Source organism: Oncorhynchus keta, chromosome 31 (assembly GCF_023373465.1).
Source record: "Oncorhynchus keta strain PuntledgeMale-10-30-2019 chromosome 31, Oket_V2, whole genome shotgun sequence".
In the NCBI taxonomy this organism is placed as follows: Eukaryota; Metazoa; Chordata; class Actinopteri; order Salmoniformes; family Salmonidae; genus Oncorhynchus; species Oncorhynchus keta.
The window spans coordinates 21,133,174-21,264,754 of record NC_068451.1 but is presented as its reverse complement, the minus strand read 5'-3'; the positions used below and the strand labels follow the sequence as shown (position 1 = coordinate 21,264,754).

Below are 131,581 nucleotides of genomic sequence, written 5' to 3'. Positions count from 1 at the left end.
AGAACTGTATACGTATTCCTCCGCAGATGCCGCGGGGATATAAATAGTCCCAGATAGCAGCATGTCACCATGCCAATAATGTGCAGAGGTTCAGTCATGTGTCCCCTCTGAGGAGCCACCATAGAGGTGTGAGCCTTAGGTTCTTGACTCTGTTGTTCAGTTCACTGTGTTAGCCTTTTTCAAGGCTATGTGTTTTCATTTACTTTCCACACTACTCCAAATGAGAAGCACATGATCACACAGGCAGGCAGGCAGGCAGGCAGGCAGGAAGACAAAACCTGTTGTTGACAAAGCATGTGACAAATACATTTAAATTGTATTTGTTTTGACAGACAGAGAGACAGAGTGCCACTGACATCACCAGTAGTGAGTTCTGATCTCTGAGCTATGATAGCTGTCTCTTTGAGTTGGGAATAGATGTGGAATATTCCAAAGCATTATATTGTATTTAAGGCACCTCCCTCTCTGTGAGGTGAGCATGATCTCAATCTGACGGTTGTCATGTTTCTTTTTACTCCAAAACTGGCTTGGGAGGGACACTTATAGATCTGTGTGTGATTTTCTATACAGTTGTCATTTATTTATAACAATAGAGCCATATAGACAAGGTGCACTATATATACTAAAGTACATTGACACCCCTTCAAATTTGTGGATTCGGCTATTTCAGCCACAGGTGTATACAATCTCCATACACAAACATTGGCAGTAGAATGGTCTTATTGAAGAGCTCAGTGACTTTTAGCATGGTACCGTCATAGGATGCCACCTTTCCAAAAAGTCTGTTAGTCAAAGTGTTGTTATTGCGAAGTGGAAATGTATAGGATAAACAACGGCTCAGCCTCGAAGTGGTAGGTCCCACAAGCTTACAGAACAGGATGCCGAGTGCTGAAGCATGTAAAAATCGGCTGTCCTTGGTTGCAACACTCATTACCGAGTTCCAAACTGCCTCTCAAAGCAAAGTAAGCACAAGAACTGTTTGCCGGGAGCTTCATGAAATGGGTTTCCATGGCCGAGCAGCCGCACACAAGCCTAACATTACCATGCGCAATGCCAAGTGTTAGTTGGAGTGGTGTAACGCTCGCCGCCACTGAACTCTGGAGCAGTGTAAACACGTTCTCTGGAGAGAATAATCACGCTTCACCATCTGGCAATCCGACGGACGAATCTCGGCTTGGCAACTGCCAGGAGAACGCTACCTGCCCCAATGCATGGTGCCAACTGTAAAGTTTGGTGGAGGAGGATTAATGGTCTGGGGCTGTTTTTCATGGTTTGGGCTTGGCCCCTTAGTTCCAGTGAAGGGAAATCGTAACACTACAGCATGCAATGACATTCTAGATCATTCTGTGCTTCCAACTTTGTGGCAACAGTTTGAGGAAGGCCCTTTCCTGTTTCACCATGACAATGCCCCTGTGCACAAAGCGAGGTCCTTACAAAAATGGTTTGTCGAGATCGATGTGGAAGAACTTGACTGGCCTGCACAGGCCCTGACCTCAACCCCATCGAACAACTTTGGGATGAATTGGAACGCCGACTGCGAGCCAGGCCTAACCACCCAACATCAGTGCTCGACCTCACTAATGCTCTTGTTGCTGAATGGAAGCAAGTCCCCACAGCAATGTTCCAACATCTAGTGGAAAGCCTTCCCAGAAGAGTGGAGGCTGTTATAACAGCAAAGAAGTGCTGCAAGGTATACTGGTAACACAGAAATATTATGATACTTATAATACCAACATTTTAGAATACTGTAGTACATTTTCATATGATACTACTGACTTTTTAAACCCACCGATATAAAAAACCTGCTAGCGTCTGTTATGAAATGTTTGTGAAGTCAGTTTTGCTTCTAAACTTTCATGTGCATATCAGCGGGGATGCAGACCCAAACTCTGGTGAGTGTTCTCTTGTTAGATGTGTTACATTGGAGCTGCGCACAAAGCAAGCAATGTTAATATATTGTATAATTTCATTGCCTGTTATAACCTAGGGCACAGACCAGACTGAGTAGACTTTGGAAGTTCACTGTCATGCAGCCTCTGAGCGTCAGAGAGGGGAAATGGAGCACGCCACAGGCATGTCTGCAGCTTTACAGCAAAGAAAACGGCTTGTCTCTAGCCTAAACTGTTAAGAGAAGATGCCTTTTTTAAATAGAATTTAACAAACTAATCCCGGTCGCTAATTATTAGTTTGATAACAAAATACGTTGTTCAGTCATGTTAACTAGCTAGCTAACAACGTGCTAACTTGCCAGTAGGTTTAGGCAAATTTGACTGGCACAGGAAGAAAGGAAAAGGGTCTGCTACTCATGAGATGTGTTTCAAAAGGTAGGGTTCATATTGGCCTAATGGAAGCCTAAACTATAAACAAAATCAATTTATTTCTGGTGCTCCTTAAATGATGTTTGGTGCCTAATGTTTTAAAAGTTGAGAGCAGAGTGCCTACAGTGCATTCGGAAAGTATTCAGACCCCTTGTCACGCTTGTCAAAAGGAGTAGACCATGGTGCAGCATGCGTAGAGTTCCACATATTTTAATTAATAGAAACTCACTAAACAAACACAAAAGCACAAATGAGGAAATGTGAAGCTACTGGTGTGCACACAGGCAACTAACTGTAGACAAGATCCCACAAACACAATGAGGAAAAATGGCTACCTAAATATGATCCCCAATCCGAGACAACGATAAACTGCATCTGATTAGGAACCATATCAAGCCACCATAGAAATACAATTCACCTAGATGACCCACCCTATTCACTATCACACCCCAACCAACATAGTGTATAAATAGCTTTCTATGGTCAGGGCGTGACACCCCTTCACTTTTTCCACATTTTGTTACATTACAGCCTTAGTCTAAAATGGATTAAATAAATAAAAATCCTCATACATCTACACACAATACCCCATAATGCAAATGTATACAAAATAAAACACAGAAATACCTTATTTGCAAAAGCATTCAGACCCTTTGCTATGAGACTCGAAATTGAGTTCAGATACTGTACATCCTGTTTACGTTGATCATCCTTGAGATTTTTCTACAACTTGATTGGATTCCACCTGTGGTAAATTCAAACGATTGGACATGATTTGGAAAGGCACCTGTCTATATACAGGTCCCACAGTTGACAGTGCAGTCAGGGCAAAAACCAAGCTATTAGGTGGAAGGAATTGTCCGTAGAGCTCAGAGACAGGATTGTGTTGAGGCACAGATTTGGGGAAGGATACTAAAACATTTCTGCAGCATTGAAGGTCCCCAAGAACACAGTGGCCCCCATCATTCTTTAATAGAAGAAGTTTGGAACCGCCAGGATTCTTCTTTGAGCTGGCCGCCCAGCCAAACTGAGCAATCAGGAGAGAAGGGCCTTGGTCAGGTAGGTGACCAAGAGCCCGATGGTCACTCTGACAGAGCTCCAGAGTTCCTCTGTGGAGATGAGAGAACCTTCCAGAAGGACAACCATCTCTGCAGCACTCCACCAATCAGGTCTTTATGGTAGAGAGGCCAGACAGAAGCCACTCCTCAATAAAATACACATGACAGCCTGCTTGGAGTTTGCCAAAAGGCACCTAAAGGACTCTCAGACCATGAGAAACAAGATTGTCTGGTCCGGTGTAACCAAGATTGAACACTTAGGCCTGAATGCCAACCATAACATCTGGAGGAAACCAGGCACCGCTCATCCCCTGGCCAATACCATCCCAACGGTCAAGCATGTTGGTGTCAGCATCATGCTGTGGGGATGTTTTTCAGCAGCGGGGACTGTGAGACTAGTCAGGATTGAGTCAGGATCGAGGAAAAGACGAATGGAGCAAAATACAGAGAGGTCCTTGATGAAAACCTGCTCCTCAGACTGGGGCGAAGGTTCACCTTCCAACAGGATAATGACCCTAAGCACAAAGTGAAGACAACGCAGGAGTGGCTTCAGGACAAGTCTCTGAATGTCCTTGAGTGGCCCAGCCAGAGTCCGGACTTGAACCCGATATAACATCTCTGGAGAGACCTGAAGATAGCTGTACAGCGAAACTCCCCTTCCAACCTGACAGAGCTTGAGAGGATCTGCAGAGAAGAATGGGACAAACTCCCCAAATACAGGTGTACCAAGCTTGGAGTGTCATACCCAAGAAGACTCGAGAAGGTAATCACTGCCTAAGGTGCTTTAGCAAAGTACTGAGTAAAGAGTCTGAATACTTATATAAATATGATATTTCAGTTATTTGTAATAAATTTGCACACAAAAAAAAATTATTGTTTTTGCTATGTCATTATGGGGTGTGTATATTGATGAGGGGAAAAAAACAATTGAATCAATTTTAGAATATGGCTGTAATGTAACAAAATGTGGGAAAAGTGAAGGGGTGTGAATACTGCGCTGTATGTGTGTTTGTGTGAGAGAGAGTGATGTGTATGTGTGTGTGTTTATGAGAGTGAGGGAGACAGAGTGTGTGAGGAAGGGAGGGAGAGTGTGTGTGCGTTAACTGAAGAGTAAAGAAGGTTTCATGTAGTGTTTTCACCTTGCTGACTCTGACATGCAGATCATTATGCATGTTTATTCCTTCCTCCCGTTCCTCCAGCCAAACCACAGGTAGGGCTTTGTGAATAGGAGTAAATCAGCCATTCTATGCAGTATTCTATTATACACTAAAAAGTGTGAAGTTAAATTCAATGTTTTGTATTGAGTAGCAGTGTGAATTTCAGTGACAGGTTTTTGGAGAACGTTTAGAAGACGTGAACAAGCGTCCCGGGGGCTGTGCAAAAAGGATGCTATGCCACAGATTTTTTTCCACCGTGGGAAAATATATATATATATATTTTTTTTTTACCTTTATTTAACTAGGCAAGTCAGTTCAGAATAAATTCTTGTTTACAATGAGGGCCTACACCGGCCAAACCCGGACTATATTTGTTTTGAACTGACTTGCCTAGTTAAAGAAAGGTTAAATAACATGAAATAAAAAGATTGTGCGCCACTCTATGGGACTCCCAATCAAGGACAGTTGTGAAACCACCTGGATTCCAACCAGGGTGTCTGTAGTGAAGCCTCTAGCACTGAGATGCAGTGCCTTAGACTTCTGCGCCACTCGGGAGCCTGAGTGGCATCGTGATACTTGGCCTGGTATCGTATCGTTTGTAAAATGTTGATATCGTGACGAGCCTACAGCAAAAGGGGGGACCAACTCCAAGTTAATGCCCATGATTTTGGAATGAGATGTTCAACAAGCATACTTTTGGTCATGTAGTGTATCTCTATTCGAGGGAACCTATTAGACTGCATTGAATCAATACATTCTGGCCAAAGGCTACTCCTGTTAATACTGTGTTGTGTGTTGGCCTTTTGTATTACCCATATAGCATTTTTAAACATCCGTTTATCAAAGAGACTACAAAAATATTTAGATTTTTCTCATTCCTATTTCAGACAATGCTCAAATTTGGGACGGTACATAATGTCTCTCTGTGTCCTTTTAGATTGTCTTCTTAGAATGTCCTCTTAGAATGTCTCAGAATGACATTGAAAGGTTACTGGACTGGAAGGAAACTTCCTGGATTAATGTATCTCACTGTGGCATTCAAATATTTCAAGGACGCCCCAAATCCATTTCTCTCCAGCTCAAACCGTATGCTTCTCTAACATTCATTATGCTTATCAGTAGGACATGCACAAAGTCTAATATAACTGACCATAAAGCGAATTCCCCCGAAAGAGATCCAATGAAATAGTGATCAGTATGAGAGCTCAGTAGGTTTTGGTATGGCAACTCAGTACCTCGTCCCACCCAGTGTTTTTAACCCTGAACAGAAGGGCACAGGCCTGTGTTTGGGGCACAACAGTGCACCTGGATGCACCACACACATTCTGCACACGGGATCTCATCGTCCTATAGTGTGTTTAAGGTGACAACAAAAAGGAGGGACTATTCCTCAAGGTAAAATGAAAGAGTAAAGACTAGATGTGTGAAGTCAGCAGGACGACCTGAGCTGCCCAGCAGACATCCCCAGACCCCTTGCCAAGACAGACCTCGTTCTCAGGTAAGAAGGGATTTCACTGGCTTTCCCAGGCCCTGTTTTACAACCATCTGTGTTGTTCTGATCACTTACACATCCATAGGGTGGGGTGTTGCTATAGCACCATTAGGTTCTGAAGATTGTATGGATGTAATGGTGATTTTTGTATATATTTAAATAGTCAATGTAAAATCACTTTGTAAAGTCAATATATTCTCAGTTGGTTGAGCTAGGTTGGTGTGTTCCCTGCAAAAGGCAGTTGTCAGGCAGTAAATATATGGATAGGTATCCTTGACCTTGAGGGATGACATGCTGATCAGCATGGTTACCTTCACTACTATTAGTCTGCAACAGGGAAAATAGCATTCTGGGCATATTGGAATATATATTGTACTATATATACTATATATTGGAATATATATTGTACTATATATACTATATATTGGGATATATAGTACAATACGAATGGAAATATTCTGTTTCCCTCTATAAGTTCAAATGTATGTGTTATGTTTGAGTGTATGAATGCTCTAAGTGAATGCTCTGACGTGAACTATACACATAAAAGTATTTCGACATAGGAGTAATTCCCATCATTGTCAGTTGGAGTTGAGAGATAGAGTCATCTACGACCACATCTTACTGTGTATGAGGGCATTAGAAAAGTAAAAAATCTGATAGGAAAAGTTGGATTACTAGCATTGACCTGGCCTTCAAATGGTGGAATTGTCTATTGTAAAACAAACTAGTTTTTACCAGAATGAAGGAGATGGGTGTCATATTTCTATATTTCCAAAACATTGCAGTGTAAACTCCAGTGAGTGACCAAGGTCGGGCCAAGGGTGTCCTGAGGCCTGTGGCGTCCGCCCCACGTTTCCTCCCTCAGCTGTTTTCTGTCCAAACACCCACAATGCCCTCCTGCTGCGTCCCAGTGTCTGTCTCACACCATAAGGACATTCTGCCCCTTTATCCTCACTGTGTTTGGGAACAAGAATGGGACTGTGCAGAAGGGCAACATAGACACAATGGTTTTCATGATATTAGTTCATTATAGATCATACTAGTATAATCATACAGTATTATCCCTCTTCGGCTAGGAATAACAAGGGTTCATTCAAGATGGTGTTAAATTCTAGGAATGACCCCAATGGTTATTGGTATGTCAAATCAAATCTTATTTATCACATCCATCGAATACTACTTCCTTACAGTGAAATGCTTAAAAATACCTTAAAAAGTAACAAATAAAGTAACAAATAATCAAAGCGCAGCAGTACCATTACAATAGTGAGGCTGTATACAGGGTGTATTGGTACAGAGTCAATGTGCAGGGGCACCGGTTAGTCAAGGTAATTGAGGTAATATGTACATGTAGGTAGAGTTATTAAAGTGACTACGGTATGCATAGATAATAACAGAGAGTAGCAGCAATGTAAAATAGGGGGGTGTTGTGAGTTGTGAGATTGTGAGATGTTATGCTGTTATAATAGATGCCTTTTCTCATTTTGCTCCCAGTCAGGTTGTGTACAAGATGGGCCAATTCTCAGTTCTGGTTTTGCTGACAGGTAAATCAGACATTTTCATGATAAAGATGCATGGGGTAATGCAACAGATCAATTCTGCAAAATGAAATAAATATTATTAAAGATTTTATGGACATTAGTATGGAAAGCTACAGTGGGAACTACAAATCTGTGATACAACAGACAAGTTCTGCTTTGTCTTAGAAGAATGTTACAGGACTGTTTTGTTGCACTTGACATTTTGTGACCTTTTGTGTCCTTCCAAGAAAGGATTGTTGACCTTGACCCTTAACATGATCAAAACTACATATACACTTAGATCTATCCACCAAATGACAAACGTTTTTAAAATGTTTCTTATTTTTCTCTCCTAGTTCTCTGTGCATTCTTCGAAGAAACTGAAGCAAGTAAGAAACATCTGCTTTAGTGTTGTCTCTAGTTGTCTGACGGGTTGGTCAAAACCTGCTCTTTGTTAGACTCATCTGTTTTTCATGAGGTTCTTGTTTTCAGGTGACTGTGAATGAGAACTAACTATTTTCAGCAGATTTGATCACTGTCACTTAAACCAGAGTCACACACTGTGCAGTCAGTCAGAGCAACATGTGTTTTATTTGCTTGAGGTTAATTGTCTGTTCTCCCTTTCTCTCCTCCCCCCTCTCTCGTCTGCAGATCCATTTGTTTACAGTAAGTAGCTCATTCCTCTACACTCATACAAAGGGAACTGATAAATCACCACCAACAAACTAAATGAATGTAGTGGTATGTAAGTGGCCATATTCTTATTGGATATGAAATGACATGAGCACATCAGAAATATGCTTCTGACATTGGATGAATCATTGCACCTGTGTGATTCTTAGCTGTTGACTGTTGAACTTCCCAGACTATGAGAGACTACGAATTGGAGGCCTGATCATTGCAGGCTTGCTTGTAGTAGGTGGCTTGTTTGTCCTACTTAGTAAGTAAACATAGCCCAATTACTAATACGTTCTTACATTATGAATGTAACTCAAGAGGATAGACTCACACTTTGTCAGTGTTTGTAGTAACATCTCATTATTCTCTCTTCAGATCCCAAATGCACTAGAAAGAACAAGTAAGAGCCTATTTTATATCCATGTCTTTATAAACCCTTTACTAGGCCTACATAAATTCTTCACAAATAGTTTATATTGCATAAGAAATGTCCTTTCATTTGATTGTTACACTGTACTGTTGTTATGTGTGTGTAATATTTAAAAGAAAATCTTGTTTCTGTCTCCATTTTTTATTTTCTTTCTCCAACAACAAAAGAAAATCTGAAGATGACACAAGTGAACTCTAAGCATCTCTAAAGGATGGAATCTGACTAACTGGTTGCTGTTGTTCTAATGATGAAGATCCGGGGTGGGAATGGGGCAGGGTTCTGGCCATGACAATGTAATGACACCTGAATGGATGTGAGAGCGGATGGAGGGTGGACCACAATGCATCTATTTACTCTTTTGTTTCTTTATTGGCTCAAATATATTTTATTTATTTGCAGGTGTTTTACGGTGGTAGTGAGATGTATGATCGAACAACTGAAATAAATTTCATTTAGCTATAGGCCCTGGGCATTATAGTCAAACAGAGTTGTATTGAGCTAAAACGATTAGCCTTCAATTGTTTGTGCAAATTCTTATTAATGAAAAGCCAAATAAATATCATTGTTAGAAGTAAACAACATGTTTGTGTTCAGAGATGTGCACTGTGCATGCTCTCACGATAGAATAGCAGGTACTGTACACAACTATTTTGAATATATTGATGTGATAATGTTCGATTTGGTACCTTCCATATCACGGTTGTTACATGTTGTTGCTATATTTGTTATAGCAACAACAGGTCATTGAAAGCAACCAATGACAAACAAATGATAAAATCCTCCTCCTCTCCAGCGCATGCACCTTCAATTTAAACTCAGCCTATTTTCAAGCTGAGCAAACCTGTTGAGCGTCAGTGAAAAAGGGTGTTGGCGTCTGTCTGACTCAAGAGTACGTTCGTCTATTGTGTGTCGCTCCATGCCCGACATTTCCTTTTTTTCCCCCTACACACATCTCCATTTGGGTTTAACGCGTGTCGGAGGTAAGTTGGACTTTTCTAACAATTAGAGTTCGAGTGAATGTTCAGCTGTAGTTTCATCAAAAGTATGAGTATGTTAACCGTTATTAATTCTATGTATTTCAAGAAAAGAATAGGATAATCTTGTTTTAAGTCATTTCTAAAATGTTGCTTAGCGCATCTTTGACCAAGACAAACGTATCACTCTATATGTTCTAGTAGTAGTAGCCGATCCCTAGTAAGACCTTAAAATATATGTAATTCTTTTATAAGGCATATCCTTTTCTCTATAGTCATATTCTTTTCTTTCCTGGCAAGAGTTGCTCAGATTTGGGAAAAAGTTGAGTAGCCTAACTCAAATACTCCAAAGGGTACAATCTTTATTATGATATTAGTTATGTTTATAGAACAAAGATCGAACCTGCATGTAATGTAGTTTCAGGTTGTAGCCTACAGTATAGGCCTATGCGAGACAGACAGAACGAGCGCATATGAGCCAGAGCCATGTGCAAGTATTACAGTGTTTCTGCGTCACGCAGATGTATTTGTTAACCTGCTTTTATGAATTCAGTTATTTACTCGGGCTGTTCTATAACAGTGTTCTGTATGTTGTTTGTAATATTCAAACAAAACGTCCATAACCTATAGGCCTAAAGCAACATTTTGGCCATCGGCAACTTTTCTTCTCCTTTCTATTCCGTTTAGCAAGGGTGTCCAGGCAGTCTTCTAAAAGAGGGAGGACCCAATTAAATCCGCGTGATATTCAGTATTTTATCTGGCGCTCATGGAAAACAACGGAACATGTGGTCCTCCCTTTATTGTATTCAATACATTTTTCTAGAGCCAGATTGTTCATGTCTGTGGTGCTCATCATCCAGCTGTGGTCCAGCTGTGCTTTGATGGGTGGAGGGGTGGTCAGGCTTAATGATGCGATACTAATGTTACATGTCCTCTCCCATTAGCACTTTAGCAGTATTTTATCAAATTAATGTCGCAAGATAATATGTTTGTGACTGGTAGGCTAGTTGGTGTGCTGTCCTTCTGTAATGGAAAATGTATCAGTGTACATTCCCCTGTGTGTGGGGAATTACATTTGAATGACCAATTCTGTTCAACAGCTTGGTGGTACCCTTCACACACTATTGTGCCAACCCAAACCATAGGCTACCGTGCTGGCTTGGATATTTTATTTTCACATTGTCCTTTTCAGCATGGCTCCTGCAACTATGGTGATGCGTAACCATGCCAACACAGTACAGCATGGTTCAGTTATGTTCTGCTCACTAGTGTGACATGGGTAGGCTAATAGACATTTTGAAATGGTATGAATGATTGATCAGTAGACAGACATGTTATTATGAAATTGCTGTTCTATTTCAAGTCTGATACAAAAAGTGCCTGTCCCAAGTCTCCTGTAGGCTATGCTTATGGATCTGTGATAACAGGGGTCTGGGGTTCTGGTACAGTGCAAACAGCCAAGCTGATAAGAAGCCTGATAGAGCTGTTATCCTGGACTGATCTTTATTCACTGTGGTTACTCCAGCACAGTGCTGTTGCTAAGGTGATTGATACTGACAGACGGACTTAAAACTGACATATAAATGTTATCTCACACTCAAAAGCTAAACGTATTCTACGGCCTTCAGTGGGTCGCCTACTGCCGGCTCTAATCATACACAATGTTTGTCTAGACCTCAAATACAGATGAGCAACGTTCAAAAGTGAGGACCCCGGAGAGACTGCCTTATTAAAAATGAGAGATTCAGTGTGATCACAGAGTGTGACGCTTATTTATTCTGTGAGACATGACAAATCACAAGAGATGATAGGTAAGCTATGGTTCTATTTTTCCGCAGTTTAAAGCTCATTTGACTCAGATTCAGATAATTAGGGTTCATCACACATTCACCGTAGCAACACCACCACTCTTTACTTCAGATATATGAATAGCTTATTTCAAGGCCTCACTGCCTCAGAAGCACAGCAAAGCAACACCAAGGTCTTTCCATTGAAGGGAAGGCCTCATGACTTCTTTAAACAGTGGAGCTGCTGTTGCTGCTATTGTTGACCTTGTGGCTGTGGGTAGGAGGGATGAGTCATGGTTATAGTATGCCACGTCCCCCCTCTCCATTGAGCAGCCAGAGGAACACATTGCCCTGCTTTGCTCCTGCAACTACTTCTTCATCAAACACTAACAACAAGTAGTGGCTTCAATAGCCATCTATGACTGACTGACAGAAAAACAACACTCTGTATGAGAAAATATCGACTACAGTTTACCCAGCTAACTTAAAACGTTCACAGAAATGTCTGGTACTCGTTTCTGTCTGGTTCGGTTTTGGTTGTGAGACAGCTTGGAAGAATGGACCCATAACATTTTTAATCTCAATTCTGACAGCATGAAAGAAATAGGTTAAATATCACATATTCTTTATTCCAGATGTAATATGAATACATACATGCACTACTGTATTGCTCTATCACAGTCCCTTACCACATTAGAATGGTTTCCCAGTGTGTGTGTGTTCCTATTATACCTCAAAGGGTGCTGCCTATTCTCAGCGGCATGTTTTGTTCCAAAATTAGCTGCACACTAGATTCCTGTGTCCAGGCACCACATCCTTTATGAGCCAGCCCATGGCCAGATCCCAGATCCTCTCTATGGGGGAGCAAAGAGTGAACCTGTATGAGTATGGAGAGGTGCCTGGGTCATAGTGGGAGAAGTACACACACATCTAGACTCACCCACACACACAGGACATGCTCAGCTGTCATTGAAGCTTTGCTCCTCAACCTGACAATCTTTCAGTGGTATTTTTGTATTTATTTAACTAGGCAAGTCAGTTAAGACCAAGTTCTTATTTACAATGACGGCCTACCCCAGCCCGGATTATGCTGGGCCAATTGTGATACAGCCTGGAATCGAACCAGGGTCTGTAATGGCACCTTTAGCACTGAGATGCAGTGCCTTAGACCGCTGCACCACTAGGGAGCCCATATTGTGTGATTTGAAAAGACAAACTTTCCTGTTCCGAGGCCTCATGGAACTCTTAGATAAGTCATATGGCAGTGGACCCAACTGGCATTACGTCTCTGCCTCTGTAGTGGGGGAAACTTGATCTCCAGTCCTTGGTCTCCAATCCTCCTCATGTTGGTAGGCAGAGTGAATAGAGGGAAAAGAGAATAATAGAAGAGACTTCACAAACACAAAGAAAACCAAAAAATCCTAGATTTAATAAATTTCACAAGTATCTTTACAAGTAACTTTACACAAGTAATTTCCCGTAGTGCTAGGACATCGTGACTGACTGAGATGGCCAGGTGGAATGACAGGGAATTAGGAAAAAAGAAAGGGAGTGAGTGTGAATAAGGGAGTAAGCACAGGTGTAATGAGTGAATGTGGGGGGGACTGGTGTGGGTGTGTACTCATCGTAAGTTTAGACAAGACCCTATTGTGAATGAGCAGGTTAGTGAGTGAAGTGGGATAAAAGGAGGGCAGTGCAAGGCGAAGAGATAGGGGTGAACCGAGTCGTACTGTTACCACACAACGGCCGATTCTTTCTTAGCTTCAGGCATTCAGTGGCAGGGAGGCCAGCGTGACCCATGTTAGAACACTAATCCCATTATGACCAGGCCTGGTGTCCAGGGTGAATCTGCCTGGTGGGTAACTGAGGGGATGGCTAAGCACGATCCGCAGCGCTGCCTGGCATTGTCTTGAACAGACAACCAAGAGCCCTAAACTTTGCTACATAAATCTCACAAGGTCGGCCGCCTCCACCCTTTTCTAACATTTACTCTGTAACATGATTCCCAACTTGAAAACGTGGAAAGAAAGAACCCCGGGAGAGTCTACCTCTCTCCCTGTATTGAATCGTAAACCATCCACGACCGATATTTTGGAGGGCTTCCCGCTTCTTGCATTCTCTCTCCCTCACCAACATTGCTGGGGAGATGGAGGGTGCGCTTGGAAAGAAACCAGGGAGGGATTTTTTCCCTGGTTGCTGCCAAATGCCAAATAGTTTGACACTGCTATAAGATAGAGGGAGGATCTTTGTTTTAGCTGTGTGTTTTTTTATTTATTTTTTATTTTACTAGGCAAATTCTTATTTTCAATTACAGCCTAGGAACAGTGCCTGTTCAGGAGCAGAATGACAGATTTGTACCTTGTCAGCTCGGGGATTCGAACTTGCAACCTTTCGGTTACAAGTCCAACGCTCTAACCACTAGGCTACCCTGCTGCCGTGTTAGTGTAAAAGCTGTATTGTTGTTGTAGGAGCTGTAGTGTTGTTATAGGATCTGTAGTGTTGTTATGGGATCTGTAGTATTGTTATAGGATCTGCAGTGTTGTTATGGGAGCTGTAGTGTTGTTATAGGATCTGTAGTGTTGTTATAGGATCTGTAGTGTTGTTATAGGAGCTGTAGTGTTGTTATAGAAGCTGCAGTGTTGTTATAGGATCTGTAGTGTTGTTATAGGATCTGTAGTGTTGTTATAGGATCTGTAGTGTTGTTATAGAAGCTGCAGTGTTGTTATAGGATCTGTAGTGTTGTTATAGGATCTGTAGTGTTGTTATAGAAGCTGCAGTGTTGTTATAGGAGCTGTAGTGTTGTTATAGGATCTGCAGTGTTGTTATAGGAGCTGCAGTGTTATAGGAGCTGTAGTATTATTACAGGATCTGTAGTGTTGTTATATGATCTGTAGTGTTGTTATATAAGCTGTAGTGTTGTTATAGGATATGTAGTGTTGTGATAGGATATGTAGTGTTGTTATAGGAGCTGTAGTGTTGTTATAGAAGCTGCAGTGTTGTTATAGAAGCTGTGGTGTTGTTATATGAGCTGTGGTGTTGTTATGGAAGCTGCAGTGTTGTTATTTGAGTTGTAGTGTTGTTATAGCATCTGTAGTGTTGTTATGGGAGCTGTAGTGTTGTTATAGAAGCTGTAGTGTTGTTATAGGAGCTGTAGTGTTGTTGTAGAAGCTGTAGTGTTGTTATAGGAGATGTAGTGTTGTTATATGAGCTGTAGTGTTGTTATGGGAGCTGTAGTGTTGTTATAGGAGCTGTAGTGTTGTTATAGGGTCTGTAGTGTTGTTTTGGGAGCTGTGGTGTTGTTATGGGAGCTGTAGTGTTATAGAGGCGGTAGTGTTGTTATGGGAGCTGTAGTGTTGTTATAGGAGCTGTAGTGTTGTTATAGAAGCTGTAGTGTTGTTATGGGAGCTGTAGTATTATTATAGGATCTGTAGTGTTGTTATAGGATCTGTAGTGTTATAGGAGCTGTAGTATTATTATAGGATCTGTAGTGTTGTTATAGCATATGTAGTGTTGTTATAGCATCTGTAGTGTTGTTATAGGAGCTATGGTGTTGTTATAGAAGCTGTAGTGTTGTTATAGAAGCTATAGTGTTGTTATAGGAGCTGTGGTGTTGTATTGGAAGCTGTAGTGTTGTTATAGGAGTTGTAGTGTTGTTATAGGAGCTGTAGTGTTGTTATAGGAGCTGTAGTGTTGTTATAGGATTTGTAGTGTTGTTTTGGGAGCTGTGGTGTTGTTATGGGAGCTGTAGTGTTGTTATAGGAGCTGTAGTGTTGTTATAGAAGCTGTAGTGTTGTTATAGGATCTGTAATGTTGTTATGGGAGCTGTAGTGTTGTTATAGGATCTGTAGTGTTGTTATAGAAGCTGTAGTGTTGTTATAGGATCTGTAATGTTGTTATGGGAGCTGTAGTGTTGTTATGGGAGTTGTAGTGTTGTTATAGGAGCTGTAGTGTTGTTATGGGAGCTGTAGTGTTGTTATGGGAGCTGTATTGTTGTTATATGCGCTGTAGTGTTGTTATAGGAGCTGTAGTGTTGTTATACAAGCTGTAGGTTGTAGGTTCCCATAATAACACTATAGGAGCTATAGTGTTATTATAGGAGCTGTAGTGTTGTTATGGGAGCTGTAGTGTTGTTATGGGAGCTGTAGTGTTGTTATAGGATATGTAGTGTTGTTATGGGAGCTGTAGTGTTGTTATAGAAGCTGTAGTGTTGTTATAGAAGCTGTAGTGTTTTTATAGGATATGTAGTGTTGTTACAGGAGTTGTACTGTTGTTATAGGAGCTGTAGTGTTGTTATGGGAGCTGTAGTGTTGTTACAGGAGTTGTACTGTTGTTATAGGAGCTGTAGTGTTGTTATAACATCTGTAGTGTAGTTATGGGAGCTGTAGTGTTGTTATAGAAGCTGTAGTGCTGTTGTAGGAGCTGTAGTGTTGTTACAGAAGCTGTAGTGTTGTTGTAGGATATGTAGTGTTGTTATAGGAGCTGCCTTTACAAAACTTTACCATGGTAGTACAATGACAAAATAGTAGTTGTAGTTTTTTAATTATACGTACTCACGTATTGTAACATTTACTACTCGCTATGCAATGGCAAAGTGTAAGCCTATTACACTGTTAAACCCCTTTTAGCTCATAGTGAAAAACCACAACACACATGGTCTAGTAGTGTAGTGTACCCTCTTAAACCCTGGAACCTGGATAGGATATAGTGAGAAGAGTAATGGGAGTCTGAATCCTTGAAGATTGTATCTGGTGCTTGTCCAGTATGTGGCTGGTGGCGTACAACACATGACAGAAAATAAATGTAGCCTTATCATGAGCAGAAACCAAAGGGGAGCGTGAGACAGTTGTGACAAAAGGGATTTAGCTACCAAATCTCCTCGAGACTCCATTCCTGTCCAAATCCGTATCCAGCCCTTCCAGAACCATCATGTTAGGCAGAGTATGATCGAAGAAGGCCAAACCCCTGGAACTCTGCTCAAGCCACAGCATGTTTGTTATGTGGTTCCCATTGTTTCTCTTTCCCTCATGGATACTTTAGAAACCTGTTTGTAGGTGATTTCCTCTCTTTGTCTTTTATTCATAAGGTGTGATGGAAAATTACTGGGGTCTAGTTACTTTACATTTTGGTGCTGGAGCCATGCTCAATGATCCAGCATTTTTTCCCTTGTGGATTTTCTACTTCTTTATATAATTTGACAGTTATATGATTATAAAGACATTATAACCCAAAATATATATTGAACAAGTGTCACACTCTGACCATTATTTGCGTTGTTTGTTTCTATGTTTTGTTTGGTCAGGGTGTGATATGAGTGGGCATTCTATGTTGCATGTCTAGTTAGTCTGTTTCTATGTGTTTTGGCCTGATATGGTTCTCAATCAGTGGCAGGTGTTTGTCATTGTCTCTGATTGGGAACCATATTTAGATAGCCTGTTTTGTATTGTGGTTCGTGGGTTATTGTCTATGTTATGTTGCTTGTTAGCACAGTGTTTCTTTCTTTCTTTCTTTCTTTCTTTCTTTAGTTAGTGTACTTCGTGTTTTTCCCGTCTTTTCATTAAATCATGCATTCACGCTGCGCTTTGGTCTACTCAATACGACGATCGTGACAACAAGGAATAGCTGAAACATAATTATTAGGTTTGAAGGTTTGGCATGAGATGAAGCAAAGCACTCTGGGCAACATTCAAGATCACATGGGTTACGCTGCTTAGAAGCCATTTTGTACAAATCTAAATCAAATATGGGACTCCAGGGGAAAGCTAAATGTTGTCAGGTTTCTGTTGATATTGTAACTGGTGTGAGCCAGTTTTGGACACTGTATGAGCTGCCATTAGCTTCCTGGGTTTGAAAAGGTATAATCAAGTCAAATAGGTAGTGGGACAAGGGTAATTTAATTCTAACAAGTGGAGGCTTGATCAGACAATCAAGCGGGTACATTTTTTTTCTTCATTTTGAGCAGCAGAGCTCTTGCTTATGTGGGTGTGAAAAGGGCAGGGAGGATGAGTGCCAATTTGCTAGGGTGCACTGCAGTCATAATGCTCAGCTACTTTATCATATAAAGTCAGTCTAATATTATAATATGATCATATTATTATGCCATTACTTTGTTTCCCTCAATTGTTTATGTTCTGTCTTCTCCAGGTGAAAGAGTTTGAAGATGGCAAATATCTCTGCTTTGATTTTATTGACATGTGAGTGGAAGGTCTTAAAGACCAAACATACACACCTATTAATATCACCACTTCCTGCTTAGGTTTTCCCCAAAGCTACCATCTCTGTTCATCTTGTTTTGCCCAGTCTTCACTCACAACTCTGGCTCAGTATTCAGAACAGTAGATACTACTGAGAGAGAATATGTTTATGTAATGTTATGAAATACATATGGTTATGGATATGAATAGTATACCAATCTAGAACTAAATAGAGGAAGGATAGATTCATTGACCTTCTCCAGTGCTATTCAAGGTCAAAGCCGTTGAGAGACCACTAAAGTTACAAGTGCACTTGTCACAGGGACGGAAAGCTGACTTGTTTGGGACATTGTTGGGATGCCATGTTGTCAATGCATTATGCTGTGTGCTTTTACCATTGTGTCTCTTCTGTTAGCAGTTACGTCCCTTGTGTTCGCAGAGGAGCAGAAAGAAAGTATGTAACTGACGATACAGTTTTATTACTCTAAATCTTTTGACATGCATTAATATGGTCTCCAGATAAATCATTGATTCACAAATTAAAGTAGGCCATTCGCTATTTGCCCATTTTGAGGTTGGGTGCATTCCAGTTGTTTGTATTATTTTTGAAGGTGTCTAGATGCTGTATAAACTGACCTTTGTCATGTTTTTGCCCCTACAGTGGAGGAGGAGGATCCATTTACCTTTGGTGAGCAGAGAGATACATATTTCAGAACACTCAACAACTCTCATTCCTGGCTTACTGTGTATGATGAATGCTTTTTTCCTTTCACTCTCTCTCCCTGTCACGCCTTGGTCATTGTATTTTGTGTTTTCGTTATATATTTGGTCAGGCCAGGGTGACATGGGTTTATGTTGTTGCATTTCGTATTGGGGTTTTTGTAGTATTGGGATTGCGGCTGAGTAGGGGTGTTGTATGGGTTTGGCTGCCTGAGGCGTTTCTCAATCAGAGTCAGGTGATTCTCGTTGTCTCTGATTGGGAACCGTATTTAGGTAGCCTGGTTTCGCTTTGTATTTTGTGGGTGATTGTTCCTGTCTCTGTGTAGTTTCACCAGATAGGCTGTAATTAGATTTCACGTTCCGTTTGTTGTTTTTGTATTGAGTTATTTCATGTATCGTTCCGTTTTCATTCATTAAAGATCATGAGTAAACAAACACGCTGCATTTCGGTCCGACTCTCTTTCGACAAACGAAGAACGCCGTTACACTCCCATTATTCCCTCTCCTTCTTTCTCTCTCCCCGTGTCTCTCTCTCTCTCAGATTATCACAGGCTACGTGTTGGGGGGTTGATCCTGGCAGCAGTTCTGTGTCTGATCGGCATCACCATCCTCTTCAGTAAGACTCCATCACATAAACACATACATACTCACACACAGTGACAGTCAGAGCATGTATTTACACATGCTCACATTAATATAGGACACAGATTACCATGTGACCCTTCTTATAACAGGCGGACACTGCAGATGCAAGTTCAACCAAGACAAAAGGTAAATGATCTATCATATCAGTGCATGCTCAGATCAGTCTAGATCAGATCACTCTTTGTGTGAAACTGTACGTTTCAGGTAGGTGTGTGTTATGTAGCTAGGTGTCGTAATGTATAATGAAATGTAGTGTGAGTTGACATGCTGGTTTTCTCTCTGCAGGAGGAGGTCAGGAAGCAACGCCGCCCAGCCACTCAACGACCAAGGTCTGTTCCCCTGACCTCTCAATCTCCTTACACTGGATGATTCCTAGCCATCTGGATGCATAAGTCTTGGCTAGGAATATAATGAACATATATAACTGACTGGCATGTTTGAGTGATCATTACAAAATATCCTCTTCAAGAAAAAGGATTAGAAATCCGTTAACCTATTCAGCGTCTCACAGAAACACAGCGGCTGGAACCAAAAATCTCATATTTGGACTCATCAGACCAAAGGACAGATTTCCACCTGTCTAATGTACATTGCTCATGTTTCTTGGCCCAAGCAAGTATCTTATTATTATTGATGTCCTTTAGTAGTGATTCCTTTGCAGCAATTCAACCATGAAGTCCTGATTCACGCATTCTCCTCTGAACATTTGATGTTGATGTTACTTGAACTCTGTGAAACATTTATTTGGGCTGGAATTTCTGAGTCTGGTAATTCTAATGAACTTATGGGTCTTCCTTTCCTGTGGCGATCTTCATGAGAGCCAGTTTCATCATGGCTCTTGATGGTTTTTGCAACTGCACTTGAAGAAGCTTTCAAAGTTCTTGAAATGTGAGAGAGAGAGATCACCAGATGGTGCTGCATGGTTTTGACAAAATAGTATTGGTTGCACCTTCATCACTTCAGCCACGTCATTGCCATTGTTATCAGTGTTCCACAGATGCCTCAGCCACATTGGTATCCAAAAGTAGAACGGGGGCTAATGACTGTTTCGCTCAGTGATGTAGTTGAGTCACTAAAGCTTGAGTCCGAATCGAGTACCCTGTGTAGTGGCAAGAGGAATTTAGTAAATAAATTGTTTTCTTTGTGTCACCAAATGTCTGCATATACTGTAGGCTAATTGTAATGTACCAGTGCCGCATTCAGTTGCAAAACGTACTCGAATGTTGCAGATAGATATTCCATGAATAGAGCCAACGTTATTCCTTATTCAACATGTCAGAGGCATGTTTGTTCTACATAGCATATTTCTATCTGAACATTCCAAAATGTTGCATCCTGCTGAATGCGCCACAAATTGTCCATCAATGCAGGATAGAAAGAAAAAAACGTAGCGCCGTGATTATGGGTCATATCTTTTGAATGATAAGGGCTAGAATCAAGCCGTTTCTCTGAGGAAAAAAGGGAGATTTGGCTTCATTGGCTACAGAACCTGGCTATGAAATGCAGTGGTGTCACGACTTCTACCGAAGTCGATGCCTCTCCTTGTTCAGGCGGTGTTCAGCGGTCAACGTCGACGGTCTTCTAGCCATCGCCGATTCATTTTCCATTTGTTCTGTCTCATTTTCCCACACACCTGGTTCTCACTTCCCTCGTGTTGTGTATTTAACCCTCTGTTTCCCCCATGTCTTTGTGTGGTATTGTTAATTGTAAGTGCTTGTGCACATTTTGTTTGACTGGTGCGGGTCGGGTTATTGTGCCCATACTTTGTATTTCTTATGCCATTGGTTTTACTATTAAACTGCTCCGGCTATTATCAAGTTCTGCTCTCCCTGCCACCAGATACGCACCCCTTACAAGTGGGGAAAGTGGGAGGGCTGAGCGAGACTACAAATTCAAAGACGGCCTACTTTTCTATACTCAAGGGAGAGAAAAACATAGCTAGACTTGTTTTACTTTTAAAACATAGCTAGACTGTTACTATTACATTCAATGCTGCTATTGTTTTTAATTTTGCAAAGCAGCTTGTTTCTTACCAGGCAAAGGGTAGCTAACTAGAAGTGGTGGTGACTGGCTAGCTACGGGGAAGCAAGAGTATCGCCTGTAGGGTTGAGTGCTATCCAGATTTTCATATCGTCAATCTGTCCTTCTTTCATCCTGGGATTTACGGTATTACCGTCTTAGTCAACAAGGGGCCATTAAAATGCAACAACAATAAATACACAAGTAATAGTAATTTCCATGGAGGCTGATATGCTAATGAGTGCAAGCAAAAATAAACTAAAAGCAAAGACAGGCAATCCAGTTCATGAAGTTATAGATATATAGGTAGTAGCTACTGAATGTCCTTTTTGGTGAGTTTGGACATTTACAAGCAAATGTCAACGAGAAATTGTGCAAATGAATTCAGTTTTGACGCTTTCTCTAAAGCACCATGTCTACACTCTGTGTCTGTGTGGAGTCGTTAGGGCCACGGCCTGTCTGCCTGCTCTGCTCGGAGAAAAGGGCAGAGGAGCAGACTGAGGCTGCCGAGAACAGAGAGGAGAACACATGCTAGGAAATCAAGATAGCAGTGACAGCTGTATAGATAACTCATCCAAAGCCCTTTGACTTCTCAAACACAGTAGAAAGCACTATATGATGCCCCGTCTCCTTCAGCCAGTTATTTGGCTTACTAGCAAGTTAAACCAAATAAACAGCTGGACTCACCTGCTCCCGCTTTCTCCCATTGTGCTATTTACAAACACACACGTGACTGGCTCATCTGTTCTGGTGGACTACGGTAAGCTTCATAATGTAAAATAATATAACACGTGAAATGAAGAACGCAATCTGCTTCATCTCCTAATGTATTGCACAAGTTGACTGCAGGTATTTACTTAAAAAGTAGCTACAAATATTACAACTCATTGAAAAACTTGTATAGGCAGAGCCGGAGCGGAGATTGTCTGCCCACACTCATTGCTTGCTCCCCTGTAGCTCACCAGCTGATGTAGGCTGGGTGAAGCACATCCTTCCCACTGCTGAACAGAACTGCACTGTGCATCTGTGCTGCTAATATTAATTGTGCTTATCAAAAAACTCTTAATCTCTCATAAAACTCTAGCCATGGCTGTCACTGTTTTGCCTCTGATCTGGGGACATGGAGGACATGATCATTATGGCTGCCCAACGGAGAGCTGTATGTCTGTGTTATCTCACATGGCTTGGTAATGAATGCCTTTTAATGATTCCATATATCAAGTAATCTTTCTTTCTGTCCACAGCTCGGGCCAGTGAGTGCTAGGAACCAAACTCCCACCTGGCAGCAGGTCAAATCGACTTCCTGGTTCTGCATCAATCAAGAGATGGAAATTGATGGGTGGAGTTGGCTTGTTTTTTGTCCAATGGAGGTTGTTTTTTAGAGAGTGGTGCTGTCTTCCCAAGAGGGAGGTGGTACTGTGCCATTGGAGATCAGAGGTGTGCTGCTTTTACCTGTGTTGCTGTTCTCCCTTCCGCCCATTACTCCTGTTTCTGCTCCGCCCAATATTCACACTGTAACTCACCACCAGCAAGCACACACAGACAGACAAAGCAGGACACGATTTTTCCCCAAGTTCTTTGTATTTAAACAGATAACCAAAAGATACTGTGTCTGTAAAATAGGTACCGGTAGCCATAAACTATTATAATGTCAATAACTATTCACACACCTTTATCTTGATTATTCCTATATTAACTTTTTAGTTGAATGTAGAAAAGTGCACTGGTCTATGCCGTAGAATCTGTTGTATGATAAATGCAATGTTTTTTTAATAGTACAGAATATTAAAATGATTTCAATAAGCTGATGATATAGTTTTGATTGAGAGTGTTTGCCACCAAAACAACTTTAATTTTATTTTAGTTTGTTAGATACCACACAAACAATTACTGTCCCTGAAGAGGGTTTTCTCCCCAATTGGCTTTTAGTGAGTCACGGTCTACATTGAGATGTTTCTTGGCAAATGAGTAGATGGTGTCTATGTTTGTAATTCAAATTAAAAGAGTTACCTTTTATGACTGTGTCCAATGTTACATTACATTATACAAATAGATGCTGAATCTCTAAATAAAATAAGTCTGACAGGCTCCTCAAATGTCAATACTGCAAATACTTGTCTCTCTTTGATGTAAGGCCCATGTCCTGAGTGGTTCAAATAGACTTCTACATCGCCATCTACTGGATTACATGAGACACTGCAAAAAGATGCATACAAAAAAATGCATACAAGCATTTCTTTGAAAGATATTTTTCAAAACAGTGTTCACAAGACACTAAAAACTCTGTGGCCTTTGCAGAACAGTAAAATCATTTTTAAAACGTAGTTGCCTTCTCAAACATACATTCATCAAAATTAAAATGACAAAAAAAATGTAGGAATACCGGCTCTTTCCATGAAATAGACTGACCAGGTGAAGGCTATGATCCCTTATTGATGTGACTTGTTAAATCCACCTCAATCAGGGGAGGAGACCGGTTAAATAACCATTTTTAAGCCATGAGAATTGAGACATGGGATTGTGTGCGTGAGCCATTCAGGGGGTGAATGAGCCAGACATAATATGCAAGTGCCTTTGAACAGGGTATGGTAGTAAGTGCCAGGTGCACCAGCTTGTATCAAGGACTGCAACGTTTTTCATGTTTTTCATGTTCAACAGTTTCCCATGTGTATCAAGAATGATCCACCACCCAAAGGACATCCAGCCAACTTGACACTGGAGTCAACATGGGCCAACATCCTTGTGGAATGCTTTTGACACCTTTTAGAGTCCATGCCCCGACGAATTGAGGCTGTTCTGAGGGCAAAAGGGAGTGGGAGGTGAAACTCAATAGTAGGAAAGTATTGTTAATGTTTTGTACACTCATTGTAGATACATTTCAACACAGATCCCTTGTATGCGATTGAGAAAAACTAAGATCATCTGGACTGCATATGGAAACAGTCCTTTACTATATGAACCATACGGTCTATGGTATGAACACCAGCTTATGTCAATATTTTAAAAGTGAAAGTGTGTCAAGGTCATAAATATCCTCCAGCACAATCAAGTATGTCCTTGCCAGTTTCCAAGCTACAGTCCAAATCCAAAACTCTACTCACAGGCATTCTACCTTGAACAGAGTATGGCAATGATAACAAAATCACCTTATCCTGGGTTACAGTGTATTCAGAAGTGGTCATGGCGGGTCATGGGTTGCCATGGTAACTGAGCTATGAGAGTCAGCTGATACGGGCTGTAGAATGAAATTTGTGGAGAGTGTATGTATGATACAACCAGAAGATCACAGAGGGTGTGAATTAGACAAGAAGAAACAAGCTGAAGAAGAGCAGTAGACCTACACATTTTTGTGCAAGAGTAGTTTGCCCGGACCCATATTGAGCATACTCCTGGACTGAATATTCACTTTGGAAACTCAGTTGACCATGCTGTTTAGTCCAGAAGTAGACTTAATTTGGGTCCGGGAGACCCGCATGTATATTTGTATTTCCAATGCTCAATTCCATTTCTTCAAACAATGTGATAAGAGTGAGTCAATACAGTTACATACTCTACATATACAAAAGTATGTGGGCACCCCTTTAAATTAGTGGATTTGGCTGTTTTAGCCACATCCATTGCTGACCGGTGTAGAAAATCGAGCACACAGCCATGCAATCTCCATACACAACCATTGGCAGTCGAATGACCTTTCTGAAGAGCTAAGTGACCTTAAACATGGCACCGTTATAGGATTCCACCTTTCCAATCTTTCCAAATTTCGACCCTGCTAGAGCTGCCCCGGTAAACTGTAAGAGCTGTTATTGTGAAGTGGAAATGTCTAGGAGAAACAATGAGATCTTTTGGCAATGTGGGTAATGGAGGAAACATCCGGGTCACAAATCCTGCCTCTCTGATTGCACAATGTGATATTTCACAGATTGCGCACTGTGGATTTGTTATCGAATTCCTGTGGGTCTGTGTAATCTGACGGAAATATGTGTCTCTAATATGGTCATACATTTGGCAGGATGTTAGGATGTGCAGATCAGTTTCCACCTCCTTTTGTGGGCAGTGTACACATTGCAAGTCTCTTTACTTACTTGCTGTGATTACAAATGCATATCAGGATGGACAGCTAATTGTTGACCGGGTATGACTCATATAGATCAATGTGGGTAATGGAGGAAACATCCGGGTCAAAGCCTGGTAAAGAGAGAAAGGAGGTTGAAGACCTCTAAGATGTTATTATGGGCATCTTTATTTCACAATGAGACAGTGGATTTTTATCAAGTATCAAAACCCAGTGGATGACTTCTAATGTAATAACTATATCAACTGAGGTTGATCAATGTGCTGGTGAATTGACTTCATCCACATCCATCATAGACATAATCACTCAGTAAAGTTCCTCCTCTCCTGTGCAAGTCAAGGGCTATTATATACTGTAAATGGCTCAGCTGCGAATTAGTAGGCCTCACAAGCTCACAGAATAGGACCGCCGAGTGTTGAACCGCGAAGCTGGTAAAAATGTCCTTGGTTGCAACACTCATTACCGAGTTCCAAATTGCCTCTGGAAGCAACGTCTGCACAATAATTGTTTGTCGGGAACTTCATGAAATGTGTTTCTATGGCCAAACAGCCGCGCAAGACTAACATCACCATGTGCAATGCCAAGCATCAGCTGGAGTGGTGTAAAGCTCGCCTCCATTGGACTCTGGAGCAGTGGAAACGTGTTCTCTGGAGTGATGAATCACGCTTCACCATCTGGCAGTCCGGCGGACAAATCTGTGCTTGGTGGATGCCAGGAGAACGCTACCTGTCCCAATGCATAGTGCCAACTGAAAAGTTTGGTGGTGGAGGAATAATGGTCTGGGGCTGTTTTTCATGGTTTGGGCTAAGCCCCTTAGTTCCAGTGAGGGGAAATCTTAACGCTACAGCATACAATGACATTCTAGATGATTCTGTGCTTCCAACTTTGTGGCAACAGTTTGGGGAAGGCCCTTTCCTGCTGCATCATGACAATGGCCTTGTGAACAAAGAAATACCTCACGAGGCTTCTTCTCTCTAAACTGAGACCTTGAAACTGAGATATATTTCAAAACAAGCTCTGGGCGTACTGCCAAATTGCAGCTACTGATAGTGAGGATGTGTACAGTCAACCACTTGCATGAACACAGAAATTGGTTTATAGAACAGCCGTGAATAGAACACAGAAATTAGTTATAAGAAAAGCACAAACATAAACATTTATATTACAGTTACTTAAGGCAAAAACGAAAGTAGGTTAGTTGTTCGGGGTGGATGAGTGGACGTATAAGTTTGCGAGTTTGAACCTTGTCAGCATTTCAGATAATTAGCCATTTTTCAACTACTTACTACGTTTGAACTACTTTGCAACTACTTATCATGTTAGTTAACCATTCCCCTAACCTTAACTCTTTAACCTAACTCCTAAATTTAACCTTAACCCTAACCCCTAATCCTAACCCCTAGTTTAGCTAATGTTAGCCAGCTAGCTAACGTTAGCCACCTACATAGAATTTGTAACATATCATACATTTGGCAATTTTTTTAACATATAGTACGTTTAGCAAATTCGTAACATACTCTATATTTTGCAATTTCGTAAGATAAAATTTGAATTGTAATTCGTAACATATCATATGAAATGAGTGATGGACATCCACAAATTAATACATACAATACAAAACGCAACATATCATACGGAGTGTTTCGGATTTACTTGCAGAATAATAGGAAATGCTCTGAGACCAGGTTGGTTTCAAAGGCCTGGACCATAATGACTGAACACAGCCACACCACATTTTTTCAAACTTAGCAGGCAGGCAGGCCGGACCTACCTTAATGGCCGGCTTGACCTATCTTTCTGGCCGGACTTACCTGCCTAGCCAGCGGGCCAGACCTACCTACCTGGCCGGCCGACTGGTCCCATTAGGCTGGATGACCGACTGGTCTCATCTGGCCCTCCGTCCTATCCTATCTGGCCAGCAGGCCGACTGGACCTATTTGGCCGGCCGACTGGATCTGTCTATTTATGTTACATTATCTTATTGCATTATCGCCTATGTTACATTATTTTGTTGTATTATCATAATGTTACATGGTCTTGTTGCATTGTCATTTATGTTACATTATATTGTTACATTATAATTTGTTACATTGTCTTGCTATTTCATCAATATATTACATTATCTTCTTACATTATCGATGCTACATTATCTTGTTGTGTTATTGTTTGTTACGTTATCTTGTTATATTATCATTATGGTACATCATCTTGTTACATTATCATATATGTTACATTATCTTATTGCCTTGTCCTTTGTTACATTATCTTTGTTACTTTTTCTTCTTATTCTTCAATCAACAGACTGCTGTTTTTTCCTGTGTTCACTTACCATAAACACATACTTTAAGCATCACTTTTGTTATAGTTTTACCTTATTACAGTATCAAATATACCGTTTTTCATCATAACAAAGAAAAATAGGTATTTAAATATCTTGCACTGAACAGTCATCAATAACTACAATAATTCATTGTGACTGTTACTCATGTAGTTCATAATATCACCAGGGGGTTGCGCACAACTCCTATCCAGGCTACGGTACCTCTGCATTAGATGGACAGCATTTCTGCCTTACTGCTGGACTTGTTATTTGACTCCAGTTAGCTACTCAGTCTTTCCCCACCCCTAACCCTTCCCTGTCTCACCCACACAGGCCTCCTCTAAACATAATGAGCTGCCAGGGACGGACAGGGGAGGGGGAGAGAGAACGTAATTGCTTGCTTTACACAGCTTGTAGGCAGGCAGACATTTTAGGCAGAGAGACACAGAAGAACACTTGGAGAGATTGAGAGGAGGCACAACATTTTAAAAAAGAGAGAAGTAAGATAAAAGGGAAACAAATCACCAACAGCGCAAAAAAAATGGATCCCAACAAGATGCCAAACGCCCCACCACCAGGCTGGAACCCAGATGAGAAGTCTGGGATGGGACAACCAGCTCCTCCACCCTACCAGGACCATCCCCAGTACCCCAACACAGGATACCCTGAACCAGCAGGCTACCCCACCAATCCCCAGGGATACGCACCACCGCCCCAGTATGGAGGAGCTCCTGGGGCCCCTTACGGCCAGCCATACCCCCAGGGAGAGTACCCCCAGTCCACCGTCACAGTCCAGCCTACGGTGTTTGTGACCCGTGGAGCTCTGCCTTACCCTCTGCCAGACTACCTGGGCTACTCCATTTTCACCATGCTGTGCTGCTGCCTGCCACTGGGCATCGCTGCACTTATCTACTCCATCTCGGTGAGTGGGACTTTTATTGCTGTTTTAAGATTATTCAAATCTAATGTAGACTAATGTGTTTCCAGTAGAGATGTATCCCGAATAATTCACAGAACATAACTTTTTTCATTTTGTAGAGTAGTCAGTAGTGTATTTCTCACTCGAGTCTTTTTTTAGCATTATCCAAGAAACCCAGTTACCGGTTTTGTTTAAATAAAGGTCTCTCTCTCGCTCTCTCTCTCTACTTGGTGGAGGGCTGCACAGCTGGGGAGAGGAACATGTTTGTGATAGTTTTGGACTTACACTGTGGGTGTCTCACAGTCTTGAGTTCTGTTTTGAATAAGGTCCTCAGGATATGGTGGTTTGGGGGGTTCGGGGGAGGGGAGATGGGGCACGAAGTGGGAATTGGGGAGAGTGTGTGTAAGAAAGGGAGGGACCCTTCCCGGAATATGGGTGGTTAAATACGGGTGGTTAAACATGCGGATGACTTGACTGTGTGAGTGACGTAAGAGGAGGTGGTATTCAAAATGTAAAAGGTATACTGGGCTTATCAAATCGCAAAAGACAAAAGCAGAACTCCAACATCCCTCCCCCTTGTCCTTTGCCAAACCCCACCCTCGAATGGACAGCCACACTGAGAAGAGGGGTAGGAAAGGACTGGAAACCCTGAGCTATCCCTAAAAGCCCCAAGTCAATTTCAATTGCCAAAGCAAGTTAAATAGACAATAAACCAAATTTAAATAAACAAAAACTGTACAGTGAACATTACACTTCCAAAAGTTCCAAAAGAATAAAGACATTTCAAATGTCATTATGTCTATATACAGTGTTGTAATGATGTGCAAATAGTTAAAGTACAAAAGGGAAAATAAATCAAATTTAAACATAGGTTGTATTTACAATGGTGTTTGTTTTTCACTAGTTGCGCTTTTCTTTTGGCAACAAGTCACAAATCCTGCCTCTCTGATTGCACAATGTGATATTTCACAGATTGCGCACTGTGGATTTGTTATCGAATTCCTGTGGGTCTGTGTAATCTGACGGAAATATGTGTCTCTAATATGGTCATACATTTGGCAGGATGTTAGGATGTGCAGATCAGTTTCCACCTCCTTTTGTGGGCAGTGTACACATTGCAAGTCTCTTTACTTACTTGCTGTGATTACAAATGCATATCAGGATGGACAGCTAATTGTTGACCGGGTATGACTCATATAGATCAATGTGGGTAATGGAGGAAACATCCGGGTCAAAGCCTGGTAAAGAGAGAAAGGAGGTTGAAGACCTCTAAGATGTTATTATGGGTATCTTTATTTCACAATGAGACAGTGGATTTTTATCAAGTATCAAAGCCCAGTGGATGACTTCTAATGTAATAACTATATCAACTGAGGTTGATCAATGTGCTGGTGAATTGACTTCATCCACATCCATCATAGACATAATCACTCAGTAAAGTTCCTCCTCTCCTGGGCAAGTCAAGGGCTATTATATACTGTAAAATATTTCATATTTGTACTTCATATCAGCAACTATTTTTTTTACCAGAAAGGTGAGATGTTAACATTTCTTTGAGTATGTAGGATTACTAGTTATTGTTTATAGCCCTCTCATGATAAATAATTACTTTTGGGGATGATGTAGATTACATTTTCGATTACATTTAACTGGTTTTAATAAAGGCCAAATGAAATTTTCAATAAATCTGATTTTATATATAAATAAAGACTTGCTAAAAGTGAAAATATTCTGAGTTCTGACACATTTTGAGACGTCCTTCTGTGCATTTTAACCCACTGGGGTGGCAGGGTAGCCAAATCAAATCAAATTTTATTTGTCACATACACATGGTTAGCAGATGTTAATGCGAGTGTAGCGAAATGCTTGTACAGGGGCAGAACGACAGATTTGTAACTTGTCAGCTTGGGGATTTGAACTTGTAACCTCGCGGTTAATAGTCCAACGCTCTAACCAGGCTACCCAGCCTGATGAAGTCTCGGTGTGCTTGACAATGGGAGCGGAATTAGACGTGACCGCACCCAGTTCAGGCCTGGAGGAGATATACGGTAATGGGTGAGTGGTGTATTATCTCGCTAAGAGGCTACTTGACGCTCTGCCAGGAAGCTTGGCATGACTATCCCACACCGAGCCCTTCCCACCCTGCCTCAGTTGCGACAAGCTGCTAGTTGCCAGTGTTTGGCTTGGCACTGCGTACAGAGGTGACAAGCCAGACTGCAAACACAGTTTTCTTTTCTGTGTCTCCAAGTCAGCAGCACTGTCTGACTGGCACATAGACTTAATGCCCACTCACATATAGTACACCACCAGCCAATCTTGGGGTGGCAGGTAGCCTAGTGGTTGGAGCATTGGACTAGAAACTGAAAGTTTGCAAGATCAATTCCCTGAGTTATTGTTCTGCTCCTGAACAAGGCAGTTAACCCACTGTTCCTATGCTGTCATTGAAAATAAGAATTTGTTCTTAACTGACTTGCCTAGTTAAATAAAGTTTCAAATTAAATCTTAAAACGAAACTTCCCAGACAGGGAGAGATACAAAGGAGTTAAGTATCTCGGAAAATGTATGTTCTAAAAAATGTGTTACAGTACATTGCTTTTTCCTTAAAATAAATGTAGTTATGTCCTGTATGGGAAAGCTTATGACTTCCTATTTCCTGCCGACTTGTGGAAATGATTCCCTTGGATTACATACAGTGCATTTGGAAAGTATTCAGACCCCTTAACTTTTTCCATATTTTATTATATTATAGCGTCATTCTAAAAATAAAAAAATCCCCATCAGTCTACACACAATAACCCAAAACAGATTTTTTGAATTTTTTGCAAATTTATTACAAATAAAAAAACTGAAATATCACATTTACATAAGTATTCAGACCCTTTACTCAGTCCTTTGTTGAAGCACTGTTGGCAGTGCTTACAGCCTCGAATCTTCTTGGGTATGATGCTACAAGCTTGGCACAACCGCATTTGGGGAGTTTCTCCCATTCTTCTCTGCAGATCCTCTCAAGCTCTGTCAGATTGGATGAGGAGCGTTGCTGCACAGCTATTTTCAGGTCTCTGCAGAGATATTTGGTCGGGTTCAAGTCCGGGCTCTGGCCGGGCCACTCAAGGACATTCAGAGACTTGTCCCAAAGCTACTCCTGCATTGTCTTGGCTGTGTGCTCATGGTCGTTGTCCTGTTGGAAGGTGAACCTTTGCCTCAGTCTGAGGTCTTGAGCCCTCTGGAGCAGGTTTTCATCAAGAATCTCTCTGTATTTTGCTCCATTCATCTTTCCCTCGATCCTGACTAGTCTCGCAGTCCCTTCCACTAATAAAACACCCCCACAGCATGATGCTACCGACACCATGCTTCAGCGTAGGGATTGTGATAGCTTTCCTCAAGATGTGACGCTTGGCATTCAGGCCAAATAGTTCAATATTGGTTTCATCAGACCAGAGAATCTTGTTTCTTATGGTGTGAGAGTCCTTTAGGTGCCTTTTGGCAAACTCCAAGAGGGCTGTCATGTCCCTTTTACTGGCCACTCTACCATAAAGGCATGATTGGTGGAGTGCTGCAGAGATGGTTGTCCTTCTGGAAGATTCTCCCATCTCCACAGAGGAGCTCTGGAGCTCTGTCAGAGTGAACATCGGGTTCTTGGTCACCTCCCTGACCTAGACCCTTCTCTCCCGATTGTTCAGTTTGGCCGGGTGGACAGTTCTAGGACGAGTTTTGGTGGTACCAAACTTCTTCCATTTAAGAATGATGGAGGCCACTGTGTTCTCAGGGCCCTCATTGCTGCAGAAATGTTTTGGTACCCTTCCCCAGATCTGTGCCTGGACACAATCTTGTCTTGGAACTCTACATACAATTCCTTTGACCTTGTGGATTGGTTTTTGCTCTGACATGCACTGTGAACTTTGTGAAGTGACTATGCATAGATAATAACAGAGATTAGCAGTGGGGTAAAGGGTGGGGGGGGCAGTGCAAATAGTCTGGATAGCCATTTGATTAGATGTTCAGGAGTCTAATGGCTTGAGGGTAGAAGCTGTTTAGATGCCTCTTGGACCTAGACTTGGCGCTCCGGTACTGCTTGCCATGCAGTAGCAGAGAGAACAGTCTACGACTGGTGTGGCTGGAGTCTTTGACACTTTTTAGGGCCTTCCTCTGACACCGCCTGGTATAGAGGTCCTGGATGGCAGGAAGCTTGGCCCCAGTGATGTACTGGGCCATATGCACTACCCTCTGTAGTGCCTTGCGGTCGGAGGCCGAGCAGTTGCCTTACCAGGCGGTGATACAACCAGTCAGGATGCTCTCGATGGTGCAGCTGTAGAACCTTTTGAGGATCTCAGGACCCATGCCAAATCTTTTCAGTCTCCTGAGGGGGAATAGGTTTTGTTGTGCCCTCTTCACATCTTGGTGTGCTTGGACCATGTTAGTTTGTTGGTGATGTGGACACCAAGGCACTTAAGCTCTCAACCTCCCCCACTACAGCCCGTTGATGAGAATGGGGGCGTGCTTGGTCCTCCTTTTCCTGTAGTCCACAGTCATCTCCTTATTTAATCCATTTTAGGATAAGGCTGCAATGTAACTAAATGTGGAAAAAGTGAAGGGGTCTGAATATTTGCCGAATGCATTGTTGGTTAGTTGCATTCCCTATTTTATTGAGTTTGGATTATTCTAGGTTAGTTCGAGATCTATACAGGATCTTGTTATGTCGTGATTTATAGGACTTTCCACATTTCAGCGTGTTTTTCCTGGCCTAACACACGAGAGGGGGAGTAGCATTGTGTTTGGGATCTGTTGTGTTTGGGATTTTCGCCAGGTTGTCTGGGATGGGTAGGAGGAAGGGAAAGGCCTGTTGGAGGGTCAATAGGGGTACAGGCCGGGGGAGGGGAGGACAACAGGAATCTGCCTCTTGGCAATTCAACATTCACACAGTGGGGCCTTTCTAATATGGCGGACAAGAGGGCATAATCAGAGAGCAGAAAGAAGCTATTGTGTCTGTGTGCTCGTGCTTGTGTGTGTGTGTGTGTGTGTGTGTGTGTGTGTGTGTGTGTGTGTGTGTGTGTGTGTGTGTGTGTGTGTGTGTGTGTGTGTGTGTGTGTGTGTGTGTGTGTGTGTGTGTGTGCGTGCTCATGCGTGTGTGCTCGTGCTTGTGTGCGTGTGCTTGTGTGCGTGTGTGGTTGCCTGTGTGTGTGCTCGCCAGTGTGTGTGCTCGTGCGTGGTTGTGTGTCTGTGCTCGTGCTTGTGTGTGGTTGCGTGTCTGTGGCCGGAAGTGTTTTAGATTTGTGTCTGTGTGTCGCAGGCTGTGTGTTTTCCAGTCAGTAGGTTTTGAAATGATTCAGAGTGATTTGATTTGCCATAAAATACAGACAGGACAATGAACATATCCTTTTTAGAGATTGTACACAATTTCCTGGCAATTGTCTTCAAAAGGGGTTGCTTGTCTATTGTTTCCCTTGTCAAGTTTCAAGTACATTTAGTAATCCATTACACCTATTTTCCTGTCTTCTTAACATTCTGAAGAAAACAGTGCTTACACAGTTATTATTTGAATATTATTTATACTGTACTCTGGCAATATCAGATAATGATTACACACACTAACTCTATTAACACCAGTTGCTAGGATACCCCAGCCTCCTTTTATGAAGCGGCCCCTGTCTGGGGCCCCATGGGTTGTTGGGAATGAATAGGGTCATTACCACAGGTCCAAGTAGGATGTTGCTTATGCTGTTGGTATTTGCTCTAAACCCTGAACTTCATTGTGAATGTTATCTTTATTGTGACTGTCATGATATGTTGAGAATGGTTACTTCGATATTTGACCATGTCTGCGATAAAGCTGTTTTTTCAGACATCCATTTATGACATATTATTTATTATCTGTTATCTTTTAGGCTCTGTTTTTTAGTGTTTAACGTCCCCGAGTGCACTTTGAGGAAACAGAGATGCAGAAAATAAGTTATAGTGGCCTTAGACTAGAAAAACATAAACAATCATGGCCCCAACAACTAACAAATCTATGAATTTGAAACATTGTCGAACACAGCTCCTTTGTAAGCGGGACCGTTAGTGGCATGAATCCGCCATGTGTTAAGCTGAACCTACAAGCAACATGTGGTGAAAAGGGAAAGTGGCTGAAAGGTAATGTAAGGGAGAATCATTTAATGGAGAGCTCAGATGCACCAAACACCACAACGTCTGTGTTCCACTCCCAGTAATTACACAATTAATACAGTCCACACTCCAAAATGTTCTGTCATATTTTAGGTGAAGTGTAGAGACACAGCTGTCAATGAAAATAGCAACAGCATTGTTTCAGTTAACCCTTTGATAGCCCCTTTATCTATCAACATATTGCTTATACACACGCATCCCTCTTATCCCCATTACTGACAGTACCCTACTCTAACCTCACGTACGTACTGTATATTAGGTAGAATATGGTAGAGTTTGTTTTTGGTCTACTCTTGTAAGTATTCCTTCATTGATTATATCTTAGTGGAATAAGAAAGGATGTAGTTACTAATCTAACGCACTTCTTCTGTACATCGCGCTGTAATGTACAATTTACCTTATTTTAGCGCCCCAAAAACATAATACTTCCAGATCAACTGTAATAGGAATACCATTCTAAGCACAATTTCTCCCGTTTCCCGTTTCCAGCGAAATCAATGACGAGAAATTCATGTTGCCCGTCTCTGCTTGATTGAAGAAGGCAATGAGCTCCGTTGGGTCTTTTTTTATATGACGGGTGGGGAAGCGAAACCTACTGCGGGATAGGGGAAAGGGGGAGATCAACTGTGTGCGGAAACAGATTTATTTTCTTAGAGATGAACGTACTTTGGTGCGAAAAGTGCAAATCAATCACAGAGCAACAGCAAAGGACCTTGTGAAGATACTGGACGAAACAGGTACAAAAGTATCAATATCCACAGTAAAACGAGTCCTATATCGACACAACCTGAAGGCCGCTCAGCAAGGAAGAAGCCATTCCTCCAAAGCCACCAATAAAAGGTCAGACTATGGCTTGCAACTGCACATGGAGACCAAGACCGTACTTTTTGGAGAAATATCCTGTGGTCTGATGAAACAAAAATAGAAATGTTTGGCCATAATGACCATCGTTATGTTTGGAGGAAAAAGGGGGAGGCTTGCAAGCCGAAGAACATCATCCCAACCATGAAGCACGGGGGTGGCAGCATCATGTTGTGGAGGTGCTTTGCTGCAGGAGGGACTGGTGCACTACACAAAATAGATGGCATCACGAGGAAGGAAAATTCTGTGGATATATCAAATCAAATGTATTTATATATTGAAGCAACATCTCAACACATCAGTCAGGAAGGTAAAGCTTGGTCGCAAATGGATCTTCCAAATGGACAATGACCCCAAGCATACTTCCAAAGTTGTGGCAACATGGCTTATGGACAAAAAAGTCAAGGTATTGGAGTGACCATCACAAAGCCCTGACCTCAATCCGATAGAAACTTTGTGGGCAGAACTGAAAAAGCATGTGTAAGCAAGGAGGCCTACAAACCTTCCAGTTACACCAGCTCTGTCAGGAGGAATGGGCCAAAATTCACCCAACTTATTGTGGGAAGCTTGTGGAAGGCTACCCAAAACACTTGACCCAAGTTGAACAATTTAAAGGCAAAGCTACCTAAGTAAGTGTATGTAAACGTCTGACCCACTGGGAATGTGATGAAAGAAATAAAAGTTGAAATAAATCATTCTCTCTACTATTATTCTGACATTTCACATTCTTAAAATAAAGTGGTGATCTCAACTGACCTAAGACAAGGCATTTTTACTAGGATTAAATGTCAGGAATTGTGAAACTGAGTTTAAATGTATTTGGCTAAGGTGTATGTTAACTTCTGACTTAAACTGTACCTATTTGAAGGTTTGTGTCGAATTTTAATCTGGTTTTTAGGTCGGCGCTAAAGTTATCTTCAGAACTTAACAGCGGCTGTCGTGGCTTTTAAGAGGCATGATGGCTTGCAGTGATGACGCAAAAAATGTATGCATGCCGTTGTACAATTGACTAGGCATCCCCCTTACCCTGTCCCTGTCCCTTTCTTATTTTTAAACTGCGAGAGAAGCGCTACACCTGGTGGAGAGAAGCTGTAAGACACAGAATGAGTTGCTTTATGCGTGCTGTATGTTAACGCCATGACACGTCACAATTTAACGTACAGTGTCGGAAAGGTCAGTTTTTTTTTCAACTTTACTCCAATACTATCGGGTCATTACTAGGTCAATCAAAGCTTTAATAGAAACATAGTTCACACCCCAGATTTTGATGCCAACACAGTCACGACAGTCCCATTAGTTTTCATTGCAGCCTCGTTTGAATGCCGCTGTTACGCAAACTTGTACGGAATGGGGTTAGTCAACAGTACCATCCAGGAAACCAGATTAACTCTATTCAACTAGCTCTGTTTAGCTTAGCATTTTAACTGTCCATAACTGTCCATTTTTTTTGCATTTCAACTTAACATTTCAACAAAACAAATGTTAGCTGACTTACTTGTATGTCTATTAATTCAACATAAGTAGCTAAGTGGTTGATAAATGCTTACCTAGCTAGCTTGCTCTGATTATCTTAGCATGTTGCTGCTAGTTTGCTACATTTTACTCTTCGCTTCAAGTCAGAAGACTAGTTGTATCTAAGAGATGTTGTCACATTTGTCTGACTACTGTATCACAAATATTTCAAAACATTACAACTTTTAACTCAAATTTTTATTTACAAGAAGCTCAGTTCAAACCTCCTCCATGTTTTCAAGATGTGCATCTGTTAAACTCCGCCCATTGACCTTTTAGAAACCAATCGGATTTGTTCTTCCCTAAACCAATCAGATTCTTTCTGCCTTTAGAACAAAGTTGACTACACTTTGACAACCTTCTCTTCAGTCACAGACAAGAGCAAAAATCTGTTGACAGTGTAAATCAATCGTGGTCCCGTGTGGCTAAGTTGGTAGCCAGGGTTCTGGGCTTGATTCCCACGGGGTAACAGTACGAAGTCGCTCTAGATTGTCTGCTAAACGACCCCAAAAAATATAAATGCTCACTGGGTTGCTCAGTGAATGGCCCATTCACGAGTATTTCTGTACTGTCACTGAGAAGGCCCTTCATGTCGCAGAGATTAGAAAGACAGACTCCGTTAATGATCTGATTCTGTTCGATCTTGGGATTTTCTCACATATCAAGCATCTCACATCCTGCCCCTCCCTCTCCATGAGGTCACACAGAAACCCCAATACAATGTGTTCAGTTGTACATCCTCCACATATACAATTCATAAAATGATCACTTTGTCATCCCATTGCACTCCCCACATTGCTTAGAACAAATCCCAGATTGCAGATACAGTATTTATAAAAGAGGAGAATAACCACTCCTCAGTTACTTGTTCAGAATATTTTATTTGGAATTTAGTTGGTATTGAATGTAATGTGGTTTTCAAGGAGCCTGGCCCAACAGATTATATTATGATGAGTCATATGAGCAATATGCTGCAGTGCTGATAGAGGACAGTGGGGAAATCAGGAATGGAGTATTATGTGGGTAAGTGAATAGAATCAAACTTCCAGTAGGTTTCTGGGTCCTCATTTATATACCGTGCATACACTCAAAATATATCCCAAAATGTGCGTGTGCCAGTTTTATACATATATTTTTTAAACTAGACTTGAGAATGTACTTACCTCCCTGCAAACTTTATACCATTCATACTTACATCTGCTGGTGGTTGAAATATTGTATTGCAAGCTTGCAAGTGAGTATTTTGTGTGAATGGGGTATAAACTAAAATCAACAGGAAAACATATTATTAACAAGAATGCAACTATTTGCCATCAGTGAGGAGAGCGAAAACATGTTATATTTTTAGAATCTAAAATAATTAGACGTAGGAATATGTTTCCTATTTATTTTATTTTCATAACCATTGCAGAATATACATTTATTCCAGAATATACAGTGTTCCAGAATATACAGTATCCCTCACCTTTTCTGGCTGTGATATGGGTTCATATTCCATACAACAAATGACCACGCACATCTCTCATGTAATTGGACGTAGTAGCCTAGTAAATGGATAGACTATATGTATTTCAAGTTTTGCAATAGCACGGCAAACAGAGCATACAGACAGACAGATGGGATGGAGGAAATCTTGTGAACCTCAAGGAAATGGAAGAAAACCGTTTGGTAGAGTGCCCAGATAATTATTCAAGACACGCGAGTACACAGATCCTAAGAAACACAACAAATGTCCACTGTTAAGAGATCCAAGGAGCCCTTCTCCTCTAGCTAGCCGTGTAGAAACAATTATGATCCAGCTGTGAGTAATCAGGAGAAGGGTTTACAATAGCAGGCAGGCCTTCTCACGCCACACTAACCTAAATCAACACAGACCCTCTCTGCCTAAACCTTAAGTCAACCCTAGCCCTGCTGTGGAAGCCAACTCACATATTTCACCAGAGGACAGAAACAGATGGAGGCCATGTTAACAACGTCATGTGACTAGGGGGAGGTTGATTAAATTGAGACTTGAGTAAGTCGATGTTGAGTGGGAGGGCATGTTGTTCTTTTTTAAACATGGACTAAAGAGTAGGTATTTTGGTGCCTGTTGTTTGTGTTTTATAGGGACTTCCTGTTTGTCACAAGACTCTTCCTGATTTGGAGCCAGAAAGTAATCCAAGACCACATATGACACACACATGTTGTTCAAAATTTGCTGAGAAATTTACTGTTGCTTAGTGTGTGACTCATACTGACTGGTAGGCAGCTACTCCGAGATGTCCATGGCAAGGAGTGATGAGTCAAAGACACTGAGACTTATGTTAGTTGACTGAAACTTTAGCATTGCCTGTCAAACCTTGTTCTTCCCCCAAGAGAAAACATAACAGGTGTCAAAATGTGTCTCACAATATAGCCCCATTCCTAAGACTGTAGCTAGGGGAGAGAGCTACAAGAGTGAATCTGGCACACAGGTACAGTTGGTGCTCCATCCACAGCTGTTTCAACTTAGTGCTGCTTGGGGTGTGGCCACAGGAACTTAGTGTTCAAGTTGTTATATCATCACTAGTAGTTATTAATATGATCTATTGTAGATGTTCTACAGTGAGATAGAAAAATGTCTCTCTGCTTTTTATTTTCTGACTTAGTTGGCATGTTGGCTAAGCATTGTGTTTGTGAATGAATACTGCTTCTCCTGAAATAACTCAAATCAAATAAGAGCATGGCCCTAAATCATCGTTGAACTCTCTCTGTTGAAGTCTCTCTCTCACTCTCTTTCCTGAATGATGATTACAACAATTACAACTCTCCCTCCCTCCTTTCCTTCCTTCCTTCCCCCCTCTGCTCTCAGACTCGAGACGCCAACAACCAGGGTCACCAGCAGGTTGCTGAGAGGAGTTCTCGTCTAGCACGGATACTGAACCACTCCGCCCTGGGTATCGGCATCACCGTCATCATCCTGTACATCGTCTACGTCGTCATCCTGGCCAAAAATATCCACTGATCTGACACATAAACATCGGCTAGCACCACAGCCACCTTCTCTCAACCCCAGCCCCCAAAATCAGGCACTTTCCAAAGAGATACATAATGCTGTTTATTCATCAATGCTTTTTTTAAAACTATATATCTAATGACTTGCTTTTTTAAATCCCTGCAGACAGGATAGTTTAAATTGTTAATTCATTTGTCTGTTTAATTTGAATTTTAATATACATAAATAAACAACAAATGATGGATACTGATAGTTTTTTGGACTATTTCTAATAAATGTCTAAAGGATAGTGTACGTGTATTCACTGTGTATGGATAAGTCATATCAGAGTTTAGAGACACATTTGACAATGTTATGAGAATGCATCAGAAAGAGACTATTCTTAAAGTCTGAGAGGATATGTATTAGTTGATGTCAATACACAGAGTGCCAGTAAGGTTACCACTCACAAGAATAAACATTTTGCAACTCAATGTCAAACATTTACTTCTTGTTGTACAAATGTATGAATTTGCTCAATTCATTGTTCTGTGCTGTCAGCAATGGCACAAGCAATACTCAACTCAATTTATTTTGGACAACCGTGGAGACTAAGACCTAGATTCAAACTGTGGCACAGAAGATCCTCTGTATAGCACAATTTAAATGTAAAGGTAATTTACGATTTAGTCAACATATGCAGGGTTTACCGTGAATGCAGTCTGGCGAATGCAGGAACATGGCCTTCCACTCTGCAGATGTAATCCAACCCTAGAAGTAAAAAGAAATTGCAGAGCTGTTCCAGTTTGGCCTTACAGTTGATTAATTTGGTGAAATGTTCACACTATTCCATGTAATGTATAGTCACATATTGCCAGATTATGTATATCACTCTCTATATTAGGTATATATTTTATGTTAGTATATATTCAGTGACTCTCACCTCTTCTATATACCAAGGGGTTGTACTTGATCCTTCTCTAACGTATGTAGTTGTTGGAAAAAGTGTTGACCTTGTATTATGTATTTTTGTTTGTGAAAACACAAAAGAAGAGACCATTATAAGAATGCAGATATGTAAACCATTTTTTTTCCAAATAAAGTTCAAAGGGTAAATAAATCACACACTGATTTCAGACAAATTTAGATCAAAAGCCTTTTGACTGGCAGCAGGCTACCGCTAATAATCCACTTCCAAGTCCAATTGATTAACAACAAAAAAGCATGATTAATCTTAACACTGAACATTTCTCTCTTTACCCTCTGATTTATGTGTATTCAAATTTGTATTATATACAGTACCAGTCAAGTTTCTTTATTTTTTACTATTTTCTCCATTTTAGAATAATAGTGAAGACACAAAAACTATGAAATAACAGATATATATCCATGTAGTAACCAAAAAGGTGCTAAACAACTCAAAATATATTTTAGATTTTAGATTATTCAAAGTAGCCACCCTTTGCCTTGATGACAGCTTTGCACACTCTTGGCATTCTCTCAACCAGCTTCACCTGAAATCATTCAACAGTCTTGAAGGAGTTCCCACATATGCTGAGCACTTGTTGGTTTATTTTCCTTCACTCTGCGGTCCAACGCATCCCAAACCATCTCAATTGGGTTGAGATCAGGTGATTGTGGAGGCCAGGTCATCTGAAGCAGCACTCCACCACTCTCCTTCTTAGTCAAATATCCCTTACACAGCCTGGAGGTGTGTATTTGGACTCATATCGTGGAGAAATTACAAGATTGTTATAATACTGTTATTGCATCGAATGGTTGTTTTATGCATCAGAATAGGGTTGGAACTCTTTTGTGTCTGTGTGAACTGAGAGGAGCTTCTGAGATTTAACTCTAGCAACTGATTAATGATGGTCTTGTCCTCTCTTGGAGCTCGCATTCCATAGAATGAATTGATGTTTCTCTACTATGAAGTACCAGGGACGAGATCAGAGCCTTGTCTTAGGGGCCAAACTCTGTACAACAAGAACAGTCTTCATAGCAAATACTATCTGGCTGGGTGATACTCCTTTCTCATTTATCAAGTCTCACCTTGTGACCCATTCCACACATCCGTTGTTTGTCATGTAGACTAAGGGGGTGTATCTTTGCTATAAAAGGGGTTTGTATTCTTTGTCTCAGGGATCTCAACAAAGCATCTAAGAGTGGTTTGTCGACCAGCCATCGTTATTGCAGAGTACTCACATAATTCACTTGAGTGTGGGGTGTGACATGCTTTCCTTATTAATAAGTGAATACAGATTTAGATTAAGTATAACTCTGACTTGTTTGTCTCTGCTCATTCGATAATACAGACATGAACCTCTACACTCATCAGACCAAAGGACAGATTTCCACTGGTCTAATGTCCATTGCTCGTGTTTCTTGGCCCAAGCAAGTTTCTTCTTCTTATTAGTGTCCTTTAGTAGTGGTTTCTTTGCAGCAATTTGACCATGAAGGCCTGATTCACACACACTCTCTGAACAGTTGATGTTGAGATGTGTCTGTTACTTGAACTCTGTGAAGCTTTTATTTGGGCTGCAATTTCAGAGGCAGGTAACTCTGATGAACTTATCCTCTGCAGCAGAGGTAACTCTGGGTCTTCCTTTCCTGTGGCGGTCCTCATGCGAGCCTGTTTCATCATAGCTCTTGATGGTTTTTGAGACTGCACTTGAATGAACTTTCAAAGTTCTTTAAATGTTCCGCATTGACTGACCTTCATGTCTTAAAGTAACGATGGACTCTCATTTCTCTTTGCTTATTTGAGCCGTTCTTGCCATAATATTGAATTGGTATTTTACCAAATAGGGCTATCATCTGTATACAACCCCTAACTTGTCACAACACAACTGATTGGCACAAATTCATTAAGACGGAACAAAATGTCACAAATTAACTTTCAACAAGGCACACTTGTTAACTGAAATACATTACAGGTGACTACCTCATGATGCTGGTTGAGAGAATGCCAAGAGTTTGCAAAGCCGTCATCAATGCAAAGTGTGGCTACTTTGAAGAATCTCAAATATAAAATATGTTTAGATTTGTTTAACACTTTTTTTCGTTACTACATGATTCAATATGTGTTATTTTGTATTTTTTTGTCTTCATTATTTTTCTACAATGTAGAAAACAGATGAACTGTTTTCTACAGAGAATTATTAAACTCAAGTTGCAAACACACAAACACTTTAGTTTAAATGTTTTCAAAACATGTTTGCACTGGGCCTTCACTAGTCTTGTATTAGCGGACAAATATAGACGTCTTCAGTGCGGGCAATTTACCCTTATTGGAGGTTACATGTAATTGGATCTTTGAAGTAGTCTATTAGCCTACATTGTTGTGTGATTCATTTCAAGGACACTTGTTTAAGTCAAGACTCTTTAGCCATTGTATAGCCTACTGATGTAACATGAGAGACTGAATGTAAGGCTGACATAAGAACACATCAGCTGTTATTACAACCTATATAATCATGTTATTTCTTTGTAGGTACCTGCCGGTGTATTCTCTTAATCATCTTTTACCCAAACGTTTTAGAGTGGACCAGATTTTGATAGTGGCTTGATAGTGGCTTTAGCTCTTAGTAGTCTGTTATTGCATCTTAGTGAAGTGACGTGGAAACAACGTTGATTCAACCAGTTTTTGCCTAGTGGGTTGCCAGTTGACAATGTGGGAGCATTTTGATTTACAACCTCTGCCTTACATGCAGTTTACGCTGAGAGTTGTGTGGTAAGAATAACCAAAAAGTGGAACTTGTCCTCTAAACAATTAAAGGTAAGATTGCACTTATTTGATGGAATGAGGAAATGAGCGTGTGTCTGTGGTTCCTTCGTGAATAATTAACAACATTGCCCACATGCATGATACCTCTTCCTCCCAACAGTATGTATGTATGGCCACTATTCTCTTTCCTATTAAGTAAGGTGCATTATTTGTATTGAAATGTTCATCTCAGTAGAATGTAAATGTACATTCTTAGAAGAAAGGGTTCTGTGCCCCAACAGCATAACCCTTTTTGGTTCCAGGTAGAACTATTTTGGGTTTCATGTAGAACCGTCTGTGGAAAGGGTTCTACATAGAACTCAAAAGGGTTCATTTGTAAGTGCTTAATTAACGTACCCTGTTCCACGGCTCAATTTACCCCCCATACCCGGGGTACATTGTGCCAAGAGACCAATTCTTTTGGACAAGCTATTTCCAGGGATACACAACATCCTAAAATATATTTCAATATCTATTAGAAAGAATACTATATTTTCCTTGATGGAGTGATGCCGAATGTAAAAAATGTCTCAATTTCCCCCACTCTCCCCAACAAACCCAACCTCTGCAACCTTTGAACCTCATGAAACCCAAAGTGCAATACCTTGTTTTTATATTTGAATCATTACATATAATAATAAATAATAATAATATATGCCATTTAGCAGACGCTTTTATCCAAAGCGACTTACAGTCATGTGTGCATACATTCTACGTATGGGTGGTCCCGGGGATCGAACCCACTACCCTGGCGTTACAAGCGCCATGCTCTACCAACTGAGCTACAGAAGGACCACATATAGGCTGATAACGTTTTATATATATATAGAAAGATTTAACAGAGTCAATAAGTTGATGCAATGTAATTACCCTGTTTATATTTCCCTATCGATGAGCTTTTTGAGGAATCAATGTCCAAAAACATCAGTGTTCATCAGCAGTTTGAATAAGGATGAATTTTTGAAAAGCTTATGATAAGTAACACTGGCCCTCACTCTTCTTTTAATACGAACCATCTGCGTGATAACACCCACATGTTTATTACTGTAACGGCTTTCTTGTGGAGAAGGAGAAGCGGACCAAAATGCAGCATGGTGGTTACTCATGTTCTTTAATGAAAAATGAACAATACATGAAATAACTAAAATATTAAAAACAACAAACGGAACGTGAAAACCTATACAGCCTCTCTTGTGACAACAAACACAGAGACAGCAACAATCACCCACGAAACACTCAAAGAATATGGCTGCCTAAATATGGTTCCCAATCAGAGACAATGAATTCACCTGCCTCTGATTAAGAACCGCCTCAGGCAACCATAGACTTTCCTAGACAACCCTACTCAGCCACAATCCTAATACCTACTAAAACCCCAATACAAAAACACACCACAAAATAAACCCATGTCACACCCTGGCCTGACCAAATAAATAAATAAAACACAAAATACTAAGACCAAGGCGTGACAATTACACAGACAGGTTATACATGGCTGCTTCAAATAAAATCAAATAAAATCAAATTGTATTTGTCACATACACATGGTTAGCAGATGTTAATGCGAGTGTAGCAAAATGCTTGTGCTTCTAGTTCCGACATTGCAGTGATAACCAACAAGTAATCTAACTAACAATTCCAAAACTACTGTCTTATACACAGTGTAAGGGGATAAAGAATATGTACATAAGGATATATGAATGAGTGATGGTACAGGGCAGCATACAGTAGATGGTATCGAGTACAGTATATACATATGAGATGAGTATGTAGACAAAGTAAACAAAGTGGCATAGTTAAAGTGGCTAGTGATACATGTATTACATAAGGATGCAGTCGATGATATAGAGTACAGTATATACGTATGCATATGAGATGAATAATGTAGGGTAAGTAACATTATATAAGGTAGCATTGTTTAAAGTGGCTAGTGATATATTTACATAATTTCCCATCAATTCCCATTATTAAAGTGGCTGGAGTTGGGTCAGTGTCAATGACAGTGTGTTGGCAGCAGCCACTCAATGTTAGTGGTGGCTGTTTAACAGTCTGATGGCCTTGAGATAGAAGCTGTTTTTCAGTCTCTCGGTCCCAGCTTTGATGCACCTGTACTGACCTCGCCTTCTGGATGTACCAGGCGGTGATACAGCCCGCCAGGATGCTCTCGATTGTGCATCTGTAGAAGTTTGTGAGTGCTTTTGGTGACAAGCCAAATTTCTTCAGCCTCCTGAGGTTGAAGAGGCGCTGCTGCGCCTTCTTCACGGCGCTGTCAGTGTGAGTGGACCAATTCAGTTTGTCTGTGATGTGCATGCCGAGGAACTTAAAACTTGCTACCCTCTACACTACTGTTCCATCGATGTGGATAGGGGGGTGTTCCCTCAGCTGTTTCCTGAAGTCCACAATCATCTCTTTAGTTTTGTTGACATTGAGTGTGAGGTTATTTTCCTGACACCACACTCCGAGGGCCCTCACCTCCTCTCTGTAGGCCGTCTCGTCGTTGTTGGTAATCAAGCCTACCACTGTTGTGTCGTCCGCAAACTTGATGATTGAGTTGGAGGCGTGCGTGGCCACGCAGTCGTGGGTGAACAGGGAGTACAGGAGAGGGCTCAGAACGCACCCTTGTGGGGCCCCCGTGTTGAGGATCAGCGGGGAGGAGATGTTGTTGCCTACCCTCACCACCTGGGGGCGGCCCGTCAGGAAGTCCAGTACCCAGTTGCACAGGGCGGGGTCGAGACCCAGGGTCTCGAGCTTGATGACGAGCTTGGAGGGTACTATGGTGTTGAATACCGAGCTGTAGTCGATGAACAGCATTCTCACATAGGTATTCCTCTTGTCCAGATGGGTTAGGGCAGTGTGCAGTGTGCAGTGTGGTTGAGATTGCGTCGTCTGTGGACCTATTTGGGCGGTAAGCAAATTGGAGTGGGTCTAGGGTGTCAGGTAGGGTGGAGGTGATATGGTCCTTGACTAGTCTCTCAAAGCACTTCATGATGACGGAAGTGAGTGCTACGGGGCGGTAGTCGTTTAGCTCAGTTACCTTAGCTTTCTTGGGAACAGGAACAATGGTGGCCCTCTTGAAGCATGTGGGAACAGCAGACTGGTATAGGGATTGATTGAATACGTCCGTAAACACACCGGCCAGCTGGTCTGCGCATGCTCTGAGGGCGCGGCTGGGGATGCCGTCTGGGCCTGCAGCCTTGCAAGGGTTAACACGTTTAAATGTCTTACTCACCTCGGCTGCAGTGAAGGAGAGACCGCATGTTTTCGTTGCAGGCCGTGTCAGTGGCACTGTATTGTCCTCAAAGCGGGCAAAAAAGTTATTTAGTCGGACTGCTTATTGTACTTGAAGCAGAGAGACAGCATGCAGGTTTCACAATCTCGTTAATGATCCTCTAAATGTTTCCTCCGAGTGGCTAGCAGGAAATGCAGTATTTTACTACTTCACTTGTTACTGTGAGCAGACTTCCCGGCTTTCACTGAGAATGACCGTTAAAAGCAATAATTGTAAAACAATAACAGTACACAGTAAGTGCTGCTGTATCTATTCTTGGCTACTGCTTTACCTAGATTATTGACTAGCATAGATGTTGCTTACCAGAAATGTCATGTTTATATTTTAGGCCTACTGAAAATCCCTCAACTTAGTATACTAGGTCTACCGAGTGACGCAGCGGTCTAAGGCACTGCATCTCAGTGCAAGAGGCGACACTACAGTCCCTGGTTCGATTCCAGGCTGTATTACATTCGGCTGTGATTGGGAGTCCTGCACAATTGGCCCAGCATCGTCCGGGTTTGGCCGGGGTAGGCCGTAAATGTAAATAAGAATTTGTTCTTAACTGACTTGCCAAGTTAAATAAAGGTTAAATAAAATAAATAAAACAAATGAAAGTATAGGGGTACACAAATGCTATTTGTGAAGGTTCTGTCACACAAGTTTAAAGGTGGCAAAGATCCAGATGGATATTATTATTTATTGGAGTGACACAAACATTACAACAAAATCAAAAGTAAGTTGAGTTTATTTTTTTATATTTATTTTTACCTGCAGTCCGTATTGACCCCATTCTGGATCACAGTCCGGCTATTGAGTATTGCTGGCCTAGGTCAAAATCTAAATATCTAAATGAGTTATGTTACAGATATTTGTATTATCTCTTAAAAATAACATACTGCCTGAGAAATCAGTACTATATGAACCACTGCTTTGAGACAGTGCCACATGACCTGCAAAATGGCGTTGATAAAGATGGAAGCTTCGCTTCTAGTCTTTAGGAAACTGTGCAGTATTTTGTTTTTTTTAAATGTATTATTTCTTACATTGTTAGCCCAGAAAACAACCGGGAATAACTATTGGATATCAGACAGACGTCAACTTACCAGCACAACCAGCACCACGACCAGGAATACGACTTTCCCAAAGCGGATCCTTTGTCTGCACCTCCCAGGGCATTCAGACTGATTCCAAAGGCTGAGGAGGAGAGGATGCCGGAGTGGATGTCAAGTTAGGCTTCGGATGCACGCACACCCCGCACCTCTTCCGAGTATATTATTTGCTAATGTCCAGTCCCTAGATAAAAAAAGTTTACGAGATTTGGGCAAGGGTTACTTTCCAGAGAGACATCAGGGATTGTAATATACTCTGTTTTACGGAAACATGGCTCTATTGGGATATACTGTCGGAGTCAGTATGTTATTTGAATGGACAAAAATGTGCTTTTCTTTCAAAAACGAGGACATTTCTAAGTGACCCCAAACGTTTGAACGGTAGTGTATATATTCTTATCCCTTTCCTTTACAAGAGTGTGTGTATTAGGTGTTGTTGTAGAATTTGTAAATTTCGGTGTTCCTCAAGGTTCCGTTTTAGGACCACTATTGTTTTCACTATATATTTTACCTCTTGGGGATGTAATTCGAAAACATAATGTTAACTTTCACTGTTATGCGGATGACACACAGCTGTACATTTCAATGAAACATGGTGAAGCCCCAAAATTGCCCTCGCTAGAAGCATGTGTTTCAGACATAAGGAAGTGAATGGCTGCAAACTTTCTACTTTTAAACTCGGACAAAACAGAGATGCTTGTTCTAGGTCCCAAGAAACAAAGAGATCTTCTGTTGAATCTGACAATTCATCTTAATGGTTGTACAGTCGTCTCAAATAAAACTGTGAAGGACCTTGGCGTTACTCTGGACCCTGATCTCTCTTTAGAAGAACATATCAAGACCATTTCAAGGACAGCTTTTTTCCATCTACGTAACATTGCAAAAATCAGAAACTTTCTGTCCGAAAATGATGCAGAAAAATTAATCCATGCTTTTGTCACTTCTAGGTTAGACTACTGCAATGCTCTACTTTCTGGCTACCCGGATAAAGCACTAAATAAACTTCAGTTAGTGCTAAATACGGCTGGTAGAATCCTGACTAGAACCAAAAAATTTGATCATATTACTCCAGTGCTAGCCTCCCTACACTGGCTTCCTGTCAAAGCAAGGGCTGATTTCAAGGTTTTACTGATTACCTACAAAGCATTACATGGGCTTGCTCCTACCTATCTCTCTGATTTGGTCCTGCCGTACATACCTACACGTACGCTACGGTCACAAGACGCAGGCCTCCTAACTGTACCTAGAATTTGTAAGCAAACAGCTGGAGGCTGTCCTATAGAGCTCCATTTTTATGGAACGGTCTGCCTACACATGTCAGAGACGCAAACTCGGTCTCAACCTTTAAGTCTTTACTGAAGACTCATCTCTTCAGTGGGTCATATGATTGAATGTAGTCTGGCCCAGGAGTGGGAAGGTGAACGGAAAGGCTCTGGAGCAACGAACCGCCCTTGCTGTCTCTGCCTGGCCGGTTCCCCTCTTTCCACTGGGATTCTCTGCCTCTAACCCTATTACAGGGGCTGAGTCACTGGCTTACTGGGGCTCTCTCATGCCGTCCCTGGAAGGGGTGCTTCACCTGAGTGGGTTGATTCACTGATGTGGTCATCCTGTCTGGGTTGGCGCCCCCCCTTGGGTTGTGCCGTGGCGGAGATCTTTGTGGGCTATACTCAGCCTTGTCTCAGGATAGTAAGTTGGTGGTTGAAGATATCCCTCTAGTGGTGTGGGGGCTGTGCTTTGGAAAAGTGGGTGGGGTTATATCCTTCCTGTTTGGCCCTGTCCGGGGGTGTCCTCGGATGGGGCCCCAGTGTCTCCTGACCCCTCCTGTCTCAGCCTCCAGTATTTATGCTGCAGTAGTTTATGTGTCGGGAGGCTAGGGTCAGTTTGTTATATCTGGAGTACTTCTCCTGTCCTATTCGGTGTCCTGTGTGAATCTAAGTGTGCGTTCTCTAATTCTCTCCTTCTCTCTTTCTTTCTCTCTCTCGGAGGACCTGAGCCCTAGGACCATGCCCCAGGACTACCTGACATGATGACTCCTTGCTGTCCCCAGTCCACCTGGCCGTGCTGCTGCTCCAGTTTCAACTGTTCTGCCTTATTATTATTCGACCATGCTGGTCATTTATGAACATTTGAACATCTTGGCCATGTTCTGTTATAATCTCCACCCGGCATAGTCAGAAGAGGACTGGCCACCCCACATAGCCTGGTTTCTCTCTAGGTTTCTTCCTGGGTTTTGGCCTTTCTAGGGAGTTTTTCCTAGCCACCGTGCTTCTACACCTGCATTGCTTGCTGTTTGGGGTTTTAGGCTGGGTTTCTGTACAGCACTTTGAGATATCAGCTGATGTACGAAGGGCTATATAAATACATTTTATTTTATTTTATTTGTTACATATCAGGTTTTGTTGTGGAATTGTTAGATATTACCTGTTAGATACTGCTGCACTGTCAGATCTAAAAGCATAAGCATTTCGCTACACTCAAAATAACATCTGCTAACCATGTGTATGTGACCAATAAAATTTGATTTGATTTGAACCAAAAAGGAGAACCAAAACTTTATTTATTAACTTGACTCCGTCCAGGATTTCCAGACTTTCATAATTATCCACAACACAAATTATGATACACAGCATCAATGCCAGTAAGTCTGCTCACATGAAAGTCCATTGGCCTGCTTTGGATGGGGGTGTGTCCTGGTTTATCAGTGTTGCCTTCTGTTGGTTAGTGTAGGCAACTGTATAGCTTAGTTTGCCAGTTTTTTAATACCTTCAGACCGGCTAGTTTAAGCCATTGATTCTCTTACCCGTTTAATTGTACATTTAATATAAATGAATAAACACAAAATTATGGACACTAATTGTATTTTGGAATATTTATAATATTTGTCTTAATAAGGATGTGTATGTTTATTCAACGTGTGTGGATAAGTCATATCAGAGTTTAGAGACAGTCAGTGTTGGAAAACATACCAATTGTCATACTTGAGTAAAAGTAAAGATACCTTAATAGAAAATGAATCAAGAAAATGTGAAAGTCACCCAGTAAAATTCTACTTGAGTAAAAGTCTGATAGTATTTGCTTTTAAATATATTTCAGTATCAAAAGTAAACGTATAAATCATTTCAAATTCCTTATATTAAGCAGGGATGCTTAATATTCCTTATATGACCAGGGATGTTATCTTGATAAGTGTGTGAATTGGACCATGTTCCTGCAAAGCATTCAAAATGTAACAAGCACTTTTGAGTGTCAGGGAAAATGTATGGAGTAAAATGTTCATCATTGTTTTTAGGAATGTGGAGGAGTAAAAATAAAAGTTGTACAATACCCCAAAAAAATACTTATTAAGTAGTACTTTAAAGTATTTTTACTTAAGTACTTTACACCACTGGAGACAGATTTGACAATGTTATGAGAATGCAGGTGAAAGAGACCATTCTTAAAGTCTTAGAAGACATGTATTCCTGGATGTCAATACACAGAGAGCCAGTAAGGCTACCACTCACAAGAGTAAACAATTTACAACTCAATGTCAAATATTTACTTTTTGTTACACAAATGTCTCAATATCCACAATTCAGTGTTCTGTGCTGTCAGCAATGCCACAAGCAATACTCAATTCAACTTATTTTTGGACAACCGTGGAGACTAAGGCCTACATTCAATCTGTAACAGGGAAGATCCATTGTAAAGCACGATTGAAATTTAAAGGTAATTTCTGGTTGAGTCAACATATGAAACATTCACCGCAAATGCAGTCTCCATATGCAAAAGGAACATTTCTTTTTTCCTTTTGGTACAGATTGAATCTAGCTCTTGAAGTAAAAAGCAATTGCAGCACTGTTCCAGTTTGTCCTTAAATTGATTCATAGTGTAAAAATGTCCACACTATCAATGTAATTTATAGTCACACACTGCCAGATTATGTATATGTCATGACTTTGGCCTCTTTGAGTATAGCAACCCCATCCCCCTCTCCCTGCCTCCCCCTTGCCTCCTTCAACTAGGCTGCTGTGGTCAGAGGTCATAAATTCCCGAGAAGACCTCATGGACACACAGTTATAGAGAGTCGATTTTCATGGAGGCAAAGGAAATCCTTCCACCTCACAGAACTTGAGATACGAACCAATTTCATGTTCCAGAGAAAGTGTAAAAGATTGGTGAAAAATCAAGCTACGAACAGGTCCGTTTGTCACAACTTGGGGAAGCTCATGGGAGACGGTGTTGCCACATTACCATAACGCTGTTTATATAATAGCCCTAGAGATAAGGTTTACATCTAATTGTAGTATTAGATGAATGAGTGAGTATGATACTGTTTACACAATTTTACAATGTGATTTTAGACTGTTTAATGAAGGAAAACTCAAAAAAGGGAATTGCATTTGAACTAAATCAAAGGACCGCCCCTGAGCCCAGTTAAGGTCAGACATCCTGGGACCGCCCTTTTCTGCCATTCAGAATAAAACCCAACTTTGAGAAATTATCACCAGACCATGTTTTTATCCATTAGGAGGGGAACAAAGGTTGCAGACCATTGCTGAATCTTTTAACCATACTACATGGTTAAACTCTTAGACTATCGATACCAACAGAATGAGAACAAGTCTTTGATATTAATTACTAGTCTGCAGCTAGGGTTTTGGTATCATTGAACGCGAAGAACGACAACCGCCGAAACAACCATTCTGTAACGAATGTCACTTTGAACTATCCCCTCTAACCAAGACAGAGAGAGAGAGAGAGAGAGGGAGAGAGACGGACAATTCTACGAAAGACACAAACATTTCACCAGCGATCAAGACGACACACTGAGCGTAAATATATACATTGATTGCAATTGTTCCCGAATGAGTGAGCGTTTATGTGTAAAGGATTAGCATTTTAATTGTTATAATTATCACTCTGTCGTGACTTCTTAGTCGACCCCCTATTTCCCCTTTTTCTAACAAGCCACCATGCCGGTTCAGCCCACTAGGGCACATTTTCCTATCATTTCATGTAACCACATTTACCATGTTTGTTTGTTTATGCATTTCTGTGAATTACTTAATTAGTAATAAATAAATGATTTAAGACAATTTATGTATGGATAACTCATAGTGAAGACTGGGTTCGTGCAGATAACCAACAATTTATGACGTTTGAAATGAGACTAACATGAGGTAAAATAAATAAATCGTTAATCAGAAGACTATTGATCAAATATAAAAATATCTGAAAGGTTATATTGGGAAATTATAACTGTGTAATCTGAAAACTTTCCTTGGTGCCCCGACTTCCTAGTTAATTACAGTTACATGATTATTCCGTTTAATCGCGTAATACTAATTACAGGAATCTTTGATAAAAACCGAGTCTTCGATTTGATGAACGTAAAGACACAACATATATATATGATAGACATCTATTTTATTTTACTATGTATTCAGTGTTTGCTCACCTCTTCTATTTATCAAGGATATGTACTTTATCTTTCTCTAAAGTGCATAGTTGTTGGAAAAAAGTTTTGCCTTGTATCATGTTTGTTTGTTTGTGAAAACACAATAAGAAGAGGCCATTATGTCACACCCTGATCTGTTTCACCTGTCTTTGTGCTTGTCTCAACCCCCCTTCAGGTGTCACCTATCTAACCCATTATCCCCTGTGTATTTATACCTGTGTTCTCTGTTTGTCTGTTGCCAGTTCATCTTGTCTCATCAAGCCTACCAGCAGTTTTCCCCATACTCCTGTTTTCTCTCTAGTCCCTGTTTTCTAGTTTTCTAGAGGCCTGATACATTTTAAGAATACAGATATGTAAAGCAAATTTGTTTTAAAATAAAGTTCAAAGGGTAAATAAATCACACACTCTCATTTCAGACACATTTAGATCAAAAGCCTTTTTACTGGTGGCAGGGTACAATTAATAATCCACCTCCAAGTCCAACTGATCAACTAAAAAAGCATGATTAATCTAAAACGGAACATTTCTCTCTTTACCCTCTGATTTATGTATATTAGCAATTGTATTAAATATACAGTACCAGTCAAAAGTTTGGACACACCTGCTCATTCAAGGGATTTTCTTTATTTTTGCTACTTTCTACATTGTTGAATAACAGTGAATACATAACAACTATGAAATAAAAAAATATGGAATTATTTAACAACCAAAAAAGTGTTCAAGAAATCAAAATAGATTTTTGAGATTCTTCAAAGTAGCCATCCTTTGCCTTGATGACAGCTTTGTACACTCTTGGCATTCTCTCAACCAGCTTCATGAGGCAGTCAACTGGAATGCTTTTCCAACAGTCTTAAAGGAGTTCCCACAGATGCTGGTCACTTGTTGGCTGCTTTTCCTTCACTGCGGTCCAACTTATCCCAAACCATCTCAATTAGGTTGAGGTTGGGTGATTGTGGAGGCCAGGTGATCTGAAGCAGCACCCCATCACTCTCATTCTTGGTCAAATAGCCCTTACACAGCCTGAAGGTGTGTTTGGGGTCAGTGTCCTGTCAACAAAAAAAATCCCTCTAAGCGCAAACCAGATAGAATGGTGTATCGCTGCAGAATGCTGTCTAAGTTTGCCTTGAATTATAAATAAATCGCAGACAGTGGCACCAGCAAATCAGCCCCACACCATCACACCTGCGTTTTGTATGGATCTGGATCAAATGCACTTTATAAATGGACATTTTGGATATATATGGACAGAATTAATCAAACAAAAGGACCAATTGTGATGTTTATGGGACATATTGGAGTGCCAACAAAAGAAGCTCGTTAAAGGTAATGCATGTTTTATCTTTTATTTCAGCGTTTTGTGTAGCGCCTGCAGGGTTGAAATATGTTAGCTCCTTTGTTCACTGCTGGTGCAGATGGTGCAGGCTATCAGATAATTGCTTCTTATGCTTTTGCCAAAAAGCATGTAAAAAATCTGACATGTTGGCTGGATTCCCAACGAGTGTAGCTTTAATTTAGTATCTTACATGTGTGATTTAATGAAAGTTTGAATTTTGTAGCATTTTTGAAAATCTGGCGCTCTGCATTTCCCCTGGCAATTGGCCAGTTGAGACATTTGTGTCCCGCCTATCCCTAAGAGGTTTTAAGAAGGAAAGAAATTCCACATATTAACTTTGCACAAGGCACACCTGTTAATTGAAATGCATTCCAGGTGATTACCTCGTGAAGCTGGTTGAGAGAAAACCAATAAAACATATTTAGATTTGTTTAACCCTCTTCCGGTTACTACATCACACCTCCTCCACCATGCTTCACGGTGGGAACCACACATGCAGAGATCATCCGTTCACCTACTCAACATCTCACAAAGACACGGCGGTTAGAACCCAAAATCTCAAATTTGGACTCATCAGACCAAATGACAGATTTTGACCGGTCTAAGATTTTAAGAAGGAAAGAAATTCCACATATTAACTTTGCACAAGGCACGCCTGTTAATTGAAATGCATTCCAGGTGATTACCTCGTGAAGCTGGTTGAGAGAAAACCAATAAAACATATTTAGATTTGTTTAACCCTCTTTCGGTTACTACATCACACCTCCTCCACCATGCTTCACGGTGGGAACCACACATGCAGAGATCATCCGTTCACCTACTCAACATCTCACAAAGACACGGCGGTTAGAACCCAAAATCTCAAATTTGGACTCATCAGACCAAAGGACAGATTTTGACCGGTCTAATGTCCATTGCTCGTGTTTATTGGCCGAAGCAAGTCTTTTCTTCTCATTGGTGTTCTTTAGTAGTGGTTTCTTTGCAGCAACTTGACCATGAAGGTCTGATTCACGCAGTCTCCTCTGAACAGATGTTGAGATGTGTCTGTTACTTGAACCCTGTGAAGCATTTATTTAGGCTGCAGTCTGAGGTGCAGTTAACTCTGAATTTGTCTTCTGCAGAAGAGGTAACTCTGGGTCTTCCTTTCCTGTGACGGTCCTCATGAGAGATAGTTTCATCATAGTGCTTGATTGTTTTTGCGACTGCACTTGAAGAAATGTTCAAAGTTCTTGTAATTGTCCGGAATGACTGACCTTCATATCTTAAAGTAATGATGGGGTGTAATTTCCCTTTGCTTATTTAAGCTGTTCTTGCCATAATATGGACTTGATCTTTTACCAAATAGGGCTATCTTCTGTATACCACCCCTACCTTGTCACAACAGAACTGACTGGCTCAAACGCATTAATTCTTGAAGCAAGGGGGCAGAATTTTCACTTTTGGATAAATAGCGTGCCCAATTTCAACTTCCTGCTACTCATGCCAAGAATATAAGATATGCATATTATTCATAGATTTGGATAGAAAACACTCTGAAGTTTCTAAAACTGTTTGAATCATGTCTGTGAGTATAACAGAACGTATGTAGCAGGCAAAACCCAGAGGACTAACTGTTCAGAATTCTTATTTTTTTTCCCCCTCTGTTCCCTGAATCGTTTTTGCCATGGGATATTTCATAGGGCCCTATTTTCAGTTCCTACCGCTTCCACTGGATGTCACCAGTCTTTGGAATTTGGTTGAGGTTATTCCTTTGTGTAATGAAGAAGTAGGCCAACTCGGAACTGGGGACACTTTTGTGAGTTGCGCAAGATGTGAAAAGCAGCGCTGGTTTGTTTTCTTTCCTGTATTGAATACAGATTGCCCCGTCTACAATTTGATCGATTATTCACGTTTAAAAATACCTAACGTTGTATTACAAAAGTAGTTTGAAATATTTTGGCAAAGTTTATAGGCAACTTTTAAAATATTTTGTAGTGACGTTGCGTTTTGTATGGATCTGGATCAAATGCGCTTTATAAATGGACATTTTGGATATATATGGACAGAATTAATCAAACAAAAGGACCAATTGTGATGTTTATGGGACATATTGGATTGCCAACAAAAGAAGCTCGTCAAAGGTAATGCATGTTTTATCTTTTATTTCAGCGTTTTGTGTAGCGCCTGCAGGGTTGAAATATGTTAGCTCCTTTGTTCACTGCTGGTGCAGATGGTGCAGGCTATCAGATAATTGATTCTTATGCTTTTGCCAAAAAGCATGTAAAAAATCTGACATGTTGGCTGGATTCCCAACGAGTGTAGCTTTAATTTAGTATCTTACATGTGTGATTTAATGAAAGTTTGAATTTTGTAGCATTTTTGAAAATCTGGCGCTCTGCATTTCCCCTGGCAATTGGCCAGTTGAGACATTTGTGTCCCGCCTATCCCTAAGAGGTTTTAAGAAGGAAAGAAATTCCACATATTAACTTTGCACAAGGCACACCTGTTAATTGAAATGCATTCCAGGTGATTACCTCGTGAAGCTGGTTGAGAGAAAACCAATAAAACATATTTAGATTTGTTTAACCCTCTTTCGGTTACTACATGTATGTGTTATTTCATAGTTTTGATGTCTTCAATATTATTCTACAATGGAGAAAATAGTCCAAATAAAGAATAACCTGGAATGAGTAGGTGTTCTAAAACTTTTGACTGGTAGTGTACTCATTCCAGGGTTTTTCTTGTACTATTTTCTACATTGTACAATAATTTAGAAGACTATGGACAAGCATTCCTCATGAAGTTCGGAGAATGTTTAGAGTGTGGAAAGCTGTCCTTAAGGCAAAGGATGGCTACTTTGAATAATCTAAAATATAACAGATATTTTTTCTCCCTTTTTATGGTATTGTTAGTAGTTACTGTCTTGTCTCATCGCTACAACTCCCGTACGGGCTCAGGAGAGACGAAGGTCAAGAACCATGGGTCCTCCGAAACACAACCCAACCAAGCCACACTGCTTCTTAACACAGCGCGCATCCAACCCGGAAGCCAGCCGCACCAATGTGTTGGAGGACACACCATACACCTAGCGACCTGATCAGCGTGCACTTGCCCGGCCCGACACAAGAGTCGCTAGTGCTCGATGAGACAAGGATATCCCTACCGGCCAAACCCTCCCTAACCCGGACGAGGCTAGGCCAATTGTGCGTCACCCCATGGACCTCCCTGTCGCGGCCGGCTGCGACAGAGCCTGGGCTCGAACCCAGAGTCTCTGGTGGCACAGCTACCATTGCAATGCAGTGCCTTAGACCACCCAGGAGGCCATAACATAGATTTTGATTTGTTTAACACTTTTTTGGTTACTCCATGATTCCATGTGTGTTTTTTCATAGTATTGATGTCTTCAGTATTATTCTACAATGTAGAAAATAGTACAAAATAAAGGAAAAACCTTGAATGAGTAGGTGTGGCCAAACTTTTGACTGGTACTGTGTATATATTTATTTTATTTTATTGAACCTTTATTTAACTAGGTAAGTCAGTTAAGAACAAATGCTTATTTACAAATGGCAAAAGGCCTCCTGCAGGGACGGGGGCCTGGGATAAAAAAAAATATATATATTTATATATAATTGAATACCCTCAACAGAATACCATCAGACGAGACTCGTGAGAGGAGCTATAGGAGGACGGGCTCATTATAAAAGCTGGAATGGACTCAATGGAATGGAGTCAAATATGTTGTTTCAATGTGTTTGGTACCATTCCATTGATTCCATACCAGCCATTGCAATGATCCTGTCCTCCTGTAGCTCCTCCCACCAGCCTCCTCTGAGGTACATCTATGTTTTTATTTTTACATTCCTTCCACTAATCATGTTCTGCTGTGTATGTGAAAGCCTTGCCAAACCATGGAAAGAATGGGACTGTGGCAGAGGGTGAAGTAAGTTCTTAAAATATGTAAATATTGAAAATATTTTTCATGGTTGTTGGCTGAAAGTTATTCTTCACATTTTGACTCTTCAACCCCGGACTGTCTTGTCTCATTACGCACACCTGGTTCCTATTCCCCCTGATTAGCCTGTTACTAACTGTGCCCTCTGTTCCCATTGTCCTTGTCGATTATTAATCCATGTCCGTTGGTCTTGTGAGTGAGTACCTGTGCTCTGTGATATTGGCTTTCATGCTACGTTTACTGTAGATTGTATTACGGTTTACATATGGTGCACTTGTTGTTACAGGTCTAATCCCATGTATTGTTGTTACGGGTCTCGTCCCGTGTATTGTTGTTACGGGTCGCGTCCCGTGTATTGTTAATACGGGTCTCGTCCCGTGTATTGTTAATACGGGTCTCGTCCCGTGTATTGTTGTTACGGGTCTCCTCCTGTGTATTGTTAATACGGGTCTCGTCCCGTGTATTGTTAATACGGGTCTCGTCCCGTGTATTGTTGTTACGGGTCTCCTCCCGTGTATTGTTAATACGGGTCTCGTCCCGTGTATTGTTAATACGGGTCTCGTCCCGTGTATTGTTAATACGGGTCTCGTCCCGTGTATTGTTAATACGGGTCTTGTCCCGTGTATTGTTGTTACGGGTCTCGTCCCGTGTATTGTTCATAAGGGTCTCGTCCCGTGTATTGTTAATACGGGTCTCGTCCCGTGTATTGTTAATACGGGTCTCGTCCCGTGTATTGTTAATACGGCTCTCGTCCCGTGTATTTATTAGAGGTTTACACCTCGCTCTTTGGTTTGAGTTACAGTCCTGTGCGATATATATACATACTGTAACGGTCTTCTTCCTCCTCTGACGAGGAGTAGTAGGAAGGATCGGAGGAACAATGCGCAGCGTGGTAAGTGTCCATATTGATCATTTATTATCATGAACACAAAAACAAAATAACGAGAACGAACAAAACGAAACAGTCCTGTACGGTGAATACACAAAACAGAAAACAATCACCCACAAATCAAGGGTGAAAACAGGCTGCCTAAGTATGGTTCTCAATCAGGGACAAGGATTGACAGCTGCCTCTGATTGAGAACGATACCAGGCCAAACACAGAAATACCAACTCAGAAAAAGAAAACAAACATAGAAACACAGAAACAAACATAGACAACCCACCCAACTCACGCCCTGACCACACTAAAACAAAGTCATAACAAAAGAACTAAGGTCAGAACGTGACACATACAGTTGAAATCGGAAGTTTAAATGCACTTAGTTTGGAGTCATTAAAACTTAGTTTTTCAACCACTCCACAAATTTCTTGTTAACAAACTATAGTTTTGGCAAGTCGGTTGGGAAATCTATTTTGTGCTTGACACAAGTCATTTTTCCAACAATTGTTTACAGACAGATTATTTAACTTATAATTCATTGTATCACAATTCCAGTGGGTCAGAAAGTTTACATACACTAAGTTGACTGTGCCTTTAAACAGCTTGGAAAATTCCCCAAAATTATGTAATGTCTTTAGAAGCTTCTGATAGGCTAATTGACATCATTTAAGTCCATTGGAGGTGTACCTGTGGATGTATTTCAAGGCCTACCTTCAAACTCAGTGCCTCTCTGCTTGACATCATGGGAAAATCCAAATAAATTAGCCAAGATCTCAGAATAAAATTGTAGACCTCCACAAGTCTGGTTCATCCTTGGGAGCAATTTCCAAACACCTGAAGGTACCATGTTCATCTGTACAAACAATAGTACACAAGTATAAACACCATGGGACCACGCAGCAGTCATACCGCTCAGGAAGGAGACGCGTTCTGTCTCCTAGAGATGAACGTACTGTGATGCGAAAAGTTTCAATCTTTTTTGAGGAAACAGGTACAAAAGTATCTATATCCACAGTAAAACGAGTCCTATATCGACATAACCTGAAAGGCCACTCAGCAAGGAAGAAGCCACTGCTCCAAAATTGCCATAAAAATGCCAGACTACGGATTGCAACTGCACATGGGTACAAGGATCGTACTTCTTGGAGAAATATCCTCTGGTCTGATGAAACAAAAATAGAACTGTTAAGCCATAATGACCATCGTTATGTTTGGAGGAAACAGGGGGAGGCTTGCAAGCCAAAGAGCACCATCCCATCCGTGAAGCACGGGGGTGGCAGCATCATGTTGTGGTGGTGCTTCACAAAATAGATGGCTTTATGAGGAAGGAAAATTATGTGATATGTTGAAGCAACATCTCAAGACATCAGTTAAAGCTTAGTCGTAAATGGGTCTTCCAAATCAACATTGACCCCAAACATACTTCCAAAGTTGTGGCAAAATGGCTTAAGGACAACAAAGTCAAGGTATTGGAGTGGAAATCACAAAGCCCTGACCTTAATCCTATTGAAAATTTGTGGGCTTAACCGAAAGTGTGTGCGCGCAAGGAGGCCTACAAACCTGACTCAGTTACACCAACTCTGTCTGGAGGAATGGACCAAAAGTCTCCCAACTTATTGTGGGAAGCTTGTGGAAGGCTACCTAAAACGTTTGACCCAAGTTAAAAAATGTAAATGCAATGCTACCAAATACTAATTCTCTTTACTAACATTCTGACATTTCACATTCTTAAAATAGTGGTGATCCTAACTGACCTAAGACAGGGAATTTTTACTTGGATTAAATGTCAGGAATTGTGAAACTGAGTTTAAATGTATTTGGCTAAGGTATATGTAAACTTCCGACTTCAACTGTATGTACAGGTATATGTGTTTGTTTTCTGCTTCGTCCCCATCAATGTCATGATGTACGCTATTTTTGTGTATCAAATATACAACGTAGCTACTGTCGTTTCAATTTACAATGAAAATTGCATTTATTGGATGATAATTTTATGGCCAATCTGTGTCATTAATTTGACTCTTCAAATGATTTACATGATGAAAGTTATTGATTGCGCATAGGGTAGTACTTCCATGACATTATTAAGAATCCACTAAACCCCACCATCTTTACCACAGATCTTTGCCATGATGTTTGGAAATGTAGGAATACAGTATCATTTTTTTCTTTATGCCTTTATCTGCTATGTATAAATCCCCACATACAGTATACTGTAGGTGTACCAGCTCTAAATTCTTCCCGTACTGGAGTTTACTTGTAATTTGATATTTTGAAATAGTCTATTAGCCTTCATTGTTGTGTTGTTCATGTCAAGGACATTAGTTTAGGTCAAGACTCTTCAGCCAGTGTATAGCTTACTGATGTTTTTTATTACATTTTTTATTTCACCTTTATTTAATCAGGTAGGCCAGTTGAACAAGTTCTCATTTACAACTGCGACCTGGCCAAGGTAAAGCAAAGCAGTGCCACATGAGAGACTGAAAACATGGCTGATATAATAACACATCAGCCGTTTGACTCCTCTATTAGAACCAACATACTCATGTTATTTCGTTGCCGGTACCTGCCAGTGTATTCTCTTAACCATCTTTTACCCATTACATTTTAGAGTGGCTTGACATTTAGCTCTTAGTATTTGGTTTTTTGTTCCATTGCGGCGTGCATGATCAAAGTCTTTACATCCTTTGCCTGTCTGTTATTTCAGATGCACCTGTGCAAACAAATGTGATGGGAAATCCACAACACAGTTGACAGTTGAGATTGTGGGAAGCATTGTGACCTACATCTTCTGTTTGCACACAGGATATTCTGAGAGTGGTGTGGTTAGAACTACTAAACGCTGACATTGTCCTCTCGTAAATCAGTAACGGAAGGTGAGATTGCACGTATCTGAGTAAATGAGCATGCACGTGTGGTTCCTTTGTGAATTAATTAACAACATTGTCCACGTGCTCAATTCCTCTTCCTCCCCACAGTTCAATGTATGGCCACTATTTTCTTTCCTATATTTTAGTATGGTGCGGTATTGGTATTGAACAGTTCATCTCATTAGAATGTAAATGTATTTGAGAGCGAGTCACTTTTAAGATTCAGTCGCCACAGGTTTCCTGCTGGCGCCACACCTCATTATGCAGAAAGAGGTCTCATTACCATACTGAAGTGGATACAAAGTAGGGGAGTGTGGGGAAGTTGAGCAAAAGGGATCATTTGAACCACCCTTTTTCTCAGATACCATACACAAAAATGAATCATTTGACCAAATATTTAGGATGAGGCCATCATTTAATGGAGTTTATGAAGGAAGAAAACCACACGGAAAAAGTTTTAAGCAATTTAGGTTAAAAAATGTAACGGATTTTCACCAAGTCAATGTCACACCCTGACCATAGTTTGCTTTGTATGTGTCTATGTTTTGTTTGGTCAGGGTGTGATCGGAGTGGGCATTCTATGTTGTGTGTCTAGTTTGTCTGTTTCTGTGTTTGGGCCTGATATGGCTCTCAATCAGAGGCAGGTGTTAGTCATTGTCTCTGATTGGGAACCATATTTAGGTAGCCTGTTTGGTGTTGGGTTTTGTGGGTGATTGTTTCCTGTCTTTGTATTTGTTGCACCAGATAGGACTGTTTCGGTTTTCCACGTTTGTTGTTTTGTATTATGTTCATGTTTAGTTGTCGTATTAAAAAACATGAACTTCAACCACACTGCATTTTGGTCCTCCTCTCCTTCCCAGGAAGAATCCTGTTACAGTCAAATTAATATATTGTGTGAGGTTTCATGTTGCTTGTATCTAAACCAAAGAAAGTCATTTTACTATTATTAAATACATCAGTTGGAGTCTCTATAAGTTTCCTTGTAGCTGTGTACCTTGGTTGAGCCAATGGCAATTGATCAAATTAAAGTTTTTTTCCCCCAGACATAATGCAAGACATTATCGCTGGGATGAAAGGTAACAACAGGGCCTAGTCTATGTTACAAGTGTTAAACGAAAATACAAAGTGTTTGTTTGGTGTTATGCCTGTGTTAAAATATGCTCAATATTGATTCAAAAACAAAAATTGATCGTGATTGTGTTGAATTGTGTTTGGGAAACATAGATAGACATGGTTTGAAAAGGTATTGGTAATATTTAATTCAATACATAAATGTGTAGGTTGCTAAACACCCTGTCCCACGGCTCAACTTACCCCATACCTGGGCTAACTTGTGCCAAGAGACTACTTTTTTGGGGGACAAGCTATGTTTACATTAATTCTGATCATTTCCAGGGATATACAACATCCTGAAGTATATGTAGATATCTTTGTTACAAAGAATACTATATTTCACTTGATGGAGTGATGCTGAATGTAAAAAAAATGGCTTACCCCACTCTCCCCTACAAATGCTACCTCTGCAACGCTTGAACCTCATGAAACCCAAAAAGCAATATCCTGTTTTTATGTTATAATCCTTCCATGTAGGCTGAAAACGTTTGTTTTGTTACGATTGAACAGAGTTTACCCTGTTTATATTTCCCTATCCATGAGCACTCTTCATTTAAGATGAAACATCTGCGTTATAACACCCACATGTTTATTGCACAGACAGCTTATACATGGCTGCTTATTGTACTTGAAGCAGTGTGACAGCATGCAGGTTTCGCAATCTCGTTAATGGTCCACTAAATGTTTCCTCTGAGTGGCTAGAAGGAAATGCAGTATTTGACTACTTCAACACAGTATAATGACAGTATATCAACCAGTTACTGTGAGCAGACATCTCACTTTCACTGAGAATGACAATACTTGTAAAACAATGAGGGTAACCAGTAACCTCTGCTGTATTTATCTTTGGTTCCTGATTTATGTCGTTTAGGATGTTTGTTTGACTAGCATAGATTTAACTTACCAGAAATGACATTTTATATTGTAGGCTTACTGAAAATCCCTCAACTTGTTAACCCAGGTTAGGGGTTCTCAAATACTATTTGTGAAAGTCCGGTTACACAAATTTGATAGGTGGCAAAAGGTCCGGCTGGATATTGTTATTTATCAGTGACTCAAACGTTACCACAAAATCAAGACTAAGTTGAAAGCCCAATGGAGTTCCTTAAACATTATGATTCAATTTTTTTCAGGACCCACGGTCCGTATTGACCCCGTTCTGGTCCGCCTATGGAGTATGCCTGGAAAATACAGAAGGAAATTCATATCTAAAATTAGAAGTTCTATTACAGATAAATGGATTATCTCTTGAAAATAACGTACTGCTTGAGAAATCTGTGCTCTACGAACTGAACCAAAAAGAAGTACTGAAACTTAACGCTAGGAAACAAACACAGCGTCAATGCCAGTAAGTCTGCTCACCCACATTTAGTCTATTTACAAAAAAAGCCACACAGTATCAAAACCAGTAAGTCTTGCTTAGGGGGTGCAATGCATCCACATGACAGAGTCCATTGGCCTGCTTTGGATGAGGGGTGTGTCCTTTTTTGCCAGTGTTGCCTTGCTGCCACCTTTTGGTTTGTGTAGACAACTGTATAGCTCAGCTTGCCAGGCTCATGTAGAAGACATATGGCTAGAAACAATACTCACTACAATAATACTAACTACAGTAACAGGGAGGAAAATAGTATTTGGGAGTAACACACACACACACACTAATATGCTCTCACTAATATGCTCTCTCTAACCTTAGGAGAAAGGAAATGCAACTTGAGAAGTGGAACATGACATGACAGACATGAGGTTAAAACCGCTTGTAGAGGTTAACTGAGGCTACTGTGTACTGTATGTGTCCACTCTTTCTCTCTCTCTCTTATTACCTCTCTCTCTGTCTCTGTCTATCTGTATCTCTCTGTCTATATGTGTCTCTGTCTCAATTCAAAGGGCTTTATTGGCATGGAAAACAACTTTACAATGTCAAAGCAAGTGGAACGGATAAACAAAAGTGAAACAAAATCAGAAATTACCAGTTAACATTACACTCACAAAAGATTAAAAATAATAGAGACATTTCAAATGTTTTATGTACAGTGTTGTAACAATGGGGATACAGTCTTTCTCTGTGATCAGATAGCAGGACAAAGTGCCTGGTGGACTAACGAACTCAGGCCCAGGTCCTACTGTAAATCTATTTACCCACCGTAGGCTAAAGGAACCCCTGTAGGCCTGCATGGGAGGTGTCACCACCACCTTAGCCAGGATATTCTGACCACTTCACTTTGGGTTTGGACAACAACTGTTCACAAATGAGTGAAATGCCTGTTAAGTGATTGGTGTAAGTGTTTTCCAAGCGGTGGGCACTCCACTACCTCTCTGATTTATAAAGTGGAACACATTCCAATTCCAGCCCACTCTACCCTACTGAGATTAGGACACTTGTGTCCTGTTTGAAAAGCATCTCCATGTTGTTTCATGTTGTTCTAATAGTTCCACCACAGATAGAACAATGAGCCAGAAATTTAACCGGATGTATAAATGTGAAGCATCCGCTTGGCGTTTCCACTCACTACCAAATATGATAACGAGAGGAAGCACAGTGGGATCAGATGGAGCGAGATGGATTTTTGATTACATTTTGCACATAATCTCGTCGATAAACAACAGCGGTGTGTGGGTTACATCACTGGGGAAGCCCCCCCCCCCAAAAAAAAACAACATATTTACAACCTATGTATTGTGATAATTGCATTGTTTGCTCTATAACCTGCTAATTCATATGCCGTGCGACTGATATAAAGGCCTAAAGGGTGAGACTATAAGAAGCACAGTGGCAGAATAAAGTCAACCACACCTTTGTTTAATCATAGCAACCTCTGTCCAGTGAAGTCCACAAAGAATATACTGCACATGACCTAGAGCATGGTCAAGCAAGTTAATGTTTCTGACATTTCCGGACCACTAAACAACTATTGATTTAGAACCACAGAGAGTGACCATAGAATGCAAAGAAAACAGGAGCTGCCTCCACTATTCCAGCACCATTTCAACTTCAACATTTCAACATCATCAAATTACCTCTGCTTACTCTAATAAGGCGACAACTAAAAGATACCAAAAACAATTTAGATCAATCAAGGTAATCTAAATATGATGTGGCTGTCTATGGTTCTGATTTCTGTGTGGGTGTGTGGGTGCGCGCGTTCGTGCAAGCATGTTGACTGACCCTCCTTGTAGAGAAACGCCAAACATCCTCCTCTCTTTCATGTTGACGAAACAATCTATCGCTCTGTCATACAGTACACACTTTATTTTGTTGTCCTAGGCTACCTGGCTAAAATGCTTGCTTGATGGCCTAACTTCCATTCATGGGACACGTTACCTAGTTAACACTAGCCTTCTATATCTAGCTACATATTGAACATCCATCCTCTCAGGCCAGGGGCACAACAATGTATGAACTCATGGTTGGATCAGAGTTGCTGTTATAATCATTGGCCAGCACGGAGAATTAAGTTAAACCACAAGTCCACATCCCTATCTCCATCAATGGCTAATTTAGGAAAGGGCCCATTTTAGCTAGCTAGCTAGCCTCCGGAGGACAACAACACAACCAGATGCAACAATTCAAGTTTTTCTTTCAATGGCGTATGCTCTTAATGGGATTTGATAGGAGTGACGCCAAAATCCAAACTGGCTTCCATTCACAGTTGAGCTGGCTCAGTTTAGCTCAATGCTGGTTGGCACATTTTTTCTAATCTGGTCTATCTCTTTTAAAATATATATATTTTTTAATTGAACCTTTATTTAACTGAGCAAGTCATGGGTTAGACTTGGGTTAGTTATAAAAATCACCTGTTCAGGGTGTTTACAATACATGTCTTACAAACATGATGGAAAATTATTGATAAAATGACAGATGATAGAATTCACTGTTGGATGGATGTTGCCCAGTGAAGAAACATTATTTCACTTAATTCAATAAGAGTTATAATAGGCATTGTGGTAGTTCAATAACAGTAATAAAAGTATTACGCCAGTTCATCTCCCACCCACTGGTGTCTTTGTGATGGGAACACGGAGCATTACATAAGAGGTTGTGAGTGTCAATTCGTTTTTAATGTTCAACTGTTCTTTCCTTATAAGGGCAGATGACACAGCAGTGATGCCAATGTGGAGTGTGTCACCATCACACCTTTTAGCAGTCTGAGGCACAAATACTGTGAGTATTTACACACTCTTCCACTGATAAGGTGTTCTGACATTGGCCCCTAAACAGGAAATGTAGAAAAAAAGTCTCAATTTCTAAATGCCTACTGGCCTGGCATGATCATACCACTGTATTCTATTTGAATTGACCATTACCGTTTTTTACACTGATATACACTGTAAGTTAGGCCCTCCTGAGGGCAGATAATGAACTATAATACTGTATATACAAGGCATTTGAATCTACTTCTCACTAGATGTGTTTCATACAATTCATGTCTTCTATATCTGTACCAGTCATTGAATGGGATGAACCAGTCATTGTCTCAGTGTCAATATATCAGTCAATTAATGTGTATCTGAGTTGAGAAGAAAATCCCCCTTGATGTAATACAGATTTGTCCTATCACAAGTGAAAGAAGTAGTTGTGACTTTGGAACGGCATTGACCTTCTTGATAGCTTTACAGTTAATCAGGGAACGTAGAAACATGTGTATTCTGATAAGACAGGTACAAGCCCTACGCACAAGGCCATTGGCACTGATATGAAAGTGGTTAGGGGACGCTTTGCCATTCACCTTAATAGGGGTGACATTGGCTACACTTAAAGTAACACTGCCATTTTGGGGCGGGTAGAGAAGGTGAAGGTGGTGCAGTAGTATATAAAGCTGAGCCAACAGTCTGGTCCTGCTGTGGAGGTTGGTGATTTTACTGTGAGGAACGTCCCTAGTGAGGATATAAAGACGCTTCCAAGATTTCGGGGGGAGAGAGGACTGAGCGTTGGACTTCAATTGATTTGGGCAGGCCCTCCACCATGAGTAAAGGGGTAGGTGACCCATTTGTGTCATTAATCAAAGCTCTGATCAGATTGTCATGAATTAAATGAGATTGTCCTTCAATGATCAAGGATATTGTATATTCACCCCCTAGCGAGATGATACAGGATGTCATCTCTTTGTCTCCAGGACTCTTACGACATGTTTGAGATGAATGGAGAGGTGGACGTCAAGATGAAGAAAAAGAAGAAGATAAAGAAAAAGGATAGGCTAGAGGGCATGAAGAAGGAGATGGACATTGTGAGTGTGGTTCACAAGACCAGAAGGAGAGAGCGCTGGAGAGAATATGCCAAATTAAATCAAATGGGACAGAATTGCAGCATAAATACATTGTAGTTTTAACATTCTGTCAATCTTTACAGGACGACCACGAGATCACAATAGAAGAGCTAGAGATGAGGTATACCACCAGTGTTACCAAGGTAACTAAGCTACCATGGGGTTTCTGTCCGTCTGTCTGTGTGATGAAACAGACTGCTGCTAATATAGAGTAAATCTCTCACTCTCTCCCCCCTCCTCCCCCTTAAATCCCCTCAGGGCCTGACGACCAGCAAAGCAGCAGAGGTTCTGGAGCGGGACGGCCCCAACGAACTGCTGCCCCCCAAAGGGACACCAGAGTACGTCAAATTTGCCCGTCAGCTGGCCGGAGGGCTGCAGTGTCTGATGTGGGTGGCAGCCGTCATCTGCTTCATTGCTTTCGGCATCGAGTTCTCCAGGGGAACCCTCGGCTGCTTTGACGATGTGAGGAGGATGGGGCGGGGAGACCAAAAGGGGGAGGAGAGACGAAGGGTAGGAGGAGGTGGAGGAAGAGGTGAAGTAGGAGACTATAGAGCAGGAATGTTGAACAATATTAGAATAGTGAGGAAGGGATTGTTGACAGATGGATAAGGAGAGAGTTGAAGTGTTTGCTAAAGTTACACTCGGAGGTTGAAGGAGAGACTAAAGTTACATTGGGAGGGTGAAGGGGAGGCTACAGTTACAATGAGAGGGTGAGGGAGAGGCTACAGTTACAATGAGAGGGTGAGGGAGAGGCTAAAGTTACACTGGGAGGATGAAGAAGGGGCTAATGTTACACTGGGAGGGTGAAGGAGAGACTAAAGTTACATTGGGAGGGTGAGGGAGAGGTTACAGTTACAATGAGAGGGTGAGGGAGAGGCTAAAGTTACACTGGGAGGGTGAAGGAGAGGCTACAGTTACAATGAGAGGGTGAGGGAGAGGCTAAAGTTACACTGGGAGGGTGAAGGAGAGGCTACAGTTACAATGAGAGGGTGAGGGAGAGGCTAAAGTTACACTAGGAGGGTGAAGGAGGGGCTAATGTTACACTGGGAGGGTAAAGGAGAGACTAAAGTTACATTGGGAGGGTGAGGGAGAGGCTAAAGTTACACTAGGAGGGTGAAGGAAAGGCTAAAGTTACACTAGGAGGATGAAGGAGGGGCTAAAGTTACACTGGGAGGTTGAAGGAAAGGCTAAAGTTGCACTAGGAGGTTGAAGGAAAGGCTAAAGTTACACTAGGAGGGTGAAGGAAAGGCTAAAGTTTCACTAGGAGCGTGAAGGAGAGGCTAAAGATACAGTAGGAGGGTGAAGGAAAGGCTAAAGTTACACTAGGAGCGTGAAGGAGAGGCTAAAGTTACACTAGGAGCGTGAAGGAGAGGCTGAAGTTACACTAGGAGGGTGAAGGAAAGGCTAAAGTTACACTAGGAGCGTGAAGGAAAGGCTAAAGTTACACTAGGAGCGTGAAGGAAAGGCTAAAGTTACACTAGGAGGGTGAAGGAAAGGCTAAAGTTACACTAGGAGGGTGAAGGAAAGGCTATTATAAAGTTACACTAGGAGGGTGAAGGAAAGGCTAAAGTTGCACTGGGAGCGTGAAGGAAAGGCTAAAGTTACACTAGGAGGGTGAAGGAAAGGCTAAAGTTACACTAGGAGGGTGAAGGAAAGGCTAAAGTTGCACTGGGAGCGTGAAGGAAAGGCTAAAGTTGCACTGGGAGCGTGAAGGAAAGGCTAAAGTTGCACTGGGAGTGTGAAGGAGAAAATACTGTATGTGAAGAAAGGGGAATACATTCGATAATAACATGTATTACATTGTCAACATATCGTGACTGTTTGTTTCATCACTAATTCTCTGTGACCACACCTGTCTACAGCTGTACCTCGCCATCACTCTGATCACTGTTGTTGTGGTGACTGGCTGTTTCGGTTACTACCAAGAGTTTAAGAGCACCAACATCATCGCCAGCTTCAAAAATCTAGTGCCACAGGTAAAGATATGGAAATACATTAGAACTAAAGAATACATTATAACTAAGGAAATGCATTATAACTACAGAAATACATTATAACTAAGGAAATGCATTATAACTAGAGAAATGCATTATAACTAAGGAAATGCATTATAACTAGAGAAATGCATTATAACTAAGGAAATGCATTATAACTAAGGAAATACATTATAACTAGAGAAATGCATTATAACTAAGGAAATACATTATAACTAAGGAAATGCATTATAACTAAGGAAATACATTATAACTAGAGAAATACATTATAACTAGAGAAATGCATTATAACTAAGGAAATGCATTATAACTAGAGAAATACATTATAACTAGAGAAATACATTATAACTAAGGAAATACATTATAACTAGAGAAATACATTATAACTAAGGAAATGCATTATAACTAAGGAAAAACATTATAACTAGAGAATACATTATAACTAGAGAAATACATTATAACTAGAGAAATACATTATAACTAGAGAAATACATTATAACTAAAGAAATACATTATAACTAGAGAAATACATTATAACTAGAGAAATACATTATAACTAGAGAAATACATTATAACTAGAGAAATACATTATAACTAGAGAAATACATTATAACTAAGGAAATACATTAGAACTAAGTAAATACATTATAACTAGAGAAATACATTATAACTAGAGAAATACATTATAACTAAAGAAATACATTATAACTAGAGAAATACATTATAACTAGAGAAATACATTATAACTAAGTAAATAGATTATAACTAAGTAAATACATTATAACTAGGGAAATACATTAGAACTAAGTAAATACATTATAACTAGGGAAATACATTACAACTAGGGCCATGAGTGTTTCCTGAAGATGTTACCAGACCAGGAAACACTCCTGGCCCTAAATACCCATACAACAGTTACTTTGTTATTGTAAGAAACTGTTTACTTTCAAGACAAAACTATTCCTTTCATCAACACAGATCATAATCCACTCACTACAGAACTGATCCAAGGCAATCAATCATTGAAATACGGGGATTTGGTATAATCATCTATCTCGTTCTAGCAAGCCCTGGTGATCCGTGACGGGCAGAAGAACCAGATCAATGCCATGGACCTGGTGGTGGGAGACCTGGTGGAGATCAAGGGTGGTGACCGCGTGCCTGCTGACATCCGCATCATCTTTGCCCAGGGCTGTAAGGTAGGTACACTAGGCCATCAGTTCCCATTATAGACCACTAACACACTTTCAACCTAGAAGTAATGGCTAAGGGTGTTGATGCAGGTTGAGCAGGAATGTGAACATAGAGCTAGGATTCAGGTTAGGATTAGTGTTAGGGTTATAGTTAGAGTTAGGTTTGAAGCTTGGATTAAGGTTGATCCGGGATGTGGACATGAACCTAGGGTTAGGGTTGACTCGGGTGTGGACATGAAGCTAGCGTTAGGGTTAGGTTATGCAGAAGACCCAGAATTGAACCCTGGTCGGTTTCATAAGTTATAACCCTGTCAGTTCCTTGATCTCCTCATCCTCTCCAGGTGGATAACTCATCCCTGACAGGAGAGTCAGAGCCCCAGAGCAAAACCCCGGAGTGTACCCACGAGAACCCCCTAGAGACTAAGAACATCGCCTTCTTCTCCACCACCTGCCTGGAAGGTAGACACATCACAGGAGGCTGCTGAGGGGAGGACGGTTCATAATAATGGCTGGAATGGAGTAAATGGAATGTCATCAAACATATGGAAACAATGTGTTTGAGTTAGACACCATTCCATTTATTCCGGACGATGAGCCCGTCCTCCCCAATTAAGGTGCCACCAATCTATGCTACACACACACACATAAACACATAAACACACACACACATAAACACACACACACACACACACACACATACACAATGCCACCACTGCCTGAAAGGTACTACAGACAGACACCAGAGGAGGTTGGTGGGAGGAGCTATAGGAAGATGGGCTCATTTGAATGGTTAAAATGGAATAAATGGAACCGAGTCAAGCATGTTGCTTCCATGTGTTTGATGTGTTTGGTAGTATTGGTACCATTCCATTGATTCCACCACCAGCCTCCTTTGACAGACACACAATCCTTATTAAATCACACACAGAAAAGATTCCCACAGAAACGTTTACACTCATAACAGCAAAGATTTGCAAAAACCTCAACATTACACTCATAATGTAATCTAAAATCCCTTTTCCTCTGCTTGGCCCCTACCAGGAGTGGCCACAGGAACAGTCATCAACACGGGTGACCGCACCATCATTGGCCGCATTGCCAGCTTGGCGTCAGGCGTAGGCAATGAGAAGACACCAATTGCCATAGAGATTGAGCACTTTGTTGACATCATTGCTGGGCTGGCCATCTTCTTTGGCTTCACCTTCTTCGTGGTGGCCATGTTTATCGGCTATGCCTTCCTGGAGGCTATGATCTTCTTCATGGCCATCGTGGTGGCCTATGTACCTGAGGGGCTGCTGGCTACTGTCACTGTGAGTCAACACTGAGGCTCTGGTCTGTCTAGTCAAGTTGGTTATTAACAGTTTTCATCAACCATCTCCCTCTCTCTCCCCCCAGGTGTGTCTGTCGCTGACGGCCAAGCGTCTGGCCAGGAAGAACTGTGTGGTGAAGAACCTGGAGGCTGTGGAGACCCTGGGCTCCACCTCGGTCATCTGCTCCGACAAGACGGGCACTCTGACCCAGAACAGGATGACCGTGGCCCACCTGTGGTTCGACAATGTGATCCATGCCGCAGACACCACAGAGGACCAATCAGGTCAGAGCTTTGACCAATCATCCGAGACATGGCGATCGTTGGCAAGAGTGGCAGGACTCTGTAACCGGGCCATCTTCAAACCCAACCAGGAGTCTCTGCCTATTCCTAGGGTGAGCTGATAGACACTAGCCTCAACAGACACATTCATTCACAGACACAGCATCAATGAAAACTATATGATTTATGAGTTACCTTTTTTCCAATGCACCTATGTGCAACAGAGAATAGTGGTGGGCGACGCCTCAGAGACGGCTCTGCTGAAGTTCACTGAGCTGGCCATAGGGAACATGATGGAATACAGGGAGCGATTCAAAAAGGTTGTTGAAGTACCATTCAACTCCACCAACAAGTTCCAGGTAAGAGGCCTGGTTTTCTGATCTGATTTCAAGGCAATTGAAAGCGTGTTATATAATCTACAGTATGTTGTATAGGTGTGTCATGTGACTATTAGGCATACTTTAATGGCATTACCAGAATGAGCTATTTGTGTTTGAATCGTACTCTTTCTCCCACCGGTGGCGAGTAGCTGTCAGTGCATGAGTTGGAAGACCCCATGGACCTGCGCTACCTGCTGGTGATGAAGGGGGCGCCAGAGAGGATCTTGGAGCGCTGCTCCACCATCCTGATCAGGGGCCAGGAGATGCCCCTGGATGAACAGTGGAGAGAGGCCTTCCAGACTGCATACATGGACCTGGGGAGCCTGGGGGAGAGAGTGCTGGGTAAGGGACAGTGTTGGGGTGTAGTGATTGGTTATTACTGCATTGTCGGAACTAGAAGCACAAGCATATCGCTACACTCGCATTAACATCTGCTAACCATGTGTATGTGACAAATAAAATTTGATTTGATTTGTGAACTACATGTAATACAACTAGTAATTGAACTACATTTTGTTAACATCTGACTGCAGAGTGATCTGTTCTTGCAATTTGTAGTCTATAACATTTCAGATTTAGATAAACTACTTTGTGATAAATTATCATATCACGATGTGAATGACTTTTCTAAGTAACTTTAGTTAAGTAAACTAAGTTTTTCTTAATGGTGGCTTTAGTGTAGCTTAACTTATTATTATATTATTATATTATTAACTTCTTCCAGTGTGAATTAATTTGTAGCTTGGTAAACAATATTTTCAGAGTAGCTTCCCCAACACTTAATGCTATCTCTTCTTTAGGCCCATAAATACCCACTAACCCCTCCAATCTGTCCAAACATTTGTCTCCAGGTTTCTGTCACATCTATCTAAATGAGAATGAGTTCCCTCGTGGTTACAAGTTTGACTCCGATGAGATGAACTTCACCACGTCTGGTTTGTGTTTCGCTGGACTCATCTCCATGATCGACCCGCCCCGCGCCACTGTGCCTGACGCTGTCATGAAATGCCGCACGGCTGGAATAAGGGTAAAGGAGAAAGACAGAGGAGACAAAGGAGAGACCTATAACATAGCTAATACAATGTAACAGGCCATCACAGTCTCCTTCATTGTGTCACGTCAACCAACATCAACTGATTCCACTGTGACCTCACTCAGGTAGTCATGGTGACAGGCGATCACCCGATCACCGCCAGAGCCATCGCTGCGAACGTTGGCATCATCACAGAGGGCAGTGAGACAGTAGAGGACATCGCTACCAGGAAACGCATCCCAGTGGAGCAGGTCAACAGGAGGTGGGTCTTGGTCCCTAAGACCAACACAGTCTGGCAGGATTAGGACTCTGACTCTCACTGTGGTTGATGAATCTCCTGTGACATATTTGACTATTTATACAGAGTTTGTATATCACGTAAGAAGGAGTGAGAACTTCCTGGAGGTAATAACGCCCTGTCAGTGGATTTGACATGTCTGTTCTGTTCTATCATATTCTCATCTATTCTATGTGGTCTTCAGTGATGCCCGTGCCTGTGTGATCAGTGGTGGTCAGCTGAAGGACATGAGCAGTGAAGAGCTGGACGAAGCGTTGAGGAGTCACCCTGAAATGGTGTTCGCCCGCACCTCCCCCCAGCAGAAACTCATCATTGTGGAGAGCTGTCAGCGCCTGGTGAGCCCCCCACCCCCCACACACACACACACACACATACCAAGCCATTAGTCACACTGCATTCCAGAGAGGTTTTTGGTTTGGCTTACCCTTCTTTTTTGTCATGTTATCTCTCTCAAACCCTCTCCCCCTCTCTTTCTGTCTCATTGTCACACGTTCTCTCTCACTAAGGGCTCCATTGTGGCTGTGACAGGCGATGGGGTGAACGACTCCCCTGCGTTGAAAAAGGCAGACATTGGTATTGCCATGGGCATAGCTGGCTCCGATGCAGCTAAGAATGCAGCTGACATGATTCTGCTGGATGACAACTTTGCCTCCATCGTCACAGGGGTGGAGCAGGGTGAGTGAGAGTGTCTTAGCAAATCACAAAACACAACAACAGCCATTTTAACAGGCTGATTACATTTGAAAGGTGTCCTGTGAACCAATATTTGGTTTCACAAAGATAAGCCTTCATGATACTAAGTAATACTGATATTGAGGGATTGATTTCGACCATATCTGACACCCAGGCCGTCTGATCTTTGACAACCTGAAGAAGTCCATTGCGTACACACTGACCAAGAACATTCCGGAGCTCACACCCTACCTCATCTACATCACTGTCAGTGTTCCTCTGCCATTGGGCTGCATCACCATCCTCATGATCGAGCTGGCCACCGACATTGTGAGTCTTCTCCTCTTCCTCACCCCTCATCTCCCTGCACTATAAGACCATTCTAGAATGATGCCGATTATCCTTCTTCTATCCTACAGTTTCCCTCTGTGTCTCTGGCCTATGAGAAGGCAGAGAGTGATATTATGCATCTGAAACCCAGGAACCCGCGTAAGGATAGGTTGGTGAACGAATCTCTGGCTGCCTACTCCTACTTCCAGATTGGTGAGGGTTCATGTCTGCTCCTGTAATATGTAAATGTATGAAAAAGGCCTTGCTTTTTCACTAGGTCCTTTGAGACCGATTGATCCTTGAAGCTGAATGATTTATTGACCAATATTCAAGGTGATAACCTACAAATAGTCTATTAGTACATATTTAATGTTCAATTCTCTCCTCACTCCCTCTCTTTTGGTTTATCTCTCCCCCTATCCCCTTCTCCAGGAGCGATCCAGTCTTTCGCTGGTTTCACAGACTACTTTGCAGCGATGGCCCAGGAGGGCTGGTATCCCCTGCTGTGTGTGGGGCTCAGGTCCCACTGGGAGGACGTCCATCTGCAGGACCTGCAGGACAGCTATGGCCAGGAGTGGGTGAGTGTGTGCGGCTTACTGTAGGATAGATATGGCCAGGAGGGGTTGAGTGTGTGTGGCTTACTGTATGACAGACATGGCCAGGAGTGGGTGAGTGTGTGTGGCTTACTGTAGGATATATATGGCCAGGAGTGGTTGAGTGTGTGTGGCTTACTGTAGGATAGATATGACCAGGAGTGGTTGAGTGTGGGTGGCTTACTGTAGGATAGATATGACCAGGAGTGGTTGAGTGTGTGTGGCTTACTGTAGGATAGATATGACCAGGAGTGGTTGAGTGTGGGTGGCTTACTGTAGGATAGATATGACCAGGAGTGGTTGAGTGTGTGTGGCTTACTGTAGGATAGATATGACCAGGAGTGGTTGAGTGTGGGTGGCTTACTGTAGGATAGATATGACCAGGAGTGGTTGAGTGTGGGTGGCTTACTGTAGGATAGATATGGCCAGGAGTGGTTGAGTGTGGGTGGCTTACTGTAGGATAGATATGACCAGGAGTGGTTGAGTGTGTGTAGTTTACTGTAGGATAGATATGACCAGGAGTGGTTGAGTGTGTGTGGCTTACTGTAGGATAGATATGGCCAGGAGTGGTTGAGTGTGTGTGGCTTACTGTAGGATAGATATGACCAGGAGTGGTTGAGTGTGGGTGGCTTACTGTAGGATAGATATGGCCAGGAGTGGTTGAGTGTGTGTGGCTTACTGTAGGATAGATATGACCAGGAGTGGTTGAGTGTGGGTGGCTTACTGTAGGATAGATATGGCCAGGAGTGGTTGAGTGTGTGTGGCTTACTGTAGGATAGATATGGCCAGGAGTGGTTGAGTGTGGGTGGCTTACTGTAGGATAGATATGACCAGGAGTGGTTGAGTGTGTGTAGTTTACTGTAGGATAGATATGACCAGGAGTGGTTGAGTGTGTGTGGCTTACTGTAGGATAGATATGGCCAGGAGTGGTTGAGTGTGTGTGGCTTACTGTAGGATAGATATGACCAGGAGTGGTTGAGTGTGGGTGGCTTACTGTAGGATAGATATGGCCAGGAGTGGTTGAGTGTGTGTGGCTTACTGTAGGATAGATATGACCAGGAGTGGTTGAGTGTGGGTGGCTTACTGTAGGATAGATATGGCCAGGAGTGGTTGAGTGTGTGTGGCTTACTGTAGGATAGATATGACCAGGAGTGGTTGAGTGTGTGTGGCTTACTGTAGGATAGATATGGCCAGGAGTGGTTGAGTGTGTGTGGCTTACTGTAGGATAGATATGACCAGGAGTGATTGAGTGTGTGTGGCTTACTGTAGGATAAGCGTGTGTTATGGCCAGGAATGGACAAGTGTGTGTGGCTTTACAGCGCCGTCACTTACTTGTAACTCCTGGAAATGCCAGTTGAAAATCTCCTGTCTTCTCTGTTCTGCAGACATACGCCCAGCGTCTGTATCAGCAGTACACCTGCTACACTGTCTTCTTCATCAGTATTGAGATCTGCCAGATTGCTGATGTGTTGATCAGGAAAACCCGCCGTCTGTCCATCTTCCAGCAGGGCTTCTTTAGGTCAGTGGATGTTAACTGCATGGAACAAATGTATCTTACTCCCTACAAACAATCATATACTCTATGAAATATATTGTTTATGAAAGGATGGTGGCAGAGAAGGCTTCCAACAAAATAACTTGGGAAGTATCAATCTTGATGGGACTAATAAAACATTATTTGACCATCCTCCGTGTTTTCTGTTTGTGTGCAGGAACAAGGTGCTAGTGAGTGCCATCGTCTTCCAGCTGTTACTGGGTAACCTGCTGTGCTACTGCCCAGGGATGCCAAACATTTTCAACTTCATGCCCATTAGGTACTGTTACACTCTGTTTGACTTGAATGGATGTCGATTCATCTTCTCTGTCATTGTTTTGATGGCTTTCATGTTGGTTTGTTCATGCGTATAACTCCCCCCTTACAGGGGCCAATGGTGGTTCGTTCCAATCCCGTACGGAATTCTAATCTTTGTCTATGACGAGATCAGGAAGCTGGGGGTCAGAAGACATCCAGGAAGTAAGTAGCCTTTCTTGCCTCTGTCTTGTCCATCCATTCATCCTCCATGCATCTATCCATCCATTCACCCACCCACCCATCCATCCATCCATCTATTTATCATCCATTCACCCACCCATCCATCCATCTATTTATCATCCATTCACCCACCCACCCACCCATCCATCCATCCATCTATTTATCATCCATTCACCCACCCATCCATCCATCTATTTATCATCCATCCATTCAGCCATCCATTTACCCACCCATCCATCCATCTATTTATCATCCATCGATCCATCCATTCACCCACCCATCCATCCATCCATCTATTTATCATCCATCCATTCACCCATCCATTTACCCACCCATCCATCCATCCATCTATTTATCATCCATCCATCCATTCATTCCTTGCAGTAGTCAGCCCTAATTCAGATTATTTCCATTCCCCTATCACAGGTTGGTGGGACCAGGAGCTGTATTATTGAGAGAAGAGGGCATATATCTAGACCAGAGACATAGGTATAAAGATGAAGGTTAGCATTTTCCGTCATGAATCTTGTTCTGGAGGCAGCTCTGCTCTGCAGTGGTCACTAGCTGGCACAGCCACAAAGTCATAAAATCAGATTTTAATTATAACCCTAACCCAAACCTTAACCACACTAGCAAATGGCTAACCCTAAACTTAAATTAAGACCGAAAAACTCATTTTTGTTTTCATTATTTTTACAATATACCCAATTTGACTTTGCAGCTGGCCTAAGAGGAAATGTCTCAGTTATGCCTCTAGGACAAGACTCATGACTATAAATGTCAACCTGCTATACAGAGAAGTCTGGATAGCAAACTGTCCTCCATCTTGGTCCCAAACATTCCATTACAATACAATACAATTTAAATATCAAACAAGGTTTGCCAAACTCTGTACAAGTATAGCTCTGAATATCCTAAACCATTTCTGATATGGAACCAAATCTTATACATTGAAACTTGATGTGAGTTTGAATTTGGAATAATTTCCTTTTGTAAATGTAGTATGTGGATGTCTGTGGGTGATTGCCTTTTTATGTATAACATCACACATATTTTCCATCAAGGGTTCTTTCTTGGTGATAATGTTGGTAGTACAGTAGCCTATATGCATTGTATTTATGTATTTGTATTAATAAAGTGTGTCAAATATAACGTATTGTATGACTTCATATTCTAGAGAGATACCTGAAATGTTGCACCACCATTATAATTTCAATTCAAATGAATGAATCCATTTTATTAAAATCCAGAGACACTCGGGGGTTTGTACATTGTGTAGCACAGTCTACCTCTGGTCGATCCAATCTTATCCTGTCCTACATCGATCCACATAGCATCAGACCGTCTGCTTGGCTGTGGGTAGCTGAGCTGGACTGCCATTGGCTGAGCTGGGTTGTATAGGTAGGCTTCTCATCTGGATGACTTTACAGAATTCACTTCCTGACTCTCTTGATGGTGCTGCTCTCCTTAGGGGAAAAATATTGCTGAAAGAAAAGGGGGATCTGAGGGATATGAAGTCATTGATGTACTTCCTTTTCTTTTTGATCATTTCAACACACTACCACACGATGGCGCCATTGAGAAAAGTGGGCTACAATGTGTTCATGGTTTGACATAATGACTGTGGTTTGACAGCTAATTGGCTTCACATATTATTATTCCTATACATTTAGATATTTTTACGCAACTCACCATATGCGATGTAACATTTAATATACACCCTGTTGTAATCGACTTCAAAACTCAACGTTTAGGTAGCATACCACCATAGCGGTTAAGAGCTTTGGGCCAGTAACCAAAACGTCTCAGGTTCGAATCCCCAAGCCGGCAAGGTGGACAAATCTGCCATTCTGCTAATGAGCAAGGCAGTTAACACCCAACAATATCTGTTCCCCGATGACGTGAATGACAGAACTCACGCCTCTTATTCAGAGGGGTTGGTTTTAATGCGGAAGATGCATTCAGTTAACTGGCTAAGTATCCCCTTTTCATAAATGAATTGTATATTTTAAATATTTTTCCCCTGAGATATTATTTTACACTCAAAAATTAGATTAGTGAAATACGTTATTACATTGAGATCGTGTGTAACTACAATGGATTCACCACAATGTGGTCTCACACGGTTTTCATCCATTCCACAAAGCACGCACCATATCTCACGTAGCCCAGCAGCCGGATGCTCTGCACAACACGTGCCCAGATAGTCACGTGCTGCAGCATGTGGAATTTTAGAGCGGTACTCTCAGATTTTTCCATCAAATTATGCAAATTAACGACTTTGTCATTAATGATCCGTTAGTATGGTTAAGGTTCAGTTTGTGAAAATAATATAAAATACTCATTTCGATTTCTGTTCATAAAAAAAAACATTCTTAGCTTATTTTTTTACATTTCTAAATACTCAATTGATGCTTGGTTGGATGTGCAGGGCATCATCTTCTCCCGAGTGAGGCAGTGGTCTAAGGCACTGCATCTCAGTACTCCCGAGTGATGCAGTGGTCTAAGGCACTGCATCTCTGTGCTAGAGGCGTCACTACAGACACCGTGGTTCGATTCCAGGCCGTGATTGAAAGTCCCATAGGGCAGTTGGCCCACAGTTGGCCCTGCGTCTTCCGCGTTTATCCGGTGTCGGCCGTCATTGTTAATAAGACTTTGTTCTTAACTGACTTGCCTCGTTAAATAAAATATTAATTTAAAAAATCAGTTTGCAGCATCCTCCCGTACCGCCCATAATTTGGCAACCTCCCCCAGTTCTCTATGGTTTCCATAGCAGCCGTGACCCAGCAGAAGATCAAGTGACGTCATGTTTCTAGGGCAATTAGACCAATACGCGTGTCACGTGTCTGCTATAAATTTGGAAGGCTGTCCTCTCAACTTGCAGTCACTGCAGCATCTCCTCAAGGTATGTATAATCGACAAAAGGACTTATTCTACAAAAGTCATTGTAATACTTATTGCGTGTCTTTTTGTTTTTTGAATACGGTTGTAATAGTGTAGCAGTAGCTACTTCTGAGCCTCTCCTTTCGGTTTAACATTACAAAGCCAGGAAATGATGGGAGGCGGGGAAAGGATGCGCCTATGGCCTTGTGTAATAATTCACGTTTCTGTACAACTTAATTTCTGAAAATATGACGTGTAGTTTGCCAACTAACGCAAAGCACATTCTAATCTTATTTATTAAGACATGAGTTGAGCGTTTATTGAGACCATCAAGATAATGCATTATTCATCCATTAGAAGGTAAAATGTGCAGAGGTTACGTGACACTGAAGCTCGAACGATGATGCGGTTTTCGGAAGACTGTTGAGAACGAATATTGTGGCTTTTTACAACATTTATATTGTCTTCATGCAATAAATAACCAGTTAATCTGTTTCCCCACAGCTGAACCTAAATAGTTGTATCAAATGGTCGGTGTAAATCTAGAGTTCTGGCATAGATGTCTGTACAGGAAATCCCAGAAAAGTTACTCTAGCTAACTGGCTACGTGCCTCACCACATACTCCTGATGAATTCTTTTGATTGCGTCAGAGCATTTATAGAACGTTACCGTGGCAATGATGTAAAATCTAAACCAAGAAATGTAGCCAAATTTAAGCCGAGCCCACTTTTTTTTAATGAAGTGGACGTTGAATTGTAATTGATTCATGTTGACAGTTTTAATTTTGAGTATGAGAGTAATAATGATTGAAGATGACTTGCATATGACTCCAATGACGCTCTCTGAAGGGGGAAGCCATGGTGTGCCGTGTCGCATCAGTGTGCCTACCGATTAGGTTACTTTGTCCGAATTGTAGCTAATTGGATTAGTTGCTAAAATATACATGTTTTTCAACTTTAATCAAAATGTCAACCGTTTGCAAAGACCGGAACAACAGGTTTCGACTCGGGTCACTATGGAGGATGGAGAGGCAGCCATCGCCAGATGGGCCTTTTTCATCACTGCGATGAAGGTCGTATTACATACTGTAAGGTCATTTTACAGACCTGGCCTATTAGAGTGAATGATTCCCTGCTGAATTAATTGTTTCCTGCATAAACCACTTATTATATTCTGGATATAAAATAATTCCTCATCCAAAAGAACAGAAATGGCATGTTAGAATAGTTGAAATAATTATATATTTGAAAATGTATTCAATGACCAATATGTAATGCATATCATCATCCAAATTAGTAAATTGCTAATTTATCCAGTTTGGCCTGCTTCTATGCATGTGCACTGTCAAGACGTATCCTTCTGGAAGACTGCTAAGGGTGTTGATTGCAAAGGCCTAATGTAAACAAGATGATGTACTGGTTTGGTCGTGTGATTATTGATAGGGCCTAGTCCTGTTTTCCTGTTTTAGGCCTGAACATGCCTGCAGCGAGGAGACTCTCTGACTCAGACTGTGTTCGAGATCATCAAAACCGTGATGTATCATGGGGAAATTGAGACTGATCTACAAATGAAATGGAATAGTTGTTTATGGTGCAAGTTAATCAGCCAGTCTCTACTTTCTTTTGAAGTTGTCTGCAATGTCGACCGCACGCAACCTGTGTCTTCCTGTGTAGAGGTGGTTCGCTCAAACACTACTCCCTCTCCCTGACCTGCTCAATGCGCTCTCCTTTTTTTGGTATGTGCTTAATCACCTTGAGGTTACCATGGAGATATTTCCCACACCATTATTTACAGTATGTGTGTGTGAAGAATCCTATCCGTGTGTTCTTTATACCTGTATTGTTAGTGTGTGGCTGTTGAATCAGTTTTGTCTGTGAAAGGGAACACATTGTTCTTTACCTGCCTTATGTAGTCATATTTTTGTGCAGTATAGTGGCGAGAGCTTGATAAGCACTGCTGATGCAACATGCAGCCCATCACTAGCTGTATAACTGCCTGGGTTGATCGTTAACCACACCTCCTGGCTCTACTAGGCTTGAATTTTGAATTTGATACTTGCTGATGGTGTCCTCTCTTGATGCTGGGGTTAGAGCTAGCTATCACTTCCCCAAAGATGACATTAGTAAATTATCACATGGATGTCGTGTTTCTCCCAATTCCCCCCCCCCCGACTCAGCTGCCCATTTCAGGCAGTTAGGAGGTAACCTCTCCTTCATCGATCCACTGCAGTTTGCTACAACAGTTCATTTATTCATGGCTGTTCTGTTCTGCAGCGGCCACCGTCATGCCTTTCCCATCTGTGTGTGCCTTCCTGTTGTGTTCTGGTTGGGCGGCATCTCCTGCTGACCTATTAGGTTTCACAGCTCTAACAGAAGACGAATGGACTTAAACATATTGTCGCCTTGAAGATTTAGTCTGACATGACACAACAGGGCTACAACTTGAAGTTCTTTTATCAGGACAGGTGACTGGCTTATTATGCATTTAGCAAGTTTCTGGTTTTGTCCAGACAAAGCTGACTACATTAGTCTTACTAGGCCTTGATGGTGTGATGCGTGAGTTGGCTGTCTGCAGTGAGGGCAGTCGTGTGACCGTAAATAGGCAAGGTGCTGAGGCTTGTAGAATCATGCCTCTCTTTATGACAGCTGCCCAACCATATTAGACTGTACTGGTTCTCAATCTGAGAATGTTATCAGAGGTTCATTTGCTGTATTTGAGATTAGCTCACATACAATAGTTTAGCTACAGGCTATAAAATCAGACTTTTCACATGCTTCAGAATGATCTTGAAAACATGCCTTTGACAATGTTTTAGGTAATCACGTTTGTTTCATAAATACAGAAGAGGTTTGATATGTTGATTTACTGAAAATATTCTAGATGTGGGGCTGCGTGAGTTTTAATGCAGTTTATTTTCTAAAGGCGTGTGGCAGTCCGTGAGCAAGTTGACTGGTGAATACTGAGCAGTCTTCAGTTTAGTATCAGGGCCTGCCCCTCAGGTCTCAGTGGAAAACTACTGAGCTACAATCATTTCAAGACATGCCTGGGAATGTAGAAAATGCCAGTGAGGGGGTGGGTGTGTGAGGCAGCACGTTTTCATTCTCTCTGCTGAGGTTAAGACAGATTGTAGAGGCCAACAGAGGTTAATGTGTGTCCTCTCTCTATGCAAATGATGCCGCTGGTCATGGAAATGAGTTATATTAGTTAATTATATTTATTGTTATTGCATTCTAAATATCTATATTACCTATAATTACTCAGCCTGCCCCTTGCATCATATTTGCCTGATCGCGTGTCATTCTTCCTGTGTGCAGCACAGTAAATGGACGTGGTGGTATGACACAGCACTTCCTCAAAATGGCTCCCAGGCTCACCTCTGCTAACAGGAATGGTTTCCATCTGCCTCATCCCTCAACACAGCCACACACTGGTTTTTGCTTTGTTTCTTGATTGTCAGCATTTCAATGAATATTGTCGTAAAAGGCCAACTCGTTCATAAACACTTCCCTATTGAGACGCTCCCACTTTATTTTTGTCCCATTGTCTGGGCCATTTTCTGCCTGAGTGTATCTGTATGCTCCTGGGGTGAATGACCCACTTTTTCTCCCCAGTAATGGGTTGGTGCTGTGGACCAGTGCCTGTCTGGGTGGGTGGACGGCTGCACCCCAACAGTGATTGTTCCAAGTCTGTCTAGCCAGACAATTACTAATGGTGGATGTTTAAAACAAAGTAGTCATTATTGAGCTTTATTACCCCAGGCATTTTTAATACTTTGCTATGACATATTATTGGTACGATGGTCCATATACCTAGGGATGTGGCGGTCGGGTCATGGAATTTTGGATGGTGGTTATTGGTCAGCCAAATGACCGCTGTCACCGGAATAGATGTAAGACCCACATTTTCTCCTCCACTCCTGACTCCAGGTGCTGCTGCAGGGAGGGGGAATCACTTAGACAACCAAATTGTTAATTTGCTACAGCATCTTGCTTGTTTCAGAAAGGAGCAACAAAGTTTCATCAGGTTGTAGAGTCCATGTTACAGCCAAAACGGCGTCAACCGCATGAATGCCCAGCTCTCCTGTTTTCACTGAGCTGTTCTTTCCACACACCAAATAATGTGTAGTGTGTGTTAGTACCAGTAGGTTTGCACAATTTGGGAAATATTCAGAGGTGGAAACGTTCCATGGGAATTAATGGAAATGTATGCAAATTAATACCATTTATAATAATAACCATTTGAATGTAGTTTTTTTTGTATTGGATATATTTATCATATGGAGACAAGCGCAAACCTTTTACCTTATCATAAATAGACATCATTGCAAATTAAATCCTCCCAATAGAAATAAAAATGTTATGAATTGAGCTTTAAATGAGTTGACTCTTCACATGGGATGATTTCACTGTACAACAGAATACCGACTGATCCATCGCATCTCCCAAAAATGTTTTCAACATTTAACATGATAACCAAAGCTTTAGTTTCTAGACTGTCTTCCCCTCAGGCTTTCGTGTCTTCTCCCTGGACCTCAATGTCCACCTCTTGAACATCACTCTGAGACCATCTTCACTGTCACTTTCCAACCTTGTTGAGGATGGCTCGTTCGTTGTCAGGCTCTAAAATCTGCCCGGCTGGCCACCAATTTTTCAACCTTTGTATTGGTCAGCCTGTTGCGTGCTTTGATGCGTGCGTTCCCTACCAATGGACCAGTTGCGCTCTGAGGTGGCTGTTGGTGGGATTTGGAGGATGGAGGCAACAGGGGAAAGGGCCTCAGAGCCACAAAGTCCCTTCCACCATATATATAGCTGAGATATGTTGGCACGACTGCCATATTGCATCTCCATCCCAAAGCCCTTGCTTGGAAGTGTACTTCACCAGACTGCCAAGAACCTTCCCACATCCAGGCCAAGGTGGTGAGACACTGTAGTGATGACATCATAGGCCTTGTTGATCTTTGCACCAGACAGCATCCTTGGGGTTTAACATGTAAGCTGTGGCGTTTATGGGCTTCAGGCAAGTCTTCATGCTTTTTGTATTTCAAAACTGCATTTTCCTCTGCTTGGAGCAACAGTGAAGTGGGCAGGGTAGTACGGATTTCTTCTCTTACATATGCAAGAGTTTAGCCTTTTATTTTTATACCTTTTTAACTAGGCAAGTAAGTTAGTTAATACAATCTTATTTTCAATGACAACCTACCGTTCCTAGGCAAACTGCCTTCAAGGGCAGAACGAAAGATTTTCACCTTGTCAGCTCGGGATACACTTGCAACCTTACAGTTAACTTGTCCAACACTAACCACCTGCTTCATTGCACTCCATGAGGAGCCTGCCTGTTATGCGAATGCAGTAGAAGCCAAGGTAAGTTGCTAGCTAGCATTAGACTTCTTTTTTCTATTTTTTTTTACATCATAATCACTAGTTATAACTACACATGGTTGCTATTACTTGTTTGTCTTGCGTTGCATATAATCGGTGCGTATCGTTGCTCCAATGTATACCTAACCATACACACCTATGCTTTTCTTAAAATCAATACACAAAGTATATATTTTTAACCCTGCATATTTGGCTAAAAGAGATCCAGGTTAGCAGGCAATATTAGCCAAGTGAACTTGTCACTTCTCTTGCGTTCATTGCACGCAGAGTCAGGGTATATGCAACAGTTTGGGCAGCCTGGCTCATTGTAAACTAATTTGCCAGAATTTTATGTAATAATGACATAACATTGCAGGTTGTGCAATGTAACATGAATATTTAGACTTAGGGATGCCACCTGTTAGAAAATACAGAACGGTTCCGTATTTCTCAAATAATAAATGTTTTTTCGAAGTGAGTTTCTGGATTCGACCGTATTAATGACAAAGGCTCGTATTTCTATGTGTTATGTTATAATTAAGTATGATTTGATAGAGCAGTCTGAGCGACGGTATGCAGCAGCAGGCTCGTAAGCATTCATTCAAACAGCACCTTCATGCGTTTTGCCAGCAGCTCCTTGCAAGCACAGAGCTGTTTATGACTTCAAGCCCATCAGCCTAATGGCTGGTGTGACCGATGTGAAATGGGTGGCTAGTTAGCGTGGTGCGCGCTAATAGCGTTTCAAACGTCACTCGCTCTGAGACTTGGAGTAGTTATTCCCCTTGCTCTGCAAGGGCTGTGGCTTTTGTGTAGTGATGGGTAACGCTGTTGACGTGTTCTTGGTTCGAGCCCAGGTATGGGCAATGTGAGGGACGGAAGCTATACTGTTACACTGGCAATACTATAGTGCCAATAAGACCATCCAATAGTCAAAGGTATATGACATACAAATGCTATAGTTTGGCACAGTATAACATTAGTTGCAGTGAAATGTCTCCAATCAGAGTGCCTGTGGGATTTTTTTTATACTAATCTTTACAGAAAAATGCATGTACAGATAAATAGTTAAACTAAACAACTCTAAGAGTTTTAAAATGAAACATGTATGGAAACAGGTGAATTAACACCTCAGTTAAGTAGGCTTAAGCAAGCTAAACCCCACATGTTAACAATTTCTGCTAGTTTTTGCTACCAAGTTAGAAATGATTTAAACACTTTGCTGTAGGCTACTATTTACTAATCATGTATGTCATAAAACATATTCACCCCACCCAGTATTGTAATCAACTTACCAGAAGGCATGTAGTCCTTGGCTCAGACAGTGTAGTAGTGTGGGCTCAATAGCATCCCATTAGTGTGCAAGATCTTGAATCAGCTGTGCATGTGATGGAAGAATGCACTGTGCATGCAGAGGGTTGCAATGCCATTGAATTGGGGATAGTTCGACTGAAATATGCCACAAGACTTAGAATTGCCTTGTGTATCCCACAAAGGTTCACTGTAATAAACTAACTTTTCTGAATGTAATCAAAATTTCTGGAAATTTACCGGAAAGTTTTCAACCCTAAGTACCAGTCAAAAGTTTGGACAACTACTTATTCAAGAGTTTCTTTATTTTTACTTTTCTACATTGTAGAATAACAGTGAAGACACCAACTATGCAGTAAAGCATATGGACTCATGTAGTAACCAAGTGTTAAACAAATGTATATATTGGATTCTTCAAAGTAGCCACCCTTTTGCCTTGATGTCTTTGCACACTAGAACATGGTAAAAGTAAAGAAACCCTGGTATGAGTAGGTGTGTCCAGACTTTTGACTGGTACTCATGTGTTATGAAGGTTATTTTCATGACAGTCTTCATCTGTTACAACATTATATAGTACTTGTGTCAGCCCTAAATATACCATGGCTCAGGCTTTTGCTTGAATGACACAATCACAAACTACTCTTTTCAGTGTTTGGAACCTGATCATGGGCTGTTATGCAGACATGTTGTTAATTTAAACCTCAGTTTTCAGTAGAACAGGCAGATAATTGATTGCGGTTGAGCCTGAAGCAGAGGTGGATCCTATAGGCCTGTACAAACAATGCAGTTTGTCTGTGCTGGGCTTTAATAAGTCACCACGTCAGCAGCCTGTTGAATTCCTCCGCATTTCAGCTCTTGAGAGCCATTTGACATCTTGAGGCATCCAGAACACAAGTCCAGTATTGATTGGTCCCCTCGACAAAGGATTCTATTTGTCTGCCCACTTGCATACTCTTGAGACCAAAAGAGGGGTGGTAGTACTTCAGACAATAATATACACTGACACAATAAAACAACCCGCCGACATTTTTCTTTTGACGAGACAGGCGTGAAGAAGAAGCAACATGGAGGTGATAGAACTAGTGCAATGGAGTTGATTTGTGGATTGAACCAGGCTGAAAGTGAAGGTGTGAACACGATATTAACATGGAGCCTTCTCTGACTGCCTCCCAGCCTGTTTGCCTGTATCACTAATGGCTGGGTCACCTTGTGATGCCTATGTGGCAAGGAGAATTGAAGATGGCCAGACAGTCTAACACGATGACATCTTTTTAATGTCCTTATCCAAAGGTTCAATGTTACTGAATATATCAAAATGTAAATTTCAAGCTCCAGACTAGTACTTTTAATTCCCCACTGGTGCAGTGAATTGAGTTTAGGCCCAGATGGCATTCGTTTTGTAGTCGGTATGACTGCATCAGGTAAGGAGGATTCAATGTGAGCTTGGCCCAGTTGGTTCATTATAGGCCAGTCAATCCAGGCAGCATACGCAGTGCATTCTGGGGCTCTTTAAAAAGACCACGGGTTGGAGGAACAGGCAGATTAGGATAAGCCAGCTGGGTTAGTTGCGGTGGGAGCCACACACAGGAATACAGGCACAGATTATCAAGTTGTCTAACGTTACACCAACCAGATGTAAGGGCCATCCTGTGTCCTTTCAAAGACAGTGCTAAGTTCTACCTTGCTGCAGCACAGCAGTTTTACATAGGCCTGCAAGCTGTGGAGAGGAGTTGTGAGATCTATGATTTATTGCTCATTGGAGGATACTACAGATCCTAAGCCCATTCAGTAAGGTACTTTACCTTATGATACTAGTCCAACTAAATATGTCGTTTTGCATAGCCCTCACGTTATAGCCTGCACCCAGACAGTTTGAACCGGGTGCTAGACATTAGACAACCAGATAATCCATTGGAAGAACCTAGGCCTATTTATAGCTATTTTGTGTTGATTGACCAAAGTGTTGCTTCGATTGGTCTGAGGTGTTTTTGCCCCAAGGGCCTTGTTCCCACTAGTCTAGCCTAATGCCCAGAGTTCAGTACTAGTTCTGTTCTGTGTATGGATTGTGTCTGTGCACCCATTTTGGTGACCTTCCGCTCAGTGGAAAAGCTAATGGAGGATAACTGGGACTCCATATAGGGATCCAGCTTTTGTCAAATGAACATCAGATTTGACTTTTTGTAGCTGATTAGGATAACCTAATTATCCTATCCTGCTGTTAAAGTTAGCTAATCCTTTCCCTAAAATGTTATTTCAATGTTAATTTGACAAAAGCTGGATACCTTCTAGCCATGACTCTAATATAACCTTCTAGCCATGACTCTAATATAACCTTCTAGCCATGACTCTAATATAGCCTATCTGTCCAGGGTTTTTATATCAGTGTCTGGTTTCGAGGTTATGGTGACCCCCTTCACTTGTTGATAAGTTTACAAAGAGGCACTCAGGCTTTTTCATGGTCTCATTTTAGGTGTAACATCTGCTCATACAGTCAGTTGCTGATGTGTTAATAACCTTATAAATTCTGAGTTTTAATTAGGTAAGGTTACAGCGAGGCTAGGTTATGGCCTAATGATTTATCCTAACTTGAGAGAAGAAACTACATTTACCTTTCCTTTGAACTGGACATGGTCATGGATTTCTTTTTATAGACCTAAATGTTATTTTAGTTCTGTTTGCTTGGACCTCCATGTGCAGCCAAAATCACTCTGTCATCATGGCAGACTAGGACAAATCAATAAATTATTTTTCAGTTGAACTGGATTAATAGTGGGTTTGTCATTTGCTTTATTGGTTTAAATGTCACCTACAGTGGCAAAGTATGAACCCTTTGGAATTACCTGGAATTCGGCATGAATTTATCATATTTGATCTTCATCTAAGTCACTACAATGTGCTTAAACAGGGTAGCCTGGTGGTTAGCGCGTTGGACTAGTAACCGGAAGGTTGCAAGTTCAAATCCCCGAGCTGACAAGGTACACATCTGTCATTCTGCCCCTGAACAGGCAGTTAACCCACTGTTCCTAGGCTGTCATTGAAAACAAGAATTTGTTCTTAACTGACTTGCCTGGTTAAATAAAGGTGAAGTGAAAATGTATAATTCTTTTTATGTCTTTATTGAACACTCGTGTAAACATTCTCAGTGCAGGGTGGGAAAAGTATGTGAACCCTTGGATTTAATAACTAGTTGACCCTCCGTTGGCAGCAATAACTTCAACCAAACATTTTTTGTAGTTGCAGATCAGACCTGCACAACAGTCAGGAGGAATGCTAACATCTCATCAACAGATGTTAGCATGTTCCAGATATTTCTGTAAGTCTTTAGCTGACACTCCAGGATTCTTCTTACGCTCATTGAGCCTTCTGCACTGTGCTCTTGCAGTCATCTTTTCAGGACGACCACTCCTAGGGAGAATAGCAACAGTGATGAACTTTCTCCATAGACAATTTTTCTTACCGTGGACTGATGAACATCAAGGCTTTTAGAGATACTTTTGTAACATTTTCCAGCTTTATACAAGTCTACAATTCTTAGGTCTCCTGAGATCTCTCTTGTTTGAGGCATGGTTCACATCAGGCCATAATGCTTGTGAATAGCAAACTCAAATGTTGAGGTTTTTTTTTTGTAGGGCAGGGCAGCGTTACCCAACCTCTCCAATCTCGTCTCATTGCTTGGACTCCAGGTTAGCTGACTCCACTTAGCTTTTGGAGAAGTCATTAGCCTAGGGGTTCATACTTTTTCCAACCTACACTGAATGTTTAAATTATGTATTCAATATAGACAAGAGAAATTGTCTGTCCACGTAGATGAAAATCCAACCAATTTATACAGAAATCCAGGTAATTCCAAAGGGTTCACATAGTTTTTCTTGCCACTGTATAGAGTAATACAGATTATGGTAAATATGATTCATTGATAGATCTATAGCCCAGTGCTAGGACTTGTTTATAACAGCAGTGTTTCAACATTGATATAAGAGTTTGCCACATCAATTTCCTACAAATGTTTTCATCAACCCAAATGAAGAAGCAGGAATTTCCTGATTGTTGCATCACTTTGTTAGCAAACGGTAGTAACTTAGTTATGCGGTCCATCTTCCAACACGTACCAGACATTGTTATTGGTCAACTGTATTTTGCAAGTATTGCCTTAAATGTGTTCAAACCTCTCCTGACCTCAAATTACCTTCAGCATTGCTAACCCACTTTTTTTTTTGCTAGGCTATATAATTTGGTTGAACATTTCTTTGACTTGCTCAAACGGTATGTAAAGACGAGTTATTTTTATAGTCTCAGCTGTAATAACTTGCTTTCTAGTTACAGGAAGTGTCTGCAACTAACCCAGCTGTTCCTCCCATGGTCTTTTTAAAGAGCCATAGAATGCACTGCATATGCTGTCTGGATTGACTGGCCTATAATGAACCAACTGGGCCAAGCTCACAGTGAATCCTCCTCAACTAACGCAGTCACACAGCTACAAAATTAATGCTATCTGGGCCTCAACTCCATTCACTGCACCAGTGGGGAATTAAAAGTACTAGTCTGGAGCTTGAAATTTAGAGAACAGCCAGCCACTGTCAAATGCCACACATACAGCAGCTTGTCCATAAGTAATGTGCCTATCCTAAGGCTCATATTTCTATGTTTCCATGCAAGTTGAGCTGAGAACAGAAAGCATGTCTGTGTCCAATCCTCCGATAAGGGACCATTAGAGAAGTCAAAGTAGACCAATAGCCTAGTCTCTTATTAAAACCAGAAGGCTGTGTTTTATCATTCCTTACACACTGCAGCCTCTGGAAAGTAATGAGACTGGCATGGCACCAGTCCTACCGGCTGGTAATAGTGAGAGCTAACATTGCAGAGGAGAGCTACTGAGCTACTGATTGATATCCCTTGTGGATTGAGGCAGGCTAGAAGGGAGGAGCCCAGATCCCAGTGTTTGTTCCATACTGGGCTAGTTTACCCTGGAGTCGACAAAGGAAGTCCTCTGAATAGGAAGTCTGGGCCTGTTGCTTCTGTCTGGCATGTTAAACAGGCCTGGAGACAATGGAGCCTCACGTAAGTTAGATTTGTGTCCCTAACTTGGCTAAATCTCCCATCACTAGGCAACCTAGTCCTGTACTACATAACAGAACAAGTGTTTGACTTAGCTAACTGCTGTTACTTAACTGGACAAATTAAACTGTGGTACTACTATCTCTGTTATAGAAAAAAAGTGATTGCTGATTTTCGGCACTGTGCTCTGTGGGAATAGACAGCCTGGGAAAAGTCAGTGTTAGTTAGGCCTACCCTCTTTGAAAGCTGTACATTTTGCAAAACTTTGCTGTTTCTACAGGGAGATACTTCTGTTGCAATACATTTTCTGTCTTGTTTCAGGTTCACCACTACAACCCAATCAACAACAACTATGTCAGACCTCTGTGTTGGAATCAACGGGTAAGCATTACATTCACCTCTAATACACATTGTTGCATATTTATCTAAAACGGTGTTAAACACTGCCATTAAAAATAATGGGAAATGACCCATGTGCACCAACAAAGACATCCAACCCCTGTTAAGAGTTATGTAATAACAGGCTATGAAGCAATGCAATTGCAAAACACACTGAACTGAAGGATCTATGGTGTAAATCGCAATTGGAGCAGCAAACAGTGAACACTGAACAGACATTGGTCGTCATCCTATGGGTATCTGTCAGCCCCCACAGAGCCTGTGGTTGTCATCAGTGGCCAGTTGTAAAAGTTGTTAAATTTTAGTTTGGGCGTAGCTACGTCCAACTTTGGTATAAGAATGTATTTGTAGCTAAGTCTGGCGTAAGCAATGGGTGTTCATGAGATTTGTTGATTTATAATGATGGTTGCTAGCCTGCGCCCATTTACTAGACTGTTACCATCCTCGTGACCATTCTGAACTTTGCGAGGCACGTCTCATCACTTTGCAAAGCCCACCACTATGCATGTTTTCTAAACCACATCTGGATGGGTCAATCAATAATTACTGTGGGAATGACTCACTAAATTACGAAGATATTGGAATAAAGTAGGCTAATTTAAATACTTTAAAGTAATAGCCATGTGTGGACAAACATTTGGTGTAACAGGTATCATTTTTAGGTCCAGCGTAGAGCACATTTTACGTTGGACATAGTTACGACCAACTGGTGCAACCAGCCCCAGAAGGTGTGGTGTTGAGGGGAGTCTGTAGTGTTAGATGGGAAGAGGAGGACCGCACTGTTAACAGATAAGGATTACACTGTAAACCAATGCACATACATCAGAGTCACGCGGTTAAGTGCACACTACTTCACTCACCCTTCCACATGATGTGTAAATCCTAACTCAAACATGTTAGTTTAGCATCATCTGGAATTTTTCACAGTAGTCCCAATAGAGGCCGGACAGGGGGATTTTAGAATGTTTTTTTTGGGGGGGTAGAAATCCTGTGTCTACTGAATCCACCCTTTCCCCTCTCTGTCCAGATTTGGCCGTATTGGCCGCCTGGTCCTCAGGGCCTGCCTGCAGAAGGGAATCAAAGTCGTTGCCATCAACGATCCCTTCATCGACCTGCAGTACATGGTGAGTCTCTTTCAGTCCCTCAACCAACAGCCATCATATAACATGGCACCCTGCCATATTAATCAGAGGAGGCCAGATCAAGCTACCCGTGGGCTTATGTGGTGGTATTTATTGTAATAACACACCAATTACCCCATGTGTAATGAACTGATAACCTTGATGTTCTCTGACAATGTCAGTTTTGTTTTTCTCCAACATTCTCTTTCTCCACAGGTTTACATGTTCAAGTATGACTCCACCCACGGCCGTTACAAGGGTGAGGTGAGCATGGAGGATGGGAAGCTGATTGTGGACGACCACTCCATCTCCGTATTCCAGTGGTGAGTGACGACATAATCACGTATGCTCGTGCGTGCAGCGTTTCTGTACATCTGAGTGAAGTTCCATTCTATGGGGCTAGGTTGATTTGGGATTGAACGTGTGTGCCCCTTTCTCCCTGGCTCAGTATTACCTCAGTGTTTTGTAATCCCTCTGGCCAGGATCTCCTCAGTGTTGCTATTGGCCTTTGAGGGCTGGTGCCACCTGTCTGCAAGGCTCAGCTCAGTGTTAACACTGAGGCTTAAAGGAAATATTCACCCATTTTGAATGTTAATCCCAAAAGTTCCAAATGAATAGATATTTCAAATGTCATATTATGGCTATATACACAGTGTTGTAATGATGTGTAAATTGTTAAAAGTAGAAAAGGGAAAATGAATAAACATAAATATGGGTTGTATTTACAATGGTGTTCTTCACTGGTTGCTGCGGTGATGGTACACTATGGTATATCACCCAATAGATATGGGATTTGGATTGGATTTTGAAAATTGCACAGACCCACAGAATTCAAAAACAAATCCAATCTGAGGGAAATGTGTGTCTCTATGGTCATACATTTGGCAGAAGGTTAGGAAGTGCAGCTCAGTTTCCACATTTTGTGTGCACATAGTCTCATCTCTTGAGATCCAGGTCTGCCTACTGCGGCCTTTCTCAATAGCAAGGCTATGCTCACTGAGTCTGTACAGTCGTGGCCAAAAGTTGAGAATGACACATTAATTTTCAAAGTCTGCTACCTCAATTTGCATATACTCCAGAATGTTATGAAGAGTGCTCCGATTAATTGCAAAGTCCTCTTTGCCATGCAAATGAACTGAACCCCCAAAAAACATTACCACTGCATTTCAGCCCTGCCACAAATGGACCAGCTGACATGTCAGTGACTCTCTCGTTAACACAGGTGTGAGTGTTGAAAAGGCTATGCTGATTGAGTTTGAATAACAGACTGGAAGCTTCAAAAGGAGGGTGGTGCTTGGAATCATTGTTCTTCCTCTGTCAAACATGGTTACCTGCAAGGAAACACGTGCTGTCATCATTGCTTTGCACAAAAGGGATTCACAGGCAAGGATATTGCTGCCAGTAAGATTGCACCTAAATCAACCATTTATCAGATCATCAAGATCTTCAAGGAGAGCGGTTCAATTATTGTGAAGAATGCTTCAGGGCCCCCAAGAAAGTCCAGCAAGCGCCAGGACCGTCTCCTAAAGTTGATTCAGCTGCGGGATCGGGGCACCACCAGTACAGAGCTTGCTCAGGAATGGCAGCAGGCAGGTGTGAGTGCATCTGCACGCACAGTGAGGCTAAGACTTTTGGAGGATGGCCTGGTGTCAAGCCACTTCTCTCCAGGAAAAATATCAGGGACAGACTGATATTCGGCAAAAGGTACAGGGATTGGACTGCTGAGGACTGGCGTAAAGTCATTTTCTCTGAAGCCCCAAAATATCAGAAAGGGGAATCTGGAAAAAAGCTTGTCCGGAGAAGACGAGGTGAGCGCTACCATCAGTCCTGTGACATGCCAACAGTAAAGCTTCCTGAGACCATGTGTGGGGTTGCTTCTCAGCCAAGGGATTGGGCTCACTCACAATTTTGCCTAAGAACACTGCCATGAATAAAGAATGGTACCAAAACATCCTTCGAGAGCAACTTCTCCCAACCATCCAGGAACAGTTTTGTGACGAACAATGGCTTTTCTAGCATGATGGAGCACTTTTCCATAAGGCAAAAGTGATAACTAAGTGGCTCGGAACAAAACTCCCCAGACTTTAATCCCACTTGTGGTCAATATTCAAGAAGCGGGTGGACTAACAAAAACCCACAAATTCTGACAAACTCCAAGCATTGATTTATGCAAGAATGGGCTGCAATCAGTCAGGATGTGGCCCAGAAGTTAATTGACAGCCTGCCAGGGCGGATTGCAGAGGTCTTGGAAAAAAGCCTCAACACTGCAAATATTGACTCTTTGCATCAACTTCATGTAATTGTCAAAAGCCTTTGACACGTATGAAATGCTTGTAATTATACTTCAGTATTCCATAGTAACATCTGACAAAAAATATCTAAAGACGCTGAAGCAGCAAACTTTGGAAATGAATGTTTGTCATTCTCAACTTTTGGCCACGACTGTACATAGTCAAAGCTTTCCTTAATCTCTCTCTCTCCCCCATTAGTATGAAGCCCCATGAGATCCCATGGGGTAAAGCCGGTGCCGACTACGTCGTTGAGTCCACCGGAGTCTTCCTCAGCATTGACAAGGCCTCTGTAAGTAGCAGTACCCAGACACAGAAGACTCTGACACACTTGTGTCCTTGTCAAGCACTGATGACTATAGTGCTCACCAAGGCCTTGCAACAGCCAAATAAATAACCCTAATGTACTTTGCCAAAATAAACCTATGAAACTCTAAAGACTTTATCAACAGTTCTCAGGTGTATTAGGACCAGTCAGATCCAGACACAAACATGAAATATGATGTATTAGATGTGCATTCAAGATTTGAGACTTTCTCAATGCGTTTTCTTTTCTGTTTCCACAGTCCCACATCCAGGGTGGTGCCAAGCGGGTGGTTGTGTCTGCCCCCTCCCCCGATGCCCCCATGTTCGTCATGGGAGTCAACGAGGACAAGTACGACCCCTCCAGCATGACCATCGTCAGGTGAGTCCCTTTATTCCTGACCAATACATGCATGATCAAAGGGCGAACTCTTCACAAGAATAGTCAACCTTTTAATAAGGGTAGCATAATTGATTCATCTGAATTGGTGACCTATTGTAATTCTCTCTGGTCATCCACAGTAATGCATCTTGCACGACTAACTGCCTGGCCCCCCTGGCTAAGGTCATCCACGACAACTTCGGCATCGAGGAGGCCCTCATGGTCGGTGTTTTTCTTCCATTCGACTGTCCATGCATCTTCATGAGCAGGGAGCATCTGAATGTCTTTTGTTCCCATGGTCCATATTGACACATCTGCTGACGCTATGGAACCCATGCTCATCTTTCCCTTTTTCTCTCTCTGGTCCTCTCAGACCACAGTCCACGCCTACACCGCCACCCAAAAGACGGTGGACGGCCCCTCTGCCAAGGCATGGCGCGATGGCCGTGGTGCCCACCAGAACATCATCCCTGCCTCCACCGGAGCTGCCAAGGCTGTGGGCAAGGTCATCCCTGAGCTCAACGGGTCAGTAGATGGTGTGTGTCACAGGAGGCTGGTTGGAATGACATCAAACATGGGATTTCCATGTGGTTGACACCATTCCATTGACTCCATTCCAGCCATTTATGAGCCGTCCTCCCCGCCGCAGCCTCCTGTGATGGGTGTTTGCATACATTTATGTGATTGTCTACTACTTATCAAAGATGCTGAATGCAGATGTGTGTGTGTGTGTGACGAAAAAGACTGATTATAAGTGCTGATGTAAGTCTTCTCTCTCTTGTCAGCAAGCTGACTGGCATGGCCTTCCGTGTGCCCGTGGCTGACGTGTCAGTGGTGGACCTAACCTGCCGCCTGTCCCGGCCTGGCAGCTACGCTGAGATCAAGGCGGCTGTCAAGAAGGCCGCCGAAGGACCCATGAAGGGATACCTGGGATACACTGAGGACTCTGTAAGTTAACCTCTCTAGGGTAGGTGGGACGCTAGGTCCCATCTGGCCAACATCCAGTGAGATTGCAGAGCGCCAAATACAGAAATTGTCACTATAAAAATTCAGAAAACCAAGCCTATTTAACATGGGTTTAAAGATTAACTTCTTATGAATCCAACCACTGTCAGATTTTTAAAAAAGAAAATGTAAAAAATGCTTTACAGCGAAAGAATACCTTACGATTATTTGAGGACATAGCCCAGCAGACAAATCATTAAACAGTAGCCAGCCAAGTAGAAGAGTTACACAAGTCAGAAATGGAGAGAAAATTAATCCCTTACCTTTGATCTTCATATGGTTGCACTCAGAAGACATTAATTTACTCAATAAATGTTCCTTTTGTTTGATAGTCTTTATATCCAAACACCTGTTTTCTTCAGTAATCCACAGGCGCAAACGCAGTCAAAACGGGCAGACAAATCCAAATTGTATCCGTAAAGTTCATAAACATGTCAAACAATGTTTATATTCAATCCTCAGGTTGTTTTTAGCCTAAATGATCAATAATATTTCAACCGGACAATGACGTCGTCAATATAAAGGGTCAACAAGAAAGGCACTCTCGGGATTGCGCATGAAAAAGCTCTGACACGTCAGGATCCACTCATTCAGACTGGTCTTACTCCTCATTTATCATAATACAAGCCTGAAACTATTTCTAAAGACACATCTAGTGGAAGGCATATTAACTGCAATTTGAGTCCTTAGTCAATGGATACTGTAATGGCATTGAATAGAAAAATCCTTTCAGGAAGTAGGTTTTGTAGTTTTCGCCTGCCAAATCAGTTCTGTTATACTCAGACACTATTTTAACAGTTTTGGAAATGAGTTTTCTATCCAAATCTACCAGTTATATGCATATCTTCTGGGCCTAAGTAGCAGGCTGTTTAATTTGGGCATGTTTTTTTATTCCAAATGCTGCCCCCTACCCTAGAGAAGTTAATTACAAAATATGTATGTCAACATGAAAGATCAGCAGAGGTGGCAATGGAGCTCAGTTTTACTGGCAATTATGTGTTATTAGTAAGTTGTAGTTTAAAAGCAGGGCTCCTAGATGACATAGATCTCTGTATACTGCAGCTGTTCTGTTGGTGGGTTTCTCACTGCTTATTTCCTGTCCCACCAGGTTGTGTCTTCTGACTTCATTGGAGACACCCACTCCTCCATCTTTGATGCTGGCGCCGGCATCTCCCTCAACGACAACTTTGTCAAACTCATTTCCTGGTAAGTAACTCCCTTAGAATTAGAGTAAATATTATATCATTCTTTAGTTCCTCCCCTGCTAATGCTGGACCCCGTTTTGGTTATTCTCAGCCCTCAACTAAACTGACACCATCTCTGTTTCCCCAGGTATGACAATGAGTTTGGCTACAGCCACCGTGTCGCTGACCTGTTGCTGTACATGCATTCTAAGGAGTAACTTTCCGGCTCCAGAAAGCTGCAATGGGACCCACCCCCCCTTTTACATGCAGTCACACCCCTAGTACCTCCACCACTCTCTACAACACAACTTAGTCTCTGTAGTAGGCTGTGTGTACGAGTATTTGTTTTTTCCTTTATGAAAAAGTCCCACTGAGACAGTTTTGACTTGACAGTATGTGTTTGTCTTCCCAGAACATTTGCCATGATGTTTCCATACTGGCTGTTACCATGTAATATTGGTGTTAAAATAATTCTAGTTTAAGAGTCAAGTGAGAAAGACAAGCTACTGTAACTAAAAAAGTAATAAATCTGGAAAATCTTTACAAATGTCTCTGTCTTGCCTTCTTGTTCATGTTTGCTCAGTGTTATAAGAACATGTTCTCTCACAATGACAGAAGTCGTCATCTGCATTCAGGATGCAGAACATGAAGATGATGCATTATAAAGTGACGATTGTATGGTAATGTTTGTTACATTAATGACAGGATTTGACTTTTGTATGCTCATTTGCATTATTTGAACATACAAATGTTAATCCATAAACTACAGTTTTAATAGCTGATGCTTTAGCCAGGCCAGTTTTAATACTATTCTGGAACAAGTCTGCATACCCTTGTTGGTACCTAGGACAAGGAGTCAAACATGATTGGCAAATTCAATATCAATCTGGTTATGCATGTTGCACTGGATGACTTCTCAGCCAGGTTCTGGCAGAATTGAACAGATGTAAGGCCATGGGACTGAGTTTCTCAATCAAGTATCAACTCTCCAAGAACATGCAAATGCATTCTGAAAGTTGTTAGTCCACTTGCAAGTGATTTAATCCTGCCCTAATGGAAATCGCAGGAGACATCTAGTGGCAAATATTGTAGCACAAGGTAAACCAAATGACCGGTGGTATATTTTCTGCATTCAACACTGTTCACCTGAAATGCCACATCTATTATTTTGTGATGTCATTATAGCATGGTTGTACATTTCTATATTAGACTGTAGCCTAGACTACTGCACGTTGTAGATGATGCCTGAATGACCATAATGATCTTTAAAGGTCCAATGTAGCCATATATAGCTCAATCAAATCATTTCTGGGTAACAATTAAGTACCTTACTGATTAATTTTGACCATTTTAATTGAAAACATTTTTTTTTAGCAAGAGCAGACTAACTCCATCCCACCAAAAGAGGTTGTAATTTCAGGCTGTCTTTCCAAACAGCTCCTACACTAAAAGGGCATTATCACAATTTTACAGATTTCAGAGTACTAATTCCAATCATAGTTTCGAAATATTTTTTAAACTCACAAATCACGTTTTTGACTGCACTGGGCCTTTAACTCGACGTTTGACTACATATAGTGTAGCCCTGCCGCCGCAAGAGAACGCTATTATTCCTAACGTTTGTCAGTGGATAATAGCGCCAACTAGCGGCTGTCCAGGCTAGCTATAGTGCTGCAAATATCCTTAAACCTATAAATTGTCAGTTGTATTTTATGTCAACGACAATGCATGAACTAGTTACTCGTTGCATGAACATCAGAATTCACTGAGTTTGTAAGCTTCATACGAAACAATCTTGGCAGAAACTGCCGAAGTCCTGCCTTGAAATTATTACGGTTAACCATGACTCCGTTCTGTCGTTCCGTCCATTTGCTTTATAAGACCCGCGGAACGATAGTTCGGGGACATCAAGGAATAGCGGAATCATTTAATGGTAGGATTTTGGTAGTTTCCGGGTCGTTACTAGTTACCACAGCCACAGAGTTTCCCCGCCTACTTCGACAAATTATATTCTTAAAATCTGATTTGGTACCTTAGCAAATCCACACTGCTAACCTTGTGCATAACCCTAACCTTAAATTAAGACCAAAAGGCACATTTTTGTTTTTATTCATTTTCTACGATATAGCCAATTTCGACTTTGTGGCTGTGGTAACTACTGGAAAACTAGTTTCCGTCCTTCTACCAACGAGTTAGCAAACTAGCATTAGCATCTTAATAATCCCTCGGTCAACCTGAGTAAGTACAGGTATTTCTTAATGATTCGTGCCGATCTTCATTTAGACGTGTGTTATTTATACGCATTTAATTTATCTAACAGATTTAAGTTTATAATGGCGGAATAAATAGGTTAGACCTTGCACAGAAGCAACCTTTTGAGCGTGCAGGAAGAGAGGATGCTAGCAAGTAACGTTAACGTTACTGTTAGATTATCTGCTCCAATGCTTCTTAAGTAACTAACGTTAGCTAGCTAGTATTGTGTCGATAATTGTTGCTAGCTAACAGCCATCATGTCTTCATTCATTCACAGACTCGTTAGAGGATTCGCCAGTGTTGGACTCCCTGGCAATATGACGCTATTTCATTTCGGGAATTGCTTTGCCTTGGCTTATTTTCCCTACTTTATAACCTACAAATGCAGTGGATTGTAAGTATCAGTGGCACAGCGGTCTAATGCACTGTATCTCAGTGCAAGAGCCATCACTACAGTCCCTGGTTCGAATCCAGTGTAGGCCGTCATTGTAAATAATAATTTGATCTTAACTAATTTGCCTAGTTAAATCAAATACAATATTGTAGAGGGTGAAATGAAATCTACATGGAAATGTCAGCAGATTGAGAGGAAGTCAGTCAATCCTCCTGCCACTCTAGGCAACCATGTGTCTGTATACTAGAATGTTTTAAACAATGTCTCTCTCTTGATCCCTATTGTAGATCAGAATACAATGCATTCTGGAGATGTGTTCAAGCAGGAGCTACCTACCTATTTGTGCAGCTATGCAAGGTGAACATTGACTGTCCGAACTGTCTGTTTTCTGAAAAGCAATAAAAGTACCATCATTCTGTCAAAGGAACTGATGATCACATTGGGATGCAGACTAAAAACTGCTTGATTACTAATGTAGCCTACTAGTTATTAGTTATTACTAGTTAATATGTATCCTACTAGGGCAGCAGGTAGCCTAGCGGTTAGTAACCGAAAGGTCACTGGTTTGAATACTCGAGCCTACAAGGTGAAAAATCTGTCAATGTGCTCTTGAGTAAGGCAATTATCCCTAATTTGATACAAGGGTGCGGTACAACTATGGCTGACCATGTAAAACAGCATGTTTCACTGCACCTATCCGGTATATGTGACAATAAAAAAAAAATGTGTTACTGCATTAACAATGTGTCTGTTCCAGATGCTATTTCTGGCCACATTTTTCCCTACATGGGAGGGAGGAGCTGGCGTGTATGACTTTGTTGGTGAGTTTATGAAGGCCACGGTGGACCTAGCAGACCTTCTGGGCCTGCATCTGGTCATGTCCAGGAACGCAGGGAAGGGAGAGTACAAGATCATGGTGGCAGCGATGGGATGGGCCACAGCAGAGCTCGTTATGTCAAGGTACGTTCTCTTTCTCTATCTTTCTCTGTTCCCCTACTGTTTCTCTTTAAATCTCTTTGGGTGCATTCCAGATTCACATTCATTTCAGTGTAGATTAGTCATTCACTACCCAAGCTCACTAGTGTAGTTGTCAGTATGTTTAATTGCAATGGTGTCTCTTGTATTTAATCCTCTTGCCCTGTCATACAGGTGTATACCTCTATGGGTGGGTGCCAGAGGCATTGAGTTTGACTGGAAGTACATCCAGATGAGCTTCGACTCCAACATCAGCCTGGTAAGTCCCCTTGCACTGACACTTATACTGCTGAATCAAATAGACATTTATTTTGACTTCCAGTAAATACTTAGATAATGAATACTCATCAACATTACATTTCCTGTGGCAGGCTTGGAAGAAGTCTCGTTTTTAAGGAAATTCGGTGTCGTGTTCTATTTCAGGTGCACTATATCGCCATGGCAGCAGTGGTGTGGATGTTCACGCGGTACGACCTCCCGAAGAGCTTCCGTCTGCCTGTGACTGTACTGCTGGGGCTGTGTGTATACAAGGCCTTCCTCATGGAGTGAGTATCACGTACTTCAACGTACCCAGGGAAGGGAACTGTGGAACTGCATACTGTAGAAATGGTCATCCTCACAGAGCTGGTTTTCAGCTCATAGTGCTCATCTGTTCTGGGGAGGGAACTGAAGTTTTTCTCTACCACTAGAGGTCATTATAAACACTGCTAGCTAGTTGTGTAATGGTCTGCATAACCAACCCCTATTTTTCAAAAGAAACAATACAGTATTGAAATGGTACTGAAAACAATGACACCTCCAAGTTCATGTCATAATTCATCGTAATTATGATGTTAGCAACAATCAGTTTCATGGTAGCCAACAACTGACATATTGGTATAAAACAAAGCTACACAACCATAATAATAATTGTTCATAGACATCTACTCATTTTCTCCTCTGTCCTCTAACTTCTCTCAGGTTGTTTGTCCATGTGTTCCTGCTGGGGAGCTGGACAGCCCTCCTGGTGAAGGCAGTGCTCACTGGGTCCATCTCCCTCTGTTCTCTCTTCCTCTTCGTAACACTGGTGCACAGCAACTGAGACTGGCTGGGAGCCCAAACAAAGAGGGTCTTTAACACACACACACAGGGCCTTTCACCCAGACTGCGCCTGTATAGATTAATTTTGTATCGCTCAGAAAGATGGCAGGAATATGAGCATTCATGATTTCAGACTTGTTTTGTTATGATACTTATTTTTTTTAAATGTATGATTTATTATTGTGCTGGAATTAGTACGGTAGATTGAGTATTTATAACAAGTGGATGAAAGTGGATGACTCTTAAGCGTTGTAGTACAATTACTATACTACTTTAACATGTAAGCAGATGGTACAATACTGTTGTTACACTGTGTGCTCAGCTGCATTGCTGCAGGTATGAAAGAGATTAACTTAATCTCATTCGACATGATGAAATACAAATGTTGGCACACTTCTTGTCACATGACTGAAGCAGCATAATGGCTTATTTATGTTGTAAGATTACATGACATGGTAACAGTGGGTTATGCTACTCTATGGAAATTGGTGAGAGGTGTGTGTGAATGGCCAATAAATTACTTCATATGCTACTTTTGATTTGTGCAGTGTGCTTATTACACAAGATATAGAGGTCAAATTTGTACTCAACTTTGAGGTGTAGTTCAGGCTCCTCGTATGAGAGCTTTATGTATGGTGTGGTGTTGTAAGGAGAAGAAAATCACATTTTCACACCTGACGTGCACGCATACTGTCACTACAAACCCCATTATGTACTGTGTGACCCAATTTGGCTGGTTTCCATGGTGACTTGGTGTCTGTACAGTAGTGGGCTTGTCCTTGAATGATGAATACTCGTGTTGTGTCCAGATTCCCACACATATTGCCTTTCCAATCTGAAGGATCGGTGCTCCACACCTACCACCGGAATGCCACTTCTAATTCACTGGAGATAATAGATTGTTCCCCTTGTAGTTAGCCTTACAATGACCAGTCTAGTCTGTGGAAACCTGTTGACCAGTCTAGTCTGTATAGAACCCTGTTGACCAGAATAGTCTGTGTAGAAACCTATTGACGAATCTGTATTGAAACCTGTTGTCAATGGCAAGGTAGACCTATTTGTAATGGTTGCAACATTAGGTGAGACGTCTCATTGTTTGCATACCCTATAGCTGTGGGGAACAGATAGACAGTGAAAAGGCTTACAAACGCTCCTTCCTTTCTTGAATTGGGTTTACTGCTTCTTGTGGGGGCCATCCATCCCATCTCAAGCCCTCCTCTGGGGGACCTCAGGAGGCTGAAGATATTTGGCTTGTCACCTAAAACTTTCACAAACATTTACAGACGCACAATTGAGAGCATCCCGGTGGGCTGTATCGCCACCTGGTACGGCAACTGCACCGTCCACAAATGCCCAATTTTTCAGTTTTTGATTTGTTAAAAAAGTTTGAAATATCCAATGTCGTTCCACTTCATGATTGTGTCCCACTTGTTGTTGATTCTTCACTAAAAAATACAGTTTTATATCTTTATGTTTGAAGCCTGAAATGTGGCAAAAGGTCGCAAAGTTCATTGGGGCCGAATACTTTCACAAGGCACTGTATATAGTGTGTGCAAATGTAGTAAGATTAGAGAGTAACGAAGACTTGGCTATATCCACGGTGTACCAGTACACTGAGCCAAGTTTTGAGAAAATGTCCAACTGCAATGCCTGGGCGACTAAACTGCATTGGTGTAAACTACTTAAGTAAAAATACTTTATAAAGTAATACTTAAGTAGTATTTTGGTGTATCTGTCCTTTAATATTTATATTTTTGACAACTTTTACTTCACTATATTCCTAAAGAAAACATTGTACTTTTTACTCCATACATTTTCTCTGACAACCAGAAGTACTTACTACATTTTGAATGGAGCAGGACAGGAAAATTGTGAAATGCATGCACTTATCAAGAGAACACGTGTCATCCCTACTGCCTCTGGTCTGGCTGACTCACTGAACACAAATGCATATTTTGTAGATAACATCTTCTGTGTTGGAGTGTGCCCCTGGCTATCCGTATTAATGAATGTCTACTTTTACTTTAGATACTTCAGTATATTTTAGCAATTAGACTTACTTAAGTATATTTAAAACCAAATACTTTTAGACTTTTACTCAAGTAGCATTGTACTAGGTGACTTTTACTTGAGTAACTTTCTATTAAGGTATACTTTTACTCAAGTATGACAATTGGGTACTGTAAATGACATGAAGCCAAACCAATTCTTCGCCTAAATTATTTAAATACAGTCTATTACTAACGTTATAGTACAGTATGTTCTTACCAGACTTCGGGTGTTACTGTGAAAATATCTTCATCCTCAACTTTCATTTCCTCCGCGTATTTAAAACTTTCGGACACAAAAGTCCGCGATAAACGATATAATTGACATAAATCTCCATACTTAAACACAGTTTACAGAGTTAAAGTATTCTACTTTTCGTCAAAAACAACGTATGTGCGTCAGTAAAATGGGAGGGAAGCAGATGTAAAAAAATATATAATTCACTCAGCAGATAGCAGTATAATCCAATTACAATAATACACTAATAATAATCATTCATAATAAGAATTGCTCATACTAACACTACTACTAATAATACATTTTGAATAGATAGATTTGGACCCATCCAAAGATGCAGTTACAACACCAAAATTGGTTAAGTTATGTCATGTTTGATCATGTCAAGCTGTTGAGCCTTGAATTTGAAAAAGGTGCCTAAAGGCTTGCAGATCACACTGAGATATGGAAATCTATTTAATCAATTACCTGATTTGGGGTAAGTTATAGCAAACACATCCCTGTCCTGAACTTTTAAATCATTGGCATATTTCAGACTCAGGTATAGCCCGCAGTAAGGTTCTGCCAGTTCGGCCCTGACCTAGAGGCATATGTTTAATACATCAATGCAAATGTCAGAGAGGAAAGTACCCCTCCCTCTCTTGTAGCCCTTTATTGCAATGGGGCCTTTGTCAAGGGCATAATCAAATGAAATCAACTCAAATTTTATTGGTCACATACACATGGCTTGCAGATGTTATTTAGAGTGTAGCGAAATGCTTGTGCTTCTAGTTCCGACAGTGCAGCAATATCTAACAAGTAATCTAACAATTCCACAACAACTACCTAATACACACAAACTAAGTAATGGAATAAGAATATGTACATATAAATATATGGATGAGCAATGACCAAGCGGCATAGGCAAGAAGCAATAGATGGTATAAAATACAGTATATACATATTGGAAGAGAAACGCAAGATATGTAAACATCATTATTAAAGTGGCATTAATAAAGTGACTAGTGATCCATTTATTAGATCCTCACTGAACTCCTGGAGAGAGTTTGCTGCACTGAAAGTAAAGGAGCTGAATAATTTTGCACGCCCAATTTTTCAGTTTTTGATTTGTTAAAAAAGTTATCCAATAAATGTCGTTCCACTTCATGATTGTGTCCCACTTGTTGTTGATTCTTCACAAAAAATACAGTTTTATATCTTTATGTTTGAAGCCTGAAATGTGGTAAAAGGTCGCAAAGTTCAAGGGGGCCGAATACTTTCGCAAGGCACTGTATATAGATTTTTCTATTGTGTTTTTGACTGTACGTTTGTCTATCCCATATGTAACTCTGTTGTTTTTGTCTTACTGCTTTGCTTTATCTTGGCCAGGTCGCAGTTGTAAATGAGAACTTGTTCTCAACTGGCCTACCTGGTTAAATAAAGGTGGAAACAAAAACATTTAATTGTGTATTTAGTCCTCATTATTATTTTTCTATTATTTTTATACATTTTACTCTCTGCATTGTTGGGAAGGGACCGTATGTAAGCATTTCAGTGTTAGTGTACACCTGTTGTTTATGAAGCATATGACGAATAACATTTGAATAGAAATGGTCCTAAAGTCCTACTGCCACAGGAATGACTTGTGGTTAACTGGATATTTTGTAACTTTGTTAGTATTTTTATTGAACTTGGTGCTTGTTGATTAGGTCAAAGAACGACTTTCAAATCAAAGTTTATTGGTCGAGTAATACAGATCTGCAGATGTTATCGCAGGTGCAGCGAAATGCTTATATTTCTAGCTCCAACAGTGCAGTAATAATATCTAGCAATTCACACATAATCCAAAAAGTTAAAAAACAAGAATTTAATTTCTGAACTATTCTTGTGTAGTACTTATTTCAAATGTATTTTCATATAAACAACTGGTAGTTGAATACATTTCAATGAGCCATAATCTGGTAATAACAGACTTATCATAAATAGTAAAATACTGTAAGTTATATTGCACATTGTATACATCTGACAGTCACATGGTACTGTGTCTTGTTTTTTCTTACTGCTGAGGATTTGGATAAAGGGTTGTGCTCACATAGTGCTGTATAGTCAGAGGAACATAAAACGTTTGTTGACTTACAGGCATAGTCTTCAGATGACAGCAGTCCTAATGTAACCATAAGAAGTTTCTTGTACAAAAACTTGAGGGTCCTCACTGCAACAATTTAATTAACATTTTCATAACAAGGTGCGGGAGACAACACTTTGCGGGTCAGCATTCACTTTCCGGCTCTGTCAGTTAGGAATCTCCTTATTGACTTCACGAACCATTTGGCATTGAACACATGGTCCGCAGAAAGCAGTCACACACCAGTCATCGCAAATGGTTCCCTGTAGAAATTAACATATTATTAGGGTGGCTAAGGTGATATCAACTTCTCACATTCCTATGTCGTAGGCCTATAATGATCAGTCCCTACGCCCTCACTAGAGCTGGCCCTGACAGGGTGAGGATGAGACAGATAACACAAAAGGGCTGATTTACTGGACACAGATTACGCATAGTCCTGGACTAAAAAACATGGCCAAAGGAGAATTCCCATTGAAATATCATTTTTTTTTGTCCAGGATGTAGCTTAACGTTAGTCCAGGACACTGCCCAAAGTACTTTGTGATATAACTGAGTTGATGCTGGACAAAGATAATGTTGATTAGTGTGTATGAGGTAGTGGAGAAACAGGTAATGGAAATGTTCAACAATACATGAAGATGAATTTCTATACAGCTGTACAATCAGCAACATGCCATATGCATACCTCTATGTTATACCTCTCCCGAATGCTGGTTCGCAACATAAAATGTGTCCATGGAACATGAGAGAGTAGGAAACACTCTCCGTATTTCTCTGCCATCTTAATGGCCTGAATGCATGGACAGAAAAACCCACAGAGACCTGTTGGTATGAATGAACAGGCAAGTAAATGATGACTGAAACCGACCCAATTACACTCCTCTGTAAATGTACTGTATTTGGACAGTGAAGCTAAAATGTATAACTTGGCTCTATACACCAACATTTTGGCTTAGACAACAAATGTTTCATATGAGGCGACAGTACATAATGTCACATTTTATTTTAAGGTGTTTCCATACATATCCATTTGGAAACAAATGCACTTTATGTATTTAGTCCCCCCATTTGACAGTGTCAAGTATTTTAGCATATTCACTCAGGCCCAGATTCTGACCAAAGATAAGAAAGCATAAATGGAATGTCATGCTATTCACCCACTATTCGTTTAAGGTGGAGCTTGAATACATGAAGGTGTGGCAGAGGTGTGTCTACAGATACACCGTATTCTGACCTTGACTTAATTCTCTAATAATTACACCACCTTTACGTGCGAAGGAACCATGAATAAGGTCTTGCGCACCTACCTGTTCCATGTCTTGGAGGTCTACAGACAATTCCTTAGACCTCATGGCTTGACGTGCACTGTCAACTGTGGGACCTTATAAGAATATGTACATATAAATGTGTGTGCCTTTCCAAATCATGTCCAATCAATTTAATTTACCCCAGGTGGACTCCAATGAAGTTGTAGAAACATCTCAAGGATGATCAATGGAAACAGGATGCACCTGAGCTCCATTTCTAGTCTCATAGCAAAGGGTCAGAATTATTATGTAAATACTTATGTTTTAATAAATTTGCAAACATTTAAAAAAAAAACATGTTTTCACTTTGTCATTGTGTGGACAGTCGTGGCCAAAAGTTTTGAGAATTACACAGATATTAATTTTCAGTCTGCTGCCTCAGTTTGTATGATGGCAATTTGCATATATTCCAGAATGTTATGAAGAGTGATCAGATGAATTGCAATTAATTGCAAAGTCCCTCTTTGCCATGCAAATTAACTGAATCCCCCAAAAACATTTCCACTGCATTTCAGCCCTGCCACAAAAACACCAGCTGACATCATGTCAGTGATTCTCTCATTAACACAGGTGTGAGTGTTGACGAGGACAAGGCTGGAGATCACTCTGTCATGCTAACAGACTGGAAGCGTCAAAAGGAGGGTGGTGCTTGGAATCATTGTTCTTCCTCTGTCAAACATGGTTACCTGCAAGGAAACACGTGCTGTCATCATTGCTTTGCACAAAAAGGGCTTCACAGGCAAGGATATTGCTGCCAGTAAATCAAATCATCAAATCAAATTTTATTTGTCACATACACATGGTTAGCAGATGTTAATGCGAGTGTAGCGAAATGCTTGTGCTTCTAGTTCCGACAATGCAGTGATAATCAACAAGTAATCTAACTAACAATTCCAAAACTACTGTCTTATACACAGTGTAAGGGGATAAGGAATATGTACATAAGGATATATGAATGAGTGATGGTACAGAGCAGCATACAGTAGATGGTATCGAGTACAGTATATACATATGAGATGAGTGTGTAGACAAAGTAAACAAAGTGGCATAGTTAAAGTGGCTAGTGATACATGTATTACATAAGGATGCAGTCGATGATGTAGAGTACAGTATATACATATGCATATGAGATGAATAATGTAGGGTAAGTAACATTATATAAGGTAGCATTGTTTAAAGTGGCTAGTGATATATTTACATCATTTCCCATCAATTCCCATTATTAAAATGGCTGGAGTTGGGTCAGTGTCAATGACAGTGTGTTGGCAGCAGCCACTCAATGTTAGTGGTGGCTGTTTAACAGTCTGATGGCCTTGAGATAGAAGCTGTTTTTCAGTCTCTCGGTCCCAGCTTTGATGCACCTGTACTGACCTCGCCTTCTGGATGATAGCGGGGTGAACAGGCAGTGGTTCGGGTGGTTGATGTCCTTGATGATCTTTATGGCCTTCCTGTAACAACGGGTGGTGTAGGTGTCCTGGAGGGCAGGTAGTTTGCCCCCGGTGATGCGTTGTGCAGTCCTCACTACCCTCTGGAGAGCCTTACGGTTGAGGGCGGAGCAGTTTCCGTACCAGGCGGTGATACAGCCCGCCAGGATGCTCTCGATTGTGCATCTGTAGAATTTTGTGAGTGCTTTTGGTGACAAGCCGAATTTCTTCAGCCTCCTGAGGTTGAATAGGCGCTGCTGCGCCTTCTTCACGACGCTGTCAGTGTGAGTGGACCAATTCAGTTTGTCTGTGATGTGTATGCCGAGGAACTTAAAACTAGCTACCCTCTCCACTACTGTTCCATCGATGTGGATAGGGGGGTGTTCCCTCTGCTGTTTCCTGAAGTCCACAATCATCTCCTTAGTTTTGTTGACGTTGAGTGTGAGGTTATTTTCCTGACACCACACTCCGAGGGCCCTCACCTCCTCTCTGTAGGCCGTCTCGTCGTTGTTGGTAATCAAGCCTACCACTGTTGTGTCGTCCGCAAACTTGATGATTGAGTTGGAGGCGTGCATGGCCACGCAGTCGTGGGTGAACAGGGAGTACAGGAGAGGGCTCAGAACGCACCCTTGTGGGGCCCCCGTGTTGAGGATCAGCGGGGAGGAGATGTTGTTGCCTACCCTCACCACCTGGGGGCGGCCCGTCAGGAAGTCCAGTACCCAGTTGCACAGGGCGGGGTCGAGACCCAGGGTCTCGAGCTTGATGACGAGCTTGGAGGGTACTATGGTGTTGAATGCCGAGCTGTAGTCGATGAACAGCATTCTCACATAGGTATTCCTCTTGTCCAGGTGGGTTAGGGCAGTGTTCAGTGTGGTTGAGAATGCATCGTCTGTGGACCTATTTGGGCGGTAAGCAAATTGGAGTGGGTCTAGGGTGTCAGGTAGGGTGGAGGTGATATGGTCCTTGACTAGTCTCTCAAAGCACTTCATGATGACGGAAGTGAGTGCTACGGGGCGGTAGTCGTTTAGCTCAGTTACCTTAGCTTTCTTGGGAACAGGAACAATGGTGGCCCTCTTGAAGCATGTGGGAACAGCAGACTGGTATAGGGATTGATTGAATATGTCCGTAAACACACCGGCCAGCTGGTCTGCGCATGCTCTGAGGGCGCGGCTGGGGATGCCGTCTGGGCCTGCAGCCTTGCGAGGGTTAACACGTTTAAATGTCTTACTCACCTCAGCTGCAGTGAAGGAGAGACCGCATGTTTTCGTTGCAGGCCGTGTCAGTGGCACTGTATTGTCCTCAAAGCGGGCAAAAAAGTTATTTAGTCTGCCTGGGAGCAAGACATCCTGGTCCGTGACTGGGCTGGGTTTCTTCTTGTAGTCCGTGATTGACTGTAGACCCTGCCACATGCCTCTTGTGTCTGAGCCATTGAATTGAGATTCCACTTTGTCTCTGTACTGACGCTTAGCTTGTTTAATAGCCTTGCGGAGGGAATAGCTGCATTGTTTATATTCGGACATGTTACCAGACACCTTGCCCTGATTAAAAGCAGTGGTTCGCGCTTTCAGTTTCACGCGAATGCTGCCATCAATCCACGGTTTCTGGTTTGGGAATGTTTTTATCGTTGCTATGGGAACGACATCTTCGACGCACGTTCTAATGAACTCGCACACCAAATCAGCGTATTCGTCAATATTTCCATCTGACGCAATACGAAACATGTCCCAGTCCACGTGATGGAAGCAGTCTTGGAGTGTAGAGTCAGCTTGGTCTGACCAGCGTTGGACAGACCTCAGCGTGGGAGCCTCTTGTTTTAATTTCTGCCTGTAGGCAGGGATCAGCAAAATGGAGTCGTGGTCAGCTTTCCCGAAAGGGGGGCGGGGCAGGGCCTTATATGCGTCGCGGAAGTTAGAGTAACAATGATCCAAGGTTTTACCACCCCTGGTTGCGCAGTCGATATGCTGATAAAATTTAGGGAGTCTTGTTTTCAGATTAGCTTTGTTAAAATCCCCAGCTACAATGAATGCAGCCTCCGGATAAATGGTTTCCAGTTTGCAAAGAGTTAAATAAAGTTCGTTCAGAGCCATCAATGTGTCTGCTTGGGGGGGGATATATACGGCTGTGATTATAATCGAAGAGAATTCTCTTGGAAGATAATGCGGTCTACATTTGATTGTGAGGAATTCTAAATCAGGTGAACAGAAGGATTTGAGTTCCTGTATGTTTCCTTCATCACACCATGTCCCGTTAGTCTTGAGGCATACGCCCCCGCCACTCTTCTTACCAGAGAGATGTATGTTTTTGTCGGCGCGATGCGTGGAGAAACCCGTTGGCTGCACCGCCCTGGATAGCATCTTCCCAGTAAGCCATGTTTCCGTGAAGCAGAGGACGTTACAGTCTCTGATGTCCCTCTGGAATGCCACCCTTGCTCGGATTTCGTCAACCTTGTTGTCGAGAGACTGGACATTGGCAAGAAGAATGCTGGGAAGTGGTGCGCGATGTGCCCTTTTTCGGAGTCTGACCAGAACACCGCCGCGTTTCCCTCTTTTTCGGAGTCGTTTCCTTGGGTCGCTGCATGCGATCCATTCCGTTGTCCTGTTTGTAAGGCAGAACACAGGATCCGCGTCGCGGAAAACATATTCTTGGTCGTACTGATGGTGAGTTGACGCTGATCTTATATTCAGTAGTTCTTCTCGACGGTATGTAATGAAACCTAAGATGACCTGGGGTACTAATGTAAGAAATAACACGTAAAAAAACAAAAAACTGCATAGTTTCCTAGGAACGCGAAGCGAGGCGGCCATCTCAGTCGGCGCCGGAAGTACACCTAATTGCACCTAAATCAACCATTTATCGGATCATCAAGAACTTCAAGGAAAGCGGTTCAATTGTTGTGAAGAAGGCTTCAGGGCCCCCAAGAAAGTCCAGCAAGTGCCAGGAACGTCTCCTAAAGTTGATTAAGCTTCGGGATCGGGGCACCACCAGTACAGAGCTTGCTCAGGAATGGCAGCAGGTGTGAGCATCTGCACGCACAGTGAGGAAAATACTTTTGGAGGATGGCCTGGTGTCAAGAAGGGCAGCAAAGAAGCCACTTCTCTCAGGAAAAACATCAGGGACAGACTGATATTCTGCAAAAGGTACAGGGATTGGACTGCTGAGGACTGGGGTAAAGTCATTTTCTCTGATGAATCCCCTTTCCGATTGTTTGGGGCATCCGGAAAAAAGCTTGTCCGAAGAAGACACGGCTGACTAAATACTTTTTTGACCCACTGTATTATATTCTTATTTACAATAAAAGAGACTGAAAAATGACACAAATTATTTACCATTCATTTCTATTGGGCAACCAAACCAAACTGCAAATGCATCCACCAAGTTTGTAGAGTCACAAGCATAATGTAGTCATTGTGTGCTAGGTATATGGGACCAAATAAGAAAAGTTTCACAAAATGTAATACACTATAAGTGAATTTGTCCAAATACATATGACAGCTTCAAATGGGGGTCTAGAACGGCTACATAAAGTGCTTTCATTTCTAAATGGTAAAACATATATGTATGAAAATACCCTCATATAGGTGACATTGCGTACTGTTGCCTCATATAAGTTAACATGTTTGATCTCAAATCCAAAATGCTGTAATATAAAGCCAAATTAAACGTTTTAGTTTCACTGTCAAAATAAATATGTAGTTGTACATATTGGCTCGTATTAATCAAATAGTATGCAAACAATCAACATGTGTAGGTACCATTCTAGCCATTACTTACAGACATCTCTGTCGACACAGCAATCCATCACTCCAGAGCTCCATGTCTTTTTCTGGATCCCGGCAAACTGGCCCCCAGCTAAAGTCCTTGGTTGTCTTGCAGTGGCGTCTTGAAATACGTTACACATATTTCCTGCAACTACCCTACTCAATGAATATAAATGAATACATAATTAATATAGGCCTAGATTTTACTTCTAGCTAGCTCATCATACGAATAGCTAGCTAGCTACTGTGGCTAGCTAGCTAGCTACCTAGCAACAGTAGCCAGTTACTTGAGCAAATGTAAATATTATAAAATAAAATTATCTACAAAGTAATGTATTTACATTCTTAATGTTTACTCTTTAGTAAACTTTTATTTTGCGTTTCAAAAACGTACCTAGAGGTTAACAAACAAGCCTAATCTAGCTCGAAAGTTAGTTTATGGCACGCTTTGGTGTTTAGGATGTTACTAGGCAACGGTAATTCATAAATTGCATTCCACAGCCACGATCATCCCTCCATCCATTGCCATTACTATAAAAATGTGTTGAAAATTATGTGAGAGTATTTCCTCATGTACTTTACTTTGTACTTTACTTTGTCATTGTTTTAGCAACAAACAATAATCAATAGTCAAATTGACAGCTGCATGTGCAAGAAAATAAACAAAAACATTTATTATGGTTGTGCACAATATATAAAAGTTGTATAATCATACATGCAGGTTTATTCTGCCTTTTTCTACATTTACATTTACATTTAAGTCATTTAGCAGATGCTCTTATCCAGAGCGACTTACAATTCTAAATTCCATGCATGACTTATTCAATTGGAATTCATCAGATACTGTATGTAATATAAATCCATCAATGTTTTTCTTCTTCTTTTATTAGGTATGCACAGACCCCCAAAACTCAAATGGATTGATTGCCTTTCAATCTCAACACAGCTGGTGTTTCATCTCTCTTGCCATCTGACATAGAGCACAGGGCCCACAGAACATGTACACTGCCCAGTCATCAATTAAGCTGCCCTAGAAATACAGAGGGATGATAAAAAATATTATATATTATTATTATTATTATTATATAATATATTTTGCTTATTGGTGACTACTGTACTGTATAAGTACACATAAATCATACAGTCAAACCAAGCTATCAAAATTGACAATGATGTTGTTCAGCAATATCACTGTGATGATAAAAAAAGTAGTTATTCATTAATACACAGATGTTTTGTAGGTTTGTTGCACTGTACTAGACAGCTATCTCACCGGGATGTTGTATCTCTCTCTCATTGATGTGCGCATCATCATCATAGTTGTTGGCAGCAGGGGGAGACAGAAGCATTCACCATACCTCTCAGCCATCTGACAGGCTAGGCACATTGAACAGAAGGTACCACACAAACCTGGAAGATACAAATTATTATGAAATTGTTGACATTATAGCTTTTAAATAAGGTTTATGTTTGCTATTATAGCCTACACTTACAGACTCTCCTGTCAATGCAACAGTCCAGAATCCTTGAGTTCCACTTTGCCGGAGTATTGGGTTGACTCATTACTGCTCTATCACATACTCCATATCCAGATTTGCAGGCTGAAATAATAAGAAATGTATAGGTATGTTGAAGAAAATTGGGACCTGCAGCAATCATTAGAACATTTAACCATGCTCTACAGTGTGACCATTTTACTCACATATACGCCTAAATATTTTGCTGTGCAACCTTGAATTGAAATTTAGGAGCACCAATGAGCCTAGAATAATCAAGGATTAGTTTTATTACCTCAAATATGTTTTATTTGGCTCCTAAATGTCTTTAGGGGCTCCTACATATTTTCATTATTTGTATAAAAATAAAAAATATTTTTTAAAAGATAATCGTAGCCCTGTTTAAATATTCTATTTATTTATTTTTACAAATATTGTCTGTTAGTGGGTCATTTTGAACAGGGTAGGGTAGGGTCGGTTATTGAAGTGACACTGTAATCTGAAATACAGGGCATGATTATCCTATAGCTGCGCTTAATAGTAACTTTACCAATCATACCAATTAGAAAGAAAGGAGGTTTGTAAGTGTGGAGCTCACTTATTTAATTATTATTAGGCCTGGCTATGTTCTCCTCTACCACCTTCTATAGGGAATCTAGCTTACTGCGTTAGGAACAAACTTCTGCAGAGGTCTGATATGTACTTCCTTCCGAGGAAAGGTTTGTTTGATTTATAATTGGAGAATTAAAAAAAAAAATGTTAGCTAGCTAGTTACAAACTCAATTCCAGTTGCTACCACAGAATCATCACAAGCTGAGCTCTAACGTTAGCTTAGTACAACTACAGCATTTGTTCCTAAGGGACCTTAATTTCAACAACCACAAAACTTTACAAACAATTACCGTAAGCACTCACTCAACAGGCTTGGACTCAACAATGCGTTTCCGTTTTACCTTTTTTTTTCTCCATTTGAAATCACTCCATTTGACAACCTCATCCAGCGAAGTTGATAGGCAACGCCAGTGCCAGTGAGCTGTTATTAGAACGGTTGCCAAAATTAAATCTAAACACTAACGTTATTGACTGATTGGCGGGAGACTGGGTGGGAGCTTGAAAAGTATTCTCTGAGATTTTAGCACATGACATGGCTATTTATTTATACATAAATGATAAACATGTTGCAGAATAGGCAAAGGTGAAGAAGTAATAGGCCTTATTATATGTTTATCAGTTAACTTACCTATTTATTTGGTTGTGTCAAAGACCCATTGCTTTTGAACAATACTTTTTGTACTTTACCTTGAGTCTCAGCAGCAACTTACATAGACCATCATCTCTACCATTTATTATCAATCCCAGGAAGAAATATTTTCTCCTAATTTCATAAATAAAATGTATGATAGATGGCCATACTGTTTTGTATTTATTTGTATGACATTTGGTTACATGCACTACTGCACTCTTGCCTCTCTGGATAATACATACGTGACTTCTATTTTGTGGTAAACTCAACATGGTTTAGTTAGTTACGGGATTTATTTTGTTTATTTGGGTTTTCTTTTGTTCCTACTTGATGCCATACACAGAGCCTTGATTCATTTTAGGTGGGTTTCCATGGGCCAATTGTTTCTGTGTCACTTTGTTTCTGTGTTTCTGTGTTGGAATGAAGCTAGGAATTCTGCTTGAGTTATTGTGAGATTATGATTTATGCTAAAATACTATCTCTGTGGTGTGTCTTTTAGGTATAAATGGGCCACATGCAGACGTCATGCATTTCCTTTTTCACATTTAATCTAAACTAAAAAAGAAATGTCCTTTCACTGTCAACTGCGTTTATTTTCAGAAAACTTAACATGTGTAAATATTTGTATGAACATAGCAAGATTCAACAACTGAGAAATAAACTGAACAAGTTCCACAGACATGTGACTAACAGAAATGGAATAATGTGTCCCTGAACAAAGGGGGGTCAAAATCAAAAGTAACACTCAGTATCTGGTGTGGCCATCAGCTGCATTAAGTACTGCAGTGCATCTCCTCCTCATGGACTGCACCAGATTTGCCAATTCTTGCTGTGAGATGTTACCCCACTCTTCTACCAAGGCACCTGCAAGTTCCCGGACATTTCTGGGGGGAATGGCTCTAGCCATCACCCTCTGATCCAACAGGTCCTAGTCGTGCTCAATGGGATTGAGATCCGGGCTCTTAGCTGGCCACGGCAGAACACTGACATTCCTATCTTGCAGGAAATCACACACAGAACGTGCAGTATGGCTGGTGGCATTGTCATGCTGGAGGGTCATGTCAGGATGAGCCTGCAGGAAGGGTACATGAGGGAGGAGGATATCTTCCCTGTAACGCACAGCATTTAGATTGACTGCAATGACAACAAGCTCAGTCCGATGATGCTGTGACACACCGCCCCAGAACATGACGGACCCTCCACCTCCAAATTGATCCTGCTCCAGAGTACAGGCCTCGGTGTAACGCTCATTCCTTCGATGATAAACGTGAATCCGAAGTGAAGTGAAGAGCACTTTTAGCCAGTCCTGTCTGGTCCAGCGACGGTGGGTTTGTGCCCATAGGCGACGTTGTTGAGGGTGATGTCTGGTGAGGACCTGCCTTACAACAGGCCTACAAGCCCTCAGTCCAGCCTCTCTGCCTATTGCGGACAGTCTGAGCACTGATGGAGGGATTGTGCGTTCCTGGTGTAACTCAGGCAGTTGTTGTTGCCATCCCTTACCTGTCCCGCAGGTGTGATGTTCGAATGTACCAATCCTGTGCAGATGTTACACGTGGTCTGCCACTACGAGGATGATCAGCTGTCCGTCCTGTCTCCCTATAGCGCTCTCTTAGGCGTCTCGCAGTATGGACATTGCAATTTATTGCCCTGGCCACATCTGCAATCCTCATGCCTCCTTGCAGCATGCCTTAGGCACGTTCATGCAGATGAGCAGGGACCCCGGGCATCTTTCTTTTGGAGTCAGTAGAATGGCCTCTTTCGTGTCCTAAGTTTTCATTACTGTGACCTTAATTGCATACTGTCTGTAAGCTGTTACTGTCTTACTGTCTTCCACAGGTGCATGTTCATTAATTGTTTATGGTTCATTGAACAAGCATGGGAAACGGTGTTTAAACCCTTTACAATGAAGATCTGTGAAGTTATTTGGATTTTTACTAATTATCTTTGAAAGACAAGGTCCTGAAAATGGGATGTTTCTTTTTTTGCTGAGTTTATATGCTAGATCTATCAAGTTAGTGCCTAGAGGAAGTGTGTATCCCTTACGTAATGGATGAGTGAATTTGTGTGCCCTGATCATAAGCCAACGTGCTTTCTCCCCTCCTATATGGAGCATGCGTCATAACTACCACATTGCAGTGTTTGTGTAGTGTTGAGAGTTCACATGTTTTTATTAATAAGCGATGAGGATACCAATTGTAAGTTTGGCCTTATAATGCATGAGAAATAGCCTACAAATGAATATGCCATCTGCACTGTGAGACTATGGATGTGATAATATAATGTTATTGATATCATGACAAATGTAACTGTTCAAATAAATCAAACACCAACATAAAGTGTCTTACAGTTTTTTACAATCACTTTGGCACTAATTTCGGAACCTTGATGACATTTTTCAAAACTCTAGACACAAAACTCACAACCAATGATCAAAATGCTGTCACGCCTTGTTCATTGTATTTTGTGTTTTTGGTATATGTTTGGGTAGGCCAGGGTGTGACATGGGTTTATATGTTGGGTTTCGTATTGGGGTTTGTATTAATTGGGATTGTGTATGATTAGGGGTGTGTCTAGTTAGGCTTGGCTGCCTGAAGCGATTCTCAATTGGAGTCAGGTGATTCTCGTTGTCTCGGGTTGGGAACCGTATTTTTGGGTAGCCTGAGTTTGCGTTGTATTTTGTGGGTGTTTGTTCCTGTCTCTGTGTTGTAGTCACCAGATAGGCTGTAATTAGTTTCTCGTTTCGTTTGTTGTTTTCGTATATCAGTTATTTCATGTACCGCGATACTTTCATTAAAGTCATGAGTAACCTACACGCTGCATTTCGGTCTGACTCTCTTCATTAAACAGACAACATCGTTAAAAATGCACATTTTTCAAAACACTTTTTCCAATTGCTTGGATACAATACACATAAAGCTAAGATAATTTGTTTATTGAACTAAAATCACCTGTTCAAAATGACACAACTTAACATCAAAGTATTACCATTTCAAAATGCAATTCACACATTACATCTGAAATGACTGTCTATTCATTTCATTACAATGATCTAACTATCAACTGATACAACTGCTCAAAATGATAAGTAACTGTTGCATTACTCTTAATGCATAGTTATATGGAAACCGACGACAATATTCTATGTTTAGATCATGAAAGTTTCAGGATAACGAGATCCATTGACACCAATTACCATGGAACATGAACCGATTGGACTACATTATCTGGATGTAATATTTCATCATCATTCTTTATCAGACACGGTTTCTATGGTCCCATGTACCACTTTTCCAGACCATGTTTTCAGATTTGACATTACTGCACACTCACCCACCACTTTATTAGGTACACTTATCTAGTACTGGGTAGGACCCCCTTTTGCCTCCACAACAGCCTGAATTATTCACAGAGTTGTACTTTAAGAGATGCCCTTCTGCACACCACTGTTTTAAACAGCTGTTATTTGAGCATTTGTGGCCTTTCTGTTAGCTTGAATGAGTCTGAACATTCTCCTCTGACCTCTCTCATTAACAAGGTGGTTTTGCCGATAGAAATGCCGCTCACTGAATGTGTTTTGTTTATCGCACCATTCTCTGTAAACTCTAGAGACTGTAGTGCATAAAATCACAGAAAGGTAGCTGTTTCTGAGATGCTGGAATCACCATGTGTGGCATCAGCAATCATTCCAAGGTAAAAGTTGCTTAGATTACGCATCTTGCCCGTTCTAATGTTAGGTCAAACAACTAAACCTCTCTACTCTATATACAGCCACATGATTCGCTGTTCGAATGTATCCCTCCTTGATGGGCTAAATCAGGTCTATAGAGCTGATGACATGACCTATGTCATTGTGTGGGATAATGTCAGGTTCCACCATGCTCAAATGGTGCAAGCATAGTTTCAGGCCCATGCACAATTTACCACCCTGTACTTACCCCCATACTCTCCTTTCCTAAAACCCGATTGAGGAATTTTTCTCCACATGGAGGTGGAAGGTATATGATAGGCGCCCTCACGAACAAGCCACCCTTCTCCAGGCCATGGATGATGCATGCAATGACATCACGGCAGACCAGTGTCAGGCCTGGATTCGCCCCAAATATTCTACCCCAAATGTTTGGCTAATGACAACACCCATTGTGATGTGGATGAGAACCTATGGCCAAATCCACAAGACAGGGTTGAGAGAAATATAGAAGTACAGTAATCAATCCTTTGTTTTGCTTTTTACAGTAAGCCAGGTGAGGAACACTGCAGTTGATGTTTTACAGTAAGCCAGGTGAGGAACACTGCAGTTGGTGTTTTACAGTAAGCCAGGTGAGGAACACTGCAGTTGATGTTTTACAGTAAGCCAGGTGAGGAACACTGCAGTTGGTGTTTTACAGTAAGCCAGGTGAGGAACACTGCAGTTGATGTTTTACAGTAAGCCAGGTGAGGAACACTGCAGTTGGTGTTTTACAGTAAGCCAGGTGAGGAACACTGCAGTTGATGTTTTACAGTAAGCCAGGTGAGGAACACTGCAGTTGATGTTTTACAGTAAGCCAGGTGAGGAACACTGCAGTTGATGTTTTACTGTAGTTTTTTTCTTGTTTTGCCTCTAAATATTTTTGCTTTGATTCAAAGAAGCCTATGAGTGATTTTATTGTATTTCATCAATACATTTCAGGTTTTGTTCAATGATTCCACTGTGTCTGTAGTATTCTCTCTACTAGTCCTCTCTAGTCCTTTTACAGTGATGTATTTACATTTAGTAGCATGATGAAACATGTATCACATATTTTGTACTACAATTTTTAATGATTGAACAAACAACTACACAGTGAAACTATCGGTATCTTGTGTGGGTGATCTAAATTAATGTTCCTATGGTATTTCATGATAAATGAGTTATTTGAACCAATGATTCTGCAAGTGCAAGGTTTCTTTAAAGATATAAATGCACAATGCAATGTTTTGAACACTGGACAGCCTGTGATACAAGTGATGACCATTTTGAGTTTTGTGTCTAGTTTTGAAAAATGACCACAAGGTTCTGAAATGAGTGCCAACCGGATTGTAAAAACTGTAATAGTGTGTTGGGCCACTGTGAGGCAGATTTGACACGTTTCTGGAACTCTGTTGGAGGGATGCGACACCATTCTTTTACAATAAATTCCATAATTTGGTGTTGACAACACTGTCTCAGGCGCCGCTGCAGAATCTCCCATAAGTGTTCAATTGGGTTGAGATCTGGTGACCATGGAATATCGTGAAACATCAGCAAATTGAGCAGTCTTCGTCGCTGAAGGTCCTGCCAAATGTACCCCAACTATCACCCCTCTTTCATAGTCACTGACACCTCTTCTTCTAGACATGAGAGCCAAAATAATGGGCCACTGGGCCTGCCCAGCATTTTTATACGTGACCCTAAGCTGATGGGATGTTCATTCCACACCTATGAGGAAGCACCTGCTTTCAATATACTTTGTATCCCTAATTTACTCAACAGTTTCCTTTATTTTGGCAGTTACCTGCACATTTTGACAGTATTTTTGGGGAGATAAATCGTACAGCAAATAATTTTTCGAAATGTTCCTCTCTCAGTAGTCTCTCTATGCTCATGTCCCTCGTTCTATGTTCATGTCCCTATGTGTGTGTGTGTGTGTGTGCGTGTGCGTGTGTGCGTGTGTGCGTGCGTGCGTGTGTGTGTGTGCGTGCGTGTGTGCATGTGTGCGTGTGTGTGGGTGTGCGTGTGTGCGTGCGTGTGTGTGTGCGTGTGTGTGCGTGCGTGCGTGCTCTCCTCCTTGGGCATATCACCCAAAGTTCTCGGCCGTATGTGACTTGAGCAGGGTCGAGCTCTGCCAGCTGTAGCCTCGCCGTCCACTGATTACACTAATTAACTTCCTGTAATTTCCTCTAATTGCCGACCGCCAGGACTGAGACACCCAGGTTGGGAGTGTGTGTGTATGTGTCTGTGTGGGTGTGTGAATGAGAGAGCGAGAGTAGACTGTATACATCCATCCATCATATATGACATATCTTGAGGGCAGTGAAGGTTCATGGGTTACGTCGAAAAGCCTCTTCCTGAGAGTTGCAAAACATCTATGAAGTGCAGTGTTCTCCACATGTACTGTCTCCAAAGTATTGACAGAAACACAAATGACACTGCCAGTGAACGCAAGTTTGTATTTACCTCAGTTAACCGTAAAAGGGATGAGACATCCTGCCTTTTAGACAACTGCTATCTATATGTGCGTGCCTGGATGCTACCAGATAAAACATAGCTGTTCAATGGTTGGACCAGAAGGGAGAAGGATGAGATAAGTGATGAGACATCCAGATGAAACTTAGCTGTTCAATGGTTGGACCAGAAGGGAGAAGGATGAGATGAGTGATGAGACATCCTGCCTTTTAGATCACTGCTATCTATGTGCGTGTGACCGAATGCTACCAGATAAAACATAGCTGTTCAATGGGAGAGGGATGAGATGAGTGAGAGAAAAATCAAAGTTAGACTTGTATCCTGTGTAATGCCCTGTGACGAGCCATCAGCCATCCTGTAGTCATGGCGAGGTGGGTGTCCTAGGGTGGGTACAGGTCCCAGAGAGTACAAGGGGTCAATGTTTAATTGAATCAGTGTCTCTGGTCTCGGGAGACAGAGAGGGAGGGCTAATACAGTAACACACATATGCTATACACACGCGCAACATGCACACAAACACACACACACATCCAGCCCCTTCAATCTTTAACCCCATGGACTGAAAGGCAGACATGAATTCTGTGTAATTCAGGCGGCAAAGTTAAGAAAGTATATTTATAGCCACAGGTTTTGCGTGAACCACTGTTTACCGTTGTAAATCCATACTCATTTTACCAGGAAGAAAGACATTTTTCATTCATTTTTTAATATCAGTAATTCGCAAAAGCAACAAAGGGCGTATGGCAGTGCATCTTTCCATAATTAATTGAATGAAGCACTTTCAGGCGTATTTGATCATCAAACCAGTCTGCATAAAACATCACCGTGTAAATGCACGTTTTTACAAAGGTCAGTGCAAAGTGAAAACCCTTTTCAAATCTAATTATACCACTATCTCCAGGATATCCTCTTTAGACATCCATGTGTTGTTGTTCTCCTGTCCTTCAGCTTAAACTGTTGCCCGTTGGAGGTCAGAGAAAGTGCCTAGACGTCTCGAGCCAGAGTAAGAAATTAGATAAATAAATAGTGAAACACAGGTGGGGGTGGTAGTGAGATCTTTTCTGTCCAGTTATCTGTGTTGGCGTGTGGTGTAACGCTGCTGCTTCCGGGCCCTGGCCGGATCTGTTTATTTATTTAGGCTATTCTGAGATAGCTCTGTAAAGGTTTACAGCCACAGGAGTAACCCAGGTACAGTAACCCGTGCACAGCACAGAAGACTGCTGTATTTCAACCCTTAATGGTCTTTTAAATCAAACCAAATGTTATTGGTCACATAGACATGGTTATCAGATGTTATTGCAAGTGTAGCGAAATGCTTGTGCTTCTAGTTCCGACAGTGCAGCAATTTCTAACACGTAATATCAAACAATTCCACAAAAATACCTAATACACACAAACTAAGTAAAGGAATGGAATAATAATATATAAATATGAATATATGGGTGAGCAATGACAGAGCAGCATAGGCAAAATGCAATATATAGTATAGAATACAGTATATACATATGAGATGAGTGATGCAAGATATGAAAACATTATTAAAGTGGCATTATTAAAGTAACTAGTGATTTCAAGTCTGTATGTAGGCAGCAGACTCTCTGTGCTTGTGATGGCTGTTTAAACAGTATGATGGCCTTGAGATAAAAGCAGTTTTTCAGTCTCTCGGTCCCAGCTTTGATGCACCTGTACTGATCTCGCCTTCTGGCAGGCAGTGGCTTGGGTGGTTATTGTCCTTGATGATCTTTTTGGGCTTCCTGTGACATCGGGTGCTGTAGGTGTCCCGAAGGACAGGTAGTTTGCCCCCGGTGATGCGTTGTGCAGACCGCACCACCCTCTGGAAAGTCCTGCAGTTGTGGGCGGTGCAGTTGCCGTACTAGGTGGTGATACAGCCGACAGGATGCTCTCAATTGTGTATCTGTAAAAGTTTGTGAGAGTTTTAGGTGTCAAGCCACATTTCTTCAGCCTCCTGAGGTTGAAGAGGTGCTGTTGCGTCTTCTTCACCACACTGTCTGTGTGGGTTGACCACTTCAGTTTGTCGGTGATGTGTACGCCGAGGAACTTAAATCTTTCCACCTTCTCCACTGCTGTCCTGTCGATGTGGATAGGGGGGTGCTCCCTCTGCAGTTTCCTGAAGTCCACAATCATCTCCTTTGTTTTGTTGACGTTGAGAGAGAAGTTATTTTCCTGACACCACACTCGAGAGCCCTCACCTCCTCCCTGTAGGCTGTCTCGTTGTTGTTGGAAATCAAGTCTACTACTGTTGTATCGTCTGCAAACTTAATGATTGAGTTGGAGGCGTGCATGGCTACGAAGTCATGGGTGAACAGGGAGTACAGGAGGGGGCTGAGCACGCACCCTTGTCGGGCCCCAGTGTTAAGGATCAGCGAAGTGGAGATGTTTTTTCCTACCTTCACCACCTGGGGACGGCCCGTCAGGAAGTCCAGGACCCTATTGAACGGGGTTGAGACCCAGGGCCTCAAGCTTAATGATGAGCTTGGAGGGTACTATGGTGTTGAATGCTGAGCTATAATCAATGAACAGCATTCTTACGTAGGTATTCCTCTTGTCCAGATAGGATAAGGCAGTGTGCAGTGTGATGGCGATTGCAACGTCTGTGGACCTATTGGGGCGGTAAGCAAATTGAAGTTGGTCTAGGGTGACAGGTAAAATATATACTATATACTGTAGGTTTGTGCCTTTCCAACTAAATTAACTGCTTCTAATCTAGATTTAAATGGAAAATCATATTATTATTTTCCAAGAGTGATCCAAATGTTTGCTTTAGGATGCTCAGTATTGGCTTCACTGTGTCAATACTGTTGGATTCTAGCTTGAAATACACTTATTCATGTTACCATACTAGAACTTATTGATTACTTTATATGCATAAGGAATGTATATGTTCGGGGTCAAGGAAGGGTCAAGAGGAACTTGGTCTGTGGAAAGTTACTGAGTGATATGGAAAGTTAGTAAGTGAGAAAAGAGGAAGTACAGAAAGTTTTGCATTCTGTTCAAATAAATTATTGCTCTATATGAATGTTCCTAAGGAGGGAGGCAAAGTGCAACAGTCGGGTTTCAGCTCTTGATAAGGCAGGCCAGTTGCTGCGGAACCAGGACCATGAGGGATGTAGAACTCAACTCGAGACAAGGTCAACAGTTGAAGAGAGAAGATACTGTTGGAAGGGGGTCCACAGGGGCCCACATTGAAGAACATCCGATTACAGTCCTATCTCACACATACATACTCACTTCCACGATCATGAGGGTCCTCAAGTTAGGCATGGCCATGATAATACCAGTAAGAGGAACCTACTGTGTTTCTGCCTAACACCAAAGAAGGTGCAAGTAGGTGACTCCACCTAGTTGGAAGGTATAAAGATGAGATTGTGTGACTTGTATGTTGTCTTTGCAGCTGTATGACCTATTGGGTTGAATAAACTTGGTTTGAGCTTTTTCTAGTCGTCCGTGAGTTTTTACTCTGTTTGTTCAGAACCTAACTATACAAAACAATAAGACACATGCAAAACCATTATTAAAAGAGTAAACATGTTCTCTGCTGTTCACAATCCACATTAAAAATACTTTGACTCTGTATGGGGTGCCGAGTCCCATGAAAACGCATCCATTGTTTTGACAGTCGTTCTATAAAGTCATTACGACACCTCCATATTGTGGCACCCCCATACACTCTTTGTCTGTCCTTCTATTAATTGCTGACCTCCAATACCCGTTTAAAGTCCTTGATTTGTATTTACACGTTTGCTACTGATTACAGGACCCCTTTTCCTCCTATTGACATTGTTAATAGTCTTAAGGCCACATCCCTCTCGTTAATTCAGTACAACGTCCACCTTTGTTTAGGCTAGGAATGGATCGTAATCTCTTCAAATCAATAATATAGATATAATGTAAGTTCAAGGGGGCATGAACTTAGTGCCAACACCGGTGAGGTGTTTTTTTTGGTCAAACCTGGACTTCTTCCAGGATCTCTATTGCGGTTGGTCGGATGATGTGTAGATATAAGGTCTTTGCAGCAGTGCTGGCAACCATCCACTACCTAGGATTCTCTCCAAGCTGCTATGTGAACCTAACAATTTAGAAAAGTTATTCTTGCATGTAAACAGTCTTAAAACAAATAGTGTATGTTGTGTCGGTATATTGTATGCACTTGTCTATGGAACAATATAAACACACTCACCCACACAAATAGCATCTAAGAATAAAGAGGAATTATGTTTTTCTTGAATTCAAAAGAACAAGATTGAATTACCTTGTCTATTGTTAACAGGAATGTGGTTGGAGTTGCCAAAGCCTGTTGTCGGTCTCAGGGTTCAATCCAGTTTAGTGTTATGGTGCTTGGCCTATAAAATCATTTTCTGCTGGAAAATCTTTTATACAGGTTCATTCATTAACCGCAGTATTAGAGCTGTCCCAACTCGTCATATATTTCATGGCCACGTAGGACTGTAACGTACACCCTACCCTCAGCTCACCCTTTCCCCCCCTGTGAATTCAAGCCAAGGCATGATATGCTACACATTTCTATCATTTTATCTGGGCGAAAGGGATCCAACGGGGCAAAACCAACACCCTATAGACTCCTTGGATCCTTTCAAAGACTTATTTGACATTGAAATCATTTCAGAGTGCATTCACAGGCTGACAGACAAGTGAGAGCAAGCAACAAGGGGGAAAAAGGAAAACTACCAGCTGTTATGTTTCTCCAGACTCTCCCAAGTTCCTTAACCCTGACTTAACTTTCTAGTTACAGAATTGTTCATAAGCATAATTAGGACTCATGGGAGATATCTTCCACCCCTGCCTCCAACCCCCAATCCAGTCCAGCCATCTACAAGGCAACATGAGGGTGTGTGGCAGAAAAGGCTGGTTGGAGGTGCTATAGGAAGACAGGCTCATTGTAAAGGCTGGAATGGAATCAATGGAGCGGAGTCAAGCGTGGTTTCCATATATTTTACGTGTTTGATTTAGTTTAGTTTATTAATTTGACCATTTTTAAAAACAAGCACACATAAAACTTGAATAAGCCATACATGCACATCAATAAAATAATTGAAGATAACACACAATAAAGTCTGGGACTTATTTCCATTTCCGGTCCTGAGACAAGATGGAACACAGTATGGCAGTGAAATAATAAAACAAAAACAGAGAAGAAGAACATCTCTCTCATCATTCCAGTTACATCATAGGGGTTACTCATATGGGCACAGAAGACATCAAACATATTTTACTTTACTTTTAAAGCTGCCCAGAGAGGACGTTGTTTTTATAGGCAGAGGCAACTCATTCCAATCTGAGGCTCCGTTATACAAGAAAGTACCTTTCCCAGCATTACTCCTGAACCTGTATAAGCACACATCAGAAACACCTGATCTGGTGCTGTGATTGTGTGCATCCCTAACACGAGGAAAGTAATCACTTCGATATCTGGGCGCAGGACCATGAATACTCCTGTACACCAAACCTAGTCTAATCTCGGACACCCTAGCCTCAACAGGCAGCCAGTTTTGTTCCTGAAAGCAGCTCCTGCCTATGTGAGTACGTGGACTAACCTTCAATACTATCCTGATCAGCTTATTCTGGGCTATCTGGAGCTTCCCCTTCGTAAGTTTAGATAAGCCCCCAAACCAGGAAGTACTAGCATAGTCAAAATGGCATTGAATGAGGGCAGTAGCTAGCACTTTCATGGAGTCCTTATCAAGCAGCTTGGACTTTCTAGCCAAAAACTTAGTCCCTGGCACCTTCCCTAGCACCTTATTGGCCATGCTCACACCTCCCAAGCTTCCATCAAGGATACATCCTAAGTAGCTAACAGAGGATTTAGTAGTCAGCACCTCACCCCATAAGACACCAGAAGTGTAGAGTTATCCGCATAAAGAAAAACACGGCAAGAACAAGCATCTTTCATATTGTTAATATACAATAAAAACAGCAGAGGCCCAATCACGCTCCCCTGCGGAACGCCACAACTCATTGGTTTTGCTTAAGACAGTGAATCATTAACCTCTACTACTTGCTCTCTTCCTGATAAATAGGACGTTACCCAGCCGAGAGAGATACTGCTTAACCCCAGTGCCTCCAGTTTGGAGATTAGGAGACAGTGGTTAACTGTATCAAAGGCCTTCTGTAGGTCAAGCAGTACCATTCCACACAGATTTCCCTCATCAATCTCTTTCCTGATGAAGTCAGTCAAGTAAAGTAGACATGAATCAGTGGAGTATGTTTTTTCTAAAACCCAACTGAAAATCATAAATTAGACCCTGTTTGTTAATATATTCATACATTTGCTCATGTACAACTCTCTCCAGGATCTTTGATGTTACAGAGGATAGATACAGGCCTATAAGTCCCAGGGTCAGACGTTATCCCCTTCTTATACAGAGGTATAACTTTAGCTTGTTTCATGTCCCTGGGAAAGGTACAGTACCTTGTTCAAGAGAGAGATTAACAATATGCGTAATACAAGGGCCAATTTGCTCAGCAGATAATGTTATATGTATTCCATTCCAGCACTACAATGAGCCCGTCCTCCAATAGTTCCTCCCACCAGCCTCCTCTGGTGTGTAGCCCTTAAATGTCACGAGAGCCCTTTGACGTCTGTCCCAATTTCCTGCAGTGTCTCCTCACATCCGGGGTTTCTGTTAAGAATGTGTGTGTGCGCACAGTGCACAGTATGTGAGTGGTGGTATTTGTGTTTTTATTATCTAAACCAGCGTTGCAATTCTGGCACCAAAACAACATCCCATTGGTTATCTGGCCGTTGTTTGTTTACCAGTAGGAGAGGAGGACAAAGAAGGAAACCGTGACTGGTCTACACTTTGGGGACTGTGGCATCCATAAAACATGAGGGTGTGGGGTCCTTGTTTTGAGGAGTGTGCCTTGA

The 131,581-nt window shown here is 41.5% G+C and overlaps 6 protein-coding genes and 1 long non-coding RNA gene across 9 annotated transcripts; 5 read left to right on the top strand and 2 right to left on the bottom strand.

Annotated features, from left to right (window-relative positions):
• The first annotated feature begins 9,470 nt into the window (after positions 1 to 9,470).
• Positions 9,471 to 23,094, top strand: LOC118364601 (phospholemman-like). Of its 2 annotated transcripts, none has more exons than XM_035746279.2 (8): positions 9,471 to 9,636; positions 17,559 to 17,608; positions 18,024 to 18,062; positions 18,270 to 18,296; positions 18,870 to 18,944; positions 19,063 to 19,099; positions 19,259 to 19,302; positions 22,237 to 23,094. In XM_035746279.2, exons 2-8 carry the CDS (start codon positions 17,575 to 17,577, stop codon positions 22,254 to 22,256), a joined length of 276 nt encoding a protein of 91 aa, XP_035602172.1. In that variant the 5' UTR covers positions 9,471 to 9,636; positions 17,559 to 17,574; the 3' UTR covers positions 22,257 to 23,094. The 2 variants fall into 2 exon arrangements, with proteins under 2 accessions (XP_035602172.1, XP_035602173.1); XM_035746280.2 differs by having other exon boundaries at positions 9,472 to 9,636; positions 18,027 to 18,062.
• Positions 23,095 to 27,734: 4,640 nt separating this feature from the next.
• LOC118364600 (uncharacterized) lies at positions 27,735 to 40,916 on the top strand. The gene is made up of 2 exons (XM_035746278.2): positions 27,735 to 28,306; positions 39,669 to 40,916. Exons 1-2 carry the CDS (start codon positions 27,926 to 27,928, stop codon positions 39,819 to 39,821), a joined length of 534 nt encoding a protein of 177 aa, XP_035602171.1. The 5' UTR covers positions 27,735 to 27,925; the 3' UTR covers positions 39,822 to 40,916.
• Positions 40,917 to 68,313: 27,397 nt separating this feature from the next.
• LOC118364085 (potassium-transporting ATPase alpha chain 1-like) lies at positions 68,314 to 80,039 on the top strand. Its single transcript, XM_052489918.1, has 22 exons — positions 68,314 to 68,482; positions 68,622 to 68,732; positions 68,855 to 68,914; positions 69,030 to 69,233; positions 70,634 to 70,747; positions 71,830 to 71,964; positions 72,300 to 72,417; positions 73,000 to 73,268; positions 73,354 to 73,662; positions 73,774 to 73,908; positions 74,079 to 74,271; positions 74,781 to 74,956; positions 75,088 to 75,224; positions 75,445 to 75,595; positions 75,767 to 75,935; positions 76,108 to 76,262; positions 76,352 to 76,475; positions 76,695 to 76,840; positions 78,241 to 78,374; positions 78,568 to 78,669; positions 78,778 to 78,869; positions 79,314 to 80,039. The coding sequence occupies exons 1-22, from the start codon at positions 68,471 to 68,473 to the stop codon at positions 79,340 to 79,342; spliced, it is 3,075 nt and encodes a 1,024-aa protein (XP_052345878.1). The 5' UTR covers positions 68,314 to 68,470; the 3' UTR covers positions 79,343 to 80,039.
• A 1,648-nt stretch (positions 80,040 to 81,687) lies between these two features.
• Positions 81,688 to 100,720, top strand: LOC118364599 (glyceraldehyde-3-phosphate dehydrogenase). 2 transcript variants are annotated; one of them, XM_035746275.2, is made up of 12 exons: positions 91,718 to 91,749; positions 92,658 to 92,699; positions 93,813 to 93,872; positions 94,918 to 95,014; positions 95,228 to 95,334; positions 97,501 to 97,591; positions 97,866 to 97,984; positions 98,125 to 98,206; positions 98,358 to 98,509; positions 98,770 to 98,932; positions 100,098 to 100,195; positions 100,322 to 100,720. In XM_035746275.2, exons 1-12 carry the CDS (start codon positions 91,733 to 91,735, stop codon positions 100,389 to 100,391), a joined length of 1,098 nt encoding a protein of 365 aa, XP_035602168.2. In that variant the 5' UTR covers positions 91,718 to 91,732; the 3' UTR covers positions 100,392 to 100,720. The 2 variants fall into 2 exon arrangements, with proteins under 2 accessions (XP_035602167.1, XP_035602168.2); XM_035746274.2 differs by lacking the exons at positions 91,718 to 91,749; positions 92,658 to 92,699 and adding an exon at positions 81,688 to 81,792.
• A 1,420-nt stretch (positions 100,721 to 102,140) lies between these two features.
• On the top strand, positions 102,141 to 105,407 carry LOC118364598 (transmembrane protein 147). Its single transcript, XM_035746273.2, has 7 exons — positions 102,141 to 102,411; positions 102,704 to 102,820; positions 103,108 to 103,177; positions 103,578 to 103,780; positions 103,970 to 104,054; positions 104,219 to 104,340; positions 104,756 to 105,407. The coding sequence occupies exons 2-7, from the start codon at positions 102,744 to 102,746 to the stop codon at positions 104,874 to 104,876; spliced, it is 678 nt and encodes a 225-aa protein (XP_035602166.1). The 5' UTR covers positions 102,141 to 102,411; positions 102,704 to 102,743; the 3' UTR covers positions 104,877 to 105,407.
• A 3,452-nt stretch (positions 105,408 to 108,859) lies between these two features.
• LOC118364149 (uncharacterized) lies at positions 108,860 to 116,274 on the bottom strand. Its single transcript, XR_004821521.2, has 4 exons — positions 116,152 to 116,274; positions 115,771 to 115,913; positions 109,954 to 110,090; positions 108,860 to 109,528 (listed from the first exon to the last, which is right to left on the bottom strand). It is a non-coding gene; the product is annotated as an uncharacterized LOC118364149 (long non-coding RNA).
• Positions 116,275 to 116,392: 118 nt separating this feature from the next.
• LOC118364148 (cornifelin homolog A-like) lies at positions 116,393 to 118,368 on the bottom strand. The gene is made up of 4 exons (XM_035745379.2): positions 118,207 to 118,368; positions 117,251 to 117,358; positions 117,031 to 117,167; positions 116,393 to 116,787 (listed from the first exon to the last, which is right to left on the bottom strand). The coding sequence occupies exons 1-4, from the start codon at positions 118,220 to 118,222 to the stop codon at positions 116,695 to 116,697; spliced, it is 354 nt and encodes a 117-aa protein (XP_035601272.1). The 5' UTR covers positions 118,223 to 118,368; the 3' UTR covers positions 116,393 to 116,694.
• Positions 118,369 to 131,581: the final 13,213 nt, after the last annotated feature.

What these genes read in the sequence shown, in the direction of transcription:
- LOC118364601 (XM_035746279.2), top strand. Translation starts at nt 17,575, where the DNA reads ATGGCAAATATCTCTGCTTTGATTTTATTGACAT. An exon ending in CGCAGAGGAGCAGAAAGAAA is followed by an intron (nt 18,063 to 18,269) that starts GTATGTAACTGA and finishes TTGCCCCTACAG; the next exon opens with TGGAGGAGGAGGATCCATTT. An exon ending in CGGCATCACCATCCTCTTCA is followed by an intron (nt 18,945 to 19,062) that starts GTAAGACTCCAT and finishes TTCTTATAACAG; the next exon opens with GCGGACACTGCAGATGCAAG.
- LOC118364600 (XM_035746278.2), top strand. Translation starts at nt 27,926, where the DNA reads ATGGATCCCAACAAGATGCCAAACGCCCCACCACCAGGCTGGAACCCA. An exon ending in CACTTATCTACTCCATCTCG is followed by an intron (nt 28,307 to 39,668) that starts GTGAGTGGGACT and finishes CTCTGCTCTCAG; the next exon opens with ACTCGAGACGCCAACAACCA.
- LOC118364085 (XM_052489918.1), top strand. An exon ending in TCAAAAATCTAGTGCCACAG is followed by an intron (nt 70,748 to 71,829) that starts GTAAAGATATGG and finishes ATCTCGTTCTAG; the next exon opens with CAAGCCCTGGTGATCCGTGA. An exon ending in CTCCACCACCTGCCTGGAAG is followed by an intron (nt 72,418 to 72,999) that starts GTAGACACATCA and finishes GGCCCCTACCAG; the next exon opens with GAGTGGCCACAGGAACAGTC.
- LOC118364599 (XM_035746275.2), top strand. An exon ending in GTCATCCCTGAGCTCAACGG is followed by an intron (nt 98,510 to 98,769) that starts GTCAGTAGATGG and finishes CTCTCTTGTCAG; the next exon opens with CAAGCTGACTGGCATGGCCT. An exon ending in TTTGTCAAACTCATTTCCTG is followed by an intron (nt 100,196 to 100,321) that starts GTAAGTAACTCC and finishes CTGTTTCCCCAG; the next exon opens with GTATGACAATGAGTTTGGCT.
- LOC118364598 (XM_035746273.2), top strand. Translation starts at nt 102,744, where the DNA reads ATGACGCTATTTCATTTCGGGAATTGCTTTGCCTTGGCTTATTTTCCC. An exon ending in TATTTGTGCAGCTATGCAAG is followed by an intron (nt 103,178 to 103,577) that starts GTGAACATTGAC and finishes TGTCTGTTCCAG; the next exon opens with ATGCTATTTCTGGCCACATT. An exon ending in TCGACTCCAACATCAGCCTG is followed by an intron (nt 104,055 to 104,218) that starts GTAAGTCCCCTT and finishes GTTCTATTTCAG; the next exon opens with GTGCACTATATCGCCATGGC.
- LOC118364148 (XM_035745379.2), bottom strand. An exon ending in TTGCATTGACAGGAGAGTCT is followed by an intron (nt 117,168 to 117,250) that starts GTAAGTGTAGGC and finishes TGTATCTTCCAG; the next exon opens with GTTTGTGTGGTACCTTCTGT. An exon ending in GAGAGAGATACAACATCCCG is followed by an intron (nt 116,788 to 117,030) that starts GTGAGATAGCTG and finishes CTGTATTTCTAG; the next exon opens with GGCAGCTTAATTGATGACTG.